The sequence below is a fragment of the Podarcis gaigeae genome (genome assembly GCF_964106915.1).
Source record: "Podarcis gaigeae genome assembly, chromosome: 9".
Lineage (NCBI taxonomy): Eukaryota > Metazoa > Chordata > Lepidosauria > Squamata > Lacertidae > Podarcis > Podarcis gaigeae.
The window spans coordinates 68,784,303-68,906,198 of record NC_139685.1 but is presented as its reverse complement, the minus strand read 5'-3'; the positions used below and the strand labels follow the sequence as shown (position 1 = coordinate 68,906,198).

General features: G+C 42.8%; 2 protein-coding genes and 3 long non-coding RNA genes across 7 annotated transcripts; 3 read left to right on the top strand and 2 right to left on the bottom strand.

Moving 5' to 3' along the window:
- Positions 1-22,235: 22,235 nt before the first annotated feature.
- Positions 22,236-27,116, top strand: LOC310852940. The gene is made up of 3 exons (XR_014568463.1): positions 22,236-23,739; positions 24,001-26,368; positions 26,750-27,116. It is a non-coding gene; the product is annotated as an uncharacterized lncRNA (long non-coding RNA).
- A 703-nt stretch (positions 27,117-27,819) lies between these two features.
- Positions 27,820-29,511, bottom strand: LOC310852926. The gene is made up of 3 exons (XR_014568446.1): positions 29,286-29,511; positions 27,886-28,916; positions 27,820-27,847 (listed from the first exon to the last, which is right to left on the bottom strand). It is a non-coding gene; the product is annotated as an uncharacterized lncRNA (long non-coding RNA).
- A 1,058-nt stretch (positions 29,512-30,569) lies between these two features.
- Positions 30,570-73,759, top strand: BMP2K (BMP2 inducible kinase). 3 transcript variants are annotated; one of them, XM_083756380.1, is made up of 16 exons: positions 30,570-31,711; positions 42,869-42,987; positions 45,232-45,337; positions 45,731-45,873; positions 47,209-47,330; positions 48,277-48,358; positions 49,084-49,216; positions 51,227-51,330; positions 52,576-52,655; positions 55,190-55,347; positions 55,987-56,174; positions 56,693-56,785; positions 59,154-59,326; positions 59,561-59,718; positions 63,623-63,736; positions 67,619-73,759. In XM_083756380.1, the coding sequence occupies exons 1-16, from the start codon at positions 31,519-31,521 to the stop codon at positions 69,043-69,045; spliced, it is 3,393 nt and encodes a 1,130-aa protein (XP_083612506.1). In that variant the 5' UTR covers positions 30,570-31,518; the 3' UTR covers positions 69,046-73,759. The 3 variants fall into 3 exon arrangements, with proteins under 3 accessions (XP_083612506.1, XP_083612505.1, XP_083612504.1); XM_083756379.1 differs by having other exon boundaries at positions 59,151-59,326; XM_083756378.1 differs by having other exon boundaries at positions 59,145-59,326.
- Positions 73,760-74,768: 1,009 nt separating this feature from the next.
- On the bottom strand, positions 74,769-87,095 carry PAQR3 (progestin and adipoQ receptor family member 3). Its single transcript, XM_083756835.1, has 7 exons — positions 86,763-87,095; positions 84,951-85,213; positions 84,200-84,362; positions 82,857-83,012; positions 80,884-81,081; positions 79,217-79,307; positions 74,769-78,427 (listed from the first exon to the last, which is right to left on the bottom strand). The coding sequence occupies exons 2-7, from the start codon at positions 85,133-85,135 to the stop codon at positions 78,288-78,290; spliced, it is 933 nt and encodes a 310-aa protein (XP_083612961.1). The 5' UTR covers positions 85,136-85,213; positions 86,763-87,095; the 3' UTR covers positions 74,769-78,287.
- Positions 87,096-111,736: 24,641 nt separating this feature from the next.
- Positions 111,737-117,535, top strand: LOC310852957. Its single transcript, XR_014568482.1, has 3 exons — positions 111,737-111,793; positions 113,516-113,704; positions 117,454-117,535. It is a non-coding gene; the product is annotated as an uncharacterized lncRNA (long non-coding RNA).
- The last annotated feature ends 4,361 nt before the right edge of the window (positions 117,536-121,896 follow it).

The following is a 121,896-nucleotide window of genomic DNA, read 5'->3' as shown; positions in this document are numbered from 1 at the left end:
GACTGGAACAAAACAAATATAAATTTGTAGCGTGGAAATACCCCAAGTAAAATCAGGATATGCATGTAAATGATGCATTCAAAGCATTCAGAGTTTTATTGAAACCAGCCCCCTTTAAATGTTGGCTTGTTGCTTGTCCGTACGAACCACTTCTTGCAGAGAGCCAGGCTACATTGTTTTGACTTTTTCCTTCTTGTCATTTCTATTTATGCATTTGTTTTCATTTCATACTGCTGCTTCAAGAGGGATAAGATGCAGAGATGGAGGGATTGTAATCCCCCCTCCGAAAAGGGTATGTGTGTGTCTTGTTTTTCGTATCAAGGGAGGTATAAACAAAGTAATGGACCCTGAGGAAAGTGAGTGAGTGTGAGAGAGAAATAATAAAGCACAATTGGAGTTAATGGCTGACCCTCATGTGGAACGATACTGTTCCCTGGCAACCCCTCACACAACTCTGAAAAGGCGCTTGTATGGAAGAAAGTGCCTGAGTCCATTACAAATGGCTGAGAGGAAGACTGGCTATTCACTTGCTGACAACCTGCCCAGTTTATTAATAATGCTTCATTCAAACCACTCTCTCCTGACACAAAGGTGCCAAAGGCAAAAATACATAGAGAAGCTACGGATCCCCACAGCACAGAAGGACAGAGGAATGGGGGCCTGGTTTCCTCTCACCAATATGTCACCCAAATGGCATGCAAACACGTTTATTAGAAGAAAGTAGAACCAAAATGTTAAAAGTTCAGTTCTCAGAGCTCCTGTTCTCAGAGTTCCCTGGGAAGAGGGATTGATAAACCACTTGAAAATTATGTTCTGTGAGGTGAAAAGGAGATCGCCTAACAACTCTTATACTATAGTGACTGGGATTCCTTATGGGAAGCCATGACTGTTAAGATGATATAATAGTGCTTTGCCAATGTGGCCCAAGTCCAGCCTTTATTGAACATTTGTTCTGATTTGTACATAAAAAAACTTGGTGGGTTTTAGACGGACGTTTAGAATTTCAGAAATGATAGACACAAAATATCAGACCTGCCCTGAATTCTGATTTGGGATATTTTTCATGAGTCAACCTACTCCTAGTCCCTTATGCCCCAAGGCTGACTCCCAGCTTGAGAGTTTTACCTGGTCTCAACATTTTTTAAAAATGTTATGATTCAGCTCTGCACTGTAATGAATGAGATATGAAATGTGTCTCTCCCTCCCCAATGACTAAGCACAACTAGTCCAGACAACACCTGTAGTTGCAGGGAAAGGTGTTAAATTCAGCTGCTATTATTGTTGTTGTTGTTGTTGTTGTTGTTGTTGTTGTTGTTGTTATTATTATTATTATTTTGCAGAATGCAGGCCCAGCAACTTGTACTGAAGAAATTAAACACTGGCTTTTCTTCTGCGCAAATTTGACCATTTGTCATTTCCTCATGAACTTACTGATTTGCCCAAGCAATGGGGGAGGAAGTTGATTCATTTCACATTAAAAGGCAAAACTCCCTTAATCACAGTTTCCAAAGTAATGCATGAACACAGCTGTCTTTTGAAATTCATGCTTCCCTTAATTTTGCAATGCAGTTCTTCAGCCACGTCATGCATACATGAATACATATCTGAAGGAAACATTTGCATAAAACTGCACATATCCATGAAAAACGACATACAAAATGCTCTATGTTTGAGAAAATTGCTTTGTATAAATGCATATATTAGGAAACACCATAACCAGACACTGGAGAGACCTGTCAGGAGTAAGCATGGACCAATGGTACCAAATAGTATGGGAAACAGCCCTACTAGAAAAATTAACTAATAAACTGAAACTGACACGGGGACAAACAGAAGAAGACACCTTCACCCTGGTATGGCTCCCCTTTATCACATACACAGCCCAACAGGACAATGACAATAATCCACCAACAGCATACAAATCAATATGGCTAACTTGATCCAAAACACCCACCCACCTCACTCACACACGAAAACAAAGATCACCACAGCCAATCACAAACAAACAATCACATCCTAGGCCAACCCCAACCTCTCTCACCACCAAAGGAACACAAGTGAACAACACAAGCACGCTGACACCAAACTACATACATTAAGCATAATAGAAACACCGCTACCCTACCCCCATCCATCTCCCCTCCCTCCACCCTCCTTTCTTTTCTTTTTCTTTTCTTTTCTTTTTTCTTCTCCCCCTAATGCCTCAACAAATGAAATGGATTTGTAAAAATGTTACATGGGGGGGAAAAAATACGAGGCATTATACTTACACTGTAAAACAAGAAAACCCTTAATAAAATATATTTTTTTAAAAAAATGCATATATTAGGCAAAATTGCATACAGTGCTGATGGATTTTCAAAAAACCCACAAACTGAAGTGGAAATGTGGAGAAATGAAGAGTCCAAATATGAATAACTGAGAGAAGCTGAAATGGACAGATTCACTCATCCCTAATTTGCCCTCAACATGGTTGCAGCCTGTGGTTCTCTCTCTCTCTCCCCCCCCCCCCCGCCCGGTCCTTGTAATCTTGGAATATTCTGCTGCTTAGATGCTGCCAGCATTTCAGCTACAAAACCCCACACTTCAGTCTGCTTAGCACCATCTCCCCTCAGCACGGGCTCTCGTCCTGACATAGCCACAAGAGCGATATGCAATTAGGGGGTTGATGTGTGTCGAAATGGAACGGCTGTGGTCCCTGACATGAGTCATGGGCTGGTTGGGAAATGATGGGTAAGCCCACTGGTGAAATGAACGGAACAGGACAAATTAGATGCAACGTCGAGGGGAAAACCAAGAGTACAACTGAAACTTGCATTGCACAACAATAAAGGATAGCTCCTTCAGCTGTACAATCTTGTAAATAAAGGGGCTTTGGTTTTTGTTTTTTGCTTTCAAATTCACTATACAGGTCTGTAGTGTTTAGTGGCTTTGAAACTAAAACAGACACTTATTTATAATAATAATTTTATCCTTTATACCCTGCCCATCTGGCTGGGGTTTCCCCAGCCACTCTGGGTGGCTTGCGGCATAAAATGAAACATAATAAAACACCAAATACAGTGGTACCTCAGGTTAAGTACTTAATTCATTCCGGAAGTCCATACTTAACCTGAAACTGTTCTTAACCTGAAGCACCACTTTAGCTAATGGGGCCTCCTGCTGCTGCCGCGCCGCTGAAGCATGACTTCTGTTCTCATCCTGAAGCAAAGTTCTTAACCTGAAGCACTATTTCTGGGTTAGCGGAGTCTGTAACCCGAGGTACCACTGTATTAAAAATTTCCTGATACAGGTCTGTAGGTCTGTATCTGCCCAGCGTAGACCCATCGAATTAATAGTTGTTAACTTTGAACCACTAATTTCAATTCTTTTATTATACAGCCCTATATCTTTCCCAAGCAGCAAAAGATGAAAGCTTATTTTTATGTTTCTGTCTTGTTTACATATACAACAAATGTAGGAAGCTAAGTAAGACCATTGGCCCATCTTGCTCAGTATTGTCTACTGTCCGGCAACAGCTCTGCAGGGTTCAGACAGAATTAATTTTCTCTGCCCAGGATTGAACCAGTGCTTGCAAAGCAGATGTTTTATCCCCGAGTTATGGCTTTTTTCTTCAGTCTTACTTTAACAGTAAAGGAGCAGATAGGAAAACAGACAAGCTTGAACCCTCTTCCTCCTACACTTTGGGACCTTTCCTTTAACCTGTTTATTTAGCACTCATCTTGACTTGCACAGAGATTGTACAACATCACTGTTTACTGAATATTCACTGTTTGCGCAGATGCCCTATGACATATCACCGCATTTCCCAGTACATTTTCCCGTCAGTTTTCTTACCACAAAATAACAACAGGGTTTGTTTGGGTGGGTGTGTGATTCTTTTGAAGTGGATTTGATGCTCAAAAGCGAAAGAGCATTATATCGACTTTGACTGCGCAGCTGGGATATGACTGAATCGTGCCCACAAAATGCTGGTGGCCTGGTGGTGGCCTTGACTTCCTTCTCGATCCTTTTCTTGCAGGCATCTTTCTCTGTGCCTGGTTCAGTTTCTGCATTGCAGATAGGGACAAAGAAAAGTCAGTCTGGACAGACAGATTGCCCTGCACAGGGTGGGGTGCAGAGGAGATTCAGCATCCCACTCCCTTTCTTGTTAAAGACCCCCATTCCATGTGACTAGGGGAGACACATGAATGACGACCCTTTTGGCGCATGGAACTCAACACTTGGTCACATCCACAGCATATATTTGAAGCACATGGAGCATCTGTGCAAGTAATGAATATTCAGTAAAGAGTGATGTTGTACGATCTCTGTGCAAATCAAAATGAGTGCTAAGTAGACAGGTTAAAGGAAAGATGCCAAAGTCGTTTACCCATCACAGAGCTACAATTTCCAGCACCCTTCATCAACTACAGTTCACAGGATTCTTTGGGGGAAGACATGAGTTTTAAATGCACTTTAAATGTGCGCTGTGGATGCGAGTGCACGCTGAAATTTGTAGAGCTGTAGTAATTGAGGAGTTAGACGTGAGAATTAGCACACAAGAAATATAAATTCACTTCTGAGCATCAAAGGCATTAAATGCACATTCTGGCTGAGAGGGGCACAGATGTTAGGGTGGGCATTTCTAACCTGACATGGCACCAGGGCTGTTCGAGGGAAGGGAAGGAACTGGAGTTTGCCATGCACATAGAAATGGTTGCCAATAAACCACAGGACTTACTCCAGGTAGAAGAAGGGGGTCCTTTACTTAGGACCCTCTGGTAGCTACCCCACCACCACCATCATTGGTGGGCCTTGGCAGGCATATCTGGAGGTGTTAGTCATTGGCATCGCAGGCTGCCAACAACTTAGAGCCACCATTTTTATTTCCCACGAAGCCCTCAATACAGTGGCTTTCAGGGGCATTGGGTGCAATGCAAATGGCAACTAGCTTCCAGTCCAGCTGCCTACAAACACATGAAGAGACCTGCTGGGTCAGATCAAAAACCTATCTAATTCAGCATCTAGTTCTTACAATGGCCAATGGCTGTGGGAATCTCAAAAGCAAGACCTGAACACAAGAGCTCTCTCTCCACTAGTGATTCCCAGTGTGATGGCCTGGGATTTGGACTCGGAGGCTGAACCTGAGGAATCCCAGCCTGCACAGGAGTCCCCGCCTCCAGAACCAGCTGAGCCAGGGCTGGGGCTTGGGCCTGAAGGGTCCTCACCTGTGCTGGATCCTCAGGTGCAGGCACCAGCTGAGTCTGCTCTGGCCCCTGAGGGGATGGAGGACCCATTGCCTGCAGGTTCTCCACTCCCAGCCCCGTCAGAGGAAGCTGAGGTTGCCTCTGGGTCCGGTCACCCTCCAGCCTCTCCTGAGCTACAGAGGCTCAGGGCAGAGAGGCAGAAGGAACTAAGTTCCCGCAGGAGGAGTGCTCGCCTCCAGGCCAGGAGAGGCGAGTCACCTGTGGACCGGGGCCGCCCTATGCCTCGAGGCTGATAAAAGCCAGCCAGCCCCAGTCCCAGGTTCGGGAGCAACATTGTTGCTAGCCTGTTCCTGCCTGCACCCTGTCCTGCTCTTCTGCCAGAGTTCCTGACCCCACCCGACTCCCTCCCTTGGACCCAGCTACAGCTTTGACAGACAGCCTCCATACCACACCATCAACCTCGGACTGGACTTGGACCCCGCCTCTCGGTTAGCCCCCAGGACCAGCACACCCAGGAACTGATATTCAAATGCACACCGCCTTTGACAGTGCAGGCTGCCTGGTACTGCTCACCTGCCACATTAAGCATCATTGCAGCAGGGAGTCTTGACAGCTAAGAACACTGTGTGCCAGAATCAGGCCTGGTGGCATGGATACAAGGTCAGGTGTTGCAAACAAACCATAGACGCACTGCAGACAGGTCCCAGCTGAGCAGATACCTACACGCAGTTCAGGCTTCCCAGCGCTGTCTTGTCTAACCTTTAGTTTGTACCCCATCAGGGGAAGCGTCATGTTGCTGCCGCTTCACTCTCATACAGCACCTTGCACATTCTGGACTTTAAATAAATGTGAAGAAGCCGTTCTGAAACGGGGAAGCTGGCGAGCGTAAAATACAGCTTCCGTGGAAAAAGCGAAGCGATACTTTGCCTTTGGGAGGCATTCATGCTCTCTCAAAGCGTCTTGTTTCCCCCAGCTCTCTTGTTTCCCAGATGTCCCTCCCTAGCACAATTTCAGTTTTAAAGGCCATTATTTTCCCTGCAGGGTTTCCCCCACCTTCTGCAGTCAGGATGACAAACAGCAACCAGATACCACCTGACTATGAGGCCATGAAAGGGCAGGCTTCCAGCACAGAAAGCACAAACGTTCAAAACCACCAACCAACTGCAAAATCCTGGCTGGGAAAGAGGAAACTGCTTCTGCCTTTAACTGTCCTTGGTTTTTAATGCTAGCTAATGAAAGGGTCCACAGAGTTTTCTTGGCAGGTATACTGGAGTGGCTTGCCGGTTCCTGCTCCAGGTGGATCACGTTTGGTCAAAACTCTCCACTATGACCTGTCCATCTTGGGTGGCCCTGCACGGCATAGCTCATAGCTTCTCTGAGTTATTCAAGCCCCTTCGCCACGGCAAGGCAGTGAGAGCTGGACCATAAAGAAGGCTGATCGCCAAAGAATTGATGCTTTTGAATTATGGTGCTGGAGGAGACTCTTGAGAGTCCCCTGGACTGCAAGAAGATCAAACCTATCCATTCTTAAGGAAATCAGCCCTTAGTGCTCACTGGAAGGACAGATCCTGAAGCTGAGGCTCCAAGACTTTGGCCACCTCATGAGAAGAGAAGACTTCCTGGAAAAGACCCTGATATTGGGAGAGATGGAGGGCACAAGGAGAAGGGGACGTCAGAGGACAAGATGGTTGGGCAGTGTTCTCAAAGCTACTAACATGAGTTTGACCAAACTACGGGAGGCTGTGGAAGACAGGAGTGCCTGGCGTGCTCTGGTCCATGGGGTCACAAAGAGTCGGACACGACTATACGACTAAACAACAACAACAACAACAATGAAAGGGTATTACTTAACCCTCAGCCCTACAGCTCTACACCAGGCTTGCCGAATCTCAGGTTTGGGGACCACATGCAGCCCTCCAAGCCTCTCTATGTGGCCCTTGAAACCCTCCCAGACCATGCCCCTCCCTGGTCCTTCTTCCACACCTCAAGCATTTTGGCCTGCGGAACTCCCTCCTTGGGGAAATCCAGCTGGCTTCATCCTTTCTTGCCATCTTTAGATATTTGCTTATTCTCCAATCCTTTCTATGAATAGAGCTTTAGGCTTCATCCATGCTTCCCTTTGTGTGGCATTTCCAGGCACAGATCCGAAATTTAAAGCTCCATGTCTGAGGGGTTTTGTTTGTCTGTCTGTTTTGGTTTTTTGTCCCAGTGCTTTCTCTGGGAGAACTCAGTTTTTACCACTGAATCGGAGCAACCAGCAACTGGGTTTTCTGCAGACTGAGGTTTGCTTCAAATCAAAACACAGGTTTTCCAGGGGGAAGTGCTGAGACAAACAACAACATGCTCAGATGTGGAGCTTAAAAGCACAGACCTGTACCTAGAAAATGCAGCACAAAAGGAAGTCTGGATGATGATGATGATGATGATGATGATGATGATATATTTATACCCTGCCCATCTGGCTGGGTTTTCCCAGCCACTCTGGGAGGCTCCCAACAGAATATTAAAAACATTATAAAACATCAAACATTAAAAACTTCCCTAAACAGGGAATGAGCCCTTGCCGCCTCTGCGCTGACTTGTAGATACTGTTTTAAAACCTTTCTCCTGATCCAAATATCTCTGGTGAGCCTTTAATTATTGTTATAGATAAGGGGGGGATCCCCCTAAACCAGGGGTCTGCAACCTTTAAGACAAAAAGAGCCACTTGGACCTGTTTCCGAAGAAAAAACAACAACTGGGAGCCGCAAAACCATTGCGACATTTAAAACAAATATAACACTGCATACATTGTTTCTTAGCCCAATGTTATCCTCGTCATTATAAAAATAACTTTTTTGACACTTTTTAATTATTTTTTGTTTGACCCCTCAGAATTACTCCTCCTCATAGAAATAAACGTTATATTAACAAGTTACCTTTTTTTGAGTGTGTGTTCTTCACTCCCCTTCAAAACAGTAGCTGCAAATTGCAAAGCAATAGCAGCAAATCAGCCAGCAACAAAGACATGCTATATACCGTATTTTTCGCTCCATAGGACGCACTTTTCCCCTCCAAAAATGAAGGGGAAATCTGTGTGCGTCCTATGGTGCGAATGCAGGCTTTTGCTGAAGCCTGGAGAGCGAGAGGCATCGGTGCGCACCGACCCCTCTCGCTCTCCAGGCTTCAGGAAGCTATCCGCAAGCCTTGCAAGCCCGGCGGGAGTTCCCACAGGCTCACAAGGCTTGCGGGCAGCAGCCTGCAGCCCCAGCGAGTGTCCGCAAGCCTTGTGCGCCTGGCGGGAGCTCCCGCCAGGCGCGCGAGGCTTGGGGCGGCAGCCTGTTGCCCGAAGCACAGGGAGCCCTCCGGAGGGCTCCCCGTGCTTCAGGCGAGTGTCTGCAAGCCTTGCGCGCCCGGCAGGAGCTCCCGTCGGGCGCGCGAGGCTTGGGGCGGCAGCCTGCCGCCTGAAGCACGCGGAGCCCTCCGGAGGGCTCCCCGTGCTTCGGGCGAGTGTCTGCAAGCCTTGCGCGCCCGGCAGGAGCTCCCGTCGGGCGCGAGGCTTGGGGCGGCAGCCTGCCGCCCGAAGCACGCGGAGCCCTCCGGAGGGCTCCCCGTGCTTCGGGCGAGTGTCTGCAAGCCTTGCGCGCCCGGCAGGAGCTCCCGTCGGGCGCGCGAGGCTTGGGGCGGCAGCCTGCCGCCCGAAGCACAGGGAGCCCTCCAGAGGGCTCCCCGTGCTTCGGGCGAGTGTCTGCAAGCCTTGCGCGCCCGGCAGGAGCTCCCGTCGGGCGCGCGAGGCTTGGGGCGGCAGCCTGCCGCCCGAAGCACAGGGAGCCCTCCGGAGGGCTCCCCGTGCTTCGGGCGAGTGTCTGCAAGCCTTGCGCGCCCGGCAGGAGCTCCCGTCGGGCGCGCGAGGCTTGGGGCGGCAGCCTGTTGCCCGAAGCACAGGGAGCCCTCCGGAGGGCTCCCCGTGCTTCGGGCGAGTGTCTGCAAGCCTTGCGCGCCCGGCAGGAGCTCCCGTCGGGCGCGCGAGGCTTGGGGCGGCAGCCTGTTGCCCGAAGCACAGGGAGCCCTCCGGAGGGCTCCCCGTGCTTCGGGCGAGTGTCTGCATGCCTTGCGCGCCCGGCAGGAGCTCCCGTCGGGCGCGCGAGGCTTGGGGCGCGAGGCTTGCCGGAGCCGCGGCAAAGGCGTTAAAGAGCCGCATGCGGCTCCGGAGCCGCAGGTTGCCGACCCCTGCCCTAAACCCTAAGAATGAATAAATATTAGGATTTTGATTAATTGCAATATGGATTAAAGTGCAGAACTGTGCCATACAGGGAATTCAGGAGGCAAACCAGTGGTTTTGCAAATCAGCCTGGCCAAGCTAGGGCCATTAAGGGAACAATTGCTGGGCCACTGAAGAGAGGAATCTTTTAGCCTGGGGGGTGAGATGTTACCAAGGTGATAGATGGAGCGCATGTTTGAGGAGACAGGAAAAGGGAGTTGGGAAGCAAGGGGTTTTCTGGGAAGAAGGAGGAAGAAGGGGTGAGATTCATCTTGGCCAGTGAGAGGGAATGTTGCCTGCAATCCCACGGGCCATGCTGTAAGCTCTGGTCATAAGTGTACCAACCAAGCACGTACATAGATGGGCACAGCTGGAACCATTTTTGATTCCCAAACTGTCCCAATGTTTTCTCTGCAAGGTCAAAGGAAAATGGAAAAGCTTCCCCATTGTCTTTTCCTTCACAAATCCTGTCTTAAGGGTATGTCTGTGTTTGAATAGGCTGAGCCTGTGACCTGACTCAGGAACTGAGTATTTATCATTACAAAAGACTGGCCAGGCTCCCCAGGGTATCCAATCAAGTAAGCAGGCAACCCAATCAAGTGACCATTTAACAGGTAACCTGTCAGACAAGATAAACAAGTTACTTTTTTGTGATGTGACTTTTTTGTGTTACCTTTTTTGTGATGTAGGTATGATGTATTGGGGGTGTGTGTCTTGAGCTACACCCTTGAGCTCCAGGGCAGGGAATTTAAAATGTCTATATAAGGCCTTGCACGCCATTGTTCTGGGTTCCTCCTCCTTTCCTGCGTGTGAGGGGAGCACCCTGTGGCAACAGATCAATAAAGATCAGGCTTACCAGCTGCTTTGCTTCTCAATATTCTCTGGTTGGCCTTTGTTATTTCCTCCTACCAACAGGGAACCTACGTAAGGACTCTGTATGGCTCTTCGATACCCCATAAGGGAAAAAAGGGCAGATTTTTGTTTACCACTTCCTCCATGCAGACTGAAAGTGTAAATAGGTGAATAAACCATATTTCTTAAAGCACGACAGTCTCCGCCATGTACAGTATGTGCCTGGGACCCCATGGACTCTTGCCGCCACTTGGCAAAGAGAGGGACAGACCCCTGGTTTTTGTAACATTATTCTTCCCTGTTGTTTTTACTCTCTTTTAAGCCAGCTTGGAAAGATAGTACTTTGAAAGGAGCGGTGTATATGAATAAAATACTAAATAATGCATATGTTTCTCAACAAGACAGCACCACACACACACACTAAAAATAGCAAAAAATTACTCCATTATGTCTAAGTCTTTTATAGGAGCTGTGTGTCCACTTATACAACATTGCCACCCTACTCTGTTGGGTTTCCGACCCACCCACCCATGACAGCCACCTCGCAGTTGGCTTCTCGTCTGTATTCCATCTGGCTTTGAGAAATACAGCACCTCGTGGGCCTGTCAGGATGGTGCCCTCTGCCAGCTCAGTCAGACGGATGGCTTTGCCAAAGGAGCAGAAGAGAATCAATGAGATTTCCAGAGCCCGTGCAAGTCTGCCTTACGCACAGATTGGAACTCCCTATCCAGAGGGCAAAACGCCACGGTGTCTTGTGCCATTTCCCTGGAAAGGAAAACAGCTTGTCTAGCACGGCTGCTACGCAGCATCTGGGCGGGGAGGGGGGAACAGAGAGGGAGAAACGGTCTATGCTCTGTGTAGCTTGAGAAGAAGCACAACCAGCACAAAAAAGGAGAAAGCTGCTCCTTTTATATTGTCCAGGTCCGGAACGCCCAAGTCCTCCAGCAAACACATGCATACGTTGTTTGCAGTTTTCCATTTTTAGCAGAAAGCTTGTGCTGTTAATTCTGGTCTGCATTGCTGTGCACCAGGAACAAACTGCATAGCGCAAGCCTTTCAAGAATAGCTGAGACCATCATTATTTGAGGCCAGGCTGGTGTAGTGGTTGGAATGTCAAGCTGGGACCTGGGCATAGCTGTCAACTTTTTCCTTTTTTTAAGGGAAATTCCCTTATGCCGGATAGGATTCCTTGCAGGAAAAGGGAAAAGTTGACAGCTATGGACCTGGGAGCCCAGGGTGAGAATCTCTGCACAGACGTGAAGATCACGGCTACCTTCCCAGGTTGACAAGCCCCACCTGCCTCTCACTCCCTTCTTCTTTTTAGTAATTATTATTTTCTTAAAGTAATAATAATACAAATAAAAAATGCGCACCCCATCCCCGAGACCATTATTCATCATACTCAGCCAACTTTCCAAAAATGTAACACCTCTTGAGATGGTTTGACCCCCTTCTGTTTTAACAATATCCACCCTCCCTTCCCTCACTGGGCCTCAACTGCCTCAGCCAAGCGAGCTGAGAGGGTTACCTGCCAAGGCCTGTGCCACGTTTCCCACTTCTGAAGTTCAATAAAGTTGTGGCCAATTTGAACCCATACTCTGATCTCTTGTCTTATCATTTGGCCCGCAATACAAATTCCGCAAATATTTTCCCTATTTCCTCAAAGTAATTTCTCTTCCATATTCCCCTTCTTCCTTTAACACCACACACCAATTTATCATTAATCGTTGTATCCCACACTTCTTTGTGCCATTCTTCTGTTTGATATCCACCTTGCTTTTTCCGTTTCCTAGCTATGAGGAAACTCTTGCTCCTGTCAACAAATTTGTGAGTTAAGTCCTTCCTAGTCCCTTCTCCAGAATGTGCAGTTATCACCTGACCATTGGTCTCATCTGCTCAATCTGCCACAGCCTGCCTTTGCAGACAGCCCGTGCTTAACCACTGTAATAGATACCTCTGGGTTTTATGCACCAATAATGGGAGGAACATAAGACGTGTAGACCAGCAATCAGTTTATACAGCAAGAATATGTTCAGGTGTGTATGGGCTGTTGGCAGTCAGGCATCAGGCCTGAACATTACATACTAGAAAAATAACAACTTGATTGTCATTTTGAAAACAGCTTTACATGCTTTAAATTTTCTGCCACACTCCTGACAATCAGTGCTTGAGTGTTTCACTAAGCATGTTGTGCCCTATTTTCTGTGAGGTATATGACACTCACCCAGATTTATAACGAATATGAATATTCATGGCAATGCAATCTGCCTTGCCACCTGTCAGACCATTGTTTTCTCTTTCTGCTTTTCACTTGATGGCAATTTCACAGTTTCAGTGCGTATTTTCTCTCCAGTTTCTTTTTCAGAACATTCAGAAATCAATTTATAATGTTGAGCTAGCAAGAAATTTGGAAGGAGTGTGACTGCGTGCCTCAGACCATTGACCCCACTTGCTTATTGCAAGTATATATATTTTTATTAATTTCATTTCTATACCGCTCTACATTCTTAAGAAAAATTCTCAAAGCAGTTTACAACACATTGAAAGATAATATAAAACAATCCAGAATAAAACATTACTGAAGAGAGTCGGCCATAAAGTATACATTCAAAGTAACATAATTAACAGGAAAATAAAATATTATCTGAAAAGATTTCAAAACAAAGCATTACAAAGGAGATTGACTACAGAATGCGTATTTAATGAATTGACAAAAAAATCTTGAACATTTCAAAAGAAAACATTACTAAAGCAAGTCGAACCTAAAATTTACATTTAAAACAGTATTGCTATATACATATATATGTGTGTATATATGGGATGCGGGTGGCACTGTGGGTTAAAGCCTCAGCGCCTAGGACTTGCTGATCGAAAGGTTGGCGGTTCGAATCCCCACGGCAGGGTGCGCTCCCGTCGCTCGGTCCCAGCGCCTGCCAACCTAGCAGTTCGAAAGCACCCCCGGGTGCAAGTAGATAAATAGGGACCGCTTACCAGCGCGCGTGTGTGTGTGTGTGTGTGTGTGTGTGTATATCACATAAAAATTTAATGCCAGGTGCCAGGGGAAAGGTAGGGGCAGGATTGTCAACTTGGTGCTAAATACTGACCATTAGACTTAGTTATAAAACTATATTTTTAATCCTTTCCTGTCAAATTCTGTTTCTGTAAGAGACCTGATCACACACCCTTGAGAACTGGAGAGTCAAGATAGGACATGTTCCACAGTGCAGAGCTATGAGCCTTACAAGAGGACTAGAGAGACAGGTGCTGTGCTCATGGCTGGCTTTCAGTGGGCAATTGAAGCACCAAGTTGACAAGATGCCTTCCATACAGACTGAAAAGTGCTCTGGTCAGATTAATACAGCTGCTTTTCAGGTACAGGAGACCCTCTTTTGGTAAGGAAAATGTCATATATGTTTCTACATTATAATGTATATTTGAAGCTCAGCATTTCTCATTGTAGGTTTCCTTATGAAGAGAAAGTCAGAGATTTAAGATGATACTTAATGAAACTTTTTCTAGAACACAATTTGCTTGCAAAGGAACAGGGTGAGCAGAGGGGAAGCAAGCAGACAGACAGTCCCAGTACAACATCTATCCAGCACCCCAACATTCTGCCAAGCTACAGCCACAAACATCCCAGAAGGGAGAAGGCTTGGGGTAGCCACTTGTCTTTTTTAAAAAATACAATTGCATTATAGGAATTAAAGAGCCAACTCTACTGTCTCGAATACCTTTTGACCCAATCATTCAACCATGGGGATGGTTGAGGTGTGACTGGCTGGGTGCTGGTTAATTTTCTCTCGCTTTCCCAGTTTAACTGCCCACCACAACCTCCTATTTACCTTATGGGACAAAATATACAGCTGGCAGTAAAATGCCTACATGTTTTGCCCAATGTGGGCAAATGGTAGTCTTGGGGAATGGGAGATGTTGATGGGAAAATAATTCAAGAAAGAAGGGTCGCTCCCAGAACTACAAACTCCTTCTGAACTAGGCACTCCATTGCTGCTATTTACTTTTTTAAATTTGGGAAAGATCCTATTCATGCATCTCCCCACATCACCAGTACTTTGATATTTGGCAATAGCGACAGACCAGGGAATACGTGTGGGTGGGCAGGGGGCTTCCAGACTGCCAATATTTTCAGGTGGGATTCAATCACATACTGGCAAATTCAGGTTTTGCAATTCAAGTTGATGTGGAGGTCTTGTGCAACAAACCCACCTTCCCAAAAGATCAAACTTTTTGTGATAAGGAATGGAATGAGGAACTGCACTGGTAAGCTGACAGTAAGAGCTGTTCAACAGTGGAATTTGCTGCCAAGGAGTGTGGTGGAGTCTCCTTCTTTGGAGGTCTTTAAGCAGAGGCTTGACAACCATATGTCAGGAGTGCTCTGATGGTGTTTCCTGCTTGGCAGGGGGTTGGACTCGATGGCCCTTCTGGTCTCTTCCAACTCTATGATTCTATGATTCTAAGCTGCAAACCAATCATGATGCATGCTCAATAAACAAGACATTTGGAAGCAACTTGTGCATTCTTGAAAACGGACACTATTTGAAAAAATCAACAAGTTCATCGGAATGGCGTTGAAGGCAAAACATCAGGGTATGTTATTTTCTTTCTCCCATTGTGACCTGCAGAACTATGTCAGCCAGGAACCAAAGTCACTCGCGGCATCTTCATAAACTCGCGGAAAACCATGTGTAAATAATTGTGCAACTTGGCAACCTGCTTATTTTTAAAATTTAAAATAATGAGCGACTGTTTAAAAATCCAAAAAGGCAATTCAGATCTCTCCTCCTGATGTTGAAAGAGAAGGCACAGAGCCCGCCCATGTAGTACAGAATGGGTGTGTGTGTGCTGAGTTAGAGAGAGTTTAGGGTGGGAAAGGAAAATAAAAATTCTACCATAGCCAATTCCATCTCCTCTTTTCTACTCCAGTCCACTCTCAATCCCATCAGAGATCACACTCACATATTTCTCTTTTGTGGAATGTATGCAGAAACTGGATCATGCTCCCATCCCCCACCCCTTTTAAGGCTGAGGTCTGGGAAACATTTGAACTGAAGGACACAAGTCTTGTAAGACTCACAGCTGAGTGATAGAATCATAGAAACACAGAATTATAGAAGAAGAAGAAGAAGAAGAAGAAGAAGAAGAAGAAGAAGAAGAAGAAGGGTAGAAGAGTTTGGATTGGATATCCCGCTTTATCACTACCTGAAGGAGTCTCAAAGCAGCTAACATTCTCCTTTCCCTTCCTCCCCCACAACAAACACTCTGCGAGGTGAGTGGGGCTGAGAGACTTCAGAGAAGTGTGACTGGCCCAAGGTCACCCAGCAGCTGCATGTGGAGGAGCGGGGAAGCGAACCCGGTTCACCAGATTACAAGTCTACTGCTCTTAACCACTACACCACACTGGCTCTATAGAGTTGGAAGGGACCCCAAGGGTCATCCAGTCCAACCCCTGCAATGCAGAAATCTCAGCTAAAGAATCATTGACAGATGGCCATCCAACCTCTGCTTAGAAAAAGAGCACCTGCTATGCCTACATAAGGCCAAGTCCATGGACACTAACAAAGCAAATAGAGAGAGACCTCCGACTGGGAATTCTGTAGCTAGGCACTGTCAACCTGCCTGCTCCAACCTGGTGCCATCCAGATGCAGTTCATAGAATCAGAACTGGAAGGGGTCACAAGAGCCATCTACCCCAATTCCCTGCAATGCAGGAACCTTTTGCCCAACGTGGGGCTGGACCCCATAACCCTGAACTACAACTCCTGTCATCGCTAACCATGCTGCCTGGGGCTAATGGAAGTTACGGATGAGGTTCAAAACATCTGGAGAACATATTAAAAGCCCTGCTGGGTCAGGCCAGTGGCCCATTGAGTCCAGAATCCTGCTCTCGCAGTGGCTTATGGGAAATCTGCAAGCAGGACAGGAGCAGAAGAGCACTCTTCCCTCCTGTGGTTTTGGGCAACTTGCATTTCAAAGCCTTCAGACCATGGAGGCTGAGCACAGTCATCATATCTAGTAGCCATTGACAACCTTATCAATGGTCCCTGGTTGGCAAATACTTCGGCAGGTACCGTATTTTTCGCTCCATAAGATGCACCTGACCATAAGACACACCTAGTTTTTAGAGGAGGAAAACAAGGGAAAAAAATTCTGAATGAAACAGTGGATGTATGATTTTTGTGGTTCATGCTCTGCCCACAGACACGATATGTGATTTGACGGTAAGTTTGGGGTAGCTCAATGCAAAAATCCTGAGAATCCATGTGGATCTGTGCTTTGAAATCCTGGAGAGCCTCTGCCAGCCAGTGCAGGCAACAGTGAGCCAGAGGGAACAATGGTCTGACTCAGCTTAAGGCTGCTGCTTCCTGTATTCTTCCTATGCTTGACAAAGTCCTGGTTGCTATCACTCTAGCAGGACTCCAAGCATCAAAATGTGCAAGGCAAGCAGGAAGGGAAGAAGTCCCAGAGAACGGTTTGGCCACAAATACGGGAGACAGAAGAAAACAGCTGCAAGTAATTCAGGAAGAGAGAGAGAGAGAGAGAGAGAGAGAGAGAGAGAGAGAGGCCAGTGCCAACCAAATTGCAAGCGCAGCTGATGATGAGAAGCCTGTGTCCCAGGAGACTTCCTTATGACTCACGACAACCAACCAGGAACAGAGACGTGTAACTACACCAGCTTTGTGATTCCCAGCAGTACCCCATTTCCAAGCAAAACAAAACCTTGGCTTATTATAAGCTAGTGAGGCACCTGTCCAGAAGTACACTGAGAATCTGAGGCTGGGGTGTGCACCCCGACAGTGTGAGAAAGGAGAGCTTTGGGGATCCTTCTCAGTGGACGTCATCAAAACTCTCCCAAAAAGCCCTGCAGGATTTTGGTTGAACCATTCTGTTTGGCAATCCTGCTCTGAAGATTTTGCAAGGCGTGTTCTTTTCTTTGGGGAAATTGATTTTGCTTTAAAGCTGAGCACTGTTTGTCCACCATGCTCCTCCACCCCCTTGCCTAGGAATGACACTACATTAGAGTCTTTCCCTGGGGCATTTTATCCCAGGAACATGGTGGAACAGCGAAGCTGCCACTTCAACTAGCAGTAAGACTTTAAAAACCACAAAAATAAAAGAAACCAGGGAGAGAAACCCAGGCACTTGAACAATTCTCCGGCTCTCAGAAAAGCCTCTGAATATATTTTCCGCTTGCTTTGTGGGGGCTAAATGGTCCAGAGAAAGTCGTGTGTGGTATTCAGCCCAGTTTTAATACAAATACGTTGAGAAATAAATGTATTTCATGCTATGACGTTAGTCTCATGAAGTGGCAGGGGAGGACCATTTGCATAACAAAATACATTTCTGGCTCCATAGTATAGCTTGGAGCAGCCTTCTCCAACCACCAGATGTTAGATCAAGGCCCCCATCACCCCTGACTATTGGTCATGTTGTCTGGGGCTGAGGGAAATGGAGTGGGAAACATCTGGAAGTCACCTCCAGTTTGCCTGAAGGGTAACTTCCTGTCAGGAATGCATCTGCATTTTAACAAGGACTTAAGTACCTGGCTGTACAATAAGTATACCTTATTTACATAACAGTCAAGATTATATCGTTAGAAACCTCATTAGTGACTTGTTATGCAACACATTCCAATGCTGACGGTTAATTATGGGTATTTGCCAGTAATGATGTGTTCTCTTGTTTCCTTCCTTTCTCCTTTAACAGAAGCAGCAAGGTTTGTTTTCTAGACTCCCTCTTTCCCTTGCCATGAATGTCTTGTTTTTAATCATTGAAAACCTGATCACTAACCAGTTTAGTGGGAAAGTAGCACATCATTCAGCTCTCTGTAGCTACTCATTAGCTCAAAAATGGTTTGGGAAACAGAATTTCCTATGCAGATGTGTGGGAATTTATCTTTCACTTGTTTATTTAAGGTATTGATCCATCTCTTTTCAGGCAAATCTTACATAAAAAAGGAAGAATTAAAATCTAATACAGGGGATGCTAACCTTTTCCAGTGGGAATGGAAGGCCACTGAGTGGGAAATGGTGGTTTTAAACAGCAGCAGAGGATTGAATAAAGCATGGAGGTAGAAACACTGAGGTGAAAAGTGGCAATTTTAAAAATGGCAGAGGTCTGAGTAGAGTGAGCTGGTGGTGATATTGTGTGAGGGAAGTGGAAGTTTAAAACAAGGTTTGAGTACAGTAAGAAGTTGGTTTGGAAAGGCTCTGTTGTGTTAGTTTTTTGGTGTTTGTTGGCTTCTGTGCTGTCCTTGTCTCTGCTATTTCTCCTTGTTAAACCTGGTTTGTTTTCTTAAAAAAACAAAAAAACCCTCAGTGCCTCTACACCTCTGCTTTACTCCAAGTTTGTCATTGTTTTATCAGCCACTATTTTCCTTTCAGTGTCCATTCCTTTACTCAGACCTCTCCCTCTTCCATTACTCACCTTTTCAATGTGAGAAAGATAACAGATGTGAAATCCTCAAATATTCCATAGTACATACACACAATGTATTTCGCTTCTGGTACCATGTGTTGTCTTCAGCATGAAGTTTCGGATTCAATTTAGTGATTTGGAAGCAATAATTTGTTAGCAAGCAAACACCCAGGTATGTCCCCTAGCCATCATCTGAACTGAACATTCTCCAAATTAACAGGCTAGCTCTTAATATTCTTTTCATCTTAAATATTAAGTAACATGTATCATCATTGGTGGGGGGAGTTGTGCAAAGGGGGGTGCAGAATAAGAGAGAGGGCAAGGCATGGAAATGGGGGTGATCTGTGTGCAAGGAGAGCTGGAAAAAGGAGGAAGGAGGAGGTAGGAAAAGGTAGGTGAAAACTCCAAATCATGGACTGAGTACCTGCCAGGAAGCATTTAATATTCTAAAGATGGGAGATTAATATACGTGTATTTGTGAACCAGCTCCAGTGGTTATTTCACAAATGATTGGGATGGATTGGTGCTGTGATTTATTGAAAAATGCATGCCAGTCCTCAAAAATCCCTTGGCTTACATTTTCTGCCTTATATCAAGTCAGCAGGACTTGTTTCAGCAGGATGTTCTGGGGACTGGAATGCCCAGGTGTTTACATAATCACCTGCTGCCTTTGCTGTTCCTAAGGAGACAATCAGGAAGTTAATGGGCTAGGTAAGAAGAGACTTTCATGTGGCCTTTGGCCAAGGTTGAAAGATAAAGGTGGAAATTGTGTTGGAACTGCACAGTTAAATAGAAGAAAACAAGTTTATGAGTGCAGTTCAGCCGTAATCTGTCTAAGGCTACTGTTGGGGACGAAGTGCTTTGGGTTCCTGAAAGCATGCATATTCTGAGCCAGAATTTTGCAGAACTTGTGACCTTAATACTTAGGGCTGCCAAGTAAGTAGAAATAAAGCAGTCTACCCTGCTCCTGTGTTTTTAGCACCAGAGTGAAATACAGAGATCAGCACAACACAGGGATAAGCATTCAGGGATTCGGATAACCTGCCCCACTCCAATAGAAGGGAGAAGGTTTGAGCAGGATTGTAAGGCCACTGAGGGCACAGGAGGCCTCTGGGAGGGGACTGTATTTGGGGCTGTATAATTTGGTGCCAAAGGCAAGTTCTGCTGGGTTTGATTCAGCTGGGGAGTTCCCAATTGGCATTCCCAAGTGGAGCTAACTCCAGACCCTCCAAGTGTCCCTAATTTCCAGAGAGTCCCGGATTTACAGAAACCATTCCAATTTCTGATTTGATCCCAGAAAGTCCCTAGGACGTCCCTATTTTCATCAAAGAAGTGTTGGAGGGTGTACAATAGGACATCACTACTGGATAAATGTTGGAGGGTATGTGATTCCTGCCCAAAAGCCAGGATTCAAGACACTGCTTATCAGCTGAGTAACGATGGCTTCAGGCACTGCTGGGATCAGCTAAACTCAGAGTTTCTGCTCAGCTGATTGGCAGTAACTTCAAGATTGCTCGGATTGGGGGCACTTCAGAGTCCTGGTGGGAGAGAGATCCTGGAGAGACACTGCCTGTCAGTGTAGACAATATTCAGCTAGATGGACTAATGGACGGACTTTATATCAGGCAACTTGCTATTTAGCTATTCCCTAAAAAAAAAATATCAAATCTCAGTTTTGAAAAACACAACACAGCTAGCAAAACAAGATTAAGGCTAGGAGTAAAACCTTTTAGATTCAATTAGCCTCCCTTCTGAGCACACACACATAGAATTGCACTTTGAGAGAATAACCAATTTCTACGAATGACAAACAAAGACAACAGCAGAACGAAGATAATAGCACACTTAAAACAGCCTATGCACATCACCGTGCACTAATGAATGAAAAGGGAACGGCCATTAGAGCTGGAAAGCAATGAACATAGAGATCAGAAGATCCCCCAAGCTTTCTTGAAAGATCCCGGATTTTATCTGGCTGTTGAGGGCTCTCCAGGTTGGGAGCAGGCAGGCCTGCCTGGGGCACACTTTTCAAAGAGATGGTACCACTAGTAAATAGGCCCTGCTTCTAATGGAAACCCAATTAATTTAGGTTGCCTTAGGCACCTGCCGCATAAGCTCAGGTGTTCAACAGAATGCACAGGGCCAGGAGCTCCCCTGCACTATATTGCTTCGTGTTTTGTGGCAACATTTTCCAGCCTCTGCTTTTACAGCTTAGAAGGGAAAGAACTGCCAGCAAATGCACTTTGCTTTTCAGCCTGCACACTCTCCCACTCCAGTTCTTGGTATCTTCTGATTTTTGCCTGTAAGCTGCTGTGAGTAGAGTATTTATACTTTTTGTGAAATGTTCAGGTGTTGCATAAATCAATAATATATTTAAAGGTGTCAGTATGACAACATCCAAGTGACAATTTTCTTGAACTATGGGTTGAAGACAGTTCCGGTGCCGGGTTTCGTGGGGCCCATAAAAGGTAAAGGTAAAGGGACCCCTGACCATTCGGTCCAGTCATGGCTGACTCTGGGGTTGCGGTGCTCATCTCGCTTTATTGGCCAAGGGAGCCGGCATACAGCTTCCGGGTCATGTGGCCAGCATGACTCTGGCAAACCAGAGCAGCGCATGGAAACGCCATTTACCTTGCCGCCAGAGCGGTACCGATTTATCTACTTTGATGTGCTTTCAAACTGCTAGGTTGGCAGGAGCAGGGACCAAGCAACGGGAGCTCACCCTGTTACGGTGATTCGAACCGCCGACCTTCTGATTGGCAAGTCCTAGGCTCTGTGGTTTAACCCACAGCACCACCCGCATCCCGTGGGGCCCATAGAAAGGGATATTTGGCCCACACTCTTTAACCTAGAAAAAGTGGTGCCTGCAAGATTGGGAATCCCTTCTGATTTTCTTGGGATGCTGTGGTGTTGCTGTTGGGGCAGTGGGTTCCTCATTCTTCTTGAGTTCCCAATAAATTCATGATCTCACTCATCTCTGGAACAGGCCTGATAGGAAGAGCTGTAACTCAGTAAAGAAACAGGTAGTTCTGCATGCAGAAAGCACCAGATTTGACTCGATATTTCCACTCAAAATGGACCATGGGAAACAGGGATAGGAAAGACCTCTGCTAGTCAAAATTGCATTAGTGACATGAGCCAGTAGTCTGAAGTGGAAAATTAATATTTTCCACTATGCTAAGGAGATAATGGACCTATAAGTTGTTGTTGTTGTTTTCAAAATGCTTCATTTCTCCACTTCACCACAGCAGAAAAAATGATTTATTATTATTTTTTTACTAGCCAGGAAGCATTATTATTACAGCGTCTTTTGGTAAATGTAGGTCATTTGGATAACGAAGATTTTCATGCACATTAAGTTAAGTTTAACTGTATCAGAATAGTGTTTCATGTTGAAGTTTTTGTATTTAACAGTCAAAACACAGAGCTCTGTCCATTCCTTGCCACCTTGTTACTCACTCACTTCCCAAGGAAATGAGTTAAGTTAATATGCTTGATGGCTTTGAAGATGAAAGGGGCTATAGAAGTGTTTGGTGTCATTATGTAGCTGACACCCTGTTCTAAACAGTGATGGGTTGAACCACAGCTCCTTGGGGACTGATGAAGGATAAAGAATTGCTGATGGAACAGCAGGTTGGAGCGGAGCCATGGCCATTATAAAGGGAAACAAGAAAAAATAGTAGCCATGGTTTTAAAATTGAATGGTGTATATGTGTGTGTGTGATTTTACTGGCTGGTCCCAGCTTTTCTAGGTATCTTTTAAACATGCATCCACTCCAGAATTAAACTTTTAAAAGCTTGCTTTAACCAATAGTTAAGGCTGACTAGATTATACAGGTATGTGCACCCTTTGATACCTGGCCCAGAATGCGGCAGCCTGCCTTTCAATGGGAATAGGGCACTAGAGGTGCATTAACACTGGTTCTCATTTCCACTGGCTTTTTCAAGTCTCTCAAGGACAATTCAGTGCTCTGGTTTGAACATATAGCACTTTAAATGGGCTTGGTTTCACATTTTACAGAATTTACCTGTTTCCCAGCTGTAGCAGTTTACAGATCAGCAAGCTTTAATGTCTCTGGCTTTGATCTCACCTTAGCTAGGAAACCATTTGATGTCAGTATTAGGGCTGGGTGAGAAATTCGACTGATTTTGAAGATGAGCCTGCCAAACCCACACTTTCTCACACAATATGTGAGCTGAAACATAGCTCTCCTTTGAAATTTGCCTGCCTCTGAATTTTGCAATGCAGTTCTGCTGCCAGGGAATGTGTACACAGAAGCGATGCGAGATTTTCTGACCTGGCCAAATTCTGACCTAGATATTATAGGAGTGCATGGCTCAGAACTTTCTCCTTGTCAGTTTCCTTTCCATGGAGAAGGTTCCAGTTTCAACCTCTGATGCTTCCAGGATCATGTAGTCAGTGATGTGGAAGACCTTCGTAGGGAGACTTTGGAGAACAGCTGCAAGCCAGAATATGCAATATTGGGATGGATGGACTTATAGTCTGACCTGGTAAAGGCCAGTTTCCTATGCTTCAAGTTAAATAGCACAGAAACATGGAAAATAACGCCAAATACACACACCAGAGATCTCTCTTTTACATGGCTTTATAAACTTCAATATATCATCATTTAGAAATTAGGCAATAATAGATGGGAGCAGCTGTCAGCACAGCAATGCTAACCCCTTAGCTAAATCACTGTGGAACCTCTAGAGGCCATGACTAAAAAATAACTCCTCCATAGAATTGCTGTTGCCAAGTACTTGCATCCCACAGGAACCAGCATCAATGTGTTCCCCCAGGTTCCAGTTCACATCTGTCCTCCTTATGATTAATAACTATAAAAAGTATTTCCTAAGTGGCTAGACAGCCAAGCGAGTACAGAGGGTCCCTTCCCTTAATAAAACGATCACAAGTAACTTGCAGTAATTCAGTACACCACGCCGAAGACAGTCAAAAGGTAGCAGAGCTAGTAGCAACCAGAGCATCATTGCCTTCCTGTGCACATCCTATAAATACCTACTGTATTTTTCGCTCTATAAGACGCACCAGACCACAAGATGCACCTAGTTTTTGGAGGAGGAAAACAAGAAAAAAAATATTCTGAATCTCAGAAGCCAGAACAGCAAGAGGGATCGCTGCGCAGTAAAAGCAGCAATCCCTCTTGCTCTTCTGGCTTCTGGGATAGCTGCACAGCCTGCATTTGCTCCATAAGACACACACACATTTCCCCTTAATTTTTAGGAGGGAAAAAGTGAGTCTTATAGTGCAAAAAATACGGTAAGTACAAAAGTGTTTTTTTTTTTTTTTAAAGCACTTGGGGTTGCAAAAACCCAGCTAGCTTGCCACAGAACTAAAGCCTTTGCCTTAGAATCCCAGCTACGCTCCTGGTTTGAGGCCTCCCTTACATCATGCATGCTTTGTAGAATGTGGGCTGGATACTTATTTCATTTACAGCTGGGAAACTGAAATTGACAGATAATTTGTCAGCAAAGCCCATTGAGTATGCTATGATGTGATTTGAAGTAAGCCTGGGCTCTTATCTCTTGGACCATACTGGATCTTTAACATTATGCTCCCGACATGAGCAAAAGCCATAGGACTCCTGTGTGTTTCGTTAGTTGCCGCAGTAAAAGTAAACATTTGATGTGGAAGCTGGTAACTGTAACTGAAACGGTACATAAGCCAGGGACATCAGCAAAATTTGATAAGCTAAGGGAGAGTGGATTGCAGCATTTGTGTTCTTTGTATAAAATGCTTGTGATTGTCTAAAAGTTATTTCTCAGAACACAAAGAGAAAATGCAGAAGAATGTACATTGGTATATGCTAATTTGCAGAAAAAGTAGCTTTGCAGAACTGAGGTACTGTATATGAAGGAAACTGTTCTCCCTAACACTGTATGAGACTCTAGAATAAAAGAAAATAGTTTAAATTAAGGAACACGTGCCATTAATTCATAATGCTCATTTTTTCCTATGGCAGTAACTCAAGTTGTGCACCATCCAGTTCCCCTCTTGTGGCAAGGAAGCAGGTGGATCACACCCCATCTCTGGAGATCCTTTCAGCAGCTGCAGCATTTCAACCAACCAGCCTGGAAGTCTCCTTGTAAGAGCAATTGTGAAATTTTCAGTTTATCAAAAAACAAAAGTGTGATGTAACACATGTTTCTTTCCAGCAATCTTGGGTCACTGAGCCTGACACTGATGAAATTTTGTTTCCCGGGAATAAGTTCTAGTTGCAGAAAGGGAAAAAAAGATAAGTTATTTTAAACAACTCAAGACTACACATTAAATATAAACATCACAGATAAGACCCAGAATGAAGACAGATGGTCTTAGTTTTTAATCAATGTTTATATTCCCCTTAGAAATTCCAAGTACTTTATTGATGCTGTTTAGAAAAATGTTGCTTTTTTCTGATTGAAACGCACAAGGATAGTTATCCAAACTGTTACGACGTTGGCTGGTATATTTATTGGCAGGAATACCAAGACTATTACAGCAAAACTGGGACTTGAGGGAAATGGACATTTTCTCCCTTCCTCTTATGAAATCTTAGGATTCTTGTATTTTGTTGGCACTAGAACTGGTGCTTTCCCTGTCACTAACTGCAGCATGGGGTAGGTAATGTTCATTGGGATCACAGGTGGGCTGGGAAGGGTTAAATCCTACCAACTAGGGTTGCCATATGTCCTCTTTTTCCAGGACACACCCTCTTTTTCCTGATGAGAGTCATCATACAGATCCATAGTCAAAAGTAGAAGTCGGCAAATGTGTCCTCTTTTTTGCTCATCAAAATATGGCAACCCTAATTGAGAACTGCACATATATTTAGTTTTTTTAATCTCCTGACATGACTGCAAGTTACACACTTAATATAATGTGGGAATGGGCCCTATGTTACATTAAAAAAAATTAAGTGGAAGAAGTCCCATTGACTGTTATTGAAAATATTCACACATTTCTGCCACCAGTGCTTGTGCTATGCATATGTTATTGACAGTTTTGGGGATCTGATATACCACCAGAATGGAAGCAGCGTTCAACAGGCAATTAAAGCCAATTTTAAAAATATTCTGATATGGGAATTTTGTAATTCCAAATATGATAGCAGTAGAAGTTTCATAGTCTAAATATCTTCACTGAGATGGGCCTGTGGTGGATATTAGTAACCTATTAACATCTGATCCTATAACCCTTGTGTATCAGATTTTAAACTGAAGATTTGGCTTCTTCCAGTCTTATGGTACTTTTCAACAAATGCTGGAAAATATTAAGCCGGCTCCTGTGGTCCCAGCTTCAATAAACCAATTTTCAAAAGTTTATGATTCGATAATGTGCAAATCAGCTATGAAAGAATAGTCCACCAGGGTCTTAGAAAGCAAAAATGGAATATAAATTTCAATTGAAAAGGAAGGTTGATTACCAAAGGCAACTTTGGGCTTCTCTCGGTGCTGAAATTCAAACAGTGCCAACATCTGAGAAAATGTTAATTATGGTTTTTATTATTATAACAATATTTTAACAACCGGTGTTTCACAACTTGCCTGGAGATCACGCTTCCTGTCTATATTTGGTAAGACTTTCCTGATCTAGCTTTGCAAGATTTTAATGTTAATTTCCGTGATACCGATCTATGGACCCATATAAAAAGTAAAGGTAAAGGTACCCCTGCCCGTACAGGCCAGTCTTGCCAGACTCTGGGGTTGTGCGCCCATCTCACTCAAGAGGCCAGGGGCCAGCGCTGTCCGAAGACACTTCCGGGTCACGTGGCCAGCGTGACAGAGCTGCATCTGGCGAGCCAGAGCCGCACACGGAAACGCCGTTTACCTTCCCGCTGGTAAGCGGTCCCTATTTATCTACTTGCACCCGAAGATGCTTTCGAACTGCTAGGTTGGCAGGCGCTGGGACCGAGCAGCGGGAGCGCACCCCGCCGCAGGGATTCAAACTGCCGACCTTTCGATCGGCAAGTCCTAGGCGCTGAGGCTTTAACCCACAGCGCCACCTGCGTCCCCCCATGGACCCATATAGCAGTAGATAAATCCTGACACAGAGAAACTAATTACAAGCTGCTGTGTGATAAGGCCCCAGGGGAAGATGTGATTCCTGGAAAGGTACCCTATAGCTTCCATTCTGATTATTCAATTCTCAGAAGACCATCACCAAAATGGCAACAGTCACAGGAGGGAAGTCTCTCTGGAAATCTCTCTCCCCCTGCACCGGTAACAGTCCAAAGAACACGTTCAGTAGCTATGCAACACTGTTTACAACAGGGGTTGGGGAACTTTGGGTCCAGTGGCCTAACACAGGGGTCAGCAAACTTTTTCAGCAGGGGTCTGGTCCACTGTCCCTAAGACCTTGTGGGGGGCCGGGCTATATTAAAAATAAAATAAAAAATGAATGAATTATACTCATGTAAAAAATACCAAGCATGCCCCACAAATAACCCAGAATGCATTTTAAATAAAAGGACACATTCTACTCATGTAAAAACACGCTGATTCCTGGACCGTCCGCGGGCCGGATTTTGAAGGCGATTGGGCCGGATCTGGCCCCCTGGCCTTAGTTTGCCCACCCATGGCCTAACACGATGCTCCAGGCTTCTCTGTCTGACCTTGAAGACTCTACCCATGCCACCCTCCTTCACCTGCTCTGCTCCCCACCCACTCTTAACCCCCCAATAGCAAAACAGTGGCAGCGATCATGTCCCGATTCTTAGCCCAAAACTGCATCTGAGAAAGGACTTCAATGTAAAGTAGCATCCTGTCAGTGGCTGTTTCCACTGGTGAACTGCATGGCAGTGTGGTCAGTCATGCTTTCCTCTGCAATGCACCTAGTAGGATGCTACACCATGCAGCTTTCCCCCCCTTACGTTGCTCAAGGTCTGTTGGATTGATGAGGGCTCTTCGCTTTCAAAGCCTTTGGAGTGGCATCAAATCCATCTTGGTTCCTGGTGCCGGTCGACCTGCTGGAGCTGGAGCCATCTCTCTAAAGCAGGGGTGTCCAAACTTTTTTCAGAGGGCCACATTTGATGAAGTGAACATGCGTGAGGGCCGACCAAAGTTGTTGACCTTTTAAACCAAAGCTTCCTTAAGTTGATGAGCTTTTTTTAGGGCCAGATTTTGGACATGCCTGCTCTAGAGGCAAGGACCGAGGATAACACAACATACAGATTGTTTAAATGAAACCAGGTTTAAGATTATACTGATTTGGCAGCTATTTTTTTACTCTTGGGTAGGATTTGAGTATTACGGTTCCTGTTTTTAAAGAGGGGTGGGCAATAGGAAGCTACCTACCAATTACAGATTGATAATTTTGATTAACACAGCTGTAAAACTGTATGCAAAGTAGTTGAGAGAACTTGAGAACTGGGCAATAAGAAATTACATTTTTAATGAGGCGGCTGGAGTTAGAAGAGGCTTCTCCCCAGTGGATTAATGTTCTGTGCTCAACCACAAGCTGCATAAATATTTTCATTAAGGAAGCCTTTGCCTTTGCTGCTTTAGTTGATGTATGGAGATTTATTTTGTTTAGACACAATATTTTGGTCAAATATAAGCTTTGCCATATTTATTACAACCCCCTTAATAGTGGTACTTTTTAAAAAAACTTTAAAAACCTTAGGCTTTCTTTTCAGGCTCTCTAAATCTACTTGTTACCTGGGGAATTGAAAGAGGGCTTGCTTCAACCGCTCTTTAGCTTCTTTATTAATATTGTTCTGAAACCAGCAGTTAAACATTTTTCACTTTGTACCTGGGAATAGGAAATAGATTTTGGAACACTATAGACTTTTGCTTTTGTGTGTATGCATGTGTTTTGCACAGATCAGTCTTAGAGGATTATTACAAACTCTGGGAATACATTGCAAAAAGTACTTACAGATTTTTTTGGGGGGGGGGCGGGGGAAGGTGGTGATATTTAGATGTAAATCCAACCTGCATATGCTGCATCTTATTTCCAAGGCAACTGAGTAGGTAAAGTGCCATTAGTTCCTTGAATTTCCAGAGCTGCCAAATGGAAAACTGAAGGCAGCTGCTAAAGCTCTGGCAAATAATTGAGGGTGTACAGTACAATCTTAGTTTACCAAAATCAAAGTTTTTTCGTTTTGTTTTTTTAAACTTTAAGGGACATATGGAACACCAGCTTTTAACTATTTTCAGAAAAAGTAAATGAGAACTATTAGGCATTCCTAAAGGCAAATCTGGGGACGCGGGTGGCGCTGTGGGTAAAACCTCAGCGCCTAGGACTTGCCGATCGCACGGTCGGCGGTTCGAATCCTCGCGGCGGGGTACGCTCCCGTCGTTCGGTCCCAGCGCCTGCCAACCTAGCAGTTCGAAAGCACCCCCGGGTGCAAGTAGATAAATAGGGACCGCTTACCAGCGGGAAGGTAAACAGCATTCTGTGTGCTGCGCTGGCTCCCCAGATGCAGCTTGTCACGCTGGCCACGTGACCCGGAAGTGTTTGCGGACAGCGCTGGCTCCTGGCCTATAGAGTGAGATAAGCGCACAACCCTAGAGTCTGGCAAGACTGGCCCGCACGGGCAGGGGTACCTTTACCTTTAAAGGCAAACCTGCATTTATTTATTTTTTTAGGGGAAACTGACATATTCCTGGATGGAACTAAGATCCAACTGTCAATTTTTAATTTCTGGCTTGGTGCCAGAGAGCAGACTGCTTTTTAGAGCAGGTGCACACTCTAAAGAGTAAAGTCCATACTCTCAGAATCAATAAATAGTACAAATTATCTATTTGTATGATTTTGAAGAAATGCAGGGAAATATGCTGCAATGCAGAATTCAATACAGTGGACACTCGGGTTGCGAACATGATCCGTGCAGGATGCACGTTTGCAACCCGCAGCGGCGTGTCTGCGCATATGCGGGTTGCGATTCGGCATGTCTGCGCATGCGCGATTTAGCGCTTCTGAGCATGCGCGACCGCCAAAACTTGGAAGTAACCCTTCTGGTACTTCCGGGTTTTGGCGGTCCATAACCTGAAAAAACACAACCTGAAGTGTCTGTAACCCAAAGTATGGCTATACTAGATAAATGTTAAATATGTATCCTGTAGTTGACCTCCTGTGTAATGTTTTATTTTGAAATCTTTTAATATTTTAGTTTTGTGTTATGCTGCTTTGACTGTACAGTGGACCCTCTGGATACGAACTTAATTTGTTCCAGGGGTCCTTACGTACCAGGAAAAGTCCGTAACATGAGGTGCCGCTTCTGCGCACATGCGCGTGATAGAGCGCTTCTGCACATGTGTGCAGGGTGAAACCCAGAAATATACACTTCTGGGTTTGCAGCTTTCGCAACCTGAAAGTTACGCTACCCACAGGTAATGTAACCCAAGGGCTCACTGTATACTCTATACAGTGGACGCTCGGGTTGTGAACATGATCCATATGGGATACACGTTTGCAACCCGCATCTGCGCACACATGGGTTGCAATTTGGTGCTTCTGTGCATGCACGACTGCCAAAACCCAGAAGTAACCCATTCCAGTACTTCCAGGTTTCGGCAGCCCGTAACTGGAAAAAACGCAACCTGCAGCTTCTGTAACCCGAGGTATGACTGTATTTGACTTTCTTTAGATTATTTTATGTTTTATTAATTTAATATGCTGTAAATCGCTTTGATATTTTTCTTAAAAATATAAAGCGAACAGAAATAAATCTAAATAAAATAAGAAAATCAGCAACACCAGCGGCGCAGAAACTCCATTACAGTACAGTCCTTCCACCCCAACCCCCTTCCCCCCCTTAGCCTAACGGTCCTTTTCCAACGGCTCCATCCAACGATTTCGAACGTTCGCCTCGCAAGTGAAAAACAAAAATCCCGGCGGCGGCAGCAGCAGCAGCAGCAGCACGTGAGCGCCCGCGCCCTCCGAAACAGAGATGGGCGGCGCCAGCCAAACCAAAGCGGTTCCCCCACCCCACCCCTCCCAAGCACGTGCTACCCAGGCGTGGCAACCTCACTTCCGGCAGCACAGAGCGGCGTTGCGAGGAGGGCGGGGACTTGTTAAGAGGAAGGGGAAGGAAAAAAAAAAAAGAGAGAGAGTAACGAGCAAAGCCACGCGCGTGCGCAGACCTCCTTTTTTCGGGGGGGGGCGAGGCTTGCCTTTCCCTCCCTTCCCTCAGGGCAATGATTCTTTCCCCCGCCCCCCCCCCACCCAACAACAACAACTCCTCTGGATTGCGCGAAGGGGTTAAAAAAAAAGCAAGCAGGGAGACATTGGAAGTATTTGACAGCAGCGCGAGAGGGCGAAGGGGGGTGGGGGTGGGCATGAAATCCAGTTCGGGTTTTCCCTCTCGTCCTTCCCCTCAGCCGTGCGCGGAACGTTAAAAGGGTGGCGTGTGCGCGCGCGCGCGCCTGCAGCCTCGTTCTTGAGCGGGAGGGGGAGGGGTCTCTCCGTCCCTCACAGCGTCTCTCTCTTTTTTTTTCCCTGTGAGGGAAGAAGCGCGAGCGCGAGAGAGCGCGCGTGTGAGAGAGGAGAGGAGAGATACGGCGCTGCAGGCGGGGGTGGCCGAGACTCGGCTCGCCTCACACACATAACACGCCACTTTCCTTCCCGGAATGTGAGGCGCGGCGGAGCCGGGGTTGTCAAGCGCAGGTTCCCACAGTAGCGGCGGCGGCGGCCTGGGGCTCCCCAGTGCGGGGCCGGGCACTGACTGACTGGCGGCGAGCCTTCGCGGTCCCAGCCCCTGAGGGAAGAAGGGGCGGCTCCTTGGGCGGCGGCGGCGGCTTCTTTCCCTCCTCGCCCCGCTCCTCCTCGGGTCTACTTCCCCGAGCTCGTCGCCCGCCATGAAGAAGTTTTCTCGCATGCCCAAGTCTGACGGCACCGGAGGCAGCACGAGTAGCGGCGGAGGTGGAGGCGGCGGAGGGACGTCGGCGGCCGTGTCGGGCTTTGTGGCCGGAGGCGGGCCGGCCGTGGGCAGCAGCAGGGTCTTCGCCGTGGGGCGCTTCCAGGTCACCGTGGAGGAGCTGCTGGCGGAAGGTGAGCTGGGGAAGTAGGCCGGGCAAGGACCTCCAGGCGGGGTGGGCTCTCGGAGAGGCCTCGGAGGGCGCCCGGGGCTCCGCCGCGACCCCCCCCCCCGGTATCGGGTGCAAGGACTCCTTGGGGTGGGGTCTCGGCTGTTGCCATGACTCGCAAGACCAGCTGCGTTCAACGCCAGCTGTTGGTAAACCGAGGGTGGCTGTGGGTGGGAATCTCCACGGAGTTGCCGAACCCGTAAGTTGTGATAAGTGCTGCAGACGTGTTCTTCCTCCCCCCCCCCCAACCTCGCCTCTCTCTCTCTCTTCCCCTCCCTGTGTTTTTCTGCTGTAAGAACCCCGCATGCTACTCTGGGGGAAGAGGTGCTACTACGGCCAGATGCGGATGCCAACAGCGCTTGGCCACACCTGCACACCTGGTAGCGTTGGCCTTAGCTGCCCCCTTGAGCAGGATCGGCTGCAAAGCCAGGAGGGCGCATGCATTGCTCTCCAAAGCGCACCTTTTGACACGCCCAGGACCGGTGCCCTCATCCCGGAGGTGTCGTGTGAAGTGGGGAGCAAGTGCGACAACAGTGTATATGATAAGGTTCTGTGCCGAAGCAGCTGCCTGTGGTGTAGTTTTCTCCAGCTGCGGGCCTCAGAGAGGCACTCTTCTTATCTTTGGGGAATAGGGAGGGGATCTAAGGCCCCCAAACTGAGTTAGACCCCACTCACCTTTTTGTTTGGGTCTATGAAAGCCACCACAACGTCTATTCTAATTGTTCCCCCCCAGTGGGTCATTATTGCCTGCGCTGATGTCCTTTAACAGTGGAGTTGTGTTTTCTTGATCGTCAGGGTCAGACTCCAGCTGCATGCACGCACATAAGAAAGTACTGTAAATCCTATGGAACACAGTTTTGGTAAACATCATTTAGATAAGGATGTGTTTTTTTCAGGGAGGGTGGAATCCTGTGGCAGGTGAAAAGCACTGTGAGGAATACACAGGAGTGTGTTGCCTTGGAGGACCCAGCCACCCTAGGTTTTATAGAGGGAGAGGGTGTGTGTGTGTGTGTGTGCACTTTTGCCCTAGAACGTGAGGCAGAATTTCTTGCCATATTGTGGTGTTTACTTGTAAGAATTCACAGTTTAGTTACAGCTGTAAATAAAATAATGAAACTGAAAGGATTATCCTGAAAAACTGCTTACATGAGTATCCCTTTAATAAAAATCAGGGAGGTAGCCCTGAATTTGTGTGTCCCTGTAATACACACAAAACACAACACGTGTGTTGTTTATGGTGCATGTAGTAGTTTAAAAATGTCCATATCTTTTGACAAAAGAGTTGCTGCTGCTGCATTTGAGACATGTTAATCAAGTAATGAATGTACTTCTTTCTTGAGGGAAAAAATATTTTTTTTTTAAGGTTTGCAGGCAGTGCCATTCATCTTGGGGCATGGCTAACCCAAACATAAACATGTGTCTTTTGGGGGGTTATTGTAGATACATCTGTCATTTGTGGGGATGATAGGATGCAGTAAAGTCCTATATTGTGTTGGGATATATTTCTGCTCTTTACCCCTAGAAAATGGACTATTTTATTGATGCTGAAAAAGAACTTTAGGATTGTGCTATTAGCACTCACTTGCCAGTCTATGCAAGCTTTAAAGCTTATGAGTTTCTTTCTTTTTCTAGAGATGTAGGAAATGCTGTTTATAAGCAATGATTGTAATAGAACTTGTAGTCCTCTTTCCCCATGGCTGGGGTATAGGTAAATTACAGGTGGCTTCCTTAAAAATATATATTTTTGTGTGTCTTATGTGTAAACTTATCTGTAAAATAAACTGTATTATAACGTATCATCCTGAAAAACAGATTATTTGAAGTTACTTCCCTTAGATTGTAAAGATCCTGTTAAATACTCCTATCATTTTAGGTGCCTAAATGGTGCATTAAATATTTAATATTTGTTAGTCTTATAGTCCTTACTGTGGGACAAAGGTACCATAATGCATGCCCATTTAAGAGCAGCTAGATGGCACCTTCATTGGCACAAGTGAAACCTTGTCTCAAGTCTAACTTTCATCCTGAAATCTTAATTGGTACCCGCTTAATTGGGGAAGGTGCCTTTCCTCCAATATATTTTCTCTGGTCATTTAAATGCTTTCCTGTGTGAGGTATAAATGCCATACACCAGGAGTTAGTATAGATGTCTTGTGGTTTTATTTAAGATATGCTGGGGAAAGTGTTCAAAGTAATAAACAAACAAACAAACAAACACCTGAGCATTCTTCAGTTCAAAAACATTTTGCAAATGATCCATTTGCACCATGGATAGCACCCATGCATGTTAGAACCTGATAGATTTAATAGAGCTCTGTTTCTCCCCATACCTATGTGCATACTGGCAGTGCATGGGATGTTAGGAATGGGAAGCCTGTTCATGGTTCCTTTATATCCATCCAGCTCTTCCTTTTTGCCTGTGGATTGAAGTCTGAGGTGCTCTTTACTTATATGCTAGTATTCAGTTAAGTAGCCCGTTTATAACGAAGTTTGCAATTAGGTCTCCCCCATTCTCCAGTTTTTGTTAATAATTTGTAGTATCCAGAATCTCTGAAGTAGCCAAATAGCTCAAGTGTTGATTTTTTTGTTTACATATTTTAAATGAAATAGAATTGAGAAGTCTTCAAGTGTTGCCTGTTACCTGCAAATACTTGTGTGTTAGCCCTATTCTGTGGTTGTGTTTGAAAGAAAGTCTCAAATTGCATAATATAAGAGAGTAATTTATTTAGTTGATTTAGAAAATAAATATTAGCAAAGCTGATAGTAGCAATTTGCCTTTCTGATATGCTGCAGATAGTTAAATTTGATAAGGTTACCACAGGCACAAACTAGCCAGAGTTAAGCATATGTCTCATTGACTTCAGTGAGCCAGAGTTAAACTTCTTGTCTTTAAATAAATTGAACTTGAAGGTGCTTAACTTTATTGGATAGATGCCCTATTCTTATTACAGATTATCTTCAGCTTATTTTTCCAAAATTGTGTTGGAAACAGAAGTTTGCCAGAGTTGTGAATAATGGGTATTTCCCAACAGGCATGAATTTGATGCACAGTATTTCTGAGTAGTTTTCTGTCTTGCATGGTTGACAGTATTTGAATAATCATTGCAAAACAAACTGCATATGGTCAAATAAAAAATACTGGTTTGTTGTGTATTGCTGGGGTGCGAAAACTCTAACCTAAGGTCTAAATTTGGCCCACAAGGCCTCCCCTTTCGGCTGGCAAGGCTGTTTCAGGCAACCCATACCCATCTGTCCTATACCTGATGCCATAATGACATGAGGCTGGGCTGAAAAGGCTTTATAAGCACTGCTTGTTGGTTGTGTATGTAAAGCCCCTTGTGCAGCACTTCTGAAGTATCAGACAATCAGCTGATTGTCAGATACTGTGCAAATAACTTTGCAAGACATGTTCTTGGAAACCACTTAGCACAGACCTTGCAAAGCCCTTCGTGCAACACTTTCTAAATGCCCGACAACCAGCTGATTGGGGAAACGCTGCACAAGTCACTTTGCAAGCCTGTGTTTAACACTTCCCAAAAACCTAGTGCAGGGCTTGCAAAGCTTATTTATCCTTGTGGTCAGCACTTCTCAAAAGTCTGACAATCATCTGATAGTCAGGTGTTTGGGAAATGCTGTGGACAGGACTGAGCAAGCCTCATTGACCTATCTCTCCCATCCTCATGGGCCAACTTTGACAGGTGTCAGTCACCTGACATAATTATGATGTCTGATGATTGTGCACAAGAAAGGAATTTAAGCTGTAAGCAGTTAAAGGTACAGAATACATAGAAAAATAGTATATAATGTTGTGCAAGGACTTGAACAAAAGAGGGCCGTCTCTGGATTTCAATTCCTTTTTCTTAGGCAGTGTTCTTGTACTCACAGGAAAACACCTTTGGATTCAGTTGTGGGTGAAGATTTGAGTAGCTGAATTAAGTGGTGTAGTCTCTTTTGTGAGAGGAGGGAAAGTAGTGAGTTTTGATGGAATTCAAATTCTCCCACAGGTCCCAGGATAGGAATACTTTGGTTGAGCAGCTCAGAAACTTGAAAGAGCTCCCAGGAGGAAGGGAAGCCATGAGGCCCAGTATACATGGATTTTTTAGTTGTGGCTTCGACATTCACGGCAGCCATTGTGACCTAGCCAAACCAAAGGCAGTAATGATGGCCAAGAAGTAAGGGTGGTCAAAATGGTCTCAGCAGTGGGGCAGGGAGAGAATCAAGTACTGTACAGGGCCAAGCATAGAAATTATTGACAGTTACGCAGCCTTATTGTGGTTCCACCTGAATGCAGCTAGTCATCAGACAATCTGAAAACCTCTGCTCTAGTATCTTTTAATGCTTAAATATTCAGCTCTCTGAAGTTCAGATATGTTTGATGCCCTCAGCACTAGTATAGGGTACTAAAACCTTGAAATGTGGAAGATGCATTCTATTGGGGGGGGGGGGCCAGAGGAATGGACTTTTAAACTTTTCCTCTCTAGTTTCCTCCTGCCCACCTCTAGATGCCAGATAGGTGTTTAGGGGCGGGAAGGGTTTTTTAAAGTGGGAAAACACTGGATTGGAGGAAGCAAGGAGAGGAATAAAAAAACTGGGTGAAGTGGTTTTGTATGTGAGAGAGGGAGAGAAAGAGAGAAAGAAAAAAAATGCTTGGATGGGAAAGGAGAGGGATTGTATCTTGAGGAGAAATGTGTGTACAGAGAAAGAGCTAACACCTCAATCCATATTATCCCTCTCACAATTGTTTTGATTTAAAGAAATATTACAGGAGAAAGTATGACAGAATTAGCAAACAAAGTTTATTAAGGGAAATAGAAAACAGAATGAGTGCATAACTGACATTGTATTTATGATTCCAAAATAGTTTGTGTTCGTGTCATAATAAACATTGGTTTATTGAGATAGTAACAAGCTGTATATAGTGCAGTAAGGGGAGGTTTTCAGAAGTTCTTGCTGTCTTTCCTAAAGGCCTCCCCTCAAGTTCTGAACAGTGCTGTCTGACTCTTGTTCCAGATTGACTGGAGCCCAAAACAGGAACAATTCTGTTTAAGAGCTGGAGATGTATTGCAGCATTTTGTTTCAGGTTCTTTATGTGTGACAGGGTTAGGTAGATTTTGTTTGGCCTCCTCCCCATTTCCCCATGGTTAGATGGAACCCAGGCTATGATCAACAATATTAATCTAAGTATGATCAACTTGAATCTAAATATGGAGCTACATGCAGGGGTAAACTAGCTAGCTCTGCCTCCCCCCATCAGCTTGAAGATCAAGAAGGTATAGAGACTCCCCCACCCCCACCCTGATCTGTCAGAGACAGAAGCTTGTCCCTTTCCACTACCCACCCTGACTTAAGCTTAGAGCTGGATAGAGGATCAGATTTTCCTCTGACCTTGTGCTGTGTTTGAGATATCTGTTTGCCCAATAGATTACCCTAACTTAGAGAGGGATATGGGGGTTTAGGATTTGGATACAGACTTGTTCAACTTAGACTACTTTAAAATCAGCTAGGAAGTTTCTTATTCACCATAGTTCATTGCTTTGCCCAAACTGGGAAACTATAGTTACCAGCTTCGGAGCAAGCCAGAAGTATTAAACCATGGTTTGAAGTTGGTCCTAATAGTCTTGGCTTGTTCCTAATTTGATAGCCATACTTTTCTAGTTTGGACAAAGGAAGGAAATGTCATGGCTTACAAATCTCAAGGCTTAATTACAGCTTGAACAAAAGGGCTGTGTATATCTTAATACAAGATATGATAATCTGAACCAGCACAGTGTGTTCTGAGATTTTGGCATAGCTGGATGTAATGCACACTGTATGGTAACCAGGCCAATACAGAGACACTTAAAGGAAGGCATTCCATGTTGCTTCCAGCAGGTTAGGAGCTGCTTGGAGGTGGTTGTGCCTTAACATATAAATAAAAGGCTCCTAATGTGGTAAGAGTTTGCAACATTCTATACATCTCCTTTCATGCTGGCTACAAAACTAGTTACAGATAGGTAGCCGTGTTGGTCTGCCATAGTCAAAACAAAAAAAATTCCTTTCAGTAGCACCTTAAAGACCAACTAAGTCAGTTCTTGGTATGAGCTTTCGTGTGCATCTGTGTATCTGAAGAAGTGTGCATGCACACGAAAGCTCATACCAAGAACTGACTTAGTTGGTCTTTAAGGTGCTACTGGAAGGAATTTTTTTTGTTTTTACAAAACTAGTGTTACTCTTAAATTCTATTTAAATTAGAAGTTCTCTGTATTTATACAATCTGAATACAGGCAGTTTAAAAATACTGTAAGGTTTTCACTTAAGTATCTTTTCTAGTGAGGTGGGCTGGGAAGCTTTCAATAATGGAAATATTCTGTTGTTATATTTTTGTACAGAGTTCTCATTTTCTATGAAAGCATTGTTCCAGAAAACGAATAAGCAACAGAAATAGACACATTATCAGATTTTGCTGTTTCAAAGTTACTAACCATTGTAAATCATGTACAGTATGGGAGTGTGTGTGTATATATATATATATATATATATATGTATGTATATGTATATGTATATGTATGTATATAGAGAGAGTGTGTGTTTGTGTGTGTGTGTATAAGGTCTCTATTTGTAAATGTGTAAGTGAATTAAAACCAAAAGTATGCATAATCCAAGTGTGGTGAATCAGTTTCAGGCTCCTATTCTCTTTCAGTGTGTTTTTGAGTACCCTTTAATTGCCATACGTTGCATATTGAAAGCAAAATCTTCGAAAGCTTGTGGGAAGGATTTTTGAGAGAATGGCCATATTTTTTCATGCCACACTAAACAGGAGCATGCCGCCGGCTTACGTGCTCCCCTTTCAGCTCATCTTTCCTATGCAGGTGAGAAAAGGAGTTTAGGAGCATGTGTTCCTTTAGTTTAACTGCATTTTGTCATGTCATCCAAACCAGCAAGTGTGTGTTAATGGAGACTACATCCTCCCCTCCATCCAAAGCAAAGGATTGCCCCAATGCCCAACCAGACGATTGCTATGAGGTAGGCAAAACCACCGGATGAGGTAGGCAAAACCACCCGGTGAGCAAATTCTACCTGGCTGCTTAAAGAACGGTGACCACTGTAGTCACAGCATAGTCATTGACTATCAGCTTAAACCTAGGGTGGGTGAGCAGGGAAAACCCCTGGAAAGGAACAAACAGGTAGCACCCCAGGTACAGGCTGCTTAAATGGGCAAGGGGTGGATTGAGGGAAGCCTACCTGCTTCGTTGGCTCCACCCCCTGGCACAGCCCGAGTCCCCAGCCTGCATCCCCATTTGCCAAAGCTGGGTGCCTGCTAGGATCTGTTCCTGATAGGCGGAGGAGGTTTAAGCTGCCTACCAGGAAGGGCACTGCTGTTCAAGTTCCCTCATCAGGGCCCCAGTGAAGCCTCTGCCATCCTGCAATGCTGTTGCACCAAGAGGGGTGAGCAGACTTGTCATGCCATCCAAAACAGCAAGTGTGTGGGGGGACTAGTTTCAGAGAGTTTGCTTAAAGCTATACTTGCTGGAGCTGACTCATTTAAACTTGCCATTGTTAAAATAAACAACAGTCAGGTGTGCCTGCAAAAGTTTATTTGGGGGTGGTGGCTTGTACACTATGTTGATTGGGCCTTCTGCCCCACTTGTATTTTTACTGGGTTTGTGTGTAGTAAACCAAACCATGGCTTAATACACATGAGCAAATGTTAAAGTTCTCAGATCCTCTTCTCCAGTTCTGCTGCTGCAGTACAGCGTGGGGCTGATGCATATCCAAATCTATGATTGTGGTTTGTCTTCCTCCAGACAAATTATGAGGCAACCAAGATTTGTTCTCAGTTTACCTTTTTTGTTGTTGTTTCCACTTCTCCCATGCTTTCTAGGCACGGGTTTGAGCGGTTTTTTATTTTTCCCATCACTTTCCGCAGGAAAACCTGCTCTTTAGCACTGAATCAGAGCGAACATCAATTGGGTTTCCTTGCTCTGATTCATGAAATCATGGGAGAAGTGGAAAACTTCTTGAAGCAGAAGTGTGTGTGTGTGTGTGTAGGAATACAGGCTTGGATATGAAGAGTCATGTGTGTTCAAATAGTACTGCTTTTTTGTCTTAGTTATTGAGAGTCTGGAAACTTGAAAACTAATATTGCATAAATGTTAAGTTGCTCTGCATACTACAACTTAAGTTCAGACAGTGCTCCTAAGTATTAAGGAATAAGGTTGCATATCAGTGTTTGTCATGAATATGGGTTTGATGTCAAAATTTGTCTGAGAGTGTATTACTGTGAATGGAATTTGGAAATTTGGGAAATGGCTTCATTCTTTGAAGATATTTGGACACATGCTTTAAGTGGAAAAAGCTTTGATATCTCAGTTTTTTCATAAATCTGAACTAGCTTTCCATGATTTATAGTAAGGAATGTATCAAGGATATTAAAGGGCCCACAGTTCTCTAGTAAATGTTTTTTGTTGTTGAAAAGTAGGTTGTTTATACTATGCAAGTTATATTCTACAGTCGTTTTAATTAGCAGGACACTCAACTCTACTTATAGTGATATAAGCTATATCTACATAGTGATATAAGCATTTTCCTGATTAGACTGATAGCAGTTAAATAACTTGTAGCCTTTTTTGTTTACCTGTGAGCTAAAATAAATTATCATTTTTCAGATCATCACAATTGATTGATTGAATTGTGATGGCATTAAAACTGTATATGTTAGGTTATATTGCCACCTAATGGCATAAGAGTAATTGCTTGCATTTTCCCCTCAATATTTTCCATGTTGCATGCTGTGGAACTTTGCAATTTCCCAATGAGAAGGTGAAAACTGGTGGACAAACTTTCCTGAAAAACAGTTTGCCCACCATTACTGCTCTTGCCCTACAGTGCACAGCTGCAGGTGTGTGGTTCATGCAGGGCAAGGAGGAACTATGTGTGCCCATGAAATGTCCTTGGCACTGAACAGGGTCTCTTTGGCAGTTTAAATTTAAAAATGATTGTAAGAAGTAGGAAGCTTGAACTAATGTTGCAGTTGAAGAAGTGCAACGTCACTTAAGCTTTTATCTGATTTGCTTTCAAAAACAATATCTTAGAGAATTTCAAGCACATTCAAAATCATCTTTCTTGGATGCTTTGGCTTATATCCAGTACTGTGGATCTGTTTGTGCAACAGAACTTCCTGTTCTCTCCTGTGTCCTCCAGTCCCCTGTTCATCCTTAAAATCAGTTCTGCAGGGTTGGGATAGCCTGCCAAGGAGACTGTGGGAGTGCATGAGGGGGAGATAAAAGGAAACCGAAAATCCATTGGGTGAATGGGACTCTGCTAGTACAGCATTGGATCCAACCTTTCCTTGCTAAGATGTCCTTGATTATCTGATTATGCCTAGTAAAGTTTCTTTTCTCACTTTGCTTTATCTGTACAGTGGAACCTCAGGTTACGTACTGTCCTCCTTACAAATGCTTCGGGTAACGAGCTCCACTAACCTGGAAGTAGATGCTCCTGGTTGCGAACTTTGCCCCGGGATGCGAGCAGAAGTTGCATGGCATGGCGGCAGAGGGAGGCTCCATTAGCGAAAGTGGACCTCATGTTAAGAACGGTTTCAGATTAAGAACAGACCTCCGGAACTAATTAAGTTTGTAATCGGAGGTAACACTGTATCAGATTCCAGAAGTGGCAATGGCAGCATAATTTGATCTTGGTTTGTAGGGCAAAAGCAGACCATAATTTGACAGTTTAGATGAAATGACAAATTGGCTTTCTGCAAAGCAGGGAGGGGTGGGAATTGTTGCATGCAAAGGAGGAGGGAACATGCAAGCAAGCCTGAGGATCTTTGGGGTTCATTCATATAGGGCCAACCACAGCTTAAATCTTGTTTCATGTGAAGTTACTGGATCTCTTGAGGTACATGGTCTCTGTAAGTGTTGTGTATTAAGCTGTACAAACGCTGTTGAGATTAGGGAAATTGACCGATTTGGGACAGATAGGTGTATTTGCATGGTCAAATTTGCTTCCACACTAAAAGCTGACTGAAGTTAAACCATAGGGTATAATGCAGTGAAGAGTCTTGCTGTCTATAAATAGCAGAGACATGACCAGTTTCAAAAGTTAGGTATAATATGCTTTTTGCCTTTTGAGGCTTACTCTTCTGGCAATAGGACAAAAGTCCATGGGGGTAAGTTGGTACAGTGTAGATACGTATGTTATGAGTTGTCAAATATAGCCCCAAAGTTATTTGGACAGTAATTCCAGAACCATGCCTATGACATGAACTGAGCAGTGATAGTATGCATATCTAGTCTTTTAAGTATGTGTTTAGTCTTTATGCGCTGTTGAACATCTTGTAAACAGATAACAGCAAGTCATAAACACTATTATGTAGATTTTTTTTTTCCATACTGAACATGGTGGGACATAAAAATATTTGAATGTTTTAAATATTACAGTCCAAAGCGATAAAAAGTAGTGCCTTGATAGATGCTAAAGATTTAAAATTTGTGGTTTGGATTCAAATCCATCTGCTGGAATCCATTTGAAATTTGCAGTGTTTGGATGTGAGGGTACAATGGCAGCTTGGATTTTCAATCTGTTTTTCCAGATAGTGTTAAACTCAGCTGAATCCATATTAAATGTTTCCAGAACTGTAACATTTTTCTTCTTTTGTGTCCTGTTCAATCTTTTGAGCCATCATAGAAATCCAGCATTTCACAGCATTCATGCAACTTTGCTCCTGTTTCATTTGGACATTGGTGTAATTAAAAATGTCAACAAATATTGGTTTGGCTTACTAGTCAGCTGTGACTTCTATGTCCTCTGCCTCTTCTAGGTCCTCTAGGTCCTTCTAGGTCTTCTAGGTCCTCTCCATGTGCACAGAGGAGGGATGAGGTCTTGTTTTGTTTAGTAGCAGGAGGCTGGCTGGCTGTAGGCATGGTAGAGGTTTTCTCTGAGGACCCACTACCAATCTTCAGTTCATTCATACCGGGGTGTGTGTGTGTGTGTGTATAATAATAGTGTCTTGTCCTTTATCTTGTCATTCATTTCAGATTCTCATTTATAACTCAGAAATAATATTTTAAAATCATTTGTTTATACTTAAGCATCTTAATATGTTTACAGACCTAGTAAACTTTAGTCTCTGTTCTTTCAGGTGGCTTTTCCACAGTGCTACTTGTGCATACACATGGTGGAGTCCGATGTGCATTGAAACGAATGTATGTTAATAATGTGCCTGACCTTAATATCTGCAAAAGAGAAATAACAATAATGGTAAGTAAAATAATACCTTATTGTCAACATATTTTTTCGGTATATATTACTGATTTTCAAGAGAAAACAACAACAGCATAAAAACATGTAATAAGTGAAATAAATTGGACTCCAAATGGCAGAGGACAGAAGCCACTTCAGACAGTGTTCTGTGGTCTTGGGAAGGCAGACAAAAGATGAAGACCCTGTATATATATGTCCCATCACATATTCCATGAGTGAGCCTCAGGCAGCAAAAAAGTCAGAAGGTTTTTGCCTTTCCTTTGGCCAATTCTATATTGAAAGACATTTTTTCTGCATGCACAATACTGGCAGCTCATTTTTTATACCAAGCATGCATTAATATAAAAAAGTTTGAATATGTTGGCTTCACTTGTATTACTTTCAGACACAGGAACTTCTGTGGGCAAAAGCTTCAGAACCCCTGCCTGTGCTGGAAGAGAAGAGAGGGGGAATGTGTGAGCCTGGGAAAGGCTAGGCTTATTCATTTCTTTCTAAATCATAGTTGAATGTGGTCTAAACATAGTGTAAAAACTAATAGAGGTTATCATAACATTCATGGGCAATACACAATACAGATTACTCTTCGTAGTCATTTCACTAGGATAGTGTGAATGTAACAGAGGCCAGGTTTGACCATCATGTTAAAGCATAATTAAAATTAAATTGTGGTTTAATGTGGTTCAAAAGGTGTCACTGCACTCTTTCCCCCACTCCTTCCTTTGGCGCACTGGGAAGGAAATGAACCAGAGGCTGACTTCATCGTACCTACAAACCAGTACTCATTATTGTTTTCTCTCCTTGGCATCTGCCCATTGTTTGCTTGTAGAGAAAAAAACTACAGGGCTAATGCAAAGCCAGTCTGTGGTCTGTTTTCTCCTCTGCGCGATGAAGGAAGCAGTGGTGGAATGCAATGAGACCTTTTGACCAGCACAATCCTCATTCATGTAAAACCATAATTTAATTTTAACTATGGTCTAATGCAGTGTTTCCCAACCTTGTGCCTCCAGATGTTTTTGGCCTACAACTCCCATCATCCCTAGCTAGCAAGACCAGTGGTCAGGGATGATGGGAGTTGTAGGCCAAAAACATCTGGAGGCACAAGGTTGGGAAACACTGGTCTAATGTGACTTCAGAACCAAGCCATAAATTCTGTAGTTTCCCTCCTCTTCAAATCTGTAACCCACCCTTTGAAACCTAACCTGCAGTGTGGGACGCGTATCCCTCTTGTTCCGTTTTCTCACAACCTTTTCCTTCCCCTCTTTCTCAGGGCACACTTGCAATCCAGACATACTGGTTTAACAGTAATTTTGTCTTCCTTGAGAACCCTGGAAATTGCAGTTTTGGTGGTGAGACAGAGATGTTGAACAGAACTTCATCACCTGTATCAAATAACAGGCAGAGGAATCTTAAACTGCTCATGCAGGGGTCCTTATTGTGGACAGTTCTTCCCACTGCAGCACATTGTCCCACATTGTCCAGTAGCTCCCTTTGACCCTTGGGAGGGGGGTTCTGGTGGTGGTGGGAAACGGGTCTTTATGGTGGAGGAACAAAAGAAATCAGTTGTACAAGCTGCCTTCTGCTTGCACAACATTGTATACGATCTTAAGCTATTTACTTTGTCTCTATATATCAATTTGTCAAACTGTTTAGTCAAGATAATCACGAGAAGCAAATGTTTTAAAGTGCTGATAGACCTATAAAGCCCTACATGGTTCAGTTCCAAGCTATCTGAGAGAACATATTCCCTCATACGAAACCGCTTGTGTTTTGAGAACTTTGGGAGAGGCCTTCTCTAAGTCTTGCCACCCTCACAGGCATACAGGGCCCTCTCAGTGGCTGCTCCAGGACTTTTGAACTTACTACCTAAATAAGTTAGACTGGCTCCCTCCTTGTTCTTCTGTTGGCAGGTGAAAACTATTTTATTTCAATAAGCTTGGGTAGCTGCTTTTAATGAAAGGGATGGTGCCATGCTGCCTTTATTGTAATTATCAGTAGTTTTAATAGATTTTAATATATATATAGTCCCCCCCCTCGTTTTAGTGGTTCTTATGTTAATCTGTAAACTGCCTTGAGTCCTGTGAGGGGGAAAATAAGGGATATAAATAAATATATAATAGTAATATTTTAGATAGCTTTGACTATGGCATTTTAGGCTAATTTCGGTAATGCATGTATACTATTTTTTTTTCAACCCTTTAAAAAGTTTATTTCTTTATTCCTAAACTATTCTTTCTTTTTCAGAAAGAACTGTCTGGGCACAAGAACATTGTAGGGTATTTGGATTGTGCTGTTAATTCTGTTAGTGATAATGTTTGGGAAGTGCTCATCTTAATGGAATACTGTCGTGGTAAGCCTCTGTCACTTTAAATATAAAAAATTGTCTAACACACAATAGTTACTTTCATATGATAGTACTTTCTATATTAAAAGTGCAATCTTACTCACTTTTTTATTCTGTGAACTGCCCTGAGATCTTTTGATGAAAGGTGTTATATTAATTAACTAATTAATTAATTAATTAATTAATTAAATAAAATGTCTGTTCAGAAGTAAGTCTAACTGAATTCAGTGGCGCTTATACCCAGGCAAAGGAGAGTCTTAATGTGGTACTTCAACTTTTTAAGAACAGTGCTCATAGTTGGTCAGAGATTTAAAATGTTTGTGTTTTGAATAAGTAGTGTTTTAACTGTGCTGACATCCTCTTTAATGTAGTATTGTAATATCTGCCTTCTTTTTGTAGCTGGACAGGTAGTGAATCAGATGAACCAGAGATTGCAGACAGGCTTTACTGAGCCAGAAGTGCTAAGGATATTTTGTGATGCCTGTGAAGCTGTTGCTAGGCTGCATCAATGCAAAACTCCCATTGTTCATAGAGATTTGAAGGTGAGAGGAACTGAGAGGAATTCTTCTGTTCTTGAAATAAAATCTCTGTATTTGACTCCTGTTTTATTGCATTTAACAACACTAAGTTTGAATTAGATTTAGGTACATCTGTCCCTTTTCTTTTTAAAGCTATTCACCAATTTTGAAAATCCTTGAAATAGATGTTTATGTGGTGATACAGTAGGGATTTCTTGTTTTGAACAAAAGTCTCCAAAAGTTTAAGAACAACTTCATTGTTTTTGTACATTGTTTTTGAGTAACTTGAATGAAATAAGATATACTTTGGTATTACTGTAATAGCAAATTGATGTGCATTGCTTAGGAGATCATGTGCAACATCCTTAGATTTCCTTTTCTTTGGATTAGGAATGGGGATAGGGGTTGAAATTTTGCACAACCTGGGAAGAGCTCTTCACTCAAATATTTGAAGATCGCAAAGGTCCATGATGTCCCACTTGTCCGAATCCAGCTGTATTGCCCTTTAAAGTTGAAAGAGGCAGTGCAGAGAGCCTTTTCGTGCTACTCAGCTAGAAAATGGCAACTTTGTGGGAGCTGTATATCTGTACTTTTCATTCTGGCTTTAAAGGGCTAATGACCTTCAAGGCCAGGAGAAAGAGCTCTTTCTCCTGGCCTTTTAAAGTCTGAGAATAGACTGCCCAAATTTTTGCAAGGGATGTGTGGGTATGGAAAAATAGCAGGAGGATGAGTGGATTACTTTTGGATCAGGTATGAGAAACCTGTAGCTTCCAGGTGGAGTTGGATTCCATCTCTCAGTCCCGCTCAGTATGTTCAATGTTCAGTGGGAGTTGTTCAGCAACTTTTAGAGGACCATAAGTTATCTATCCCTGGTTTAGAGGGTATCAAACTTTGCTACACCATAAGAATAACCACCAATAATGTGTTTGTAATTAAAGGTTAGCCATTGTTAAATAATGGCATCAATCTGAACAAAACATGGCAGTGTAACATGCTGTGCTTAGCTTCTTCGTTTGGTTAACACGCTTTAACAATTGGATCTAAAGCTTACATGCATTTGGCAATACTTTTTTTCCTTTAGAGCAATCTTGGGTCCCAAGATTTTGGACTACAACTCCCATCATTCCTGACTAATGGACCTTCTCACTAGGGAAGATGGGACTTGTAGTCCAACAACATATTGGGATCCAAAGTTGAGTAAGGCTGCTTTAGGGTATTTAAGCTTGGTCCTTCAGTATTGGTGCTGAACACTTTAAAGTGCCGCTGACCCTGCTAGATTAAGACATTAAATGAAAGGTGACTGCTTGAAAATTAGGAGTGCCTTCTATTTTATATGTGTGTGCTTTTTTTCTTTCTAAGGTTGAGAACCTTTTGTTGAATGACAGTGGAAACTATGTCCTCTGTGACTTTGGCAGTGCCACTAATAAATTCCTTAATTCTCAGAAAGATGGAGTTAATGTAGTTGAAGAAGAAATTAAAAAGTAAGTTCAATTTCTTAGGGCAGCTTTTTAAACATCAGTACTCTGACAATCCTAGAATTATCTGTCTAATAACAATAGAAACACATGCATGGCAACTTCAAAGTGTCGTTCTACATATGCATAGGTATTTTAGAAGGTAAACATCATAATATGGCGAAAGATCCAGTTTACCACATGGATATATATCTACATCTGGATATGAGCTTGTATCAGTGTCTTTTAAAGCAGGATAAATACATTAATCTCTCTCTTGAGTGCTAGATGCATGATTTTCTGTTCCTTTCTCCCTTGTGTGTACTGTTATGGTAATCCTTTTCATGGTCTCTCTCCTTCCAAGGGTCAGTCCATGAATAGAGATTAGTTCAGTTCTTTGCTATTTAGAACACCAATTTGTATACATTCTGTGATTATAGTGCCCTTTTTTGATGGTATGTTATAATTGTGGTTTGAATTCCCAGTTTAAAATTTACTGTTTAAAATCAGTACATTCAAAGAGCTATAATAACATAATTTTAAAAATTGCATTCAAGTGCCACTGGGCCTCTAAGATGCTTTTTTCCTTTTTGTTACTCTGTTGCAGCTTTCATTTTATTAAAAAAACGAGTGAGAAAGCACTTGCCCTCTAGGCTGCAGAGGTCAGTTTAAAAATCTGATTTCAAAATAGTAAAGGCATGAAAAAGGGGCAAGTAGAAAGAAAAAGCAACCCTATTGACATTACAAGTTCATAATTTTGTTACATTTTGAGGATACTTTCAGGATAATAACAAAAGTGCTCTCATCATATGGTGACACATCAAAGAATTGTTACTCTTTGATACGTTTAGGCTTTTGCCCATATTCCTGAATTGCATTGCCCCAATCTTAGTGCAGTAATGCACAGTCTGAAAATTCAAAACAAGTCTATATTTTATTGTTCACCTTTAATTATCCAATTATATGTTCATAGGTATACTACATTATCATACAGAGCTCCTGAAATGATTAATCTTTATGGAGGGAAACCAATTACTACCAAGGCAGATATCTGGGTAAGAAAACTGAATAATTTTACTGTTGTTGAATAGTATAGAATTTGTTGCATTTCCCCCACAAAATGTTTCTTTATTAAGCCTAGTATTTAGATAAAAGCTTTATGAATAACACCAAAATGGCTTGCATATCTGAATGTTTGTTCAGTCAAATATAGGGTAAAATACATAATCTCAATTAATAAATCATTATACTTGTTACTTGTTTCTTTGTGCTGAATCATGGAAAAAAATAGGATTCAAATTCTTGTAAAGTGCTTTAAATGAAAGCACTCCATTAGCAATTCTACTGTATATTTTGTAGTGCAAAAGGTTGAGCAATTTACCATCTCTATGAAGCTTGACTGTGTGCCAGCAGCAGCAAGAGATGCTCTTAGCAAAGCTTTTTGTAATGAGCCAGCAACACTACCAAATTTCCGCTTAATAAATCTGTGTAAATCTTATGCTTGATGTCACAGTATATAAATGCATTTATAAATAAATAAACACAAGTGCTGAGATGATTAGATTAGCAAAAACATTTTAACAGTTTTGCTGTTCTTGCATTAATTTAGAAAACTGTGAAACACCTCTCATTAATTAGTTTGGAAGCTGTGATACTTCTATTATCACTGAAGTGTTAAGTTTTACACTTAAGTTGTTAATGGTCAAATGCTGCTTAAACAGTCTTGGTATTTGGTGATTTCCCCCAATAACTGTGTTTCACCTGCTGTTTCACTTTATAGGCTCTTGGTTGCTTGCTATATAAACTTTGTTTCTTCACACTTCCCTTTGGTGAGAGTCAGGTTGCCATTTGTGATGGAAGCTTTACCATCCCAGACAATTCACGTTACTCCCATGGTATACATTGTTTGATAAGTAAGTAACTGAGGCAACTTTCAAATTACATTGTCTGTGAAATGCTTTAATCTTTGATGGGGTGCTAAACCAAAAGTGAATTATCTTGCTGATTGAAGGTTTCATTGCTGAGTACATCTGTGGAAATAATGTATGTTTGCTTTCAAGTATATGATCATACCAATATTAAGATAATCCTTCCCCAGGCCTTTTTGAGTGTTCGTTTCATTTTATTTTCTGCTCAGTGCTTTGACAGCAATATACATAATACATGTTGCATACATTATTGCATAACAAAATACATATTCTAAAACGATTCAATCCAAAAGTGCCTCAACAAACACTAATCAGTATATTGGGTCAGATCTAAATTTTGCCTTCTGCAAACAAAGGCTCTTTTCATCTACGGAAGCTTTTTGTGTCGGCAGAGGGTTCTCCTGATGGACAGTGAGGAGTTGGCTTTGATTATATTGCTGTCCTTCTCCCAGCACCATCTCTCACACGGTTCTGGAAGGTTCTTTCCAGAAGAGGTTGAAGGGGAAATTGGTAGAAGTGTTTTTCTCTTTCCACCAGAGGCTTCTTCATGAGAAGAACTCTGTTTGGGATGCTCCTGCTTATTGGCGTAATCCTAGGATCCAAGCCCCAGTGCCACAAAATCAAAATCTTAACCATAGCCTTAAAATGGAAAAATATAAATTGATGAGAAAATTTAAGAAGGGAAAATAGGCCCCCTCCAAATGTTAATGCATAAAATCTGTTTAAAAAACCTAAGGTTCTAATATAATCAAAGGGATTGCCATCCCGATTTACCTAGCCAGGCACATTTAGAAAAAGTGCCATGGACACTAGTCAGAAATTGGCTTTCATGGCATAACACAACATGGCAGCTGTGGGATGTGTGGCATAACATTGAATTAGACACAGCCATTGCTCTTTTCTGGTGGTACACAGGGACATGCATACTCCTAAACATTTTGTGAATCTTAAGTTTGGCCTCATTGAGGGGCAGTATCTCAATATGAGTAGGAAAATGAGAGCATCCGAAACAAGTTTTTTTTAAAGAAAAAAAGCACTGGACACAGCAGTTATTACTACTTTTCTTTGCCCATTCCAGCCTGGGACTAGCTCAGGTTTGCCATGGAGAGTCAGCAATGTCCTGTTGGTCTTGATTGTGGCGGTTACGCAATAATGCAGTCTCTAACTCTCACAAACACACACACACTCACGAACACAATGATGGTGTTTGCTGTCTAATAACAGAGCATTTACCAGTACTATGAAAAATATACACGGTGGCCACACCACACTCACTCTCCTGCACACACATACATACCTACTGTGCACTTACAGATCTTATACACGCATGCATCTCTTTCTCTCATACATACCCATTTCACATATACATCTCTCTCTCTCTGCCCAAGTGCACCTCTCTCTATGTTTCACATACCACGTATTCATAATCTCTCCCCCCCCTTTCACCTCCCCCCACCCCAATTGCATCTTCCAAGTGCATCCCTCTCTCTCACACATGAACTGCTATAGGATTTTTTCTGGGGGGCATGCGGGCAAAGTAATACATTGAAAAGGGTGATACGTGCTAATTTTTCACAAAAAATAAGAAGAATGGTGTCTGTATATTTTACTTTATATAATGTAACTTAATAGAGAATGCAGTTTTTTCTAGATTGCATGGTGCCCAATTAGTTTTAGGACCTGGCAGATGAAAACAAGAGGCTTGCTGCATCTTGTTTGAACATTCGGTTTCCCATAGTAGGCAATATATGCCTTCAGGAAGCCCACAAGCAGAATATGGACGACAGCAGCTGTTTCACGTTGTTCTCCAGTAACTAATTTTAAGGCATAGTTTTACCCCCCTACCTACCACAAAAAACTGGTTGTGTGGTACCTGTCTGTCCATAGAAACAATGAAAACTGCACTACAAAGTCTATTTGATTCACTTTTATTCTACTTTGCTAAATCTAGGCTTCTTTCTTGCTGCTAATCTTTTAATCTGCTGTAATCTACAGGGTATATGCTTGAACCAGATCAAGAACAGAGACCTGATATCTTTCAAGTTTCTTACTTTGCCTTTAAACTTGCCAAAAAGGACTGTCCAATATCCAATATCAATGTAAGTAGATCTTACATAATGCTAATATTTTTAAGGTTAGCAAAAGGAATAGCACTAGCTTTTTGACTTTTTTAAAAAATGGGAACTCCTTCCCCGCCATACAAAGTGGCTCTAAATTTAGTAACTTCAGATAATTTTTCAAAACATTGCCTTCATAGTAATTCAGAAAAACACACTGTGCCTGCTTTCAAAAGTAAATGACATTAACCTATGGATTTTTTCCCATATCAAATGCAATAGAAAATTGTTGGATGGTCTGGGCACTTTCTCTTTTTTGAGCTTTCCTCTTGGAGATGTCAGGATTGTTAATTCAGTCAATGCAGTTGGGTTGGTTCCCCCCAAAAATGTATTCAGAATTCAAGGACACAGTAAAGCAGAATGCTGCTATAGACACAGTTTAGCCTACTGCATGATGAACTCTGCAGGTGCAGCAAAGCTTTTGAATTCGTTCTACTCATTCCCACAAAAAAATCCCAGTAGTTCTTTTGCTCCTAGGTGACATAGAAAGCTTCTGAAGCTAAAGGGAGTTGCAAAAGCCTTGGTCTTTAAGCTTAATTAAGATTCCAGACTATAGTTTGTATTTCTTGGCATATCAGTTCCAGCTTTTTACTAAGTAGACATCAAAAATATTATTTATTTACTTATTATTATTTAGTAAATTTATATACTGCCCTTCATCCAAAGATCACAGGGCAGTGTGCAACATAAAAACACAAAACCTGTAACATAATAATAAAATGTATCACCCTTCCAAAACATTTAAAATATCATATTCTTCCATAATTAAGGAATTCATTATGAAACCACCTCTAAATTTTAAAGTGGTGGCTGCAGGGAATGTAGCTTTCTCTCCCCGCCCCCACCCCCGGCGAAGTATTAATCACTCCCTGGACCCACCTGGACCCCTGTAGGATATTCAATTCTGTCTCTCCCCACTGCATAATTTACCATTTTGCCTCTTCCCAACAGTAAGCCAGTGTTTCAAGGCCACTGAGCATTCTCAGTTCTCACACTGTTTTGGGGTACCCTCTTTGATTTTTTAAATGTTTTTTGTACTTCCACAAACCCTGGGGGTTTCTCCTTGTTCATGAATGGCAATGTACTGGGTATAAAAGGACTGGCTGTCAGAGAATTGAGCTCGACATTGATAGATATAATTATTTGCTACTGGTGCTACTTATTTTGGAACTTGCTACTTATTTTACTTTTAGAAGTCTAATAATGTGGTTAATTTATTTCCCCAAGAATTCTCCTCTCCCTTCAACTCTTCCTGAGCCCCTGACAGCTAGTGAGGCTGCTGCTAAGAAAAGCCAAATAAAAGCTCGGTGAGTATGGCAGTTTTATGCACCTTTTGCACAAAAACATTGCACCTTAATATGGTAAAATCTATTTTTCCTCCCCTAACAAAAATTGTTTGAAAACATTTTTCCTTTTTCAGACATTGTTAAGCCTTGCTTATTAGGTTGTCTTTTGTTGCTGTGCTGCTGTAGACTAGTACCAAAATATAAAGGATAATTGAATTAAGGAATAATCTCAAAGTATTCAAGACCAGCCATGCACATACATAGTCACAAATAAAAAATGATACCTAATGTTGGCTAGCAAGTATTCTTATTATATTTAGAAGAGAATATAAATACAAGGCAAATACATAAACTCACCAGAATAGTAGTGGAAAAATACTGGCTAGACTGGTGTGATTGTTGAGGTTGAATGTCATCCGCAAACTTCTCAAAATTACAGGTGTATGAGGGGATCATAATAGTTGGTGGGAATCAACTAACTTTTACACATAGTAGACACATTGAACCTAATTTAGCTCTATTCCGTGAGTCTACTCAGAGTAAAATTTAGTTGAAAATGACCCAGTGTTTCTGCTTTTCCACTGTGCTCTGTCCTCCCCAAACAGCTTGGGATCAATCTTTGCTATGAGCCAGACAGGAGGAAAAGTTGATGATAATAATGGTGCTTCTGAAATGGGTCCCCCTAAACAACAACAACAACAACAAAAGATATGATTAAGTATTATCACCATCATCCATATGATGCCTGGGTTCCCACCCACAAAAAACATTTGAAACAATGCCTGCTGTAGGGCATGCAGCAAAGACAGGAAAGGGTTTCCATATCGTCCCTCCTCCCCAAAATCAACTAAGGCCCCTCTCAAGCAGCTTCCCTTCTCCATGTGCATGTAGGCAATAAACTACGGCAGCAATGGAAAGATTTGCATGTTTCTTCACACACCACATTTTCAAAAAGTGATTTAAGCAGCTACCTGCTCCACATGCTCAGCAGGCAACAAAACAAGTGACATACAGTTCCTTTGTTTCTTCCTTTACCCCAGTACACACATTCTTTAAAAGCCTCTCAAATAGCTGCCTGGCTTAGTCATGCTGGCCACATGATCCGGAAGCTGTATGCTGGCTCCCTCGGCCAATAAAGCGAGATGAGCGCCGCAACCCCAGAGTCGTCCACGACTGGACCTAATGGTCAGGAGTCCCTTTACTATTATTTAAATAGCTAGTGGATCCATTGACCAGAAAATGGTTTCTGCACATGTTGCATCATAACTCTTTTTCTTGGAGGACTAGAGACATTTTTGAAATAGAAAAATGCATTTGTGGGCACTGATGGGGGCCACCAGTGCAAGTGGTGAATTGATTATTCCCACTACAAGAGAATGGAGATTGTGACAGTATGAGGTAAACACACACACGCCCTTCTTAATCTACTTGAACAAAACGTGCTTGCACAGGTCTACAGTAGTAAAATGCACAACTTTGATCACACATTACACAAGAAGAGTGAGAAGTTGCACAAATTCATAATATTACTGTCTCTACGTCTAATGTGGTTTCAACAAAGAACTGCTTTCAATGACTCATTTACCTGTTCTCAGTGGAATATCGCTTTGCAGAAAGGAGAAAACTGAGATGGATCTTAAATTGCTCCTCCGTTCACATAAGGGAGGGAGCAGTTTCTGTCCACTTCAATCCACCTCCTCCCTACACAATGTCCCACAGCATTCGGAAGGGTCTCTCAACTGTCAGCGCAAACGTGTGTGTGTATGTGCACTTGCAGGGATCTGCAGAGGGAAGGGGAAATTAATGAAAGTGAATTCCGTTTCTAGAAGGAAAGTTAGGATTCAAGTCATTGGAGTGTAGTAATTCAGTTAACACTGGTTAAGAGCTGTTTTGAATCAGCTCTTAGCCAGTGTTAACCAAATTACTAAATCATGACTGACTGAACTCTGTGAAAACTTTAGTCCAATGATAGAGTTATTACTGAAGAAACCTTATAAATTACTTTATGTAATGATTGCAGACTGATCCAGTTTCAGAGATCTGTGAGTGCAACAGAAGTCTCAAGTCAACACTGAGCTATTGACTACCTGAAATAAGTTTGGCACTCTAAATCCCTCATGTGTTAGTTATGTATTGCAGTCAAATAACTTGTGCTGGTTATGGGCTGTGTGTGCAAAGAGGAAGGCAGGTGACATTGAGGAAAGTGGCAGATTGAGCAGAAGCAGAGACTGGAATGAAATGAGAGGGAAATTCATTAGAGCACTTGATTTTGTGGACAGCAGTATTTTCATACTTGAGTGTATACTTGTTAGTTACATTTACTGAATACACACCATAAAGATGTGTTGAATGGCACATGGAAGAATGCTGAATCAAGCTGTTGCTTCCTGGAAAGGAGAATATTTTCCAAGACCCTTCTTATGGTAATTGTGCACATTGAGAGAATATATGGAAAGTTATTTTTGTATAAATGACAGTGCAGAAGATATGCTTCTAATCTTAACTATACCCTTCTTTTTGAAGTTCAGAAATTTCTAGAATCTCTTTCATTCTAGAATAACAGATGCCATTGGACCAACAGAAACCTCAATAGCACCACGACAAAGACCAAAGGCCAATACGAGCACTGCCACTTCTAGTGTACTAGCAATTCAGAGCTCAGCAACACCAGTCAAAGTGCCAGTCCCTAGTGATTTCAACAATGGACAAAAAGGTAACTCTTCAAACTAATGGAGTGGATTTGAGTGAAAAGCATTATTAAGTTTGGAGATTAGATAGCACCTTTTTGCAAAGCCTTTGTGAATCCTTTTGACAACTATTTTGTTTTGATTCCTGTATATCTACAATTATGAGTTCCTCCTTTGCTTAATTGCCCAGTTGCATCGTGGTATGAGAAGAGTTGCTACACAAAGTTGTGGTGACATACTGCTTTGGAAAACTCGGTGCATGGTCCTTCTGACAGGTTGCCTATTCATTCATGAAAATGAACACTGGGATTGATGCACCTTTTTAAGGAGATATGTTAAATTGCAAATGGTTGTATTTGCATATTGTTGTGGTGCTGAAATTTCAGCTTAACAAGGCCAGAATAACTGGAGACTTAACTCCAGAGTTACAGCTGAGATTTGTCCCTATGAGACAGATTCACGGGCGGGGTGTGTGTGCCTTAAATGACTTAACTAAAGAATTACTTGCAAAGCATTCTGTAGAGGAATACAGTACAAAGTTAATGGGTTTCTGTGGTGGTTTTATCTTGGAATAGAGAAGTTAAATGTGCAATTTACTACGAAGCTTTCCATGTTCAGACTTTAAAAATGCATTGAACAGATAATGTGCATTGAAAATATCCTAGGAGCCTCAAAATCTGGAAATAGCCAAGAGAGTATGTTGTCCCAGGGAACTAATCAGGCCCCACAGCAAAATAGAGTACTGCAACAACTACAGCAAGGTGACTGGAGGCTACAGCAGTTGCATCATCATCACCACCACCACCAGCAGCAGCAGCAACAACAATTGATTCAGGATGCATACATGCATCAGGTACCAATGTGTTTTGGCTGTAGTACAAACCAGTTTTCAGGTTTGCCTCTTCTGTTATCAGTACAACTTTATAAATATAACTTGCTAAGATTCAGTTGATGGTTGTGCTCACTTTGCCCTTGGAGAAGAATTTCCTGCCCGTGTCAGACTAGTTACTTTGGGTGTTCAACTTCATTTGTAGCTTGGCTAGATTACATTTCTGGAGCTATTTGTTCTGCAAGTACCCTTCTATTACACATTCTCTGCTTATGCCATGCTGATCTGGTTTATATTGGACACTGGGTGCGAAGAAGTGAGCATAAGAAGTTGGAACAGTATGGTCCAGCTCTTATTTTGGAACAAAAGTTGACTTGTCTGACTTTTTCCTCTCTTACATAAAATTAAGCATTTACAGTAAAAAATACTACAAAGTGCAGCATCTCCAAATGCTGCACATGCCCCAAGGACAATTATTTGTGTAAAATCACTTGATCAGCTGGTATTCATGACTGATAAGAATTTGTCCCTTTCTAAAACAGTATCAACAAGCAATGCAACAGCACATGATTCAACAGCAGCTTTTGATGCGCTCTGCTTACCAGCAGCAACCTTCCCCATCCTATCCAGCCATGGTAAGTTAACCTTTGAATACAAAATTCTGTTTACTTTGATTACTGATAAATATTACTACACAGATAAAGAAGGGTAGTAATTAGCCACTTAAAAATTGACTGCCTTAAATAGCATGACTCTGTTGATGGCATATTTTCTTCACTACAGTTGCTGCTTTTTCAAAAACTGAAGAGCAAAGGAGGTATTTCTTACTCTACAACAGCAAAAACTAGCTCTCACTCCAGTGGTTCTTAACTTGTGCACTGCTACCATTCATTCTCACTTATTGCCTCTGTACCATTGACTTACAAATAACTTGGTAATTGTGTGGCACAGACATGGTACAAACCAGGCACAGACATTGTAGGTAACAAGGGTATTGGTTTGTTTGTTTGTTACAAGATTATTAAATGGTACTGCATCTTTAAACGAGTATAGGATTTGTTAATGTTACTGGTATTTTAAATACCAACAGTTTATATTTCAACTAAGATAGCTTTCAAGAAATAGCTAGTCTGTTTAGCCAAATTGTCCTTTTATTCTTTTCACCCCAGTTAAACTCACCAATACTTTAATGGAGGACTCCACTAGAAGTCTGTTTTTCTATCCCTTAGGTTTGTCTTTTTGTATTGTCCTGGAAATCTTCCCTCTAGTACTCCTACTAGTAACCAGAGTCCAGCTTTTTAGGCTGCTTCCTACTTCTTCCCTCAACACTGCAAACTGGCGTGGAATCTACACACATTTAGAAACCGTTCTGAAAATGCTTTTTAAAAAAGTGTTTTAAAAATACATGGAATTTTCCATAAAGCTCACTATTGCCATCTAGTGTCACAATTGTATATTGCACTTAAAACATTTTATTTGCAGCTGTATAGCTGAGTCCAGGTTCTCCGTTCGTCTCTTCAGCCTAAGCCAGGTGATTTCAGCTATCTATAGCAAGCCTTCAGCCACTAATCCACTCTACCTACCCTTTGGGTTCTCTTTCTTTACCAGTCTTCTTCCTCTGCTGTCTTCTTCTGGCTGATTCCACAAACATCAGTCACGAGCAACTACAACTAGCCGGCTTCTTTTAACTGCTGGCCAGCCTCTAGCCATATACCCTCTAGTCCAGCCCCAGCCCCAGCCCCAGCCCCAGCCAATCACAACTGAAAATTCTGAATCTGCACCTACCCACCAATCAAAATTGCATACTACCTATCCTTCTTTTGCACGCTGAGAGTTCTAACCCACAGCTGTAAATTAAGATCAGTTCATCTTTGCACCTCAGATACATTACAGTATAAATGTCTGAACACATTATACAGTTACAGTATTTGTTAAAACATAATTCAAAGTAACAGGTTTTCTTCACTGAAACATTGGTGCTTACTTCAGCAAAGCAGTGAATGGTGTATAGTACAGATAACATATTTATTGTTACTGGAGGATCTTCTGTGTTACATTTTATTTTTCCTGTATTTATTTATTTTTTGCTTATGAAACAACAGGCATCTTTCAACAAAATGCATGCCTTATGAAATGTTTTTTTTAAAAAAATATAATTCCATTCCTTGCTTAAGACTGTACCTTGGAAATAATACCATTAATTTTAGTGCTTCCAAAATGGACTTGATAGCTATAATATATTGTTACTTAAGTGAAGAACAAATTCCCCTTGTGTTGAATACTGGGATACAAGTATTCTTGCCCACATTCACAAACAAACAAACAAACAAAACTATTTTGGCCGTGTTGCCTCAATGTCACGTTGAATTGAAATATTTTACTGTGCTTACACCAGGTGAAAGTATAGTCATATTTCATGTTTAGCATAATATTAAGTCAAATGGATGTCAAATGCTTAGTTACTTATGTCACACTTGTCAACTGATCTCACTCTTCCAAGTAATTCATTTTAATTTAATTGAGGGACCTAGGGAGCAACGCTTTGTTTCCTTGGAGAGGTGCTCTAGGTTGTTGTGGAGCTACCTCTTCAGTCATAGGAGTCTGTGGTTGAGGTCCACCTTGATCTGAGGCCCTCCCTGAGGATGAGGTAGGTAGAAATGGAAGTGCTTTGAGGGGGTGTCCAAAGCTCCCATCTCAGGAGGGTCTGCATGTCAGCCACACTGCCCACACCCTCTGCTCTGACTGCTGCAATCCTGGTGTTGTTTAGAAAGTGGCAGTTCCTCCACCACAGACTCCCCACCTCTAACCTCAGAAGAATGGCTCTGTTGATGCCATTGTTTAGTGTCAGTAATGGTAAGTACATCTGTGTTGTCGATTCAATTTAGCTTTGATAATGTAGTTAAAGGTTATGTTTCTGCACACCGTGAAGTTTAATTCTTTGTTGAAGGTACCATGATTTTCTGAAGGTTCACATTTTCTCCCTCTTTCTTTGAGGTGCAGCAGTACCAACAAGCTCTCCTACATCAACAAGCCCTTGTGAAGCAGTTGCAACCTCCGAAACATTCTCCTGAATTTCTTGCCTCTCCTCAGGAGTTCTCACCAGCCTTAATACCCCATTCTAAATCCTTTCCAACTCATGTTGGTGCAGCGTTGGACACACCTTATACTACAAACAGGCAAGCCCCCTCAGTTGATGTTTGTAATGAGTACAAAGACATGCTGTATGATAGCCCTCCCCAATCTGATGCTTAGAATGCTGATCTGATTTCTGTGGGACACCTTAATTGTTCATTATAGAATAATCATTACAGAATAAAATACCTTTTCCTCGTAATTACAAAAGTGATTCATTTAATGTATTTTAAATTCTATTATCACCACAAGTAATTTTCTCAAATCAATTTTTACAGGTCATCTGCCGCTGATGCTGAGTCTGTTTCCAGCTATCCAAAACAGAACGTCAGTAACCCTCCTGATATGTCTGGCTGGAACCCGTTCGGAGAAGACAATTTTTCCAAGCTAACAGAGGAGGAGCTGTTGGACAGGGAATTTGACCTTCTGAGATCAAGTAAGGGACGCTTGAAGGCTTATTTCGCTTCACAGTAAATAAGAGCTCTTTAGGTTCAACCGGCAGTGCCAAAGACTGTTCTGTTCCAGGGTCACACAGTCTTGTTGTAGAAAACATTCTGAGCGTTTGAGGACAGAACTAGGCCCGCTGTGTGTCTTGTCCTTCTGTCACAAAAATGTGTGCAATAGAAATTAATTGTTTAGCATTTGTATTAATACAAAGAATGTTAAGGTCATCTCTTGAATACTTACTTTTCTTGAGTGTGAAATTCAAAAACGGAAAATAATGGGATGTACAACAATGCAGAACACCAGTCAGCTGCTTGCATTGCTTCACTTCGCAGTTGTTCCCTTGCACACTAGAACAGAAGTTTTTTGTCAGTCTGGAATGCTTTTTGAAAATGACTGAAAGAGGGGAAATGACCTAGTACATTATGTTAATGTTTTGTAATGTCTTTTGAGTGGCTTAATGTAAGGGCTGCTTTATTGTTTGGACACAATAGTTGAATAAACTCTCTTAAAAGTCAAAAAGCTAATGTGTTTACTTGCAATCACTTGCACCTCTGCTTGTTTTCTTCATACATAATTTTCACAGAAATGAGTTATGGAGAAGGTATAAGGTACAGGGCAAGATATAGATTCTGAATTTTCCAGAAAACAAATCACTCCACACGTAAATGACACTTACAGTATATGAAATCGGTGATGCATTCTGGTGTCCTAAGTTTGAAAGTAACACTAGTTTGGAAGACTTGTAATTCAGTCATAAAGTAATGGTCTATTCTGACTACAAGCCTTGAGGATCCCTTGCAATTTATTAGGGAAGGGAATTATTTGGACTGGGGAGGGGGACAAGGTTTTATATTTTGATTTTGTTCTGTGAACCACCCTGAGACCTCCAGGTATAGGGTGGTATATAAATTCAATGATGATGATGATGATGATGATGATGATAATTATTATTATTAATTAATAATAATAAAAATAAGTCATTATGTAGCATGCAGACAAAGAAATGTTGATTTTTCTGCTATGTTAGTATTTTCTAATGTTTTTTCACATAAAGCATTAAAAAGTCAGAAAGGCATTTTCACATCATATTTGGAGCCAGAGGAAATGATGTTTCCAGTCCTCAGTGCAACCATTCTGTGGGCAGTAGTTTTGAAAATCAGGCTTATTTTGGTAGGCATATTAAAAATATGATTGGGGATCTTTCACATTTGCATTGAAAGTCTGCGGATAAGCTGACTAGAGCTGATCCTTTCAGTGTCTCAATAGTGAGTTTGAAGACTTGGCCATTCTCAACTGTCAGTTGCCTCATTTTGCCATATTGTGCTTGACATCCTGATTACGTTTTGACATCTGACGTTGCCATATATTCTTTACGTAACTAAAATATACTAAAGAAGAAAGTACAGAAGTCTTGACAGCCCTCAGTTTTGCAAGAATGTTCTTTATTTAGCTGAACCGTTACTGGATCAAAAAAGAAGTGGACAAATCATATATTCACAGTGTTTTCTATTGCATGCTGAGAATTTTTATCTTGTAGAACTGGAAGGCTGTGTGAGTGAGAGGCTTTCGAATGTCCTTTGGAGTTGTTAGATGAACAGCATGACCAAACCCCAAGTATTAACGAAACAACATTTACACTGTGGGAGAAAACTGCAACAAAAGTGTAGTACTGATTTGTATGTATCAGATAAAATGTCACAAGTTTCCTTGTTTCTGATGAACTACCGTTATATCTGGAATTGTAGTTTCCCCACTAAATTAATAGAAGATTCTCTCTAATTATTGTTTATGCCATAATAACTTTTGTATGCTTCACTGTTAGTAGTTGTTTTGGATCCCGGTCAATAAACAGAATGTTATTTAAAATGGAGCTACTAGAACTACTTCAGCATTTTTGCTGCACCGTATGTACTCAATAATACAGTCTAAATGAACTAAGTAACGTGGAAGTGAGACAAATCAGGATCAGTGTTGGCAAATTGGAAAAAAACCTCCAGTTTCTGTTTTGCCCCCTAGTTTTAGTGATCTGAGAGGAAGAAGGATACATTTTAATTGTGGTTTGACTAGTGTACACAATTATTTAACACTAGAACAAATACTGTTCTTCATAGTGTGAAGAAGTCACGCATAATAGCCTTGAAATGTACATTACTTAAATATTTCTTCATGAACTTTCTGTATTTAGTCTGTCCTCCCCACCCCTTTCTGGTGGTCACACTTGAATCAGGTCTAAGACAACAAACCAATCTTCTACTGTGGCTTTTTTAGTGTTTGCATAGAACATGAACCTTTATAAAAGCCTCGGTTTGCCAAATTACTTTTATATAATTAGCAACGCAGCATAATAAGCTGACTGAATGTTTCAATCAATCCTGTTTGTAAGTTGCGCTTGTGTATTCCAAAAATGATAATTAGTTATGCTCTTCAAAAAGCATTTTGATATGTATGTAGAAGAGAAACTGTCCTGTATCAAAAATTGGTTGGCTGTTGAGTTTCTTTCTCTTGTAAAAGAAAGAATACAAAACATGAGGAAATTGAAGCACCTTTTTGCTTTGCCAGAACATGGCTTTGCTGTCCACATATTTAAATAATTGCTTAAGGAATATTTTTCATTCACTGTGTTTTTTTAAAAAAGGTTGAACATACAACCTTACCTGTATTGTCCCTTACAATGTTACAATTCTAATTAAAAATATTTACATTTTGTTGTCTTCGTTCATCACTACATGACCTTGGCTCTGTGAATACTCAACATCTATATTTCATTCACAAATAGTAAAGGTTCCTAGACAGTTGGGGCATGTACAAGGAAAAGTGCACTAGCTCTAAAGTTGCTTTTTCAATTTTTATACTGTTGTCTAATTATTTTAATGTGACAATTTTGATGCGAGTAGCTGAAACTGTCTTTAATGACCATGGCTTGAATTCAGATTTGCTTGCATAGGTGGCAGTTTCTCTCTCTGTCCCCCATCATGTATCTTTCTGAAAAGTAGCCTCTGTGGGTTTGGGGGATCCTTCAGAATAACATGGGATGGGACCTGGCAGACTGCAGTGTGCAATTTGTCAAAATTGGGAAAAGGTGCTCAGAAGTGGCATGGGGGTGGGCCCTGGAGGTTGTGGTGTAGGGGAGGGAGCAGGGAATGCCACTGTGTGAACTACTCTACTTCTGCAAGTCTGGGTTCAAGCCGATATGATCTGAATCAGAATTGGAAACTTGTTTAGCATGCTAAGACGCTTTTTTCGAATTGCTAATTACGGATTTTTTTCAGAGGGATATTTGAAAAATACATGGGCTGGAATCTAAACACTGACTTGAGTATGCTCAAACACTTGCACATTTCTCATAGTTTACGTTGAACTAAGAGAAGAGCTGCAGCAACAAAAAGGCAAATCCTCTGATTCAAGGAAACGTACCTCACAGACTTTTGAGCAATTTTAATTGTTCTTCTTTTCTTTTCTTTGCTAAATGTCTGTCGGTTCTCTGCGGGCCGCTCCATATTTGTGTGATGGAAACCTTGCTGGAAGTGGTGGTACAACTTGCTATTTCACCTTACTAGCTGGGTTGCAGGAAGTTGATGAGTCTTGAGTCAGACATTGTTTTTATATGACTTGTGTGTTTTTTTAATAGTGTGGCCTACCATGAATCTTTAGGTCAGGGCTACCCATATTACCATTTTAGGAATTTATAGACAAACCCCACTGAAGCTATTGAAACATGGACATGCATAATTCCCCTTCCATTTCCGTGGGGCTTTCAATAAGAGTCTTGGGATGTTGTGCCCATGAATTTTTTCAAGAGCTGGTAATAAGATACATCTGTTTATTTTCAGCTGGCGTAAAAACTGCCATTTTTATTTTACTTTTTTGTTCTGTTTTCGTTTTTATCCTTGCAGATAGGCTCGTGGAGAGGAGAACTTCCTCAGATAAGAATGTGGAGCCACATTCTGTTCCACAGAACCACCCTCCAGAAGATCCCTTTGGTTCTGTACCTTTCATTTCTCACCCAGGCAAGTTACATAATGTAACATCACTGCTTTTCATTTAAATATCTCTTGATAGTGCATTAGGTTCGTTCTTGAAATCAATACTTGCTTCAGTAGCTTTCCTATTCCTGCTGCTTACCTAACCCAGAACATGCCTGATAACTAACACCAGATACTGAATTTTAGAAGACTTTCCCCCGCTATTAAACTTACTGGAATGTTCATTGCAGTGTTAATCCTTACAGTATTTCTGTATTTTCATATTTCTACTGCATATTCACGATATTCAACAGCTGATCAACTGCACAAGCTCTGTGCTGGCCACCTGCCTTACATAATTCAGAAATGTATTTTAAAGTGTCTCAGCATATTGGGAAGATCCTATTAAGTGATACACATGCCGTTCACAGTTAGTTGAAACTTGCTGGACTCTTGCCCTTATTTCTAACTTAATTGGAGTCCAGAAATAAAGATTCATCAGTGCCTACTGAACTCTAGGTGAAGAGACTCTCATGTATTCAAATAGATTTTTGGGTTTTTTAGGGAGGTGGCAAAATCACCCTTAGCTGTACCAGTCTTCCTATCTAGGACGAACCTTGATTTTTTGTGTTTTGCTAGAATTTAGTTGCATTTCACTTAAATTAGTTTTATCTCTTAATTGGTTGAGGTTTTTTGGGTGACAACTGTTGGTCACACTCAACTGAAAGTGGTTTTAAGTCCATTGTGTATGTCTTGGATGTCACCCTTTCGATTTGTTTCTGTATCACAAAATCTCAATTAAAATCAAACCAACATAACAAACTCAAAGCAAAGTACATTAAGAAGTACAAATGAGTCACCTGACACTGATGGGTCATCAGTGCCTTGTTCCATTTTGTCCTGGTTCTTCCTGGATTCCTAAGCTCTTATATCACTATTCCATCAAACGCTAAAAACTTTCCTGAAGGGCTGTCTTCAGATGTCTTCTAAAAGTCATATAGTTGTTTTATCTGTTTGACATCTGATGTGAGGGCATTCCACAGGGTGGGTGCCATTACCGAGAAAGCCCTCTCCCTGGTTCCCAGTAACTTCACTTCTCACAGTGGGGGAACTGCCAGAAGGGGGAACTGTCAGAACTGGACCTCTGTATCCAGGCTGAAGGATGGGGGTGGAAACACTCCTTCAGGTGTACAGGGCCGAAGCCATATAGGGCTTTAAAGGTCAGCACCAACACTTTGAATTGTACTTGGAAACCAGTGTAGATCCTTTAGGACTGGTATATGGTCCCAGTCGCTGCTCAAAGGTAGCCCCACGTAGAATGCATTGCAGTAGTCCAAGCGGGAGATAACCAGAGCATGCACCACTCCGACGAGACAGTGCGCAGGCAGGCAAGTAGGGTTCCAGCTGGCATACTAGATGGAGCTGGTAGACAGCTGCCCTTGACACAGAATTAACCTGTGCCTCTGTGGACAGCTGTGAGTCCAAAATGACCCCTAGGCTGTGCACCTGGTCCTTCAGGGGCACAGTTACCCCATTCAGGACCAGGCACTCCCCCACACCTGTCTGCCCCCTGTCCCCCAGAAACAATACTTCTGTGTTGTCAAGATTCAACAAAAGACAATGATTGAGGCGTGTTTAGAGCCACCCTCTAGTCTTAATTTGTAAAATTTAAATTACAATAATGGAATCAAGACAAGAAAATTCTGTTTCAGATGACTATAAATTCAGTTTGTCTTTTGCTAGTTCCTTATTACTGAAAGAAACAGTTTTCTCATTTCTACTTGATCGATTTCATCATCAATGAATAGAGTACAAGAGACTTCCATATTATAGACAAGTTTAAAGTCCAGCTGTGTATTTGATAAAGACATACAGAAACATACATAATTTCCAGGTTTCGTCTGTCCCTCAAAATAAAGAGCAGTAAGCAGCCCCTAAATCCATCCGTGTTTGTCATCTGCCTCTCTGCCTGTTGCCAAAAAACAGTGCAGATTTAGTTGATGTGTCTCAGTAATCCTTGGTGCTGACATGTGGCAAATTGTTGTGAAATGATGATGGCAGTATGTTACCAATTCAGAAGGAGATTTAAAATGGTTATGCCTCTGCTTTCAGTCCCTGAAATGATGAACTAGCAGAAGGCATGTAATTACTCCAGTTGTTACAAGCCATTCATCCTCTTATAATCGGATGTCTAGAAAAAGAACATCAGAACAGAAATATTCCTTGAAGATTGGGATCTTATGATTAGATGTTCTACCTGCATTGAATTTGAAGGAAGAACAATAGCCTTATACAAGAGGCAAACCTGATTAGAAGAGATGTAATCTGCACAATACATTACAAGCAGATGTTATGCCACAAAGTTCTTCAGCTCTTCATAAATTTAGATTTGAAATGTTCATTGCAGCAGTTTAGAGATTACTTCAAATCTTTTCCTACATGTTGATCTTAAAGCGCCTTTTTACAACATTATCATGGCATTAATTTAAAAGTGAACTTGAGATTTTCCTCCTCTTGAGCATTTGCCCAAATGTAACAATGTTATATGAAATATGGATTTGTTTGGTCTGAGAAGCTGAATTGATTTTGAAATAGGTTAGTGCCCCTTGTGTGTGGAAACATGTTAAAAATAGCATTCTGTGAGAGAAGTAGTGCTGAATTACTTACTAGGACTCTTACTTGGGCCTAGGATAATTTTGAATGTGGTGCTCCTATAAAGTTAAATTAGAAATCGGTGTTCATAGAATCATAGAATTGTAGAGTTGGAATGGACCATGAGGGTAATATAGTCTAACCCCTGCAATGCAGGAAACCTTTGCCCAACATGAGGCTCGAACCCACAACCCCGAGATTGAGAGTCTCATGCTCTACGGACTGAGCTATCCCAGATTCAAAGAAAATAAGATGGTACTTTTAAGGTATGCAGAAGAATAGAAGCACCTACAAAGCTCTACATGAGCTCTTTGTTCAGATCTCATATCAACAAAGAACTTACTACATCTTAAAAATTGTCTGCCCTAAGGGAGGAAGAAACAGTTTTCTGTTTTCCACATGTGAATAAAAGAAGGCTCGTGCTGATAGCCATTTGAAAATTGGTATTCCAACAACAAGGTTGTCTTATACTCATGTGGAAAGATTAAGCTTTTTAATCTTACAAAATTACATCCATGTAAACAAGTACAGTATCCACGCAAATGTTGAAAATGGCAGGATTTAGATGGCATGGACATCTACATTTCTGTTATTACAGCTATTCCTTTGGGAAATCTACATCAAGAGATGAAATCTACATTTTAATTTGACTTAGAAGAACCTGACACTGGGAGTAAACCTGAAATAGCCTGAAGATCTAATCACCTGATGTTTCTACTCATTCCTATTTTTTCTTAAAATGCATGTGCAGATTTATTTTGAATTATTTTTATGAGACTGTAGAGAGCGAAGGTTCTTGAATATTGAGATCAGAGTGCAGGTTCTCCCCTCCAAAAAAAATTAAAAAAAATTCCTTGGGTACTAAACAGTTAAGAATGGAGTGCCCATGCTCTGCCAGTATAGGATAGTTTCCCAGGGGCATTAGATTTCCCACTATTGGAGGAATAATAACTAGCTATCATCTAATGGACTGTTGCCTTGATTCAGCAAAGCAGGTATTTACTTAGGTATTTTTTGCATGCCCTAGGGTGGTTGAAATGGGGTCCTCTTCACATTACATAATACATATGCAAATCCCATAATGCAGCAAATGCTGTACAATGAAAAATAAAATTTTCTCATTTGCCTTCATTTATTGTGAAGTCTAGCACCACTATTAAAAAAGGAAATGTAGCCCATCTCAATGTGTAGTAGCAGTGTTAAACGTATACAGTATGTTTATCCAGAGTGTGGAAAATTAAGAAGAAATTGAAGTTCTCTTGCATATTCTTTCAGGTTCCCCAGGAAATGAAATTAATAACTCAGACAGCAGTCTAGAGAACAAGGTAGGGAGCCCAACCAAAAATGAGAGGTCAAGCCAGGCTATTGGGGACCATGAAAATGTAAAGAAGGTGAGAGAAGGAAACACGAAAAAAGGAAATGATGAATCAGAGAGTGACTTTGAATCAGATCCTCCATCTCCTAAGAGCAGTGAGGAAGAGGAGCAAGAGGATGAAGTCTTGCAGGGTGAGCATGGAGATTTCATTGATGACAACGATACCGAACCAGAGAACTTTGGCCAGCATCCTCTTCTAATGGATTCTGATGAAGATGCAGAAGATGATGATAAACCAAGTTCTGACTCTGATTCTTGTCATGCTAGGCCTGTGGATGAGATGCCTTGCAGTAGATACAGAGAAGGGACTGCCAGTGTTGAGAACAGGGAGCCTAATGTAACATTTCCTGTGTTGACCGAATTGCCAAATACAGTAACCAAGGTGAGCCCCAAACAAGAATTTGATGTCTTTGGAGCAGTTCCATTCCTTGCTCTTCATTCTCAAGAGCCCAAGCAAAATGATAGCAAAGGTTTCTCTCCCCAGGCTACGCTCCCTGGCTTAGACCAAGATCAGGATGATTTTGATGTCTTCACCAAAGCCCCATTCAGCAGAAAAATATCTCAGCAAGATGATTTGATTTCAGGTTCTGAAAACCAACCTTCTCCCATATCGCCCAAAAGTGTGGATGCTTTTGGCTGTATCCCATTCCCTCATTCCATCCCAAAGAATGACGAGAGTAAAGAGGACCTGTTTGGGCTTATCCCGTTCGAGGAGATAGCAGGGAGCCAACAGCAGCAAAAAGTGAAGCAGCAACGCAATCTGCAGAAACTCTCCTCTCGCCAGAGACGCATGAAGCAGGAAGTATCAAAGAACAATGGGAAACGCCACCATGGTACGCCAACTAGCACCAAGAAGACCTTGAAGCCCAGTTACCGCACACCAGAAAGAGCCCGCAGGCACAAAAAAGCTGGCCGTCGGGACTCCCAGAGTAGTAATGAGTTCTTGACAATCTCTGATTCCAAGGAAAATATAAGTATTGCCCTTTCAGATAGCAAGGACAGAGTCAATCCTCTGCAAGCAGATGATGGTCTTCTGGATCCCTTTGGAGCCAAGCCTTTCCACCCTACGGAACTGGTGCTTCTTCCACAGCATCAAGGTTTGGGTGATCATTGTGGAGACTATAACGCAGTAGTTCCTGGCAGACCTAGACAGAGTTCACTACTTGGTACCATTCATTCTGGTGATGGGATAAAATTAACAGATGATTTTGGGGCAGTTCCTTTCACGGAATTTGTTGTGCAGACTGTGACATCTCAACAAAGCCAACAGCAACAGACAGTAGAGTTGGATCCTTTTGGGGCTGCTCCATTTCCTTCCAAACAATAGATTGAACCAGGAGCACTGTTGCATTATTTAAGGATTTTCTGTACCACCATACACTATCTGGTTCAACTGAGAATAAACTTTTTTTCTTAGTACAATTGATTCATTTCTCAGTAGAGAACCCCATATTTTAAAATCTGCTATCTTAAGCATACAATGTTGAGATGGCGAAGAGGTAAAAGAATTTCACTAAGACCTTCTGATCTCTTTTCAAAATCTCCTGTTGTTGCAGCTACTGCCTATTACTTTATCAACAAACAGCCATGGTATGCTTTTTACCATGTACTCTTCACCAAAGAGGTCGTTACAAGAAAGGTCTGATTTGAGGTGTGTTATAACTGGCCTGAGGGGAATGAGAAAATGCCTAAATATGTAAGAAGCTGGATTGATCTGGGACTGCTTCACTTGCTTGTTGTGGGTTCCCTCCTAAAACATCTCTGAACTTCTGAGGTTTCTGACTTGACATTAGATTCCTAAATATCACAAAAAACCCAAACCTTTGTAGCTGTGGTTCCCAGAACTCTGCTCCCCCCCAGTAAGTGCCATTAATGTAAAACAGGGATAGTTCTAACTCTTAAGATCTCAAGAACTTAGTGGAATACAATATTAGATAAAGTTGGGAATCAAGGAGGAAAATAAAAATACATAGCTGGATTCTGCAACACTTCGAAGATTATACAGTTCCAGCTTGGTTTACCTGCATATACAACATTCGACAAGACAGAGAAGACAAAAGCCGGAAATTTGATGGCAAGTTCTAACCTGTACAGCTCTATGATAAAGTAGGATTTTCACCTAATGTATTTTTCTAGGGTTTTGTACTCTGTGGTTTACCCTAGAAATGTCTTTTGAATCACTCTCACTTAACTCGTCCCATTTAATATTTTTGAGTGCATACTGTCTCACAATATTGTACTTATCTTGAGAGTTCATACAAAATACATGTAACTCTAAAGAAACTTTTAACTTGAATTTAGGCAGTTTCCAGCACTGGAGGTATAAAATTGAAGCCTTTAAAAAAAATGATGCTGATTTGAGTCTGCTACCAGTAAACTGCATAGTAAACCACCAATGCCTTACAGCCAGGACCAGTGTCCTGTCATACTTTTACCTCTGAGCCATTTGGTGCCCTTGAGACACAGTTTAAAAACATGTAGAACTTAGAAGGTGAGTATTTGATGCATTTCTGAACTTCCCACGTGGACAAAGGTGTTCATAATGTCCTTGGCTGTCTGTGGCCCATTCTTGACTAGCTGCGGGAGCTCTGGCTGAATATGTTACACATTTCAGTTCCTTGGGCTACAATCTAGCCCAGCTTGGCTTTCTTTTAAACATGTAGGTGTGAAAACACTGCAGTAACCAGCAGCTCCTAAATCATACAGAAGTGAGTGGTCAGGATCCATGGAACACTGCAATGTAGTTCCAGTGCCTATGCAGAAGCAGCTGACCCCTTGCTCCCATGAAATATAGCAAACTATTTCTGAAACTGAAATGTTTCATATGTATTGGGTCAACTGTATAAAAGGAGTCAAAATCCTACTTCATGCATACAAGCCTGAAATGTTTCTGGAACCTGGGCTTTGCATAGCCATTCACATTGTAAATCTGACTTTACGCAAAAGGTACAAGAACTGGGCTCTTCAGGTATTGTTTACCTGGCTTGAATGTGAACTTGTGGGAGTAAGAAATCTAAAACAGTTACTGCCCTGGACGAATGACTTTCCGTAAATGCTTTCCCAGCAGTGGACTCTTGCTCTCTAGCTGCTGTGCAGAAGCAAAATATCAAAAGAAACTTTTTTTTTGTAACATGATGCTAATACAGGATAAATTTGACAGAGGCAGAAGAACAAGATGCTTTAAAAAATGAGAACTTTAAGAAAATTTGATGGGTTTTTGGGCGATCAAAATATGATTGGAAGCTCTCTCCAGATGTATGTTTCTAGTCCTGCAATGTTTCACTCTTTTGTCATAACAAGCACAAATCCCAGGTCAGTTAGATGCTTGTCATTCTTAATATTTCTGTAAAGCACATAGGGCAAAAAAATGGCTAACTGTGCACATACCTCAGAATGCCTGCTCTTTTATTCTTGTGCCAAAGCCTCTTTGAGCTAAATACAGATTTTGTAACAAAGGTTTATTAAAACTGTAACCGGACAGCTCTGTTGAAGTGCTGCTTCAACTGTGACAAGATTTCCTACCCATAAAGAGATCAGCTGTGTGTTCCCAGCAAATGAGCACACAAATAGATGCAGAGAGCAAACATGTATATGTCCCTCGTGATTGTTTCTTCTATGGAAAGGTTTTCTGTGAATGAAACGTACAATGTTTGAAGCAGGTTGGAGTTGCAGAGTTAATCCAGAGCTGCCCACAACTAGCTGATTCCAATGTAATAACTTCTACTTGTGCGCTTGTAAGGTCTTAAGTGCTTTCAGGTGGCACAAAATAGGCACAGCAGCTCTGGTAGTCAAGTTAACAGTCCCATTAAAAGCAGTTGACTTGTCCTGTTGATTTTGACAAAAAAAATCTGGCTCAGGAACAGTATCTAGTGTCTGATCTTAACCTGGCATGCGGTTGGTAGCCAGCTTTTATATTCCAAGCTGTCTGAAAAACCCTTCCTTGCCACAAGACTCCATGTGCTGTGAAATACGAACACTAGATTTAGAACAACCTGGTCATTTAATTATTTGTAGTAACCTAAAACCATTGCCTGCATTTGTCAGAGGGGTTTTCCATATATCTGTACTACATGCCTAGTTACTGGCAGATAATTCCATTCTGAACATTTTGTTATTGAGATATGGAATGCCTTTGACCCAAGATGAAAGTAAATCTTATCCTGCAATAATTCAAAGGCAGTGGGGAATGTAGAAGCAACACATTTGCATTGTTCTGACACTTTCCCTACTATTTATCCTAAGAGTTTGTTGGTATAGAAAATATACACATTTTTCTCAGTCATCACCTCAGGTCCTAAGACACACTTTTCAGCAGTCTCTTGGAAGACACCTGCACTGCTCAGCTGATGCTGTTAGCTTGGCAGTGTAGAGTTAATAATGGATGCAACTCTGCAGGACTGGGCCATAGGCAAAACGTCTGTAGCATAACCCTTTAAGGCCAAAATAAACGTGTGGCCATTGAGATTGTTGCCAATATTCTTTGTTTTCTCATAGGGCCTTGCTTCACGTATTACTGATTGCATATGACTTTATTTTCATAGGTTTTTGTAAATAAGAACTTTTGTTGATTTTCCTTTGTGGTTGCCAGGGTATACTGGCAGACCCCACAGAATTAATTTCTCCCTATGTTTGTTTGTTGCTGAAGAGCTGCAGAAAGCAGGTTTAATAATTTCCTTCAGTTCTGGACTTCATTGAAAGAAGTGATTGGTAGTTTGGGAGAAATATTTTTGCTTGCATTGTGTACGTGTACATATATTTGAAATCCAGCCTACCATGGTCTTTCCTAGAACCATAGGAAGATTGTGAAGTATTAGTTCATATCAGTGGCCGCCAGATGGAGGATTTTTCACTACTCCAATGGTTTGACCTTTCCAATTAGCATATAACAGACAGCTGGGTACATCTTCTAAAATCAGCTGCAGAATTAGTTCATCTTGAAGCAGTGTTGCGTGTTACTTCTGACATGATGGTCACCCTAAGGTGCTTTTATTGTACTGATTAACATAGCAGACATGCTCCTAAAGGTTTAAAAGCAACAGGATCTGGTTCAGTGTTAGCCATCACTGGTAAAATCAGCTCATGGTTACTATACCATCACCCAAATTTGTGTGATTCAGTTCTTTGACGGTACAGTTGTTGATCTTGGTGAAAGAAACTGAATCCATACCCCTATCCAAATATCAGTGGGGGGGGTGGGTGCTTTCTACTTCCATAATTATTCTGTAGAAAAGGAGGCCTATATCTTACAGCTTGATCCTGCATCTCTTGAACTAGGTTACATGTGTCTGGTAATTTTAGAGGGACAGGAGCAATGCCCAAGCTTCAGGAGGAGGGCTGCCTAAAAGTTTGTCCTTTTCACCCAGAAATAACTACTGTGAGATTGAATGGCTGTAGCTACTACTGTGAGAATTGCAACTAGAGTCTATCTGAAGATTTTTTTTTATATGATAGGGTGTATTTTTATAGAGAGAAACATATAAAAAACATACATGCACACATCACATCTCTTGGAGTTTGTGATCTAAAACAACATTGCAGTCACAATCATTGTCATGGCGTTGGAAAAATAAGTATAGCCAAAAGCTGCTAAGAGTAACAAGGAAATGCAAAGGACTGGCTGTCCAGTTATTTTTCTAAAGCACTTCATTGAAAAGAAATAATAAAAGTAAGTGTCTATAGCCAAGTTTTGTTTCTGTGACTAAGAACATCACTCAAGAATAAAACAATGCTATATTTTAATTGCTGGCAAACAGCTTTAAGTGCACTTTTCAAATGACACTTCCATTTCTTGTCAAAGACTCAAAATTTCTAAAGCTTTTTTTGTTGTGTGTGTACCACTAAAACAGAACTTTTGTGTGAAATTAATGTAGCTGAGAACAACTGTCAGTTGTTACTAAATAAATATACCAGATGCCATGATTCTGTAAACCTGTGTAATTTTTATAGCAGAGCCAGGGTGTTCTAGATCTTGCCATGCAAAATGCTAATTGAGTTTCCTGTGTATGTTGCCTCATGAAAAAAAACAAACCCTTATTGCATTACTTATGCCTCCTGTTGTTTCTTTTGCTGCAGTCAATGCCAGTAATTAGCTCGTTTTGTGAACTTATTTAATGACAATCAACAAATCTATGAAGAAGTTGACCCTAACTTCAGCATCTTGTTTTGATACTTGTTCCAAGGACTTGGGCTACCATATCCTAAGCAACACCGGACATCAGTTTGGCTTTATATCACATCAAGTTTTGTCGTACCATCTGACAGAACTTTGTGAGATTTAGTGTTTTGTGACAGCTCTGAGGCTGCCAATACCTTTAGTGCTTTTCAGAACTACAGCGTAAGAGTTTCTTTGAGGGAAGAAATGCCAGTGGTAGGACAGATGTACTGCAGAGTGTCATGGCCTGAGACAAAGCCACTCCCGACATAAGGAGGGGGAGGTGTTGCAGGCTCAAGCCCCCACCTACATTCTCGCGGGGCTGGTTGCAGCCCCGTGGGACTCAGGGATTTCCCAGGGTCATTATTAATCACCCACAGCAGCCAGCCAATCGGCTGGCAGTAGGGGCGGGCTTACTAGGGGGCACTTAAGGTGGGAGCAGCCCTGGCTCGCCCCTTTCTGAGAATCATGGCCTGAGACAACAGGAGCACTACCACAATGCAAAATATTTGAGTAAAGATTAAGAAATGGGTTCCCAAATAGTTTTGTTTAAAGTCGGCGCGGAGTGTGAAAAAAGTTGACAATACCTGGTGTACAGAACCCTGTTTTCTTCCATCGGAAGCATCAAGAAAGTTGGAAGCATCAAGATGTTGGAAGCATCAAGAAAGTGGGCCTAGAGACCATATATATGGAAGGTATCGAAATAATACTGAGAATATGAACAATGGTTCTGCATAAAAAGGCCTTCTCCCCATTGGTTCTTCTAATCCAGTCTTGATTAGCAGCCATTCCGCAAGGTAATCTTCAGCTACATTAAAAGGAGAGGTCGTCCCCCCTGTGCAGCTCAGGCCTCTATAGAGCCCAACACATTGCTTGTCTCTCACACACAGAAGAGCAAGTACATTTGCCAACAAACAATTTTATTCACAGAGGAGCTATTTACATAATACATTATTGGTACAACTTGAATAGATTGCAGCAACTTTCCTTTGTACATCTGGTTGAACATGGATAAAGGAATCAAAACATTTTTAAAGGCACAGCAGTATGTGTCACTGTACTTAAGCAAGGCTTATAGTGTAACTTAAAAATGAGGCTCCAACAGCAAATAATGGTACATGTTTGCTGGCTGATAATCACAATTATTAAGCTTAGAAGGCAGAAAATCTATAGTAGTGTTTCACCATTCTGCATTCCATTTTCTATTGTCTTGAAGAGCTCTCTCGTCAGAAAGCTCATTTATATCACAGCTCCTTAAAAATAAATATTAGAAACGATGCATGCACAGATTTGACATTTACAAAAGGTTTTTTTATACAGCTATACAAACTGGAGTTCAATTGAACTCAACTCTTCCAATTGCAATACTAAACATTTATATCCTAGACTTTGTTTTTAGAAAAACAATGCATTAAATGCAAAATTAAAACAAGGATGGTGGTGAGGGCCAGTAGAGAAGTGAATTCTCAAAGCGGAGTTGCTTCTGTATAATGCAAGAAGCTGTAAACAAAAACTTAGCATTTTCTTTAAAAGCACGTAGGTTTGGGGGGACCAGTTCTCTGAAGCTTTCTAACTAAAGCTATAAAGTATACACTTTTAGAGTTCCTTGACTATACAAGCAAATTACTACTTTTACATCCCACCTTGCCTCTGGAAGTACTGGTTTTCTGAAGAAGAAAACTCATAGGACTGTTCCCTAGCTGTTGTTACTTTTTTCCAAATTTACCATGCAAAAGGATAGGTTTACTTCTGTTACACTCTAGCAAAGTCTACAATTCAAGCTGAGATGTGTCAGTTGGAACTTCGAAACAAAGTGGCTACACTCCAACATCTGCCAATGGCTAGGCAAGGAGCAGCTGCTCTGTGTTTGTCAACAGATAAATGCTATTCTCTTAAAACATCACTCAAGAGCAATTCTCCTTAGTGCCATCACTGCTAAAATATTGATTTGCGCTTCATGTCAGTAGAGTCATACATCGGGTTACAGCCGCTTCAGGTTGTGTTTTTTTGGGTTACGCACCCGCCGAACCCGGAAGTACCAAACAGGTTACTTCTGGGTTTCAGCAGTCGCACATGCACAGAAGCGCTAAATCACACTTTATGCATGTGCCGAATCACCACCTACCTGTGCATGCGCACACGCACCACTCCGGGTTGCAAACGTGTATCCCACACGGATCACGGTTGCAGCCCGAGCGTCCACTGTATTTGACGATAAACCTTGGGCACTGAGACACGTTTAATCAAGGGACCCCAAATTCCTGACTCACTGCTAAACCGCATTTTGAAGAGCACCCCAAAATTTACAATTACTGGGGCATCCCAACTTCTTTTCCAAAGATTAGTCTATGATATCACTGAGGAAAACAACAGCAGATACTGTTCTACAGAAAGGGAGGGGGAAATCAAGTAAAAATCCATGTTTAAATTATAACACATACATCAGTGCAAGGACACAAAACATGTTGCACGTACAGTAGACATAATACATTTTCAACTTATAATGTTACATCCTGGAATGAGAATTTGTCACGGGAACCGCACATGCATACTGGGGGATGTTTCCTCAGCCTATCAGAAGAAATAGTTTCCTGGCAATTTCTGCCATTTGTTTACCAGTAGTTTGAACAAATTTGATTTGTTCTACTGTGGCCAACAACAAGAGTTCACCAAGCTATTTGGCTGCTGGCGATCTCTTTCATGGTCTTTGGCATGGCTGCCAAACTTATTGCCTGTGAAAGGAAAGAGAACAGCTTTGGGTGCTGCCTCTGAAATTGGCATACAATGATAAGACGGAAATAAAATAAATAAAATTAATCCATTTCAAAAGACTGCAAGTAATCTCATGATCAGCCTCCTGCAGCGAGTGAGGTAATGGGGATGGTCAGCCTCTGCAAGTTTTTTGTTTTTTTTTGGGGGGGGGGAGAAACACAAAAGTAAATGGGTCGGTCAGTCACTGGGTTTCCTCATATTTGGTCTGGGAAGATGTACAAAATAGGATAAGGAAGATGAGGGGGTCTACAATGTACCATCAATGGGTACTAGGCATAGGGTTTTCTCAGCAATGGTTCCCCATTTGTGGAACATCATTCCCAAGGGGTATATAATATAGTTGGGCTAATCAGTTCTGGCTTTTAAATGGGCCGTTTAGAAGATGGACTGGTTTAAAACAATTTTTAAATGGCTTACATTTCATGGATTGCTCAGTTGGACTTTCCAACTGCTGCTTTAAGGGGTGACATTTTGGTAGCAAGTTTAGTTTTATATATTTATGTAAACAGCATTGGTGGGACTTTTTGCCGTGGACATAGACTGTAAACAAAACAAACGAGAGATCCCTTGGAAAGCAGTAAAAGAAAGTTGATGCCACCACTAGCAGCTGCTATTTCAGGAAAAAAAAGTGGAACAAGTTTTGTAGAATGCAGAGTCTTCAATATGTGCAATCAAATTGTGGAAAGTCCTTTCTTCCCAGCATGCGGTGAAATCAGAAGTGGCAGGGTTTAATCCTTCACAAAGGAGCCTCGTAAATCATACAGAAAACCAGTATTTTCCTTTCCTGTTACGCTGAGAAGTAAAACTACTGCAATTTGAAAAAGGCATCAACATGGCCCTGGACACCAATGGGAAAAGATACATTTTTCAATAAGGTTTTGGGGACTGGAACGCGCCTGTTGTATACTTCAAAATGCTTCCTGTTCCTTCACAATGGTAGGCCACATTCCAGCACCGTCCCTTCCCTGGAATTTCTGTCCCTTAAAGTAGAGCTATTAAATAGCAACCTAAGGGGAGTCAATGCAAAATATTTGGGTCCCCATCACTTTCCTCAGCAGGGGCCATCTGACTTTAGACCCACCTGTGAGCCTATATAGTGGAGTCCGAATTCAAAGAAGTGGATTCAGGGCTTTAGGTGCCATAGCACTGCCACATGATTTAACAGCTGTCCCGGTAAGAGAGGCTGTTGAGCCCAAATACAAGGAAGCTAGGAGAACACAGAATACTGCAGGAACTGAAATGCTCATTAGTGGAGCATATGCTTTGCATGCAAATATATATATATATATCCCAGCTTCAATCCCTGGCATCTCCTGCCAGTTAGGGTACAAAACCAAGTTTAGGCAGACCAATGGCCTGACTCTGTATAAAGCAGCTTTTTATGAATCAGGAGCAGCAGAAGCACAAGTGAAAAGGGAAGCATGCAGCACTCTGTCTCCTTACCAGCTGGTGACCTAAGAGCTCCAGGGCTTTTGTTACTGGCCAGTTTACCCCAAAAGGACTCCTCTTCCTGAATAGACCCTTTATGACTTCTGGGCAACCACTGTCTTTTTAACTGTGGCAACAAAAAGGCAAAACCCCTTCCCCATCACAACTCAGTCCATCTTCATCTCCTCCTGCACAAGAAACCGCCATACCTTTGCGTGCTAATGTGCACTATGGTCACGGCAAGGTTTGCTGTGTCTATACTGCATGATGTAGACGGTAGACTGATGCCACCAGTACAGCATCACTACTGCAAGGATGTGCCATACTTGGTGGCTCGAGCCGAGGTAGTTTAACTGCCCTGTTGGAAAAGAAAAACACACACATTAATTTAGCTAAAACATTCAGTAGCAGAAGCTACTTCTATGCATTGGGACAGTGCTTTGACGCACAAGGGTAGGTTTATTCCAGTGTGACACAAAGTGGTCTGGCTGAGATAAGTCTCCTTCCCAGTCAGAATGTGTGAGATTCCCAGCATCATAACGTATTACTGGGAAACGAAATAATACGTGACCTCAGACAATTCTCTTTCCAACAGGGGTGGCATTCCTTTCAAGTTAGCTACCAAGCCACTTAGCGTTGCACTGTTAGAAACAAGAACACTGGGCAAGATGTACCGTATTTTTTGCTCTATAAGACTCACTTTTTCCCTCCTAAAAAGTAAGGGGAAATGTGTGCGCGTCTTATGGAGTGAATGCAGGCTGCGCAGCTATCCCAGAAGCCAGAACAGCAAGAGGGACTGCTGCTTTCACTGCGCAGCGATCCCTCTTGCTGTTCTGGCTTCTGAGATTCAGAATATTTGTTTTCTTGTTTTTCTCCTCCAAAAACTAGGTGTGTCTTGTGGTCTGGTGCGTCTTATAGAGCAAAAAATATGGTACCTTTGGGTGTGTTGTGGGAGCTGAATTCTTAGGTAGACCTTTAAAAACTTGTGCATGGAAGCACATGGCATACTCCTTTATTATACCATACAGCTGGGACCAGCAGCCATGGGGAAGAGATGTAGAGGGCAATAATTGCTCCCACAACCTTAAATTAACAGTGAATGGCCTGTGCCCTGGATAATTCAGCTACCAAAAAAATTCAGCCCTACCTGGGAAATATCTTTCTGGAACTTTAGAAATATAAAAGAGAAATGCTACGGCAGCGATCAAGTACATCACAATCACACGGGGAGCAAATTCCTGAAAGACAAAAGCAGCAGAAAAAGGTTAGCAAGATCCTCCTCTTTCTATCTATCTAATACCTGAGAGGCAAGACGGCAATCCTTTTCAACAGATTTAAAATGTTAAGTAGGTCCCTAAAATCAGGGTGCAACCCAGCTCTACTAACTTGATTTTCTTGTTTCTAAGCAAAAGCCACAAACAGAATTTATGCACCATGAACATTCCTGAGTCACCTCCTCCCCATAGCTTTTCTCCAGAGTCAAATATGTTCCTAAAAAAAGAAGCCAAGATGGATACACACTTCTTTTACAGAAGAACTCTCCCACAACAAAGCTCTTCTCTCCACACCCTTCATTATGTCTTTGTAGCTATCAAACTAATTACTTGGATCAGGGCTAGTGATGTACACAACTGAAAAACAAACCTGTTCATCACAATGCAATCTAAGTTTCCATTTCTACTGTTATTCGCCATTGTGTTTGTTTATAGAAAATGTTCCTTAAAGGATAAAGTAAAAGGGGTCATTCCTAAACCGGCTGATCATGAAGTCTTAATACAGTCAATGGAACTTGCTGTATTTTTCCATGTATGAAATGCCCCCATGTATAAGACGACCCCTATTTTTTTGAATCCAAAGTTTAAGGAACCACAACCCTACAGCAGAAGTGGCGGGGGCAGAAAGTTGTTGAACTTTTGTTGGGCAGATAAAGGTAAAGGGACCCCTGACCGTTAGGTCCAGTCGTGGACGACTCTGGGGTTGCGGTGCTCATCTCGCTTTACTGGTCAAGGGAGCCGGCGTACAGCTTCCGGGTCATGTGGCCAGCATGACTAAGCCACTTCTGGCGAACCAGAGCAGTGCACCGAAACGCTGTTTACCTTCTCACCGGCGTGGTACCTATTTATCTACTTGCACTTTGACGTGCTTTCGAACTGCTAGGTTGGCAGGAGCTGGGACCAAACAACGGGAGCTCACCCCGTCGCGGGGATTCGAACCGCTGATCTTCTGAACAGCAAGCCCTAGGCTCTGTGGTTTAACCCACAGTGCCACCCATGTCCCTTTTGTTGGGCAAGATCACCCTCAAAGTTTCCAGCACCCAGTGGTGCTGGATGCAGGCAATTGGCAAGAGGCTCCCAAGCAGAACACAGAGGCAGAGCACGGGGAAGGCAGCTGGGGCAAACTGAGCTAAGGAAGGCAGGAGCAGGCCAGGGGCAGAGGTTTGAGGGCGAGAGGAAAAAAAAAGGAAAGAAGTGCAAGGAGAGGTAGTTGAGGCAGCTCTCGGCAGCTGCTGCTCTTGCTCTGGTGGTCAAGCCGCAGGAGGCAAGCCAGTCACCAGCACGTAGCCAGCATGGGGAAGAGAGTGAGGGGACAGTGACAGTAGGGACTGCCTCAGCCCATCCAAGCCAAAATCCCGGACATTTGTTTAAAAGTGAAAAAATCCCTCCCCCGTATGCCCATGCTCCGTGTATAAGACCCCCCATTTTTTAACTAACATTTTAAAGCAAAAAACCTCATCTTATACATGGGAAAATATGGTACTTTGGAGCCAAACCCAGTTAGGTTTTGGGATGCAAGCCTGGTGACTCCTTAGCTTACCTGCACAATAGACGCACCAATACCACCGTTGAGCCAAACCCAGTGGATGGTAGGAATGATTCCGTAACCTGACACAGAGCAAAAGATGACTGAGCGCAGCCTGTGCCACTGCTGAGTGAGGTAACTGGGGTGGATCTGGGCAAAGAATACTGCCAAGATCATAGCAAGGACAGTGATCAAGTATACTTGACGCCAGTACTGGAAAAAGGAGGGAAACAAAGTAGGCAGCCACTAAGTGATAAGAATAAAATATTTGCATCAAAATAGAGCAAAATGAAATGGATTTTTCCCAAATTCTGGAATGTGCTCTTAAAGCAACCTTTCCCAGATTGCAGCAGAGCTTCAAAAGGCAGAAAGGTAGCACTGTATTCTCTCTTGGCACATACAATAATTATTTATTATTATTTCAACATGTTTCATTTGATGCCATGTCTTTTGAAGCCCCTGTCGATCAGGGCTCTCCCTCAAAATGTGTAGTAGTTTTACAGGCATGCTTCTTCATTCCTCATTATACAGACTGGAGTAACAATTTAGATCCCTGCATTACAGGGGGTTGGACTAGATGACCCTTGGGTCCCTTCCAAATCTATAATTCTATAAATCGGTCTAAAGCAGATTTCAATTTAGTCATACCTCGGAAGTCAAATGGAAGCACCTGCAGCCAATCGGAAGCCACAGAACCTGAATAGGATGTTTGGGTTCCAAAGAACATTCGCAAACCGGAACACTCACTTCTAGGTTTGTGGCATTTGGGAGCCAAAATGTTTGACTAGCAAGGCGTTTGACTTCTGAGGTACGACAGTATTATGAAGATTAACACAATGTTTAAAATATAAATACTGACAGCTTTTCATACTGAGCACCTGTTGGTCACTTAGTCACTTTTTCCTTGAGAAAATGCTACACATTCCAGGGTTTATACTGGTAGTTAAAATACCTTCCACAGGCAGGATTTATTTTATGCCGATGCTAGCAACTGCAACCAACTATTAGACACACCTACAATTTTAAGGAATGAACTGCATGATTAACCAAGGCAATCAAATTATCTACTGCAGGATTCTTAAAGAACCGACAATTACTCTGGAGAACTGTCATTTAATATATAAAAACACTCTGCTCCCTCCTATCAGGAAATATTGCCTTTAATATTTTTTTTTCCTTAGGAAAAAAGTCAGAAATATAGTTCAGCTGCCATTACAGAACAAAATGATCTTAAAACATTTCATACCACACAGTATTGTGGGAGATACAGTGGTACCTCGCAAGACGAAATTAATTTGTTCTGCGAGTTTTTTCGTCTTGCGATTTTTTTCGTCTTGCGAAGCACGGATTTTGGAAAAGCTTCAAAAATCACCAAAGTCTTCAAAAACCTCAAAAAAGGCTACCACACCGCGTGCTATGAGTTGTCAAGTCGCAACTGCACCCCCTGAATGCACGGTTTCAAGAAAAAGGAAACAAACTTGCAAGACAAAGGAAACAAACTTGCAAGACATTTCCGTCTTGCGAAGCAAGCCCATAGGGAAATTTGTCTTGCGAAGCAACTCAAAAAATGAAAAACTCTTTCGTCTTGCGAGTTTTTCGTCTTACGAGGCATTCGTCTTGCAAGGTACCACTGTACAGTTTAGGAGATGCATGGACAACTCTTCAGCTGCCTCTTGTTAAACTGGCTGAGAAAAGTGAGGGGTCTGGTTTCTGTTTCCTTGCATCCAACATACTATCTCTCTTGGACTATAAAATATGGTACACTTGTTCAGGACAAAATTCTGCATTTCATGCTAGAACACTAACCTGACCTCAAAGCCTGTTTTTAATCAAATTAAAATAGCATATGCATACTATGTATATATATATATATTATATGCTTATTTTAAAGCAAGACTAAAACTGAATTTTTCAAAGGAAAGTTCTACTCTTTATTTGATTTTTATCCATGGGAAAGCTACACCAGTCAACCTGACTGTTAAACTTACATTATTGCAATAAAATGCGTAAAAGACTCCAGATACATAACAGCCCAGGATACCAATGGAAATTCCTGCATAATCCAGTGCCATCCATCGTCGACCAGTCTTCTCTGAGCGATGACAACAGAAGAGGTGATACCCTACTGAGCAAAGCATACAGACCTATAAAAACATTCAAACAAATTGCATTAATTTCCTCACAAGTCTAATATCTTCAGCGCAAGCAACAGCAACTTTTAAAACAACTGGATTAAATTTAAGGATTTTGGATCTGCAAGAGGAAGCTTGGTCTGCTGGTAGAAAAGAATTCTGGTCTGATCTCTGTTACTGGGGATCAAGGTACCATGTCAGCATCTCACTGGGATCTATGAAGCAGGGCTGCAATATTTAACCTATTAACTAAGCTAAACAAACCCATTCTAAAAACTTTAAATTGACTAAAAAGGTAGCCCTAATTCATCAGGCAGCAGATTTTTAAAGACTCATATTTTAATACTTCTTTCTTTGGAACTATTGTTTTTACCCAGACACAGATATGCTGCATTGCTATTTTGCAACATGATCAAAATGATTTCTTCAGTCAAGTGACACCCCTAATATCTAAAGAAGTCTGCTCTTCAAGATACCTTAACCAGAAGTGGCAGAGATCAAACCTTCAGCCTCACCGCAGGTCCCGCTTCAGTACAATCCTATCCATGCTCACTCTGATGCAAGGCCTATAGGCATTGCTCCCAGGTGAGCATAAAGAGCTTGTTTTTGCCCTAGCCTCCTGAAGCACCCCAGGCACCTTGGCCTCAACCAGTAAAGATGCTTGGCCCCACTGAATACTGCACAAAGCAATGGGGACATTTTTCATTTTGTTAGGAAATGTATATCCACTCTCTCAATGCATTTGCCTCAACCAGGACAACTTTAAACAGCCAGCTACAGTGTGAAATGAAGACAGGCACAGCAGCTAAGTTTAAAAAATATTGTTGCATCACAAAAAGCGATCAGTCTGAAAAAATCCATATTGTACGGGGTAAGATGTTCCACAATCTAGTAACATTCCCCCCTTCCAATGTGCAGTGGAGTGAAACTTGTAGCTTATTCATGGGTTGTTTTGAGCAACTGCTTTTAAATGAGAACAGGAAGCAAAATGCTTACTTAAATAAATACAATGTAAGGCTGAGGTGGCCTGAGTGCAGGTTCTCGAACCACCAGTGTCAAGACACTACTGCAAGTGGGCTAGAGTTAGCAGAAAGACTCCACAAGCCTCAGCTTTTGACAGAATGCAGAGCTTTTTCCCTGCCTGTTGTCCCTGACACAAGCACAAAAAATGTTTGACTGCAATTTACTAAGGGACTTACTTGAAAGCAGAAGAGACAAATAGAACAAATAACAAAATCTTCTCTAGAGGCACTCGCTGAAGGCAACACAGAAGTCATGTCATATATGCCCAAAGTGAAGAAGAGGAAGAAGCCCAGTAAGTGACTCCAGATGTTAACGGTTTCATTGGATAAAATGAATAGGCTGGGAAATGGAGAAGAAAACAGTAAAGACTATGAGCAAGTCAAAGGAACAATTTTTGTAACTGACACCCTGATCATGTGTTCCAGATTAGATGCTTGCTGTATTCTCTATTGCTCTTATACAAGCTAGTCAGTATTCATCCTACTCTCTTGTGTGGCTCATTTCCACTAGTGCTTGGTTGCTTTCATTGAACTTTGCATTCCTTTGCATTCATAGAACTGCAGAGTTAGAAGGGACCTTGAGGGTCATCTAGTCCAACCCCGTGGTGCAGGAATATGCAGGTGCCTTTATGGGGATTGAACCTGCAACCTTGGAGTTATCAGCACCACACTCTAACCAACATAATTTATTGCACTGGTAAAAGTAGCAGGACATCTGGCTCTACTCTTTGAAACAGGATCAGCAGAGACAAAAGGCTATAAAAACTCTCACACAGAAATCTATGCCCTTACTTTGCTAGCTTCTTCGATTACAGAAGAGCAAGACATTTAGAGAAACAAATGGCTTTCAAGTAAAAGTATTAAATCCATGACCCACTTAGGCCCGATGTTGTACTTCAAAGTTGAACCATTTGGATCAATTTCATACCTTTTCAAACATAGCCTGGAAGGTAGGTATGCTCTGTAGCCATCTGTGATGTATGGATTGTCCTTAAGGAACACTGGAATCTGCTCATAGGTGTATAAGCGAATTCCCCGAGGGACCAAAACCGGCCAGTACTGGTAACTTCCAAGCTCAATGTAATGAGCACTCTTCAGGAGCTTCTGATGCATTCCAGCAGTATTGCACTCACCAATTAAGGCAAGAGTAAAAAATACCTAGTAGTACTGAAGGCCTCTGCTACAGTTTACCTGCAAACACATCAAGACATATGATAATATCCAACTACACGTTTCACCTGTCTATCACAAAGCAGTTCTCTAAAGTTATACAGAGACCTTTCAGTGCCTTATCAGTTTGATATACTTAGGGAGCTAACGAGCAGCAGCTCTTAATATCTATTTTTCATTGTAAACTACTTTGAGGAGTTATATTTAAATCATCAAGTGGCTTATATATTTTTCGGAAGAATATAAAATAAGGTCACCTTCCCCCTTACATACATCCAACTCGGAGAAGTTTAAAAGTTTCACAATATAGACAAGACTATGTGCCAAGGTATTTTTCTTTTCCTGAGAAGAACATTGAGATAAGAAGGCCTATCGTACAACCCAGAAGTTATAAAGCACAGGAGAAACTTTCACCAATACAGCCTGTTGGATTGATAAATTGAGCCCAAGGCAGCAATTGGATATACTTTTTTAAAAAGGCAAATAGGTTTGTTAACAATCCACTGTTTTAACTGCTGAATATCACCACCATCTTAATTATGAAATACATAGGGAGCAAGTCCGGCTTAAACTCTGCAGGTAATCATTGTGGGAGGTCTCACAGCAGTAAAACAACTGCCACAATTATAATAATTATATATTTATTTATACTCCACATTCCCCACCCCCCTGACAAGGACTCAATGTGGCTTATAGATAAAAAATAAGAACGGGTAAAAACATAGAAAACCCCCCAATCAATTAAACATTGACAGAATTAAAACGCTCTATGTGTTTTTTTAAATTTATGTTTGGTGGAAAATTTTAGTGGACAAGTTGAGTGAAAGAAATGAAAAAACAAAAATGGTACTTGAAACTGTAATAGGATATAATAGATAGGTATATAAGCAGGGCTTTTTTCTGGGGGTATGCATACCGCTACACATCTTGTGAATCTAAGTTTGGCCTCATTGAGGGACAGTATTTCAATATGAGTAGGAAAATGAGAGTACCCCTAAACATTTTTTTAAAGAAAAAAGCACTGTATATATATAATAAATGATAATGATGCTAATAATACCCCTGCCCATCTGACTAGGTTTCCCCAGCCAGTACACAATTGCAAACAAGCCATTGCATTTTTAATAAACACATTCCAAGCATCCTTACATTCATGCATACACCATCCGCATCTATTAAAACCCTACCAGTGTGACATTTTAATGTATTTTTTTAAAACCTTTGTTGGAAGCCGCCCAGAGTGGCTGGAGAAACCCAGCCAGATGGGCGGGGTACAAATAAATTATTATTATTATTATTATTATTATTATTATTATTAGTTAAATGAAGGCAGTTAAATAAGCACCAGCCCTTTCACTGGGGATCATGCAATCCCTCTACGACACAGACATGCATGCGCTTCCCTGGGAGTTAAGCCCCGCTGGAAACAACCGATGCCGAGCAGAAGACGCGCGTCAGGCGACTGCCCTGCGCGCCTCACGCGAGAAGAAAGGCAGGCGGGCCATTGGGAAGGCGGAGGAGTCGCCCCTAGCAACCCAGCCCGCCATACAGCCCTCGCCCCGCCGCTCACCCCGGTCGCCGCCGCCGCCTCAGCAGCCCCAGCCCTCCCCGCATCGCGCCGGGCAAAGGGCCGCTCCCCGCCTCAGCGACGAAGAACGAACGCCGCACCGCGCCGCTCCCACTTCGCCGGCCGGGCCCGCTGCCCCGGCCCCCTCGCACTGCGCCATCACCGCGCGACCGCCGCCGCCGTCGCGCGAAAGCCGCGTCGCCCGGACGGCGGCAACCAATCAGGCGCCGAAGCCCCGCCTCGTCAGCGGCGCACGTGCCGCGCGCGCGCGCGCTCGCCGCGAACCAAACAAACCAAGGGGGCGAGCGGGCGCTTCGAGCCCTGACGTTGCGTAGCGACGGGAGAGAGAGAGGGAGGGAGGGGGAGAAGAGGGTTAAGGACGAGCGCATGCGTAGTCGAAAGGGAACCGTGGCGCCGGTTGGCACCTGGGGCTTGGGATTTTGAATCCTTTGGGAAACCGGGAGGCGTGGCTGGAAGGGAGCGGCCTGATTGGCTGGTGCTTCCCTCCCCTATTTCACCTGAAGAGAGATGAATGGCTGTGGCTGTTAATTTCATATATTTATTTTAAAATTCTTCTTCTTGTCAGTTCCTATTCACCTGAAGAGAGGTGAATGGCCGTGGCCAAGTTTATTTCATATATTTATTTTTAATTTGTTGTTGTTGTTGTTATAATACCCCACCTTTTTACCTGGTTGGGACTCAAACGTTTTATTTTATACTATAAGTATTTCCTGTAATATTTTACTATAACCAAGCAGTGTGTAATTAAGTAAAATAAATGATTCCCATGAAAAGGCATACTGCTGAGAGGATCTGAGCCCTTCTTTCTCCTCTCCCCACCTTCTTTTACCCAGGCACTTTTGTCAAAGCTGAGCTCTGATATTGGGGGTGAACCACCAGGCCTCCGCACAGAGCCATCTTTCCTATTGGGCTTACTGGCGCGCAGTAGCACCAGGGCGCTGGACTCTCAGGGGCGCCCCAGCGAGTGGGGGTGCTGCACAGCTTTGCTGGCGGACTCCCTTTTCCCTGCACGCCCACCAGCTGTGCCCCATCAATCATATGGTTGGTGGGTGTGCAGCTTCCTTCCCAAGCCTCCATAGGAGGAGCGTGATCCCTGCAGAGGCTTGGGAAAAGGTCGACACCTCTGGGAAATGGGGTGTGTGTGTGTGCCCGAGAGATCTTTGCACCATGGCGCCGGATATGCTTAAGACTGCCCTGCGTCCGCATGCCTTTTCATGTAAGAATTCCACATCAGCTCCTGTTTTATATGTGAATAGATAGATGGGACATGGAGTAAACAAATTTGGTGGCTGCTGTCGCATATGTTCGGCTTTAAGATTCTGCCAATACTTTTTAAATAATGCCTTCTAAAGGGACAGTCCTTTATTGCTGGACTGGAAATAATGATATAATAATGATAATAATATCTTAAAGGGCATAAGATGCACCCCTTGTTTCCAAGCAGAAATCTTCCCAGCACCCCAATGGCCTCTGGTTTTATCATGGAGGATAAAACTATTGATGGCTACGAATTATGATTATATTGTTATTATTTAGACATGTATACTGCCCTTCATGGGACACAGGTGGCAATGTGGTCTAAACCACTGAGTCTAGGGTTTGCAGATCAGAAGGTCAGCGGTTCGAATGCCCGCAACGGGGGTGAGCTCCCATTGCTCTGTCCCAGCTCCTGCCAACCTAGCAGTTCGAAAGCTTGTCAAAGTGCAAGTAGATAAATAGGTACCGCTCTGGCGGGAAGGTAAACGACATTTCTGTGCACTGCTCTGGTTTTGCCAAAAGCGGCTTAGTCATGCTGGTCACATGACCCAGAAGCTGTACGCCAGCACCCTCAGTCATTAAAGCAAGATGAGTGCTGCAACCCGAGAGTCGTCCACGACTGGACTTAACGGTCAGGGGTCCCTTTACCTTTATACTGCCCTTCATCCAAAGATAGGGAAACTTTCAGAGTCAGAGGTAGTAGGCTGCTGAACAATAGGCAATAGTAGGCAGCAACTGCTTTCATGCCTTTTTTGTATGTTTCCCAGAGGCATTTGGTGGCTTACAGCAGGGAAAAGGATATCGGACTGCTACATATATGACATACAGGTGAAACTCAGAAAATTAGAATATCATGGAAAAAATCATTTATTTCAGTAATTCAACTTAAAAGGTGAAACTAAATTAACAATCTCAGAAAATTAGAATATTGTGAAAAGGTGCAGTAGCTATTCAATCCATCACACCTGCAATGGGTTCCCGAGCCTTTAAATGGTCTCTCAGTCTGGTTCAGTAGGAAGCACAATCATGGGGAAGGTTGCTGACCTGACAGTTGTGCAGAAAGCCATCACTGAGACCCTCCATAAGGAGGGAAAGCCTCAAACGGTAATTAATTTGGGGTTTTCATCAGCTGTACGCCATAATATCACAATTATAACAAATAAAGGCTTGACATATCTCGCTTTGTATGTCATGAGTCTATCTCATATATTAGTTTCACCTTTTAAGTTGAATTAGTGAAATAAATGAACTTTTCCACGATATTCTAATTTTCCGAGTTTCACCTGTACATTTAAAGTACACCCTCTGCATTAAAGAAGAACCCTAGGGGCTGTTAAGGCTGCTTGGAATTGTAGGGGTTCCTAGAATACTTGGGGGGAAGCAATGTGCTCAAAATGCATGGTGTGTACCCAGCCTAAATTGGTCGGAACCCAGCTGGTATCTTTGTCTGTTTTGATCTGGGAGATTTAGCTGAGCATAGAAGTTGCTTCTAAATATGGCTCACTATAACACCAATATAATTACCCGGGTACACAGGGACATCCTTCCCATGCACTCTGTATTTCTCTCATTTGGCAGCAAAAGCGGTTCCCCCCCCCATAAGACTCAACCCCAAATGTGAAAACTCTTTCCCTACCCAATCCCCACCCCCACCCAACATGGCACAGAAAACCTGGAGTATGAAATAAAAAGATGGAAAGACAGCTGCCAAGGGCCAGATGTTGTGGCCTTATAAATTGCAGTTAAATTACACTGCCAGCTATGCTACATAACCCACCAGTTTTTATATTCTGCCATGCTGTATCATCTGATGCCACCATTCTGCCAGTTCCAGCCACATAATGACGACTTTCAGATATTTCCTGCAATCAATCACACACTTACTTCCCCTCACCATGTGAGTGTTTTGAAAATGTCCTATTACATTCCCTGCTCCCTGCTGATAATGGCTTAAGAGTTTTTCCACATCACCATTTGCAACAGCATCTTCCTGCTCTGTTGGTTCATATACTATATGAAACACACACCCTTCTACAGCATCTACTCAGTCTGTGCAGTTCCTGTTTGACACAGTGACTAGGGCTGGGCAATAGCTGTTTTTCAACATTGTGATACATCGTCAGCTAAACATTGCGATGAGGGACGCAGGTGGTGCTGTGGTCTAAACCACTGAGCCTCTTGGGTTTGCAGCTCAGAAAGGCTGCTGGTTTGAATCCACGTGACGGGGTGAACTCCCATTTCTCTTTCCCAGCTCCTGCCAGTTTGAAAGCATACCAGTGCAAGTAGATAAATAGGTACTGCTGCAGCGGGAAGGTAAACTGCATTTCTGTGTGCTCTGGTACTCGTCATAGTGTCCTGTTGCACCAGAAGCAGTTTAGTCATACTAGCCACATGACTCGGAAAGCTGTCTGTGGGCAAACACTGGCTCCCTGGTCCTGAAAAACGAGATGAGCACCTCCCCCCATAGTGGCCTTTGACTGGGCTTAACCGTCCATGGGTCCTTTACCTTTACCATTGCGATATACCATGATGTCTGAAATAAGGATGTACGTGTGTGTGTGTCTATTTACAGTGGTACCTTGGGTTAAGAACTTAATTCGTTCTGGAGGTACGTTCTTAACCTGAAGCACCACTTTAGCTAATGGGGCCTCCTGCTGCCACTGCACCGCCGGAACAGTATTTCTGTTCTCATCCTGAAGCAAAGTTCTTAAACCGAAGTACTATTTCTGGGTTAGTGGAGTCTGTAACCTGAAGTGTTTGTACCTGAAGCGTCTGTAACCTGAGTTACCACTCTATCTATCTATCTATCTATCATCTATCTATCTATCTATCTATCTATCATCTATCTATCTATCTATCTATCTATCTATCTATCATCTATCTATCTATCTATCTATCTATCTATCTATCATCTATCTATCTATCTATCATCTATCTATCTATCTATCTATCTATCTATCTATCTATCTATCTATCTATCTGGAACTGATAATACACATTGCATTATGCTATATCTTAATGTGTTTTTTGTACTTTCTCTCACCACTTTGTTAAAAGAAAAAAGAACAACAAAAATCTAGCTGGAGTTGATGGGAGTTGCTGTCCCCAAATAACTGGAGGGCACCAGGCTGGTGAAGGCTGATCTTCAGGCTGCTAGCTCTTGATTTTAAACGTTCTTTCCAATGCATTCAAGCTACTTGAAAGTTTTCCACTAAACACCAGGAAGAACTTTCTGACTGTCAGAGCTGTTTGACAGTGGAGCAATTTCCCTTGGGAGGTGGTGGACTCTCCTTCCTTGGAGGTTTTTAAGCAGAGGTTGGGTGGCCAACTGTCATGGATGCTCTAGCTGAGATTCTTGCATTGTAGAGGGGTGGACTCAATGACTCTTGGGATCCCTTTCAACTCTACAATTCGATGATTCCCCTGCCCCCCAAAACCACGTGAGCCAGAGGAGAGTCTGGATGAGGTGACTCTGAGAAGCTGGGGTAGAGTCGGAGTTGAACCTGGTGCCCACATTTATGGGTGAAGCTGAAAAAATTCTTGACAGGTCTTGGACAGAACCTGGAACTTAGTTTTACCGGCCACTCAGAATCTACTTTGTAACCTTATCTTAAACTTAACATTTACCTTTACAGTACATTACCATTTGCCAAAACTTAGTTTTCCTCCCGCTTTCCAGCAGATGTCACTCTGTCTCTGCATAATTTCCATTGGAAGTAGGGCTTTCACTGATAGAGGAACAGAAGGGCTGCCCTGGTAGTCCCTGTTCTCAACAAAGGCCACAAAGAGAGTTTTGTTGTGGCTTTCTAAAAACTACCAGATTGATTGCGGCAGAAGCTATACAATATATCAGGCATAGGCAAACTCGGCCCTCCACATGTTTTGGGACTACAACTCCCATCATCCCTAGCTAACAGGACCAGTGGTCAGGGATGATGGGAGTTGTAGTCCCAAAACATCTGGAGGGCCGAGTTTGCCTGTGCCTGCTATATATCTATGCATGAGTCTAGAGTAAAAAACAATGCAAGCAATGCGAAGGAAACTTGTAGAAATCCAAGGATATGGTGCTTGCTTTCGGGAAAGGGCCCTAGTTTAGTGGCAGAGTGTCCGCTTTGCAGGCAGATGGTCCTGGGTTCAATCCCCGGCATTTCCAGGTAATGCTGGGAGAGACTCCCTGTCTAAAATCCTGGAGAGCTGCTATGTCATGGACTGGTTAGATGTAGAGGAATGGTGGGAGCAACTAGCTGTTGAATCTCCCAGGGAAGAAGGCTCAGAGCCAGGGTGGTGGGGCAATGATGAGTGGTGAGAGGAAGAAGACTGGGGGGAGGAGGTGTCAGCAGCTGAAGAGGTAACAGGGCCTAGGGAGCCGGGGGGAGTCGTCTGTGGCAAAGAGAATCCAGAATCAAAGGCAGAAGCTGAAGTAGGAAAGGAGGGAAGCCAAGAGGCAGAGATGAGTCTGGCTGGTGAAGAAACCAAGGTGTCTCTCCCTCCTACTGCTACAAGCTCTCTTACCCGCTAGTCTCCCAGATCCAGGAGAGGCATGATGTGGGAGGTGCAAAGGCAGACACACAGGCGTTGTCTCAGATTCCTTGAGAAAAAACTGGGAGAGGAGGAGAAATAGGCAGCTGTGGGAAGACAGGAACCTTCAGTCTCTGCAACTGCTTCATAGGGGCAAAACCTACCAAAGAAGAGTTGCTGTGCTCATTAGGCCTGACACTCCTGTGCAGATCCTGTTTTCCTAATAACTTCACCTACTCTGGGTGATCTACTGCTGGTTCACTCCTGACATGCCACCAGGTCCATGTAGACCATACTGGAGTAAGGGGACCCAATGGTCTAACTTGGTATTCAGCAGCTTCTTCTCTTAAGACAGTGTTTCCCAACCTTGTGCCTCCAGATGTTTTTGGCCTACAACTCCCATCATCCCTGACCACTGGTCTTGCTAGCTAGGGATGATGGGAGTTGTAGGCCAAAAACATCTGGAGGCACAAGGTTGGGAAACACTGTCTTAAGTATAGTTCAATGTAGGCTGTGCTCCTGCTCCACCCTGCTCACCCAACTTGTATATCAGGAATGAAATGGATGCTGCCAAACGACTGTGTCCTTGCTGATGCCAGTGAATTTATGAAGGGTGCTTCTCAGATTTCCCTTTGGTTGGGCAAGAAGCGAGCCTTGAAAGCGGTCCATTAAGGTGAATAGGGCACTGCCCCACCAAACTCATTGTACCCCCAGGCAGCTCCCTATCCCTGTGTTGACATTTCCATTCCACCTTAAGGAACAGACATGGGATTGTTACGTGTCACATGTCTGTTTACATTCCAGCACAGTATGCTGGGAACTTCCGTTGTGTGTATTGCTTTTAGCTGTTCTCTCTGAAACGACATGAGAAAAAGAGACAACATGTTTCTTTGTCCTGATTTATGATTAATAAATCTGTAGTTGTAGTATGCTTCCACAAGCCTCACGCCTATTCTGTGTGCACAGTTCAATCTGCTGATAGTGTGCCCTGGCTGTGAAGCCTGGGTCGCTGATTTACATCGGAGCAGAGGTGATGGCCTTGCACGGGTCGGTGGATGGAAACAGCCGAGCTGAGGCTTGCCAGCTGGCCTCCCAGCCCTATGCATGCCGACACCCTGCCTGTTTTACAGACAGACAGTCCGGGGGGTGTCATTACCTGCCAGCTTCTTCCTCCTCCTCAGTCTCGGTGTTGGCCCTTGGAGGACTCAGCAGAGAAGTGGATAAGGATGAAACTAGAATTAGTTGCCTCTGCCTGCCGTTAGATCTGGCACCATCGACTGTTGGGCTCCCTGCCTTCTGCCCCACCCGTCCCCATCAGCACCCGCCGCCCCTGGAAAGATCTCGGCCCTGAATGGGAAGCCTGGACTTTGAAAGTCATCTAATCTTCCTTGCTGTATTATACTGTATTGTTTTAATTAGTGTTTTTTATAGTTGTTTTGATTTTGTGTGGAGTGCCCTACCTGGGTGGATGGAGCAGCCAAGTAATTTCGTTGTCTCCGAGAGGGGGCAATGACAATAAAGATATTATTATTATTATTATTATTATTATTATTATTATTATTATTATTATTATTATAACTGTGAACTGAGTTTGAATGCTACCTCTGTAGAATGATGGCTTTCCTTTCAGTTCTGCATGGATATCTTTTAACTCTACACATTATGGGGCTGTCTATAGCAAGCTGACATTTTCTCCTGATGCATCTCCCCAAGGAAGCTGAGGTCGGGGGGCGGGGGTGGAGAGAGCCCTTCAGATACTCCTCTCTTGAACAGAGCTGAAATTTCAGAGGGCAGCTGGATTTGCTAATATTCTGTGTTTCGACACACTGAGTGTGAGGCGCAATTATGGGACATGAGGCAGAACAGCTTGCTCGATTGCCGTTGTATTAACTCCACAGAGCCGATGGTAGTTTAAAAAAATGGGCTTGCTCGCAGACTAAGCCAATATATAGGGTCTGGAAGGTAAATCCAAGCCAACTGTAAATTGTGCCATAGTATCTTTCTAATTCATGGAGCCATGCCCTCTACCCCAAAATGCTCTCCTGTTTTAAATCACTTTGGAATTATTACGGTGGGAAGAGGAGGCCATTTGTTTGTGCAGCATTAATAGAAATAACACCACCCACAGTTTGCAATGAGGCTGTGTGCTGTCACCCCCATTGGCTGGCTCAGATTTATTTTGCTGGCCATTAGGCTTAATGACAATTGTCCTTTTATGTTAAAGTGCGATCTAGTGCAAAAACAAGCACATACGCAATGGTTTCTGGATAATTGTTTGGGAAACAGGGCTGGATTCAACATTTTATAGATGAAGGCGAATTCTTAAAGGAAAAAACAGTTCTGCAGTGATGGTGATGAGTCAGTCAGCAACATTCAGCAGTGATGGGGTTGTGGTACAAGACATCTGGTGGGCACCAGGTTGGGAGAGCTGGTTGTAGCCTATAGACCCATCTCCTTAACCCCACCCCATAATGATTTGGAAGGGCACTGAGCTGGCTACCGCTGACTTGGAGTTTCTTGTGGTTTTCAAGTAGCGCAGGAAAGACACAATCTTTAGCATCTTCCATGCCTGTATGCCTCTTTCGGTAAGCAATGTAATGGCACAGCGTGTAGCCACAGGGGCAGTTGACCCAGGTGCAAAATTGTTAGGGGTACAAAATTCCAACTCCCAGTGCTGCCTTAATACAGCTGCTGGGCTCCATTGAAAATGCTTCTCCATGCAAACCAGGAAGTGATCACTCCAGGCAACAGAATGACTCTTATTTTCTTATCTCTGTGGCTGTGATTTCCTGGGTGATGCAGATGCTGTTAGGCACTTAAATGCACATGCATACTCCATCCATTCCCTCTCTCCCACCCCTCTGCGCAGCCCTGGGTGCTGGCAACCCACGCTATGACACTGAGCTTGTAGCACCCTGCTTGTGGTTAACGCTTAGCTGGAATGAAATATTCAACGCAGCAATAGAGAAATTAAAATAATAATTTATTTGTCAGACAAATAAATGAGAGGCTCAGTGGTATATGGTTACCAAGCTCTGGCCTGGCCTCTTGCCATCCTGGCCAGCACTTATATTCCCTTAATCCAGCCCCCTTTGCTCCTCCTGTGGCTGCCTCTGTCCAATCAGCCTGGTTGAAATTCCTATTGGCTGTTTGGTAGAACCAATCACAAAAGATACACCCACAAAAGATACACCCACTTCCTTGCCCTTATAAGGGAGACAAAGAGCTATATATAAATGACAAATAAGTAATAATATATCTTACATGGAATCTTAATTACCAGCTCACCTCTTTGCCCTATTGCCTTCTAAAACAAATGTTTAATCTTACATTTTTATGTTCAACAGATGTCAAGGATCTCGAGTTTCACATCAATATTGAAAGATTTCCTTCATTTGAAAGTTTCTAAACAAATGCCTGACAACCATATATATCGAGAGTGCTTGGATGGCGTCTTCTGTCTAGCAGGGGGGCTAGGCTGGTGGCTGACTTAATTTCAGGATAAATACAACTCTTACAACCATATGAAATAAGAATCTAGCATTCCTTAAATCCTTTGCATAATTACATTTAAGCCAATATATTTAAGCTAATATATTTCATTCACTTATCATAGGTAGCCTTTTAAAAGAATAAAGCCTTTGTAAAGTAAAAAGGAACTCAGTAAAAAACAGCTTTTAAAAAGAAGCCTCTTCAGTTTACACCTCCCCCCTTTCCCCCTCCTTTCCCAGCCAGCTAGATGCTTCTTCTCCAGCCAAGCCAGTTGCCTTTCCCAACATTTAACCTTTTTAACTCTCTCAGTTTAAGAAAAAGAAACAGCTTTTAAAGATTTCTTTAAAATGCTCTCTTTTTCTGCCAGCTAGATGCCTCTCCATTGCTCTTGGCCTTTTTAACCTTGGAAAGAAGATCTGGCTCATTTTACTGAGAGGCACATTGGTATTATTTTACTATTTACCCTTGCCTTTAATTGTGTTTTCTCAGTCTGCAAGGGCAGCATATGTAATTCTCCCTTTTTTATGACTTTGAGAATTGTTTTTCTACTATAAATCAATGGGGCCCCCTTGTCTTAGGAGAAAAACCTCTTGCCAAGGTTCTTTCTGCCTGGCATGAAACATTTGAAAATCCTTTTTTAAGCTCATTTTTAAATACAAGCCTTGATAAAATATAGAAGCTCTGATAAAAAATGCAGGCTTATGATTAGATGCCTCATTCCCCCCTTTCAAGCTCAAGGACCTTCATCCCAAATGTCCTTGATAGCTTGACCTTCATCATATTCCTGAGGTAAAGCTCTGTATAGGGCCATGATATGAGGTAGAGTTTCATTTGAAACCATCTTGCTAATTGTACTTCTAAAACATGAAATGATACATGGCATCATACACAAAACCATTACCACTACTGTCAAGAAAAACAAGCAAGACAATAGTATCCCTTTGAGTCCTGCGACATTAGGTAACCAATTGGTGAGCCATCCCATATCCCATCCTTCCCATGTTTGTACTGGGACATGTGCTATATTCTCCATCTTTGTGGCCAACACACGGATTGCCTCACCATTATCTGAAATGTTAAAGCAACAGGCATTCCCTGTCAAGTTCAAGACTCCACATAGGCCTCCCTGCCTGGCAAGTACATAATCCATTCCCATTTTCAGCTGCAAAATGGCGGCTCTACTTTCATCCAACTGTTGTGCAATAAGTCTCAAACTCTGGGCCGTTGCATTGGTTACAAGTTCCACTACTGCTTGCAATCGAATTATTCTGTTTAGATTATAAATAGGATCCCGTGCCCCTTGTATGAGCTCACCAGGATTCCAGGAGGCAGGATCATAATAGGCTATAATGCGCTCTGGCGGCCAATCATCAGTACCGCTCCAACTTTGGGTACTTCCTCCTGCTATATGAGAAATATCAGCATTCCTTCGTGTTCGCCTGGCCGAACTAGTGGGCATAATCCACATTGGTGGTAATACCCAACCCAAGAAACAAGTCCCACTCCATTTGGAAGGGAGCTTTTTGTATGCCCATTCTCCACATATCCACCACAACCATCGGGTCTGAGGTTTTTGGTACGTGGAGTACAGAAGGCGAAATACCAAAAGAGGTAGAGAGTTCACAGTGCAGTATGTTAGATTGCCTTTTTCTGTCACAGTTATGTTCCACACCACTTTCCATGCGTGAATAAAAGGAGGTGCACAGGGCAAGGTATTCCGAGTTCGATAGGTAGTACCGTGTGCCCAGGTATGACTATTCTTAATATAATCCCAAGTATAGTGACAATGAGAAGAGCCTATCATGGGAGAATCAGCTGCATCTGATGATTTATGTACACAGAATTCCCCTTGTACAGGTATAACTCGTAATGGTTTAGTTGAGTTCCATCCGGGGAAATTCTGTATTTCTGTTTGGTGTGGCATTTCGCTTACCATACCAATGGCATCTAATGGTATCGGTAATAAGGGCATACCTCCCTCTGAATCATCTGGCCCAAGAGAGCAAACAAGGCAATTGGTCCTATTTGCAACATTGGCTACCATCTCAGCTAAACCTACCCACATATTGTGGTCATGGCTGAATCCATATTTAGCCAATTTGGTCAGATTCAAGGACCCTTCCCCTTCCCAAGGGATCAGGATTAATAATAAAATCATGTTGATGTCTAGTATATGCATTCCTTCCACAAAAGATTACCTTATTGTGATAGCAAATAATTATTAGCCCCAATATAATTCCCCCAGTGACAGAAATGGGGAACCACCAAGACCAAAACATATATCCCGAGGATCCCCAATGAGTAATATCTCTGATAATTGTTCCACAAGGGGGCAGTCAATCAATTGTATTAGAGAATCTTTCCGTTCACAGTCGCTGGTTCAGACGCTCCTCAAGCTTCAGGCGTGCGCAGGTCAGCCAGCTTCCAGGTTGTGGCTGCAGCAGGCCGGTCGTCAAATGTTGCCCGTGACCTAGCCCGTTCCCGGTAGGGCTAGATACAGGGGTTTTTGGAGAGAGTTAGTTTTAAAGGATTAGAGGGGTCACCTTTGCACGTCCAACTGCCTTCGGACTTCTTCAAACGAGAGTGATGAATCCAGGGGGTCACCTCAGCTACCTTCACTGCTGTTGGAGTAGAGAGCAAGACGGTGTAAGGTCCACGCCACTTTGGTGCAAGTGGATCACGTTTCCACTCTTTCACCCATACGCTATCGCCAGCCTGGAACTGATGAATCGGCTCGGCAATGCTGCACGGCGTGCGTTCGAGGGCCCACCTGTTAAGAGAAACAAAAACACGGGAGAGAGATTGCACTTGTCCCTGTGTCACATGATCTCCTATTTGTTTAAGGTCAGCTGGAATATCCTGAACAAAGGAGGGCGGTCTCCCATACAGGAGCTCAAAAGGTGACAACTTAAGTCTTTTTGTGGGTGCACACCGAACACGAAACAGTGTTATGGGTAACACATCTACCCATCCCAATCCCGTTTCCTGGGTTAATTTTGCCAATTGGGTTTTCAGAGTCCGATTCATTCTTTCAGTTTTCCCTGAACTCTGAGGCCTATATGCTGCATGCAGTCTCCATTTTACTTGTAGGACTCGACATACATCTTGTACTACTTGATCAATGAACGCTGGCCCATTATCACTTCCAATGCATCTAGGTAATCCAAACCTTGGGATCAATTCAGTGAGGAGTCTCTTAGTTACCTCTCGTGCCTTTTCAGTTCGGGTGGGAAAAGCTTCAACCCATCCGGTAAGAGTATCTACAAACACAAGGAGATACTTGAATCCCTTAGAAGGGACCAGCTCTGTGAAGTCCACAATTAGACTTTCCATGGGGACATATCCCACATGTTGAATTCCAGGAGGTTGTACTGGTCCCTGCCTGGGATTGTTTTTAGCACAAAGAACACATTTCTGTGAAATGCAAGTTGCTAATTGTGATAGATTAATAATATACAACTTCCGACTGAGACTCTCTCTGGTTGTAGTACCGCCAAGGTGAGTAGATTCATGATAATTTCTTACAATTGTGCCTGCTAGATGATGAGGTACATAAATCCTATTGTCCGGCAGGATCATCCAACCGTCCTTCATAACCGCTCCTTCCTGTTCAGCCCACTTCCTCTCTTCTGGGGTATAGTGAGGTTTAACTTCTTCTGGAACTACCTCTGGTATGAGGGCTGCTATAAATCCTCCCACAGGCTTTTGGGCTGCCTCTCGGGCTGCTTTGTCAGCAGCATGATTTCCTCTGGTTATTGGATCCCTTCCTCGTCCATGACCTTTGCAGTGCATTACAGCAATCTGTTCTGGAGCCCATACTGCTTCTAACAGGATTTCTACTTCAGGTCCATATTTCAAGGCCTTCCCGTGGGCTCCTATTAGACCTCTTTCTTTCCATAGAGCTCCATGTGCATGCAGGGTTAAGAAGGCATATTTAGAATCAGTATAGATGTTTGCCTTACATCCAGCTGCCAATTGCAGAGCTCTAGTTAAGCCTATAAGTTCAGCTTTTTGTGCTGATGTGCCAGCAGGCAAAGCTTCAGCTTCCACAACTTCCTCATTGGTGACCACAGCATATCCTGCTCGTCTGGCACCTTCATGAAGGTAACTGCTACCATCCGTATAATATACAACATCTGGATTTTTCAATGGTTCATCTTTCAGATCAGGTCTACTGGAATAAACTTCATCCATTACTTGGAGACAATCATGTGATTCCTCATCATCTACCTCTGGTAGGGGCAGCAAAGTCGCTGGATTGAGCATATTCACTACTCGTAGATGAATCCTGGGATTTTCACACAATAGGCCTTGGTATCTAGCCATCCTTGGGTTCGTTAGCCAATAACTACCCTTATATTCCATGAGTGTCAGAACAGCATGAGGTACATTCACATACATTGTCTGGCCGAAGGTAAATTTATCAGCTTCTTTGACAAGGCTTGCAGTGGCCGCTACTGCCCTTAGGCATGGAGGCCATCCTTTTGCTACTGAGTCCAATTGTTTAGACAAATAAGCTACTGGGCGGTTCCAACTTCCTAATCTCTGGGTCAGGACTGCAGCTGCAATCCCATTCTGTTCATGTACATACAGCTGAAAGGGTTTTTCCGAATTAGGCAATCCAAGGGCTGGGGCCTCCATAAGTCGTTGTTTGATAACTAAAAAGGCTTGTTTCTGCTCAGGTCCCCATACGAATGGGTCCTTTTCTGCACCTCGAGTGCTTTCATGTAAGGGCTTGGCCAGACTGCTGAAATCAGGTATCCATAGTCTACAAAACCCTGCTGTTCCCAGGAATCCTCTAAGTTGTTTTCTTGTGGTAGGTTCCTTGATAAGGCAAATAGCTTCTTTCCTCTCTGGTCTCAATGCTCGTTGTTGGTGTGAGATGTCAAAGCCCAAATATTTGACCTTTTCTAAACATAACTGTGCCTTTTTCTGGGAAACTCGGTAGCCAGCTTCCCAGAGCAAGTGGAGCAGTTCCTCTGTCCCTTCTTTACAGGTATTAAAATCCTTTGCCGCTAGTATAAGATCATCTACATATTGCAGAACCACCTTTTCTCCCGGTATTGAGGGGTAACTTGTTAGATCCCTCGCCAAGGCAGTGCCAAATAAAGTTGGGGAATTTTTAAATCCCTGGGGCAATCTTGTCCAGGTTAGCTGGCCTTTTGTTCCTGTCAAAGGGTCTTCCCACTGGAAGGCAAATATAGGTTGGCTCTGTGGTGCCAGCCGGCAACAGAAGAATGCATCTTTCAAGTCCAATACAGTAAAAAATGTTGCTTCTGGTGGGATCAAACTCAACAAGGTATATGGGTTTGGTACATTTGGGTGCAAGGTCTCGATAGCCTGGTTTACGAGCCTCAAGTCCTGCACTGGCCTGTATTCATCTGTCCCAGGTTTTCGAACAGGCAAAAGGGGTGTGTTCCATTCTGATTGGCAAGGCTTAAGCAGACCATATTTTAATAGGCGGTCCAAATGTTTCTGGATGCCCTCTGCTGCTCGCCGGGGTAAGGGATATTGCTTTACAGATACGGGGGTAGCCATAGGTTTTAGGGTTACTACAATTGGAGCTATATTCTTAGCCATTCCTGGTGGGCTATTTTCGGCCCATACTCCTGGTGGCACTTGTAGAGTTCGGAGGAGCTTGTTTAATTCTGTATCCAATGTGGGTTGGACTTGCAGGGCTGACATTAGGCGCCATGATTGTTCCTTAGGTACTGAGAGGGTAATTATTCCTGCTGCTTTTGATGGCAGTTTCATTTCTGGACCTCGAGGAGTGAAGGTGATTTGGGCCTGCAATTTGGACAGCATATCTCTGCCTAAGAGAGGTATTGGACACTCAGGTATATACAAAAACTGATGGGTTAAACGATGTCCCCCAATCTGGCATTCCAAAGGTTGGAGGAAAGACCTCTTAGCTGACTGTCCAGTGGCACTTTTAATGACTACACTTTTGGATGCCTTTTTCTGCAATAGTTCTGGGAGTACTGAGTATTCAGCCCCAGTATCAATCATAAAGTCTATTAAATGGCTCCCTAATTGAATCGTGACCGTGGGCTCCTGGAAGCCTAACTTTATGGAGTCCGGTCGTTCCTAGTCTTGAGTAAAATCCTCTTCTGCCAGTCCAATGAAATTGTCTCTATTCTGTCCTTGTCCTGGTCTCTGATATCTTCCATTTCGGATCATTCCCCGTCCCCGTCCCTGGTTTCTTGGGCCGGAGCCTGGGCCTGGGCCTGGGCCTGGGCGTACTTCTTCCAACCTCAGGGGTTCAGGACACTCCCGCTTCCAATGACCCTCCTTCTTGCAATTTGCACATTGATTCCTTCCCAGTGGTGGATTCCTTCCTCGCCCTCTCCCTCCATTTAAGGGGCGGTGGTCTTGCTTCACTGCTGTGGCTAGCATTACCATCTTTTCCTTCTGCCACTTCTTCTTCTCTTGCTTCTCAGCCTCATCCCTATTCCGATAAACTCGGCGTGCAATGGCCATAATTTGGCTCATCAGCATCCCTTCCCATCCTTCTGATTTCTGAATTTTCTTACGAATATCAGAAGAGCACTGGGCCACAAATGTAGCAGTAATCATTCTGCTGTTTTCAGGGGCTTCAGGGTCAAAAGGAGTCCATATACGATAGGCTTCTTGCAGCCTCTCTAAAAAGTCTCCTGGACTCTCATTTGGTTTCTGTTCTACTTCTGAGACTTTAGACATATTAGTGGGCTTCTGGCATGCCCTGCGGATACCTTGCACAAGCGTCTGGCGGTAGGTGGTAAGTCTGGCCAGGTGAATTCCATTGTTTGGATCCCAATTAGGATCTTCCAAGGGAAAGTTATCTTGGAGATGACGGTCAATATTAAAAATATTTCCCACTCTGGCCTGCTCACGCAAATATATCTGTGCCTTTTCAATTATGTCTCTCCTTTCCTCAGTGGTGAAAAGAGTATTTAGGAGCTGGCGACAATCTGTCCAAGTAGGGCTATGAGTATTTACTATTGAAGTCACCAAGTCCATCATAGCCTGAGGTTTTTCTGCAAAAGATGGGGTGTGTGTTTTCCAATTCATCAAATCTGTAGTTGTGAATGGAATATATTGCAGGGTCGAAGTTCGAGGTGGCCGTGGTCCGGGTTGCCCGTTAACCAGCGCAGGCTCCTCAAGTGCATCAAATACTCTTCTAAGAGGGGCTACTACGTGATCTTTCTCTTCGCTTTGCTCTAGGGGCCTCAAATCATAGGGGATGGTATTTGTCCCAAGGCGTTCTTTTAGCAGCTTTATACGCCTGGCTGTATTGCTTGCTGACCGATTAAGGTCTCCCTGTAACTTCTGTAATAATTCTCTAGGACTTGGATGTACAGGGGTTTGGGGTGGGCAATCAGTTGTTCCACTAAAGGAGACTGTAGATGCAGGTCTATTAGGAGTCACAGGTGGAATAACCACTTCTGCTTGGGCTTTATTATAGGACTCCAATGCCTCCTGAAGATATTTATCATAATCTATCAAGGAATCAAGCTCTGTGACTCCACTCCCATTATTCATTCCACTTTCTTGCCTTGGGGTTACAACTGGCGGAGTGTTTGAATTAAGCTCCCTTCGATGTGGAGCATAGGGTGGAGGTGGAAGCACCTCTTCCTCTGGTCCCTCAAAAATGGGTTTGAGTTTATTTGGCAAGATTCCTTTCCTAGCTTCAGCTTTTACAGCCAATAATTTGCATCGTTTGACTTTGCATTCCCTTATCCATGGAGGATTTTTATTTAATGTGCTCAGCCAGGAATCTATATATGGAAATTGTTCTGGGCACCCTCCAGTTTCTTTGGCGATGTTAGACCAAAGTTTGCTTACTAAATTTATATCAAAAGTTCCCTGAGATGGCCATTCAGTAATTTGTTTTGGCCATTCTAGTTCACATAACGTTCTCAAGCGCTCTGGCGTCATTTTGACTCCATATGCCCCTGAGAAGGCTTTCTTAAAATTATTTAACATACACTCAAGAGGTGTATTTTCCCCCTTTGAACCCCCAACTCCCATTGTATGGCCCTGTGAAGTATCCACTCAGTCACTCACACACACGCTTTGTCAATTTTCCCTTTTCCTCCACCAGACCAACATCTGATGTACCCAACCACCTAGCGTACTCAGTTTCCCCTTACTGAGACGCAGAAGTTTGATCAAGACTTCTCTTCCTCCCAATTAATTGGAGGGCCAAAAATCCCTTTGTGCACTTACCCTTGGTTGGTTCCCTGTTTCCCCCGGTCCGTCGCCGCCAGTGAGCAGGGTATCAGACAGACGAGTCTTCTGCGTTCCCCCTGGAAAAATTTACCAGTGCGCGCTGGGTAAGCAGTGGTCCTCTCTCTTGTACCCTGCCCAGTAGGGCGAAGGGGCTGCGTTCCAGCAGACCACTTATCCGAGTCACAGTGGCACCATAAAATGTAGCACCCTGCTTGTGGTTAACGCTTAGCTGGAATGAAATATTCAACGCAGCAATAGAGAAATTAAAATAATAATTTATTTGTCAGACAAATAAATGAGAGGCTCAGTGGTATATGGTTACCAAGCTCTGGCCTGGCCTCTTGCCATCCTGGCCAGCACTTATATTCCCTTAATCCAGCCCCCTTTGCTCCTCCTGTGGCTGCCTCTGTCCAATCAGCCTGGTTGAAATTCCTATTGGCTGTTTGGTAGAACCAATCACAAAAGATACACCCACAAAAGATACACCCACTTCCTTGCCCTTATAAGGGAGACAAAGAGCTATATATAAATGACAAATAAGTAATAATATATCTTACATGGAATCTTAATTACCAGCTCACCTCTTTGCCCTATTGCCTTCTAAAACAAATGTTTAATCTTACATTTTTATGTTCAACAGATGTCAAGGATCTCGAGTTTCACATCAATATTGAAAGATTTCCTTCATTTGAAAGTTTCTAAACAAATGCCTGACAACCATATATATCGAGAGTGCTTGGATGGCGTCTTCTGTCTAGCAGGGGGGCTAGGCTGGTGGCTGACTTAATTTCAGGATAAATACAACTCTTACAACCATATGAAATAAGAATCTAGCATTCCTTAAATCCTTTGCATAATTACATTTAAGCCAATATATTTAAGCTAATATATTTCATTCACTTATCATAGGTAGCCTTTTAAAAGAATAAAGCCTTTGTAAAGTAAAAAGGAACTCAGTAAAAAACAGCTTTTAAAAAGAAGCCTCTTCAGTTTACACCTCCCCCCTTTCCCCCTCCTTTCCCAGCCAGCTAGATGCTTCTTCTCCAGCCAAGCCAGTTGCCTTTCCCAACATTTAACCTTTTTAACTCTCTCAGTTTAAGAAAAAGAAACAGCTTTTAAAGATTTCTTTAAAATGCTCTCTTTTTCTGCCAGCTAGATGCCTCTCCATTGCTCTTGGCCTTTTTAACCTTGGAAAGAAGATCTGGCTCATTTTACTGAGAGGCACATTGGTATTATTTTACTATTTACCCTTGCCTTTAATTGTGTTTTCTCAGTCTGCAAGGGCAGCATATGTAATTCTCCCTTTTTTATGACTTTGAGAATTGTTTTTCTACTATAAATCAATGGGGCCCCCTTGTCTTAGGAGAAAAACCTCTTGCCAAGGTTCTTTCTGCCTGGCATGAAACATTTGAAAATCCTTTTTTAAGCTCATTTTTAAATACAAGCCTTGATAAAATATAGAAGCTCTGATAAAAAATGCAGGCTTATGATTAGATGCCTCAAGCTCATGTGATATTGGATACCTCAGCAGAAGCAAGGGAGCTGCGAATCGAACGTTTCTGATTGACATCAATTCAAGGAATACCCAGGACCTCTTTTCTGTCCTTGATTATGCCCTTCTAAGGCCTGGCCCGCTGCCCCCCTTTCTGCAGTAGGATGGGAAATAATGTTTATTTTTGTATGCTTCCATTTTATTTATATTTGAAACATTTTCCCTGCTTTTTCTAATTGCAAAGTCTTTGATCACATCCTCAAAACTACTCTTATGTAATACATCTGCTTCTATGCGTAGTAGAGATAAGGCATCCAACAGAAGTTCTGTTGGGATTGTTAATACAAACACATTCTTTATTATGGTCCAAAGACCCGCAAAAACAATTTCAAAAGCAAAGTACAGCAGAAATACAGAAAAGATAAAACTAGACAGCCACTGTTTTATCCAAGACAAGTTGATTTGTAATTCTTTCTACCTCCGTGAGATATTTTTGCCACGGCCAGGGTTATATCATTTCCCGTATCTTCAAGGAGATACTTGAGATAAAAGATAACGGTTTCCTGGTAAATTGACCAATAAGGGCTTAATTAATCGGTTCCTGGCTTGTTTATACATCCCACAGTATAGTAAAATATGTTTCATGCAATCAACAGCCTCAGAGCATAAACAGAGTCTATTCTGGTAAGGTGTACCAGTCAGTCTGACGTTTAGGGGATTTTAAAAATATAATTCAACTGAGAAAACGAATGTTTAGCTGAGCAATTTGTGACCGTTAATGTTAAATATCCAGCAATGGAAAATTTCTGTGGTGCCCCCTTCCCATGATGTTTTAAGCACATGTTTATTTTGCTTTATGGTTAATCCAGCCCTGCTTAGAACGTAAGGAAGGATGGAGCAAAAACCCAGCCAGTTCCTTTTCTCCCTTCCTCCTCTTTGCCTGTTTCCTGGGCTTCCAAGCTTTGACAGGGACCCCTTAAGGGCCCATCTCCCAACTTCTCCCCATCCCCACCCCCCTCAGACACCCCCCAAGCAATGCCCCAACTACCAGCTACCGTGGCCTGAAGAGGTCCAAGACCCCAATCCTAACGCATGAGGCAGCAGCAACAACAGTGGCATAATTCAGTGGGGCTTGTTTCTCCCCTCCTCTTTCTCCCCCCACTGCCTCTCGAAAGAACGGCAGCGTTATTATTCATCTGTACAACTTCAGACGCGAGGCGAAGATGAAGCAATTACTACCTTTTGGAGTGTCAGGCCTCGTTGCAAGTTTTGAGTGACAGCGGAGAAGCCGCACGCCAATGCTCACCCCAAGTTTATGGACAGGCCTACTGGCTGAGAGGCTCCGGTGATTTAATTTCTGGGAGTTGAAATGTATTTATTGTTTGATGGCCTACTAAATTATGAGGCTGCGGGCTTGTCAAACACATTTGCCAGATTTTCCTGCGCATCATCCCAGGTGGAGAGCCTGATAAACAGCCTGGCATCACATCACATGGAATGACCGATGGATGCGTCATATATTTTTAATAGACATAATGTTTTAATAAACATCTACCCACACGTTACTAAAACACTGGCTTTAAAAAGAGGGAACCGAGCGGGGGGGACTTGCCTTGAGCCATGTAGCTACCCAGCTGTGAATTTTATAATGCAAGCATCTCTACATCATTAGATGTTATGATGGCTCTTCCAGCTACCCAACTAATAATTGTCTAGGCACACTTTAAAAAAAGCACAAAACTGAAAAAGTTTCACACAATAGGACTGTGGCTTAATATCACCCAGGAGTCAGCCCCAGATTGTGCACTGTGCTCCAGCATATCTTCAGAGCATGTGCAGAGTGTTGCTGAGAAACTGAAACATGCACTCACTTGTACCTGAGCACAGGGGCAGAAGGTTTGATTTCCAGGTAGATGTGAACTCACAGCACCCATTGTTTTAGCCAATTAAACACTACACAAAAGTGAAGGGAAACCACTATGTTCTTACACATGCATGGAATTCTATCCAGAATATGATGCTTGGCATAGAATTTGGGTTTCTGTGTATCTCAGTTTTTACTAAAACAGGCAAGGAAGAGTTTCTAGTCCTCAGTGATGTTTGGAAGGGATGTTTGAAAGCAAACACAAAAGCTGGGGTATTGAAACCGGAAAAGTAGTTTTATAAAAGTGAGGTTTTCTCAGGATTTGATTTAAAAGCAAAACCTGTAAGCCTATTTCCATGGAATCAAGCTGTGCTTAAGGCTGTAATCGTACGCACATTTGTTGGGAGTAATCCCCATATTCCAATAAATAATACACACAAGATGTGTGTATATTCCATTGACACACAATGTGCAATGCAATCTGATGCATAAGCCCTACTGATTTCAATTAGACTGCCTTCCTTGAGAGCGCGGCAAATTGGTTCCTTGCATTAGTTGTGACTTCCGGAAAAGGAAACTCTGATCAATACATTGTAGATAACAAATCAAACACAATTTCTGACAATATTTTTGCTGTTTTCCCTGCCTAGCTTTGCAAGTTTGGGTCAATAGTATACTGAGGATCGTACTGTTAAATTGCCACTTGATCTTTCCATAGTTTCTTCAAGCCCTATTCCTCTCCTCCACCAGCTCCTGATTCCTAAGGGAATGTGGTTTCATTAACTAGCAAAGAAATATGTTTCCTCCCCGAAGAAAATATGAGCTGCATTTGCTGCTGCTTGTTTTTGGCTTTGATGGCTGTGTCTATTAGAGAGTGATTTCTAGTGCATCCCTCTTGTTTCTGTCACCGTTCATAAACTCCGCTCCCAGAGGCTCTGGAGAAACTTGATCTCTGTCTTCTTTTAAATTATGCTGTGGCTTCCTAGGTGGAAACAAGGGTTGCCACCTTGGGCAGCAGCTGAGGCGTGTCTACTCAGAAGTAAGCCCCACTCACTGCATTCAGAGGGATTTACTTCCATGCAAAGGATTGCAGCTTGGGGTGGAGAAATATCTCTGTTTCAATTTCTATCCATTTTCTCATTTTTTAAGCCTTCAGCTCAGCTCTCCACATTCTTGCATATGTTTGGGATTTTTAAAAAAGCCCTGATGAAAGTTTGTCAGCATTTTAGTATACATGTCTCCTAATGTACACAGTTTATTTGGTATGCACTTTTGTTTTATGCTAATTTTATTAATCATAGAATCATAGAATTGTAGAGTTGGAAGGGACCACGAGGGTCATCTAGTCCAACCCAGAATCTTTTAAACCCACAACCCTGAGATTAAGAGTCTCCTACTGTATTGACTGTCCAACCCATGCATTTCTTCTGCATGTTGGTTTTGCTAACATATGCAATTTTATGCACACTTACCACTGATATGCACATTTTTAGCACACATCACTTGGCTGGAGAAGTGCATCATGAAATATGAAGAAATGGGAATTTCAAAGTATAGCTGTGTTTTGGTTTTCACAATTTTTCAGGAAAGTGTGAATTAGGTCATTCAAACTGAATGGAAATTAAGGAAAGTCTAACTATCCATTATATGGTTAGTATAGCTATTCATCAGTGGAGCAAAACAAGCGTGACATCAAGATGATTATTGCCACCCCCCCAAAAATATTATGGGATAGTAAGGAAAGAGAACTAGTGTGGTGTAGTGACGGAGTCAAGCACGGAACCTTCTCCCCTGGAACACTGAAATCTTGCTCAGCCTCCCGAGATTTCAGCATTCTCAAGCCAATCTTCACCTTCATAAGGACTAGAAACTTAAGGGAGTTGTGCTCCACCCAGACCCTCCAAGTGTCCCTATTTTCCAGGGTCAGCCCCAGCTTTACAGATGCAGTCCCGGTTTCTGATTTGATCCCGGAATGTCCCGCTTTTCCTTGTTGTTGTTTAGTCATTTAGTCGTGTCCGACTCTTCGTGACCCCATGGACCAGAGCACGCCAGGCACTCCTGTCTTCCACTGCCTCCCGCAGTTTGGTCAGACTCATGTTCGTAGCTTCGAGAACACTGTCCAACCATCTCGTCCTCTGTTGTCCCCTTCTCCTTGTGCCCTCCATCTTTCCCAACATCAGGGTCTTTTCCAGGGAGTCTTCTCTTCTCATGAGGTAGTCAAAGTATTGGAGCCTCAGCTTCAGGATCTGTCCTTCCAGTGAGCACTCAGGGCCGATTTCCTTCAGAATGGAGAGGTTTGATCTTCTTGCAGTCCATGGGACTCTAAAGAGTCTCCACCAGCACCATAATTCAAAAGCATCAATTCCTTAGGATGTCCCTATTTTCATTGGAGAAATGTTGGAGGGTATGGAGTTATGCGACCCCCGAGCCAAAGAGATAAGAAACTATCCAGTCTTTAGAAGACATCTGATGGTAGCCCTGCATACGCAAGTTTTTAAAATGTTTTATTATGTTTTTATATATGTTGGAAGCTGCCCAGAGTGGCTGGAGCAAGCCAGTCAGATGGGCAGGGTACAAATAATAAAGTTGTTGATGATGTTGTTATATAGGGTGCCCTTATTTTCACTGGAGAAAATGTTGGAGGGTATGTGATGCATCACCCATGAATTATGCTTTGAAAGCCATTTTGGGCTTTTTCTGCAACCAAGCGGCATATGAACTTTATTAAATAAATAAAAATGTGACCTTTTTTGGGAGTCAGGTTGTATACCAGGAATGCAATAAATGTCTGTTTTGCCACCTGCCTGGAACTGAAAACAAGGGCTTGCTGGCCGACCAAGGCAATTGACTTTTGCATTGGTAGTCCTTGCCTGATCTCCTGATGGCAGAGTTGCTGCTGTTTGCAGGGAAGGAGAGAGCGAGCGCTGTGTGAATGCACCAGCAGGATAATGTCATTGTGTGAACACAGATTAAAAACACAGTTCTGGAAATGCTGTGAGTGTGTAGCAAACAGGAGGTAGAACGCAGCCTAAATTAGCGTCTTCTCCAAAGAGAAAACAACATCTTCTGATACCACCATTCCTCTCTGTTGTTTAACCTAATGCAAGGGCCCACTTTTATGGCAGGGCGGCTATAGCTTTTAAGCAAAACGAAACGCTGTCGAATTTTTCTGACCACCATGTTTACACATCGGGAGCGTGCTGTCAGGGCAAAGTCTCGAAAGTCTTTGTGGGTTATGACATTCCCTCTTAAATGTGCTGAGCTTTCTTTTTAACCTTTCATAAAACGTTGTGATCTTTATGGACTGTATCATATTGTGCCGTAATGTGCTTTATTGTCCACAGAATAAGCTTTTCTTAAAGATAATTGGAAAGCTGGAAATGGCTGCTATCGGATGGTGTGTTTTTTTTTATTAAAAAAAAATACATTATTTCTGAAATGGGGCTGGTGTGTAATAATGACCCTATCTGTTCAAGATTTAAGATTTGCCTTGGCAGAGAAAATTGATCCATTTCACCTTTGTCTAATGGAAATTTTTATCTTGGATTATCTGTTTATGTAAATGAATGTTCCTATGAAAAGAGAACTTGAGGGGGCTGTAAATCTCACTGACACTTCGGTTTCATGGGGGGGAAATTGGAAAGGAGGCTAGTATTTATCTGTCTGAAATTGGTTATAAAAACAAAATTATCTGCATGTACTTCAGCATCTGATGTTCTCTGGAATTTCATTATGCTTTTGAATAATGTGTGGCTACAATATGAACAGGAAGGATTCTTTCTTCCTTTTGACTAGGTTACAAGTTCCAGCCGCCACACGCATCCCTTACTAATACCAGCAATTTCATGCTTAACGCTCTCAGCAGTGCAGCCATAGTCAACACGGTGCCCTCCAGATGTGGTGGGCGACACCTCCCACCATCTCTCACCATTGGCCATGCTGGCTGGGGCTGATGGGAGTTGTAGTCCAAAAGATCCACAGAGCACCACATTTGCTATCCCTGCTGCAGTGTCCAGCTAGTAGAGCTTTAGTATGTTGTGACATCATGACATTCCACCTCCCTCATGACAGCCAATCACACGTGGAGCCCTGCTAGTAGAACTTTAATATATTGTGACATCATGACATCTAGCCCGCCAGGGCCGGATTTAGGTTTGATGAGGCCCTAAGCTGCTGAAGGTAATGGGGCCCTTTATATGTCCAGCTGTCCTTTGTCAACAACAAATTGTCACTTTTTTGTGTTGAGTATATGTTATATGGGAATTTATCGACCTAATAGGTATCTAAAGCCATTTGCACATAACAAAACAGGTATTTTATCAATGTAATTGTTGAACTGAAATAGAGTTAAGAAGAAGTATATTAATAGTGAAATACAATTAAGAAGAACTATATTAATAGTGAAATAATTATTAAGCTCTAACTTAAAATGATTTTTTTATTCATAACAAACTTAGTAATGCAAACACATTGGCATTTGGCAATAACAAAAGTTCCTTTAGAAACACAATTTACAAAGACTCATAATCTAGTCTCTAGAAACTTGCTATAACATGAAATAATAATAGCAAACCAGTAATATTTTAGGGAGCAGGCTAGAAGGCGGGGCCCATTACTTATATCATAGGAACCTACACAACATAACACAAAACAAAGCACTGTTGCTGTATGTAGGTTTTATTTTATTTGTTTTTTATCTTATATTTTGGAAATGTACATCCAGGTTTTTTTCCTTTAAATTTTTTTGGGGGCCCCCAAGAGAGTGGGGCCCTAAGCTATAGCATGTTCAGCTTATATGTAAATTTGGCACTGCTGTCTGCTCCCATGGCAGTCAATCATGTGTGGAAAAAGGACAGGGAAACTTGGAAACTGTTTTACAGTCTGCACTGCTATTGAAGGTCTGAGAACTGCCTGTCACACCTTGCATTTGCCCATCTTGTTTCCAGTGGCTTCCACACTTCTTTCCAGAGCTTTAGCACAGTGGGGTCTTGGGGGTTTTTGTTTAGCAGAACATCTTGGACACTCCCAATTACACTTGGCTACCAGAGTTCTACTTTCCACATCTCCCTGCCAGGGAGCTGCAATGACACTCAGGCAATGTGGGCAGCATTAATTGTCACCTCGCGCTTGGCAGGTGAGATTGAGATAGATGGAACGAGCAAAAAGCAGTGTTGAGATACAATTGGCGGCTTAACATTCCATTTGTGTAGAACCAAAAAAGGAGGCTGGGAAAGGACAAAGGGGAGGGACAATTCCTGCTATTTTCTTGAGCTAGTAGGTTTGCCTGCCAAAGGGACTCTGCAATGCTGCAAAGAGGGAAGGCCAGCCTGCTGCTAGAGACACTTCTGACCACCACACAGCTTCATATTAACTTGCCACCAGCTGACCCATTCCTCCAGGCATAGTATTAATCTGGGCTCCTTAGCATGTTAAGGAATGAGTGAATTCTCCATAAGATGGTAAAGTTAAAGGTAAAGGGACCCCTGACCATTAGGTCCAGTCGTGGCCGACTCTGGGGTTGTGGCGCTCATCTCGCTTTACTGGCCGAGGGAGCCGGCGTACAGCTTTCGGGTCATGTGGCCAGCATGACTAAGCCGCTTCTGGTGAACCAGAGCTGTGCATGGAAATGCCGTTTACCTTCCCGCCGGAGTGGTACTTATCTATCTACTTGCACTTTGATGTGCTTTCGAACTGCTAGGTTGGCAGGAGCAGGGACCGAGCAATGGGAGCTCACCCCATCACGGGGATTCGAACTGCCGACCTTCTGATTGGCAAGTCCTAGGCTCTGTGGTTTAACCCACAGTGCCACCCGCATCCCCCATAAGATGGTACAAAAGCTTCCCCCCCCCCAGGATAAAGCTGCAGAACATTCATGACTGTCATATCTCTGTTGCTGTGCAGACTGGCATGTAGCTTTGGCTCTTATTAGAAGCTCCACTTACAACATTCTGGTGAAGAATTGTGGAGAAGAGCTGGAAAGACTTGTGAAGAAGAAACAGAGGACTGAAGTTGCAGGACTTTGGAGAAAGGACTCTGAAAGCTGAAAAACCTCTCTGGGCTCAGAGAGAGGAGCCTTCTTGAAGCAACTAGGTATAGTGTATGTGTAGTGCAGGCATGGCCAAATGTGGCCCTCCAGATGTTTTGAGACTACAATTCCCATCATCCCTGACCACTTGTCCTGTTAGCTAGGGATGCTGGGAGTTGTAGTCCGAAAACATCTGGAGGGCCAAATTTGGCCATGCCTGGTCTAGTGTGTTTTGCGTTTACTAAGTAAAACAGCCTCTGTTACACTTTGTCTGCTGTGGGAAGTTGAATTACTTTTGATTGTGCACAATCACCCAACAGGCACAAACATTCAGCCTAGGAGTAGGGAAGGAAGGAATTGGATTCAGTTTTGCATGTAAAGGTGAACCTAGTTTGCTCTTTGCGGATCAATACGTGAACCAAAACACTGCCATTCTTTATTAGGGCGAAGTGTGAAAATATTGGTGAAAATGGCATACAGAAATGCATTATATTTTTTGCAAAAATGTGTATATTAGGCAGAACGGCATACACATGTGTATATTATGAGAAATTTCTTTTAAAGTGTTGAATTGTCATGTGGCCTTTTTTAAAAAAAGCAAACTGATGTAGAAATGTGGAGAACTGAACTTAAGGTCAGAAAAATGGAAAACTGAGAAAAAGCTGAAATTGACAAATTTGCTCATTCCTACTTAGGGCTAGACCCTGGAATTTATTTTCAGTGGTCTAATTCAGCCCTTGTTCATAATGAAAATGAAAATAGTGCTCTTAAGCATACACAGAGGGCCTTTCTTTTACCACCTAATAACTACCATCATATAGCGTACATAAATATGTCTGTCCGGTTTTTGTTTTCTAAAACAGTGTTGATTTCATGGGCTCCAGACCTTAAATTCATTTTTTTTTACTGATGTTAGCTAGGAAGGAGGGATGGAAATATCAAAATCAAACAAACAGTACCCAGGATTAGAGAGCAAGGCTTTGGATGGCAATCAAGTAAGGTTTATACAAAGTAGACCCATTGAAGTTAATGAACCTTAACTTCGCCATGTTCATTAATTTCATTGGTCTACTCTGAGTAAAGCTTAGTTGAATGCCTCTGAACATGTGCAGAATCTTTTCTTCTTAAGAAATGGCGAAGGGCCACCATAGCTCAATAGTAGAGCATCCATATTCCATGCAGAAGATTCTAGGATCATTCCCTGGTTGGCATCTCCAATGGGACTGGGAGGGACCCCTGCAAGAAACCCTGGTGAGTCACTGCCAATCAGTGTAAACGATACTGAACTAGATGGACCAATGGTCTGACTCAGGGGCGCTGACTTATAAAAAATATTGGGGGGGCCCATACCGGGGTCCTGCCCCAGGAAGTTTTCTAAATTTTAGATGAAAATTAGTGAGTTTTAAAGTTTTTTAAAAGTATTTTAGAGTCATATGATCAACATTAGAACCCCGAAAACTCGACTCTCTATAACTCCACACTCCGGGAAACTCGACAAGCCTGAAACACTTTTTGGCTTTGAAAAAAGAAACAAAACATAAACACGCATGGTATTTTCGTAAAAAGCTAATTTAATTTACAGTAACAATTATGCTTATAGACTATTACAGAGCAGTGAATATATAGCTCTGAAAAGACTGAAATGATATTTAAATAAATCCTAAGCTATCATTAAAAGAATAAAAGATAAAATATTGCTGTCGCACAGTAATAGCACTTTGATTAATAAGTGAAATAGCTAATTTAAGCTTACTTTGAATAAGGCTGAGGCTTCATTAAATAAAAATAATATCTCAGAGTTAATGCTTTAATACAGTTAATAAAGTTAATACAGTATGCCTAATACTGTATGTAAATACTGTAATACTGTATGTAAATAACGGGCTTTAATTGGGTCTTACACCCTAAAAATATTTAAGTATTTGAAAATAACTAATACAGTACTATAGTAATATAGAAATACAGTACTAAACTAGTACTAATATTTCAAAACTGAAAATTTAACATTCTGTATGTATTTAATTCTCTATTTTATAAAGATTTTTAATATCTGACAGTGAGTTTGGAGTAGCCCAATGCAAAAATCCTGAGGATCCATGTGGATCCATGCTTTGTAACCACGTTTTTGCACCACTGTGACCCTAGGCAACAGTGGGTGCGTGACTTTTTTGGTGCAAGATGTAGCCATGGACATGCTATGTGATCTGATGGTGAATTTGGGGTGACCCAATGCAAAGATCCTGAGGATCCATGTGGATCCGTGCTTTGTAACCACGTTTTTGCACCACTGTGACCCTAGGCAACAGTGGGTGCGTGATTTTTTTGGTGCAAGATGTAGCCATGGACATGCTATGTGATCTGATGGTGAATTTGGGGTGACCCAATGCAAAGATCCTGAGGATCCATGTGGATCCGTGCTTTGTAACCACGTTTTTGCACCACTGTGACCCTAGGCAACAGTGGGTGCGTGATTTTTTTGGTGCAAGATGTAGCCATGGACATGCTATGTGATCTGATGGTGAATTTGGGGTGACCCAATGCAAAAATCCTGAGGATCCATGTGGATCCGTGCTTTGTAACCACGTTTTTGCACCACTGTGACCCTAGGCAACAGTGGGTGCGTGATTTTTTTGGTGCAAGATGTAGCCATGAACATGCTATGTGATCTGATGGTGAATTTGGGGTGACCCAATGCAAAAATCCTGAGGATCCATGTGGATCCGTGCTTTGTAACCACGTTTTTGCACCACTGTGACCCTAGGCCACAGTGGGTGCGTGATTTTTTTGGTGCAGGCTGTAGCCATGGACATGCTATGTTATCTGATGGTGAATTTGGGGTGACCCAGTGCAAAGATCCTGTGGATCCATGCTTTGTAACCACGTTTTTGCACCATTGCAGCCCCAGGCAACAGTGGGTGCGTGATTTTTTTGGTACAGACTGTAGCCATGGACATGTAATGTGATCTGATGGTGAATTTGGGGTGACCCAATGCAAAAATCCTGAGGATCCATGTGGATCCGTGCTTTGTCACCACGTTTTAAATGGGGAGGGAAGGAAAAACACAGAAGGGACAAGAAGCACAAGAGGGGTGTGCGGATAAGCAGCTGGCTAAGAATGCAGGGGAGGAGTTTAACGGGGTGGGGGGGGGAGGAAAGGAAGGCAAAAGTCCCCCCCCCAAGCCAGCCCTCTCTCTCTATCCCACCTGCGAGTCCCTAGAGCACGGAGAGGAGGAGGTGGTGGGCTGGAGCCTGCACGCAGTGTGACTAGGAAAGAATTAGAAGGAAGGACTCGATCCTTTCCTTAACCCTCTGCTTGCCAGGAGGGCAGGGGATTCCCTGCTCTTTGTTGAGTTTGAGCAAACGCAGCAACAGAAGCGGGAGGGCAGTAAGACCCTGAGGCAGAATGCAGGAAAGCAGCAGCTTCCACCTTCCCTCCGCCCGACCGACCGCCCGATCTTATTTTTGCCTTATTTTTGCCCCTGCGCTCCTGCTCCAGGGACCAGCATTCGCTCAATAACACGCACAGACATTTCCCCTTACTTTTTAGGAGAAAAAATCTCCGTGTTATAGAGCGAAATTTACAGTAATAATTTTCTTAAATTATTGGGGGGGCGGAGCCCCCCCAAACGAATTTTTGAGGGGGCTTGGGCCCCCTCAGGCCCCATGGAGTCGGCGCCTATGGTCTGACTCGATGTAAGACAGCTTCCTATGCATAATTACAACCAGCTGACATTTTGTGGGCGGGGGATTGGGTGCAAAAAGCCTGGTCCTTGGCCTCTTCCATTGCAAAAATAAGAGTACCGTTTCGTTCTAGGACATTTCTGCCAATGAGCTATTAAAAATGGAGCAGACTTGCGGAGGTGGAAGCAGGCGGAGGGAGAGCTTTGGACGTGGAAGAGACTAAGCCTGGCTCCTTTCCATGGCTAAAGACTGGGAGAAAGAGGTCCATCATTTCTTTGAACTCATCTTGCATTCAGCCAGCTGCATATAAATTTCTTCCGAACTCATCAAGCCCTCACTGTTTGGCCTCCACTGACTGATACTGCCTCATCATACTTAATCTAGGGTGAAATTTCCTCGTCTGAGCTAAATTACTCGCAGCCATCAAGGGAAGCGATATTTATTTTTCGCGGGGCTAATGACCTGTCCCCCGGACCCACCCACTGATGGTTATTTACTAGGCCCCAGATGCTTGAACTCAAAATGAGTGCTAATGTCAGCAGGAACCATCCCTCATCCAGCCCTCTGATTGAATTGGAGCCTTCCCATTGACATTGACTCGGTGACTTTTAAGGCCATTAGCCTCGGTGAGAGATGAACCTCTCGTCATCGCTTTGACGCTGACAGCTGATTAGCAACAAATGACAAGCCGGGAAAGGGGGCCTTTCTTGGGCAGGGGGGCAGAGGGAGAAGAACGGGTGACCAGAGGCAGAGGCTGAGAAAGGCACAGGAAAACCTAGGGGTGGAATAACACGTAGCCAATATGCCTGTGTGTTCGAAGTGCATGTTTTGTAACAGCAGCCCTATAGGGTAGCCCCCATCTTGCAGGTGTCAGGGCTGAGAAATAGGAGCTTGCATTGCATTCAGAACTGATGCAGAATTTGAACAAGGGGATTTTCCCTTTTATAGCTCAGGAGCAGAGGACCTGTAAATAGTGACAGAGCTGTTTGCTGAAACCCCAAGCTGCCATGATGCACATGCAAAATTGAGAGCTGGGGGATGGGTGTGTTCAAACGAGATGTGCCAGTAAATGTGTGATTGCATACAACATAGCAGCCATTGGGCTAATGGCCAATGGAGGCATCCCTCCTTGCCCAACACAAAGTGATTTGCAAATATAGCATCACAAGTGGGATCTGAATTGAAAAGTTGAATCACACCTTATGCGATGGCCTGGGAATCTGATCCAGAAGCTGAATCTGAGGAGTCCCAGCCTACACAGGAGTCCCCACCTCCAGGGCCGGCTGAGCCAGGCCAGGGGCTTGAATCTAAAGGGCCTGCAGCTGTGCCGGGTCCTCAGGAGCAGACACCAGATGTATCCACTCTGGCTCTGGAGGTGATTGAGGACGCATTGCCTGCAGGTGTGCCTCTCCTAGCCCTGTCAGGGGAAGGTGAAGCTGCTCCTGGGTCCAGTAACCCTCCAGCCTCTCCTGAGCTGCAGAGGATCAGGGCAGAGAGGCGGAGGGAACTAAGTGCTCCTAGGAGGAGTGCTCGCCTTAAGGCCAGGAGAGGCGGGTCACCTGTGGGCTGGGACCTCAAAGGAGATAAAGGCCAGTCAGCCTGGTCCCAGGTTGCGGGAGCAACGACGTTGGAAACCTGTTTCTGCCAGCACCCAGACCTGTTTTTCCGGAGTTCCCTACCACACCTGGCTTCTTGCTTTGGACCCCGCTTCCCCCTTGGTGGACAGTCTCCAGACCCTCGGCCCAGGACCGGACTTTGACCATGCCTCACAGTAACCCCCCCCCCCCCCGGGACCAGCACACCTTATGTCAAATGTGCAACATGCACTTACTTCCCTTTTAAAAAATGCAAATTGAGTGTGTGTGTGTGTGTGTGGAAGGGCAATGTGAGTTTTAACTCTTTCCTAGTGAGCCATGACCCCCTCAAAAAATACCCTATCATTATTGTCCTGGAAGATGTTTAGTAGGGCCAATTCTGGGGTGATTTCTAATACTTGCTTAGTTATTTTACATATTTCTCGTATGCCTGTTTTCCAGAATAGTTGGATTTTGGGGCACTGCCACCACATGTGGAGGTATGTGCCTGTGGAGGTGCACCCTCTCCAGCATTTTGGTGAGGTTCCTGGGCGTATTAGCGCTAGTTTCCTTGGTGTTACGTACCACCTGTAGGTGAGTTTCAGAGTAAGTTCCTTTCTTTTCGTTATAAATCAATATGGCTAACCTGATCCAAAACTCCCACCCACCCCACTCACACATGAAAACAAAGGCCACCACAGCCAACCACAAACAAACAACCACACCCAAGGCCAACCCCAACCTCTCTCACCACCAAAGAAACACAAGTGAATAGCAGAGAACCTGCACAAGCGACGCTGACACAAAACCCCACATATATTAAGTAATATAGAAACCTCGCCACCCGACCCCACCCCCACTCACCTTTCCCCCTCCACCTCTTTCCCCCCTTTCTTCCTAATGTCTCAAGAAGCTGATCTGTAAGAAATGTTACTTGAAAAAAAAGAGAGATAGATTGCACATACCTTTGTAAACCAAGAAAATCTTTAATAGAAACATTTTTTAAAAAAAACTACCCTTGCATATCAAATTACCCTTAAGAATAAAAGTTCTCTGTGGTGCCAACGATGGCATTTTTCTAAGGCTAATTGCCACAGGGGGCAGTTTTCATGGGGGTGACGTGGTGGAGGAGGGGAGGATTAGACTTCCTCCATGGGCTGCACTCCCAGTAGTAACTGTCCCTCCCACACGACTCAATATCTATCTATCTATCAATCAATCAATCAATCAATCAATCAATCAATCAATCTGATGCTAGGCTGACACTGTGGCTGTGTGAAGGGCTCCTCTTCAGTGTTCCAGCCAGTCATGCCTCCCATCAGAATACTCCAATCCGTCCCCACCCCTGACACTTGGTATGTTTGCTCCTCATTGTGCAATCGTTTTTGGAGGGGTTCCCTCTGGAGTACTGCTTCTTCCTTTTAATTTTTTTATCTACATAAATTTATGTAGACAAAGATTAAATGTTAATGGTTGTGTTTAGAATAGATTTAGGAAAGATTTAGAAAACTTATTGATTAGAATATTCGTGTGAGATTGTATGGGAATAATACAGAATAACAGATACAATCTTGCTTTAAATGTATATAGGAAATGCAATGTAAGCGATGGAAGTCAATCAATGAAATATTATTAATATTTTCATATTGAGATATTTGTAGAATAAATTTGGAAGAACTTCTTCCAACTTTTCTTCTTTTTTCTTTCCTTCTTTCCCCCCTCTTTTGTTCTTTTTTATATATGTGTGCTTATCTGAAATATATATGTATGTATGTATGTATGTATTTGCAATATTTTGCTTATATTTTGTAATAATTATGTTAAATAAATTAATAAAATAATAATATTTTTTTTTTTACTTCTGCAAGAGCCTTGGCTTTATTTATTTATTACTTTTATACCACACCAAGGAGTTCAAGGGGATGTACACGGCTTCCACATCTGATCCTCCTAACAGCCCTGTGAGGTAGGTTAGGTGGAAAGGTATTAACTGACCCAAGCTCACTTCTCTGGTTTTCATAGCTGAGCGACTCATTCAGGCCCAGGACTGTGTAGCTTCGCTTGCCCTCTTGCCAAGAGGATGGGGAGCTGTCCAGCAGGTCAGAAAACCGTTTTTTCCCCGCAAGAGCAAAGGAGCTGTCCAATTATAGGCAGAGTGAGCTGAGCTAAATAGAAATAAAAATGCCGCATTATAGGCCCTGTCTTCTTCTTCTAATAGCCCTGACCATTAGGTTCAGTCATGGACGACTCTGGGGTTGCAGTGCTCATCTCGCTTTACTGGCCAAGGGAGCCGGCGTACAGCTTCTGGGTCATGTGGCCAGCATGACTAAGTCGCTTCTGGCAAACCAGAGCAGCGTATGGAAACGCCGTTTACCTTCCCGCCAGAGCGGTACCTATTTATCTACTTGCACTTTGATGTGCTTTTGAACTGCTAGGTTGGCAGGAGCTGGGACAGAGCAACGGGAGCTCACTCCGTCACAGGGATTCGAACCGCCAACCTTCTGATCGGCAAGTCCTAGGCTCTGTGGTTTAACTCACAGCGTCACCTGTGTCCCCTTCGCAGGATACTGAGGGCTATATGCCAGTGGTGGGTGGAGCCAGAGATATAAGTAGGTGGAGCAAAGCATCTAATAGGCTATTTTCTTCACCCACCCACCCACCCACCCACTCACTCACACACACACACACCTCTGTCTTCCATCCAGGCAAGCAAGACACATTATCTGAGTTCAAGGACACAGTCCAGACAGGGGGAAATTCTCAAGGAGAATGAGAAGACGACCAGTGACCTTGGGAGAAACCTTGTGGCCTGTGGGGAGATTCAAAGGCCAGGTAGAGAGATCTGGAGGGCTCCTGTGTCTGAGGATCCCCTCTCCTGGTATAGACCGCCTCCCATAAATCATATGTAAAAATATAAATATATATTTCAACGTTTTGCAAGCAGCAGGACTTGGGTTGCGTCCTACCAGCCGATCACCATTTTATCACCCCAGCTGCATTCC

Excerpts from the sequence above, each read along its gene's own strand:
- BMP2K (XM_083756378.1), top strand. The coding sequence starts at position 31,519 with ATGAAGAAGTTTTCTCGCATGCCCAAGTCTGACGGCACCGGAGGCAGC. Across the intron at positions 45,338-45,730 it reads CTTAATGGAATACTGTCGTG|CTGGACAGGTAGTGAATCAG; the intron begins GTAAGCCTCTGT and ends TTCTTTTTGTAG. Across the intron at positions 59,327-59,560 it reads ACACCTTATACTACAAACAG|GTCATCTGCCGCTGATGCTG; the intron begins GCAAGCCCCCTC and ends CAATTTTTACAG.
- PAQR3 (XM_083756835.1), bottom strand. The coding sequence starts at position 85,135 with ATGCATCAGAAGCTCCTGAAGAGTGCTCATTACATTGAGCTTGGAAGT. Across the intron at positions 81,082-82,856 it reads ACGCATTTTATTGCAATAAT|TACTGGCGTCAAGTATACTT; the intron begins GTAAGTTTAACA and ends TCCTTTTTCCAG. Across the intron at positions 79,308-80,883 it reads TTGGTGCGTCTATTGTGCAG|GAATTTGCTCCCCGTGTGAT; the intron begins GTAAGCTAAGGA and ends TTTGTCTTTCAG.